This window comes from Polyodon spathula, chromosome 12, assembly GCF_017654505.1.
Source record: "Polyodon spathula isolate WHYD16114869_AA chromosome 12, ASM1765450v1, whole genome shotgun sequence".
NCBI lineage: Eukaryota > Metazoa > Chordata > Actinopteri > Acipenseriformes > Polyodontidae > Polyodon > Polyodon spathula.
Genome location: NC_054545.1, coordinates 40,775,703 through 40,909,621, shown reverse-complemented (window position 1 = coordinate 40,909,621; position 133,919 = coordinate 40,775,703). Strand labels below are relative to the sequence as shown.

The window sequence follows — 133,919 nt, the reverse complement described above, 5'->3', positions numbered from 1 at the left end:
GGGCAGGTGCAGCACAAAAGGCTCAAAAATGAAATTACTGCTAATGGAAATGGCTGGACAATAAAACACTTGTCCATCCTTTAGTGATGAAAATATAAATTAGTTTTTTCAGCTTGCAGCAGCAGGTACTTCAGTACAGAAACACATCTGTGTCTAGAATCACTTTTTTTCTAGTTTAGTTTACATTTCAATTAAACCACAGTGATATGTGGGTTCCATTCTTTCATCATTCTGGGATTAGAACAATAATTAAGGTGACACTGATTTGGAATCCGGTTTTTAAAATATGCCTTTTCCCAAAGCCTTACTGTACAACAAAAGGCAGACAAATCGGTAAATCTCTGATGATGGTGTCCCCTCTATCCAAATCCAGCAGAAATCCTAAAGAAATCTACCCGGCGTCCTGTTTTATCCTACCAACATAGCGACTCTTCGTCAGCCACAGTGGTAAAGTACTCGATCGTGCAGCAACTGTATCTAGTGTTCTGACTGCTAGAGAAATATTCATTGGCATGCATTTCCAGCACGTCTTTGTAAAGATTGACACGTTCACAGAATCCTGAAAGCCCTGTTCCTAAAATGTATTTTCTTTTCTGTTGCAATCCAGTACTCAAGCAGCAACAGTGCCGCTCCCCCAGCTGGTTCAAGCCACCAACATTTTACTCTGCGTTATAAGATCCAGTAGCGCAAATTGTCTTTCTCCCCTTTTGTATTATTTGTAATATCTAAAGACAGCAAGCTTTAGTTCAGCTCTCAACGATGCCCTTCGGTGCACAATCGCCTGGAATCAGCACTACCAATTCTGTTTACTTTCTCTCCACTGCAAAAGCCAATACAGCCCATGTCGGCAGTAGATCTCTCAATCAACACATTGCACTATTTCCATACAATCTCCCAGCTGTAGCGAACCATTGCTACTTTCAGTGAAATCATAATGGGTAGGACATTTGTTTGATTCAATTCTCATTCAACACAGGATCCCCAACTTGTTTTGGGGAAGGAAAAAAAGTTACTTGTTGCACAATTGTCTTGATTTCGTGTTTTACAACGCATTCTTGCTTCATTAAGTGGACTCATGCATGTTTAATCGTAACCACAAGAGGGTAGTATGACACCACAAATTGTGTGTTTAACCCTTTGTGGTCCATTTGTTCAGCACCTGTGAGGCGCGTCAGGTCCAATTTATTTTCACACGCGAGGATTAAATATTTTTGTTCACAGTAAAACCGGTTTAAAAAGCATTGCATATCAACAGGCACTCAGTACTGCATCTCCAGCCCTACTCCACCCCTTATTTGCTGTATTTATTATATACCTCTTTATAGACGTGCATACTGATAAATCCTCTCCTGATCACTCGTCTTGTCACCAAACTCCTCAATAATGTGATCCAAGTCATTATTTTGTTACTATAACATCTCCAAAAAGCTCTGCAAATGTCATGTTGTTTGAGCGCTGGTTGCAGAAGCAGCTATCTTGTTTGTTTATGTCTGTGTTATCTCTGTGGTGCTGGGATTTGTGTTGCTCAGATCCACCCCTCTTTTCTCTCAAGTGTGTCTCAACTAAAATGTATTTCTTCAACCCCTTTCACTCAAGATTGGAATGTCACTTTTTATTATTCATTCCAAGGACTCTTTCACTATCAAAGTCTACTTATCTGGAATCCAACATCTGTATTATGCGATATCCGTTCCTTCAACACAACATTCCAGCTGTTTGTCTTCGCCTGTGTGGGAACTTTAAGAGCCATCATCCACCCCTCGTTTGCCATTTTTACCTTTCTCAGATACTTTAATCTCTCAAGATCTAGTGATGGAAATGATCTGTTTAGCCACTGCAATTTCTAGGACTCATACTGGCACTTAATGTTTTAAGCAAGCCCTCTTTATCTAAACCGGGCCCAGCAGTGGATTTAGCATCAGCAGCACCTTCCAGCAGAGCTTCACATAGCAGGATTTCAAGGTATCAACAGAGCAATGCATTTCAATTTCAACCTGCAAACTGAGACGCTAACTCCAGTCAGCGCTGCAGTCCTTTCCATCACTCAAGAGATATTTAAAGAAATTAAATATATGCACCATTTGTAGACAGCATTGCAGCAATCAACACTTGTTTGGACACTATGGAAGCCCACTTAAACTCTCTCCAACCTTCAACTAGTAGTCCTGCGTTATCTACTGTCACAGCAGAATTAGCACCAGCTTTCAACCTGACTACAGCTACAGATCTGCAAGTTTCACAACCTGGTCCCAGCAGTAGACCCTATACCTCTGCAAGTCCCCACCTTTAGCCATCTGATGTTGTGAGCAACTCAGCATTATCCAACTTGCTCCAGTCAGCTTACCAATACATGGCTGCAGAGCTGGCTTCATCCACCAGAGCTACCTACGTCTCTGCATGGGCTGCTTCTCCATCGTCTGTGCCCAGAATCCAATTTTCAGAATCATTCAATCAAGTTTTCCTGCTGGCATTTATTGTTTATCTTAGACATTCTCAAACTGGCACCATCATCTTTCCAGTCTTCTATCTCTGGCATTTAGTAAGAATGCTGCCTCAGGTCTATACCGTCCCTTCCTCTGCTATCAATTCCAGCTATCCGCCTAACACTTTGAGGGATCAAAAAAAGCTTGCCTTCAGCCTCTCCAACCAGACAGCCGATAAACAGAGACATTTTTGTTTTTTAAACTCAATACATTGCGAAATGGCTGCTTCAGTCCAGCTGACGACCTCATCACGGAAACCTTTATCTCCTAGCTTTCTTTGGATTCATGAGATGTGCAGAGATTAAAGTACCATCAAAAAACAGCTTTCCAACCCTGGGTCTACACACTCCAACCTGTCTCTGGTTCCCGGCAGTCACTTCATCTTACATCTCAGAGTTTCTAAGACTGATCAACTGCGGCAAGGGCAGTTCATCCAACTATCAAAAATTGACACTCCCGTATTCCCGTCTTCATCCATATCCAAATGCCTTGCCACCAGGAACTATGCTTTCCCAACAGACCCGCTGTTCACGGACATATCCAAGACAGTTATTACAAGACATTGGTTCTCTTTCCATCTGTCGGCTCTCACTGCCACCTCAGTTCTATACACCGCACTCCTGGATAGGAGCAGCTACCTCAGCAGCAAGCGCAGGAGTAAACCAACGCCTCATCAAAAGCCTGGGGTGCTGGTCTTCATCAGCAGTAGAGACTTATATCAGATCATCTCCCTCAGACATTGCAACAGACCAGAAGTCAATTGTTAGTATACCCACAGTGGGGGTGCCCTATCTGCCAGGACCACCAGAGGTTTCCCCCCATTAAAAAAATTACTTTTTTTTTTTTTTCCCCTCTCCATAGTCATCCTCCTAACACTACTTCATCTTGTCAAAATGTTTCCAGGTTATATTCATGTGTGCAGCAAGCAGTCTTTCTTTTCATAGTGAGGTTTGCGGAAGCTGGGGGAGTGAGCTCACTCCTCCTGCCTCGTGTTCGGCAGCGCTGCTCATACGCCTACATGGGAGAGGGGCCCCTACTTGTGCCGTCTATCCTAATTGTTCTTTTCTAGCCAGCTATTTGTCTTAGCTCTGGTCTCTCAACTGTCTCCTATTCATAGGTTCCTTTAGGGCACATGGCTGGGTTTCTTTAATTTGCTATACTTTTTGAGATGCAGGTGTGTAAAAAAGCATCTTAATCATTTCTAAAAAGAAAAATAGCAGTTTTTTACACCACTCTGTATCTCAAAACATACTCACCAAATGCTACCCCTTTCACAGGGTCTTTCATCCTGCCAACCCGACCACACAAATATTGTCGTGCATGTTGGTGGGGTTTTACCCCCCTTTTTGAGCTAGTTATAAAATCAATTTAAACAGAACCTTCATTCAAATCTTAACTATGTCTGCGCAGACATATGTAATAAAAAAATGGATTACCTTACCAGGCAAATTGCAGTCTGTTCTTGAACATGCAATATGATAACAATATTATTGTATCACTAAAAATATGCGGCAGATGCCACAGTACTGTAGACGAACTGGTCAGATTGTTGCTAATCATACTCTGTACTTTACTAAAAATGCCTGGTTATTTGTTTTGCATTACTTATGTTACATTTCTTCATAAATCAGTAATTGCCCTTTTCAATTGAATATACAGAGACAGCTGTAAATACAGTGGCTTGCGAAAGTATTGACCCCCCTTGGCATTTTTCCTATTTTGTTGCCTTACAACCTGGAATTAAAATGGATTTTTGTTTGGATTTCATGTAATGGACATAAACAAAATAGTCCAAATTGGTGAAGTGAAATGAAAAAAATAACTTGTTTAAAAAAATTCTAAAAAATAAATAACGGAAAAGTGGTGCGTGCATATGTATTCACCCCCTTTGCTATTAAGCCTCTAAATAAGATCTGGTGCAACCAATTACCTTCAGAAGTCACATAATTAGTTAAAGTCCACCTGTGTGCAATCTAAGTGTCACATGATCTGTCACATGATCTCAGTATATATACACCTGTTCTGAAAGGCCCCAGAGTCTGCAACACCACTAAGCAAGGGGCACCACCAAGCAAGCGGCACCATGAAGACCAAGGAGCTCTCCAAACAGGTCAGGGACAAAGTTGTGGAGAAGTGCAGATCAGGGTTGGGTTATAAAAAAATATCAGAAACTTTGAACGTCCCACAGAGCACCATTAAAGCCATTATTAAAAAATGGAAAGAATATGGCACCACAACAAACCTGGCAAGAGAGGGCTGCCCACCAAAACTCACGGACCAGGCAAGGAGGGCATTAATCAGAGAGGCAACAAAGAGACCAAAGATAACCTTGAAGGAGCTGCAAAGCTCCACAGCAGAGATTGGAGTATCTGTCCATAGGACCACTTTAAGCCGTACACTCCACAGAGCTGGGCTTTACGGAAGAGTGGCCAGAAAAAAGCCATTGCTTAAAGAAAAAAATAAGCAAACACGTTTGGTGTTCGCTAAAAGGCATGTGGGAGACTCCCCAAACATATGGAAGAAGGTATTCTGGTCAGATGAGACTAAAATTGAGCTTTTTGGCCATCAAGGAAAACGCTATGTCTGGCGCAAACCCAACACCTCTCATCACCCCGAGAACACCATCCCCACAGTGAAGCATGGTGGTGGCAGCATCATGCTGTGGGGATGTTTTTCATCGGCAGGGACTGGGAAACTAGTCAGAATTGAAGGAATGATGGATGCGCTAAATACAGGGAAATTCTTGAGGGAAACCTGTTTCAGTCTTCCAGAGATTTGAGACTGGGACAAAGGTTCACCTACCAGCAGGACAATGACCCTAAGCATACTGCTAAAGCAACACTCGAGTGGTTTAAGGGGAAACATTTAAATGTCTTGGAATGGCCTAGTCAAAGCTCAGACCTCAGTCCAATTGAGAATCTGTGGTATGACTTAAAGATTGCTGTACACCAGCGGAACCCATCCAACTTGAAGGAGCTGGAGCAGTTTTGCCTTGAAGAATGGACAAAAATCCCAGTGGCTAGATGTGCCAAGCTTATAGATACATACCTCAAGAGACCTGCAGCTGTAATTGCTGCAAAAGGTGGCTCTACAAAGTATTGACTTTGGGGGGGTGAATACTTATGCACACTCAAGTTTTCTGTTTTTTTGTCTTATTCTTTGTTTGTTTCACAATAAAAAATATTTTGCATCTTCAAAGTGGTAGGCATGTTGTGTAAATCAAATGATACAAACCCCCAAAAAATCAATTTTAATTTCAGGTTGTAAGGCAACAAAATAGGAAAAATGCCAAGGGGGGTCAATACTTTCGCAAGCCACTGTATGGATGATTTGTTAAACCTTTCATTTAAATGAGACGTTGACCACCTGGGTGTTTATCATCCAAATTAAATAAAAAAAAAAAAAAAAAAAACTAGTACCTCATTCAAGAGTTTTGTTAAATGTCCAAATGTTTTGCTGAATCACTGTGATAATACACCAGAATAACACTCTGCAGAGGGAATCACCAAACACTACAGTAAGAATTACACAGACAGACCAGTCACTGGTAATTCCCAGTGTGGAGGGTATTTTTCTCATAAGTATACAATACTTGCAAACAAGCATGTACTTCATTGGAATATTGTTTTTCATGTAGTCTCTCAAAGGGGGTTAAGCTATTCTAAGATATCTATACCTCATATCTTTAAGAAACCCATGTTACTGCAACTAGAAAATGACATCAGCCATGAAGCAACCAGCTGCGTCCTCTAACAACTGACATTATCTGCAGCTGTGACATGCTTGGACCTCAAAGACACTGCTGTGGCACAATGAACTGGAAGTGTCACAGTTGCAGACTACCTGAGAGCAAGACATGTAAACTGAGAGCTGTCTTTAAGCTAGTACAGTACCAGATATCTTTGAAATGAAAATACCAGTTTACCAACACGTGGATTTCTCACAAAACTGCAAGTCATAATAATTGGAAGGATTTGTGGCTCACTTCAATAGCTCTAACTGCGTTAAGTACAGGCTGTGTGAGTTTCTCATTAAGAAGCACATATGATCATATGTTTCTATTAATCTATCAATTCATCTATCTATCTTCCTTTCATTCTACATAGGGGGGACCCATTAGGGTCCAAGAAATTGAGAAACTTTTTTTGTGAAACAACCAGAATTAAATAAGAACAACTCTTATCTGTTTATAACATCACTCAGCTGCGCTGAAATTTGTATGTATTTTTGTACATTTGTGTTCAATAATGTTTTAGCACATAAATCTGTCTGTCTGTCATTACCGTAACACAGCTAAAAACTGTTGTATAAGAGAAATAGACATCAAATTGATTAAGCAAAATTTTTCAAAAGAAACTTTGATTTTCATATTTATTGACTAATAAAATTAGTAAACTTAGTTTTGGCACCTACATGAGGTTGTGTACTGATATTTTTTATTAAAACATATGTTAGCAATGATTAACAATATGCCAAACTATTATTTAAATATGAACCTCTTAACCCTTTGCTAATATTACTTCCAATGTTGCTGCCGTTTTATTTACTAACTTGTTATGGTAATGATATTAGTTATGGGAATGACACAAAGATTTAAACAGTGATTTTAAAATAAATATTTAAATAAATAAACCATTTATAATGACACTACACAGATTCCAAAATACTTTTTTTATTATTATTAGAAATTGTAAAACTTTAAAACACATTATGTATTGAACAAGAGTAACACAGAGGATGGCCACTCTCAGATGCTGAAGTACTGTAATCGACCCACCTAAAAAAAACAAAGTATACCTTTCACACACCATAAGTAACAAATGAGTGCTCTAAACTTTTATGTAACCCCTACACAAATGTAAATAAAATAAACATAAAAACAAAGCATAACTTGTAGGTTGATTTCCCATTTTTCTGTAACACTTGTGTGTAATGTCAATGGACTGTTATGCTTTTGAAATCAGACTGTATTTTTTCAGTAACTTGGTGCTGAGCATCCTTGTGTACGTGTGTCTTTCCTTCTGCCACTTGGCTTTGCTGTAGTTTTCCTTCAGTTCACTTACTAATGTGTTATCAAAAGACTTTTTTCGTATGTTAGTTTGTTATTTTAGACTCTGGAGCTGATGCATTTTTGCAGCTGCACTTTTATTTCATGTTTTCTCTGTCTGCTGCCTTATTATTATTAATCTCAATTCTTTCAACTTTTATAGTTTGGTATGCCTTGCTCTATTCTTTTTTGCATACTTTTTGTCCCCTTTCCCCTGAATTGAAGAATCTGCTGCACTACTGTCATTATCACTTGGTGTGGTTGCTGAACAAAACTTGATGCATAATAAACCTAAATCAATGATTTTCCAGCAAGTGATTTTTAAAAGAAATGACTGAAACTAATATACTCACCAAGTGTTGGAAATGATACGATCTCGTCTTCATAATCACATGATCAAAGGTGTGGCCTAAGGCATATTTTGACTAGGGGGCAATACACTGTTATGATAATGACATTGAAAACTGGGTATAGGTTTTCAATGTCTTTATATTAAAATATAGAAAACACATTTTAAAATAATACTTACATTATACCATGATACAACATACTTTGTTAAAAAATATTTTCATGTTTTAAAATTATTAAAAAAAAAAAATGCATTTGTTTTGATGAGAAAGTATAAGAGCTGGAAATGGACACACACACACACACACACACACACACACACACACACACACACACACATATATATATATACACACACATATATATATATATATATACACACCCTTAAATGTTAATTTTGCAAAAAAAAAAAATGCATATTTACAAAATGTTAATGAAAACAGCTAAAGAAATAGATGTATACTGCGCCAAACACTAATACATTATAGTAGCTGCTTTACTTAAATATCATATAAGGATAGTGCTGTTATGTTGTTAATATCAGTTCAGCCATTGATGGTGTTCCTGAATCTCTAGTTGGCATCAAAACCGGTCTAACCAAATACAATGTTGGGGAGGGGATGCAGCTGTTACCTTCGCCGCTCCATAAGGAGAACAGTCGAGAGACTGGATGTAAGACTAAAGACACATGTGGAGTCTAAACCCGGGCGAGAGGAGAACAAAGACATGTCAGATAGGGGGCGAGTGTCGCCTGTAACAGTTTATAGTTTTTATTATTAATTGTAATTGGTTATGTTTTTGTTATCGACTTGCACAATATAGTCATAAAAAAATAAAAATAAAAATAAATAAAACAGATGTTATTGCAACCCTGCCTGGGACAAATGCACTAGTGTTTTGAGTAGTACAGTCCAATGCAGTAAACGGTAATTTGAATAGCGTAACTTTGTTTATACATATGTATAACGGGATTATGACCACACTATATTTACAATAACAAGATAGGCAAACGCATTTTCTAAAAATGACTGTTGATTTTAATAAAAAAAATGTTTTTAAAAATGACATCAAATCCGTTTTATTTGCGTATTACTCAGTACAAAAACAAAACCCGGCAGCGAAGTTAATGGTTAATAATGGGAAGGGCGGGCTGTGCTAACGAGATTATAGTGTTGTTGATGTTTGGTTCTGGAGTGGAGCTGACATCACACAGGCAACATCACAGCCCCGCCGACCGTAGCTGAGCACTGACACAACTCACAACTACTGCCAGCGATCTGAAATACATACTGAACCCCTACGCGCAGACTACAGACAGGACACCTAACAACATCGACAACAACACAGCTGTTTGTTAATACTACAACGGGCTGTAATACCAGCGCATTTTCGCAGCACGGGGAATTTTAAAAACAAGGAATTTTATATTATTTATTAGACAAGGACCCACCTTCCACCCCCCCTACGGGAGCTGAAAAAAAAATCACCTTGAAGAATTTGCGCATCAGCTTCCATGAACAGCACTGTGGCTGTCCTGACCTGAAAAGCAACGAAAAGTAAGCATTTGTAATTATTATAAACCCAATGCATGCTACCAATATTCAGTTGATCAAAAATAAGAGAAGGGAAAAAAAAAAAAACGGATTACGATACATCTTTGAAAATCCAGTTACTTTAACAAGAAGTATTTTTGTACATGTTTTTTGTAAATTAAAAAATCAGCAGAAACTGAAAAAGAGTAAAGATTGTGAATTCCATTGTTGCGTATTGGTTAACAGCATTTTCACGTATTGAGACGCTAGCTCAGAACCTTGGACAGTAACCGTTGACAGTCTGCAGCGCCGCCGATACTACCATAGGTACAAGCAGAATACAAATATAATAATAATAATAATAATAGATAATATTAATAATAATACTATTAATAATAATAATGATATAATAATAAAATTATCTGGGACAGGATATTTCCAGTAAAGGTCCTCTCTATAGAGATAAATACAATAAAATGCAGTCTTTTTTGAATTAGATCTTATGTAGACTGCATTAGACTGCATCTGCATTCTTAAAGAATTTGGCCCCAAGCAGATCTATTATGTGTTCTCGTATATATGAGCGAAACACCCTTTTTGTTTGAAGCAAAGATGTTTAAATAGTCTTGCATAAGTTATTATTTATTATTATTATTATTATTATTATTATTATTATTATTATTATTATTATTATAATAATAATAATAATAATAATAATAATAATAATAATAATACATATTTTAAAATATGTTTTTATATGACCGACAATGGTTTCAAAGGTAGGTAAAAAAATATGACATAGAGCAATAGAGACAAGTATATGTATATTATGTTCCTTTTAAATGCATGTACTGTACCAGTCGCCATATTGAGAATGGATTTACATATCTGATTATTTCACAGAATATCAATTAAATCTGTTCTCGACAGTGAGCGGGGTTTGTTGGCAATTAAAGCAATACATAACGTGTAATAAACAACTGAAATATGCCAGCAGAACTAGCACCAGGATTAAAATGATAAAATTAGATATACTCGTCATACAATTAATAATAATTTATACGGTGGTTAAACAAAGGGACATCTAGAAATTAGTATTTAAAAAATCGATTTCTCGAAAAATATAAACTCAGCTGCGTAGTAAGTTGCTTGTGTGCCTGTGTGGTCCGGTGGTTTAAGAAAAGGGCTTGTCCTCGGTTTGAGTCCCGGCGTACTCGCTGTGTGACCCCGAACAAGTCACTTAACCCTCCTTGTGCTCCATCGTTGGGGTGAGACGTTTTTCTAAGTGACTCTGCGCTGATGCATACATAGTTAACACACCCTCGTCTGTAAGTCGAACTGGATAAAGGCGTCTGCTAAATAAACTACTAATAATAATAATAATAATATAATAATAATAATAATAATAATAATAATAATAATAATAATAATAATTCCGCCATTCTGTAGATGCGCTCTCCACCATCTGCTTGAGATGATTGCAAGACACCGATTTGCTGAGTTCATGCCAGGCTGAGTAAACGAAGCCTCGATAATACCAAAACAATAATCCACTTTAAAGAAAGTCAGATGTATGGGTGTTTGAGGTTAAGTAAAACAGATACAGAAGGCATAAAACGAAGTGGTACTGGTATACTGTGTATGTCTGTTTTGCATATATTCTGACTGGAACTGATGGGCAACGAGATTCGGAGTTGGAATGCAAAGCTGTTTCATTGCTGTAATTAAATAAACTGAATTTCTTTAAAGTGGACTATTGTTTTGGTCCCATAGTGCTCTGTTTTTTTTTTTTTTTTTGTTTTTTTTCCGTAACTTTTTAAATCTGCAGACACAGATATAGATAGCTATATTTTAGTTTTAATTTTTACCGTTGACATCCATTTATTTGAAGACCACATGGAGGACAGAAAGAAAGACAGGCGGATTGATAGTTTTTTTTTGTGTAGACGGATAGACAGATCCTGATATTGGATTGCATTTCATCTAGATCAAAGCAGATAGTTGTGGGTTGGACAGATAGATGGATAGATTGATATATTGACAGATTCCATGGTTTATTGCAAAATTTTTTGTATCTATGCATGCAAAAAAATGGTAAATTAAAACAAATAGGCTATACCATTCAAAGTATGTCAAATGTAATGAAGGATAGAAGAAAAAAAACTGTTTGACTGTTTCCATAATAAAACAAAATGTGTGTTAAATTTTACCGTTGTAAAGTAATAGAGAGATAGATCATACAAATACGTAGAAAACATTGTTACTATAGTATCTATGTTACAAAACAGATTAATTATAGATACATAAAAAATGCATACCGGCTGTGCCTAATGAGTCAGGAATCCTAGCTCAGAATATTATGTGCTTTCTGATTTGATCTGTTGATGAATCTCCCTTCTCCTCTCCATAGGCTTTGCTACCCCAAGTGGAAAATACTGCCTGCCTTCTGCTCACAGTAAACAACACAGGAGAGCTGTATTTCATCATTCATCTTTCATCTTTCACTGAACAGACAGGCTCCACCATATTCATTTTCACCACTCGACCCTGTTTGAATGCATGATAGAGCTGGCCCTCACAGCCAGGTCCCAGGGCTTTGAAGCAGTGAGACAGCTGCCCCAGGGCTTTGAAGAAGAAAGACAGCTGCCCCTCTCTTGTGAGATTTGCTACGCTTCCACTTGATATCATGGGCACTGTACTCTCGCTCTCCCCCAGCTACAGGAAAGCCGGGCTGTTTGAAGATGGACCAGCCACTGTGGGCCACTACACAGCTGTGCAGAACAGCAAGAACGCGAAAGACAAGAACCTCAAGAGGAGCTCAATCATCTCCATTCTTCCCTGGAAGCGAATCGTAGCCGTCTCAGCAAAGAAAAAGAGTTCCAAGAAGGTGCAGCCCAACAGTGCCTACCAGAATAACATCACCCATCTCAACAATGAGAACTTGAAGAAATCTCTCTCCTGTGCCAACTTATCCACTTTTGCCCAGGATCCTGCCCATATCCCGGGATCCAAGACTTCGACCAACGTTGTATCTTCGGTCAAGAAGACACCCGTTTCCAACTCTAACACTGCCGCAGGGACCCCAAAAAGGGTCATTGTTCAAGCTTCCACCAGCGAGCTCTTGAGATGCCTGGGTGAGTTCCTCTGTAGGCGGTGTTACCGGCTGAAGCACCTGCCCCCTACGGATCCAGTGCTGTGGCTACGCAGTGTGGATCGATCTCTGCTTCTCCAGGGCTGGCAGGACCAGGGCTTCATCACGCCTGCCAACGTGGTCTTTGTCTACATGCTCTGTCGAGATGTTGTCTCCTCTGAAGTGGCCACCGAGCATGAACTGCAGGCCGTGCTGCTCACCTGTCTCTATCTCTCCTACTCCTACATGGGCAATGAGATCTCCTACCCACTCAAACCCTTCCTCATAGAGAGCGCTAAGGAGGTCTTCTGGGACCGTTGCCTGTCCATCATCAACCTGATGAGCACCAAGATGCTGCAGATCAACTCTGATGCCCACTACTTTACCCAGGTCTTTGCCGACCTCAAGAATGAAAGCCAGAAACAGGAAGAACGAAGCCGACTGCTCATTGGCCTGGACCGGTGAACCAGTGAGAAACTGAGCTTGAGGGGCTCTAATCAACCGAGATTAACTCAATTCTGGTATTTCGATTTGCAAGTCCATATCCATGTCAAAATTTAAATCCAGCTGGTTTATATTGTTGTGGCTGCATGTGTATGGAGGGCCTTTATTGACCGACATGTCTGTGTTGTAACCCAGTTGCTAAACTGTATGTCATAGAAATTATTTATAATAATAATAATAACAATGATGACATTTAGGTAGTTGGAATGATACAATATCTTTGTCTGAATACATGTCCAAGCCCAAGCCTCCTGAGTGTTACAGCACATATACCATGTGGGACCTGGACATTCAAACACCAGGATTTGGACTTGAATTAGGATTGTTCCATTCATTATAGTCCATCCCCAAATGCTGCTGGACCTGGTCTTGGACTGCAAAATCAATAAAAAAATCTTAGATTTGGACATAAATCATGAGTATTTTATTAGTTTAGTTCAGATTCCAGCAGGACCTGGTGATTTTGAATAAGCAGGACTTGGACATGATGAAATACCAAACTTCACTCCTGCTCTGTTCATTACAAACAGAAAAAAAAACTAAAAACAAACGACTTTATTGCTGCTGACTTGGCAACTTAATGGAAGTGTCTGAGGTGAGGAGCTCAGAAACCCCCAAACCCAATCTGCACCACATTTATTTATTTCAAAGTGTGGCGGCTATGATGTATGTGACAGCCTCTTGATGTCAGCTATGAGAGGACAGCAATCTTGTATATTTTCACCTTCAATAGAGCGTGTTGACCAATCTTGACAGATACAGCAGTCCTTTCTTTTTGTTAGAGCAATTGTACACATGCAGTTGCTCATTATAGGTGTACTTCTACTTAAAAGGGAAAGGAAACTGACTTTGTGGGTTGGGATGTGGGGAGCGGGAGGTTGTTGAATAGCAGTAATGGCTATTAAGCAATGGTCTTTGACATACTTCATACCCTTAGGCAATTTTTTGCTTAGTATTTAATGTATTTTAATGACTGTGAAAGATGCAACACTGACAGATGGGTTTTCCACAGAACAGTAGCAAGCTTATAAGGTAGTCCAGTCCTTAAAGACCAACCAATGATTGTTGTCTGCTAACAAAGGTACTCATTTAGTTCCTGATGCTTACTCTGTGAGATAGATATCTGTCCAATAAGAACTCATTGGTAGAACCTATTTTGGCCTCAGGACCATCCAGTTTTGATGAAACAGTTAAACCCCCATCCAGATACCCATTGAACCTTTTATACCTTTAATGTCCAAGGACTGGATTTGGCCATTCCTGAACGCATACTATTCTGTCTGATTTTCATCAGCAGTTAATTTTGCCTTCAGGGCTTTTATGGAGCTTCCTGCAGATTTGAAGACAGAGGGTACTAGACTGCAAAACTTAAAAAAAGCTCGTTAATAATAAAGTAATAATAATGTAAATGAAACTCTTTTTTACGGTATTCCTAATAGAACACATTGGGCAGGTCATAAATGATAACTCCAGAGTTAATCAAGAAATCGGTATGCTACATTGATTTTGGCATTTTCAAGCGGTTGTTATGACTATCTCGTTGTTAAATAGTCATGCTAACATGATTTCTGAAATTTGTCGATTTCCGAAATAATGTTAATATCTTAACGAGCTGTTCTTCAACACTATTAATAATAAACAAATCATATAGCATGGTGTCTATGTTTAATAACTAACAGCTACAAACACAAATGACACTTCAACTATATTTATTTACAGCCTACAATCGTACTTAAATACATACAAAAGAAAATAAATTCCAACCAATATACATAGATGGCATCCAAAAAATAAATTTTGTAAACTGTGATGTCCGATTTTTACCCACATGCCAGATAATAGTAAATCAGCATTTTATATGTTAAGTCATCTAAATAAATGTACAATTTAAAATAGATATTCCCATTATTTTTATTTCCATTTGGCTGTTGCTCGCTGGTGGGAGAGCCATCTCCCTGAACGCTAGTAGTTTCCATAACAGCGAATTATGCTTCCATTCATTTATCTTGAACTTGTTAACATGCATTTTGATTAACGAGTTCCCCCTTTCTAGTCATTAAGACAGGAAGTGATGTACGTAACCTGCGACAATTAAGCTTTATATGAGAAATTCGTTAATTAACGACCTCATCAACTCGATTTCAAAGCATTAATGGATTGTTTTAATTAACACATTTTAAGTTTGAAAATCACTTACTAATAAAGCTCTCGTTACTATACCACGAGTCCGATACAATAATACTGGTTTTTGAAAATCCTGTCCAGTGTCTCATTTCCACTGAGTAGAAGTGTGGTGTTGGGAGTTTGGTTCATCCCAGGATCTTGATCGCACAACCCATTGCCTTCTGCCCTTCTGTCTGCCTCAATGAGTGAGCCAGCTAGCATTCAAAACCCAGAACCTCCTGGCTGTTCCTCAGTTCCAGTTCTACCACATGCTAAAACTTTCAAATAAGAATCAAAAACAGGAACATTATATCTTGTAGAAAATCAAGTAGATCAGACAAAATTAATGAACCATTCTTTAGCGTGTGTTAATCCCCACAGTTTGGGAATGCTGGTTATTTATTTGCCAGAGCATCTTTTTATATTAGTAAAGCAATGCTTATGTGTCAAAGGCTTTAGTACAATGTGACAGTTGTGCAGACAGCAAGACGGTTTCCAGCATTTCTGAAAGGTAATCATTCCAACTGTATTGGTCAAATTAAACCCTTTTCCTTTTTCGGCCCCTATGGAAAACCACAGTTGGAAGTCCCAGTTGAAACAACAACAGGCCAATGATTTCAACTGCTCTTTGTCATTCCACAGCTGTAATCAGCTGCTGTTGCGAAAGTAGAGGAAACCGTTTTCTGTTTTGTTTTGATGAATGCTGAAATATACGCAAGGTTTTATATGATTGTTTCCAGAACCCAGTTGGTTCTGATGTTTTTTGTACTGCCGCCACATTTACGAGCTGACACTCAAGGGGCTGATTGAACGCTGGTTCCTCTTTTTTTTTCCTGATGGTAAAAAGGTGTGATGCACAACAGGGGATCATGCTGCTGATGCTGCTAAATAAAAAAGAACAAAAATAATAAAAAAAAAAAAAAAAAAAAAAAAAAAAAAGCCACAAGAATGTTTCAGAATTTAGGAAGCGCTTTTTGTAATGGGAACTGGATTTTTTTAATTATTTGTTTTTTTCTGCTTCTATCACTCAACAGTGATGTTGTGCATGCATTTTTAAAAAATATTTAAGTATGCACCTGCAAATATATGTTCTGTAATGTCATTTTATTTAAGGGTATCATCTCTGGACTTGATTACTGTTTTATTTGTTAATTTATTGAAAAACACCTTGGCAATGTAAACTGGTTGGCACTGTGTGCTATGTAAGTGACCCAGGCCTTGTCATTTATGAGAGGATCTGTTCTCTTTCTTAGAAGCTCTCTCCCAGGAACAAGAACAAATATTGCACCTGTATTTTTATTATCAGAAGGCAAGTGACAGCAAAACAAAGTCGAGGCAATGGACGATTTCTGCAATACATTATATAATAAAGCAGAAAAGGGATCTCAGGCAATGTTTTCTATAGTAGAAAAGTATTGACCCGAGGGAAGACTATTGTTACCGACAGGGGGCTATAATGCTTGAAGCTGCAGGTTGGATAGTAAATACAACTTTATATTGTGTTTAAATATAGCTGATACAGCATAATTAAATAAATAAATAACTTCTTTTTTTTTTGAAGTTCATACCATATAGTTAGCAAAGTTTTTCTCCGTCTTTGTGTGGTTTGCCAACTGCTGCATAATCCAGTTTATACCTGTCATATTTGTTTTCATCAAGTTGTATTTGTTTGAATTTCATAAAGTCAAAAAACAATGACAGTGATGTTTTAATCACCATTTTAGGAGCATCTTTCTTTTGTAGTATGCTTTGTAATTCATTTTCTGTTAACTCTTAGAATCAGTGCCATTGTTTCTTGTGAAGAGTGCAGGGGGGAAAGGCATTCCTTTGAAAAGGGGCGGGACTGACAGTGCCTGGTAGTATAAGGCTGGATGGAATCTGTCCCCCAAATGTATGGCTACTCCGATTCACTAAAACGTGCCATTTTTTTCACTTGCAACACTAAGTAGTTGTTCGTTTGGAAATGCTCATAGAATAAAAAAAAGTAATAGATTTTTTTTTTCTCTCCAGTGTTGGGCAGTCTTTTCTCCACCAACGGTAACTTGGTCACATCATTGTTGAACAGTGTTAAGGAACTTAAGACGGTCCTTCTCTTGTAGTTGTATACTTGTCTGTGAACACTCTGTTTTTTTTATTGGGGGGGGGGGGGGGGGGGGGGGGGGGGGGTGGGGGGGGGCTAATGCTACGATTGCTCCTTTAGAAGCCCGCTTCATTCTGTAATTTAATTTAAATTTTATGTCTTATTTTTATTTATTTTTGTACTGTGATGGAAAATAAAATGCACTGATCATTCATGATGCACAAACTGTGGTCTCTGAGTCATTCCTGTGTTCCTTATAATAATATACAATAACATCACAATTTAAAGGTTCTTTTTTAAGTAATGTTTATACTGGATCCATAACAAAAAGCAGTTTAATAAATGAAACGTAGTGTATTTCAGAAATCTTTTTAATGTAAATTGTCACAGTGGTGCATTCCTAAATACAGAAGTGTTTGTTAATCCAACACTGATAATTATCTAGGCTCTTTTTACTCTCTTAGGATCCAAGGGCTACAGTAAGTAATCATTTTTGTGAAACAACCTCTTATCATCCATAATAAGATATGATTGTAAACATCAATTTGAAGAACATAAAATACTACTACTCGTACTTTGATATTAAATTGTACTTTATGCACAAAACAACTGGTATGCAAGGTGAAATGTTGATGTCTTGTGCATAAAATACAGTTTTTTCAGGAATCAAACAATCAATGCAGCCCATTATAGTATAGGAAGGATATGTATTGCTGTTGTACTCTATGAGTCAGACTAACACATTTCAAGATTGGGTTCATTTAGAAGTCTGGCCACAGGAGAAGTTATTGAACTTTTTTCAGGTTGAAAAAGTCAGTTGGGTTGACATTGTCAATACCTTTTAGAATTTAGTATTCTAGATGAGATCTTACTAATGCATTGTAAAGTTTTAACATTTCTTCCCTTGATATAAATTCAACACTTTTCACTATATATCCGGGCAAATTGTTGGTCTTTTTATAGCTTCCCCACATTGTCTAGATGAAGACATTTCTGAGTCAACATAAACTCCTAGGTCTTTTTCACAGATTCCTTTTTCAATTTCAATATCTCCCATATGATATTTATAATGCACATTTGTATTGCCTGCATGCAGTACCTTACACTTTTCTCTATTAAATGTCACTTGCCATGTGTCTGCCCAGTACTGAATGCTGTCTAGATCATTTTGAATGACCTTTGCTGCTGCAACAGTGTTTGCCACTCCTCCTATTTTGGTGTCATCTACAAATTTAACAAGTTTGCTTACTATACCAGAATCCAAGTCATTAATGTAGATTAGGAATGGCAGAGGACCACTGGTTACCTTGCTTCATTTTGAGGTTTCTCACCTAATCAGTACTTTCTGTTTTCTACATGTTAACCACTCCCTGATCCATGTGCATGCATTTCCTCGAATTCCTACTGCGTTTAATTTGAGAATTAATCTTTTATGCAGGACATTGTCAAAAGCTTTCTGGAAATAAATATCATATGCTTTGCAATTATCCATTCTCCATATATCCATACTCTGTTGGGCAAAGATTTATGTCATGGAAAAGAATGAACACAAGATTCCACTTTTGGAGAAGACTTGTTGACATTGACTTTGCTGCTGCATCTATACAGAAGGAATACATATTACTCTCCATTCCCCATTTAGATTGCAATGTCTTTTTCAAAGAGCTTTCAGAATCTTGTCATTGGGTCAGTCTTTAAAGCACGCAGAGCTGGAATACTCTTCTTTCAAACAAACTCACATAAAACAAACTAAGACAGACTGGCCATAAAAAAAATTATCTCAACTTAAAGAAACTGGAAAAGCGTCCCGTGGCAGTCAATGGGGCCAAGGTGGCAGGCTCAGGACTGTACAACAAGCAAGAGCACAACAAAACAGAGTACAGCGGAGCATAAGCGGGCACCGTGAAGCTGAGAGGGGCATGTTCCAGCAGAATGCATTCTCATAACCAAATCACAGATAAAATGCAGTAATGCAAGCACAACTCTGGTGACGCACAGGGAAGCACAGACGGCAGAAATGGAAACGACAAGTGGCATTCTATACTCTACACTCAAATAATCAACTTCACACTGTATTACTGTCTTATCACATGGCATTGAAAAGATGTGCCATTGTTGATGTCATTCTCTGTGTACTGTATTCCCATTCTATACATTTTTACCAAACCCAGACAATCATAGGGAATGTGCAATTTAACCAAGACCCTGCCACTAAAAGATCTGAAATGGCTCGCTGCTAGTGAATCGTCTGGTAGAAACAAATAACCATAATAGGAATCTGGGTCCGCTACAATTCCCACTGCCTAGAGCTCTCCCTGCAAGCAAACAAACAAACAAACACTTGCACAAACACTTAAATTGTTAATTAAAAAAGGGGAATCATTATACCAAATTTGGTGAAATGAAGTCTTCCATCATATACATTACACATAAAAATATAATCAGGCACATTACACTTACTAGCGTATGTACAGTATATATAACAACCTCTGATTGGTTAAACAGCATCACATAACCGTGTTTGTCTGTGTGTGTGTGTGTCTGTGTGTGTGTGTGTGTGCTGCGCAGTAATCAGGCACACGTTATCTGGGTTTATTATGTTTAGTTTTAATAAGGTGCGGTATAATAGAGATTTCTTGTGAAATGCCCATATGCATAAGATAGTTTGGCATCTTTAAGTCAAGCATATATACATTTGTTGAAATATAGAACATTTTTCCAATAAAGGAGAAGTGAAAGTGGGTCCTTTTCATACCAGCTGATACTAAAACAATCTAAAACTTGCTGAGGACCTTCTGTAGCAGAAATAATTGAGTATATCATAATATAGAAGCAGGCCATTTCATCTTAAATTCGAAGGAATACAGTATGTTTGAGAAATTCCAGGTAACTAATCAGTCATCAAGAAATAGGGAAGAATCAGTCACCTAGAAACAAACATGTGATTTAAAGAATACTAACAACATATGTATACCAAATCATTCATCAGACAGCCCTCCCTGACCACTGCCTCCTGTTTGATTAGTTGGTAAGGTAGTCTCTGGGTCTCATGACTAATGGTCAGTCTACTGCAGCCGCTCTCCCTGCTGGTACCCAGCCTGCTCCATCTGTCTGCCAGAGACCAACCAAAACCAGCCTGCCAGGGCTCTCCAGCTGCTAAAGAGGGAGCCGGCTCAGCGGGGATCATCTGCAATTCTGCAGTGCATTGTCACTGATTCGGATCATGCCAAAGGACAAGCAGAATTGTACCATGAAGTCACCGCACACTGGCATGGGGTGTGCATGTGTGCTGTTTAGGTTTCTGTATGGGATAACCACTCTAACCATAGTGAGTGCATGTGTGCTGTTTAGGTTACTGTATGGGATAACCACTCTAACCATAGTGAGTGCGTGTGTGCTGTTTAGGTTACTGTATGGGATAACCACTCTAACCATAGTGTGTGCGTGTGTGCTGTTTAGGTTACTGTATGGGATATTCTGCATCTACAGTACCTGCACTGCAGCATTCTGTACAGAGGCACTCTCTTTTGTGTCATTCCAATCAATTTCAAGCATCTCACAGAAAACATGTTAAAAAGGTAATTGTGTGTGACCCACCTCACACCCCCACCTCTCTGTTTTCAAAGTGTTTCAAGTCATATTCTCACCCCTACAGCATCCCTCCGCCCTCGGGAAAGGAACTAAATCAATAGAAGTGCCTGATTGGCTGCAGGACCCACAGCAGCAGATGGTATAGTTCATGGAGGGGTTGCCATGGTTACCATGAGCACTGGCACAGATTGTTCCTGTAACACAGAGGAGCAATGTGGGGGTGGGAGGGTAAAACACCATTTTTTGGTATTTTGTTGCATGATCAAGAGGCTACATTATAGAATTTAGTGTTCGGCTGATTGTCTTTATTCTCTGTTGCTACCTTCAACAGTTAGATTTAGCTTAGGCTGATTGTCTTTATTTGCTATTGCTACCTTCAACAGCTAGATTTAGCATCTTATTCATTTCAGTGGTTTGCTGAGGTTTGTTCCAACTCTATGAAAAAGCAATGCTATTTATCTAGGATTTAAAAAATAAGTAGCAGAAGGATGTCTCTGAAATGAATCTAAATATATATGCTAGCCTCCTAAGTGCTGTATATAAGTTAAAAAAATAATATGCCATAAATATGTTTGGAGAATACTGTTGTATGATGTATTGCAGATGCCTAACAACAAATTTTATTGTACCTGAAATCTAATAGAAATGTAAAGAGTATTTACCCAGTAAGTGTTGAGATGTCAAGCATTTAAGCAAAACTTTTTCATATTCAGTGTTGCCGAGTGAATATTTTTTTTACCAGATCTCATTTTGGAATCTATCTACCATTCATTTAAATACTAAGACAGAATCGCACTGCTCCAAATTACACTACACTGCTAAACAGTCACGGGGCTTGATCAAAGGAAAGTGATTCTCTGATATCAGTGTAAATAAAGGTTTAAACGTACCGTCTTTTCCAAACATAACACTCCATAATCATTCATAGAGTGGTTATTTCACTCATGAGGATAGCCATACAAATCCCTTCAGGGACTTGTGTGTTATTTGGCTATCCTCATTCATGGAATAACTACAGTATTCTCTATATGGACTCTATTTGTAAATAATCAACCAACTACTTGTACCCCAAAACATTGCCCTGTGGTCCTGCAGAAAACTCAGAAAACAAGGTCTGTGTAACAGAGCAAAGTCATACATATTCTCATGACATGAATACATCTCAGGAAACAAGCTCGTAATGACCCCCTGCATTATCCTGATGAGTGTCTATCCTGCTATAATGAACCCATTACTGCTAAAACCACATGTTGCCATTTGCCATTATTCCTTCTTTATTATAGAGAGTAGGCAATAACAGCCACATGCTCACAGTATATATTCAATATCGGCTTGCTGGCCCAGCAGTCTGTTTATAGCAAATTAATCAAACTACTTTTTTTATATATTGAGTTTGTTACCAGGATAGGACTGTAGAGATGTGACATCTAATGTACAAAGGTGCCCCAGGGGACAGACAGGTTACACACACATGCAGTAGAATTAGTTTTTTTAAATCATTAGGATTCTTTGGAACATATTTTTAAAGCTTTCCTCCATTCTTTATGTAAAATCATATTAATGACCCTGCGAGTGCTGAAGATGAACCTAGATTATATTGTTTAGTAATTTGATTCTAGTTTTGTAAAATTAACAGGAGTTAATTAAAACTTCAGTAAACACTTTAAAAATATGCATATTAAATGTATGATCCATCTGTATGGCCATCTCGAACAAAGCTTGTTTTTCTTGGGGAATTTGAAAGTTGTTATAACCATGTAACAACAAATCTGTGAGGAACTTCGGTACTTTTCCATTCAGACACTAAAAAATTTAAATATACCAAGAGCCTCTCGGTTTCAAGGGACAGCCATACAATTGTATAATAAAGCTTACAGTCATGTGATATTATCTTGAGAACTAAGTCTATGGTATAGTATATCTATATTTTTGCAGCGTTGTGTTATTGCATAGCTGTAGCTCACACCATCATACTCAATCACTAGAAGCAATGTTTGCAGTTCTAATTGAGTGCTGTGCTTGAGGGAAGGTTATGAAGCTGTTCGGTGTTATATGCTCTGTGGAGTGACTACTTATTCCCTCGGTGGGAGGGACTGAGGACATCACTCCCCACAGGGGCCTATCGCCAGCTTTTACATAAAATTCTCAGTAAATACCTGAGCTGTGGCAGGCATCTCCCAAAAGTATGTTTCTTGGTCGTCTTCGAATTGAAAGGGAACGGCAGCTACACACAGATTGTTTTAAATTCACTCTGGATGTATCACAGAGTTAGCCAGCGCTAGCATTCAAGCAGGTTCTAAATGAAGTCTAACAACTTTGTCACATTGAAGACATTTTATCCGTGTGACATAATGAAATTGAAACCACCAACCCGATATTGTCTGTAAGGACTCGATGACTGTGAATGAGATAACGGCAGCACTGGGTGAGCGGTTTTGAGGACGTACCAGGTCCGTCCAATAGCAGTCAAGAGGTTAAACACGCTTTCACTATGCACTATGGGAAACATTTATAAGGGTTTATAGTGAGTTGTTTTCTTGATATTACTTGATAGTCTTGGTTTTTATTGATTTGATCAGATATTGATCATTGAGGAATGGACTACCGCTATGACCCCACTGTATCAATGAATTGTATCAATTCAAGTCACTTTCAAATAAAATAAGAAATTTCAATTTTTATTTTGATTCATTAAAACATTTGCATGAATTCAACCCAAATTACATTTTCTTCACATTTGCAAATGTGTTGCAGCAGATTATTGCATGCAGTAATTTATCAAACAGAAAAGTTTTGCTTGAGTATTTTTATCTTTTATTTTAAAAACGAATTAAAAAAAAAAACTTAAATGACTGAACATGTAATTTAAAATAAAGTTCAGTCACTAAACAAAGGACTTCATAATAGGAGGTCACCATGATAACCACAATATGCTCAGAATAGTATCTCATAAGAAAATCCTCACATTCAGACAAGTAGTTCCAGAGATACAGCCTTCAATAGCCTGGCCAATTAGGTGTTGGTACTGTGAAAAAGCAGGTCACATGACCAACAGCCACAGTATGAGGAATACCGTAGCATCTTGAACAAATAATCATGCGAGACATCATCAAATACGGGAGAGCTGTTGTTTAATACAAGTTTTATATTGTTATGCCATGAAATATGCTTTTTCATACTTCAAAAAAGGCCCACAGCCCTTACCTATTGATCAGAGGAGAGAACATTAAAATATCTTTATGCTGACATGGCAAATAAGAAACTAAAAACAACACCAAAAGAACCCTTAGGCAGCCCTCTAAAAGTGCAAGCCTTTTTCATCAGCTTAGAACACATATCAGAGCATGCTGTGAGGCGACCATGTCTTTTTGACTTCAGATCTATGCTGAGCAGCCCTGCTGCATGGAACGATCAATAAGTAAAGAAACCAGAGGAAATAAGGATCTCTCAATGCGAGTTCCTGCCTACAATCCGTGCAGTCATTGCCAAGCCCCTCTCAGCTGTCTCTCTGTTGAGTTCTTGGCCTCACAAAATTCCCCAGTGAGACGTGTCCATCTGTCCAAAGGAAACTGGACACTAATTCACAGCCCTCCATGTCCCTCGAGTGTCTCGCCCTCCTTGTAATGGACTGACAGCCTGCACAAGAGATCACTTAGTGTTGGCTCCAATGCAAGATCACCAGATCAAATCCCTGCTGCGTATTTAGATTAGCCTTTACAACAGTATTTAATGTGCCTGATCCTAGCAAAGAACCTGTTAACTTATCTTAAGAATGGACTATAGAAATGGCCTATATTCTAGTTTCATATACTCCACTGATTACAATTAACATTAATTAAATGTTAATCTTTCATGCAATGTTTTTGTTAATGAAATATAATAATACTTTATACAACATCAGTAATTTACTTTTAATGGCCAATATATGCACCCCAAAAAAACCCCCCAAAACACAGGGTTCTCTGGGACGTGTATAGTGTATTTTGAGTGATAAATGCTGACCTGTTGTATTCAGTAAAGAGCAAAACATGTCAATTTTAATAGAACATATATTTACTTACAAAGTAACTTAATACATTTGCACAAAAGCCTTTCAGTTAGATGCAATATTACTTAATATTACTTTATAATATTTATGTTTTTTTAATCAGAGCAAATGTGACAAATGATTTGAAGAGTTAATATGGACTAAAAGAAGACCTATCATATACATACCATTGCTCTGCGCATGCAGTAATGTAAAGAACCAGCTATTATCATTTGCATTTGAATATCAGGATACTGGCAGTTTGATTTTTGTATCACCAAACAATGGAAAAAATACAATTGATCTGCTTTTACACGGGGAAACAGCACACACTGCAGCTAAATGAGTCGTCTCTAAGTGTTCAATGTCAGCACAACTGGCCACAATCTATCCAAAAGGCTCTCATTTCTACATCCAGCCTGTTCAGACAGGTTGATTCTGACTTGTTAAGCAGTGTTCTGATCAAGAAATTGATTTTTGAGCTATTGTGGAAAAATCTTTAAAAACCGTCACCTAATGCAGGGTTGTAGTGAAAGGAAAACATAGAGCAAGGTTGCTTTAACAGAGGATCAGAATGCAAACTAAATGGTCATATCTTTGAAATACAGAGCACTGGAAAGACTTTGATCTGATCACTGAATACAATATTGTCACCATACTTCCAGAGGCATTATGTGGCTATCACACTTTTGTTATTGATGGATTACAGGCGGTTGTTAAAGCAAGGGGCCGTCATGCAACATCTGTCATAATGCTGCACAGCACCCACTAGCAGAATCACCTGCTGCAAACACCCCCTCCCCCACACTAGCCATCACTGAGACTGCCTCATTGAAATCAACACTCACACTATATACAAAAAGGATTGTCCCAATGACACACTGCTGTGTTGTCTGTTAGCAGTAACCTGCCCTGTTGTGTGCAAGGCTTTTCTGCCTAGAAAACCTCTCTAAATCTGACTTCTACTTTCCTTCTGTTTCCTCTACCTCCTCTGACCTCTCCATCTCAGAATCCCTGACTCTATCACTCTCTCCAGTGCTAAAAACTTTCTCCCTGTCACGCACTAGCCTCTTCTTTCTTAGCAACATCTACCGAATCCATCCTTTTCTGACTATTACACCCAACTCCTGGTCCAAACTCTTGGACTACTGTAACTCTCTCCTTACTGGACTCCCTGCTTCAGCTACCCGCCCCCTTCAGTGCATTCAAAATTCTGCTGCTCGTCTTGTATTTTCCCAACCTCACTATGCTCATGCTACCCCTGTGCTTCGCACTCTCCACTGGCTACCTATCTCTGCTCACATTCAATTCAAGACCCTTGCTTTTGCCTACTGCTTTCTTCACCATACTGCCCTCCGCCAATCCCTTGTGTCTCCCTACACCCCCTCTCACCCTCTCCGCTCCTCCTCTATGGGCATACTGGTCATGCCTTCCCTCCACTCCTTATCCCTCCGTGCCTGCTCCAAGACCCTCTGCGGTGACCTACACACCACGTTACTGGATCCTGCACTAATATGTAATTGTAGATATGACTTGTTGTAATCCTAAATGGCTAGTCATGCTATAGCGTTTATTCACTGTGTTTTCTATGGTAAAAAAAAAATCGAACCTATGGAATGAATACATTTCATACTTAGGAGTAATCGCTGCAAAAAAAAATCAAAACAGATTTGATTTTTGGACAAAAAACGCCACGATCACCACGATCTGTCAATGCAGATGCCAGATAGTACAGACAGCGTTTTACATTACTGGGGAAATACACGTATACACGTATACTAATATATATATATATATATATATATATATATATATATATATATATATATATATGATAAACATTAATCCGTTATAGACAGTTTAATTTGCTGTAAATACATACCACTTACCTGCGTATGCTACTGAATATAATTAGATGTGTGATTTGTAGTTTTGTAGTTCAGTCTATATTTAATAATGGGCTGTGGTATCTCATGGCATGCACTTTCTAGAAGCTACACCCGGACATTTACAAAAACTTGTAGTCAAAACAGTGTGTTTATTTTAACATACCAACAGAGCGTACTTTCTAATTTTCTCATATTTTCCCATAATTTCTGTTTGTATTCTTTATCGAGATACTTCTTGTGCTGCTTAACATAAAAAACAAGATGTGCTGCACTGTTATAGTCAGACTTTGCCCAATGTTGTCTGTGATATTTGATGCACACGTGTGAATACAAAAATAGCAGCAAAACGTCTGGCATAAAAAACTCAGCGAATAAAAGCTATAGCGTGAATAGCCCTTATTGTATTTAGTATTATTCGCACTTACTGTAAACTATAGTGCATTGAAATATTGATCTTGCATTTTAACCCTGTACTGCTCTGTAACACCTATAAGTTGCCTTGGATAAAGGCGCCTGCCAAATAAACAAAATAAAATAAATAAACAAAAATGTGTTGGTGTTTCCAATTCAGATTACTAATCCAAATACCACCACTCTAAAATGTACAGAAATACAAAGATTCTTGGTTTTAAATCTCACTCCTGACCAGTGAGGGCTCTAAGTACCAAGAACAGAGTTCCCTGAACGGGCTGGTCTGACAGTTCTTTCCCAGGGTTCAAGGGAAGTCGACCAGCCAGGAAGGGGGCGAGACTCAGTTGCAATGTCGTATTGACCTGGAAGGGAAATGACGTGGCATCCACAGATTAGAGAGGCAGCTGCACTCATTTACCAAGGGGTCATGTGTGACAGGATAAAAGGGGATGGAGAATCGTAATCTGCTCCTTTGCAATGGTTTTTGTAAATAAACTGAGAAGGACTGTGAGAGACCCTGTTCCTAAAGTAAAAAAGTACTGTAAGTATTTTGTTTGTTTTGCTTTTGTAATTGTCTTGTCTTGTCTTGTACGTTACCAGACAGCTAACACAGTTCCGGGGCTGTCACCAAGGGCCACCACTAAGCCAGAATGGCACTTCACCAACAGTCACTAAATAAACTGTTTTGTTCTGTTGAAAATTAATAAAAAATATTATTTGAAACAACTGCTACGCATGCTGATTAAATACCAGCATGATACTTGTTTCATTTCGTTTCGTGTCTGTTTTTTTCTCTGTGTTTTGTTTTGAGTTCAGTGTTTGTTTCTGTTTTTTTAAACCTTTTATTTTTCAATAAATCTGTCTATGTTTGCTTCTTCTTTTGGGTCTGACGTCACCACAAAGCCATCTTATCACACACACATATGTCCCTCACCACACTAATCACCTTTGTATATCCCAAAATATGCTAAAGAATATCCTGATGCATCACAATTGAAAAAAAGATTCTCTAGATGTAAGTGTGACAGACAGACACCTCCATGTACCCCCAGATTCTGATAATCTCAATTTGTGCTAATGCATGTTTTTAAGGATAATGAAGATTCATAGATACGAGAGAGAAAGAGAACAAGGCAAGGCTGCTAAATAAAGTAAGATATATTTAGATGCTGGAAGGCAGACAGCTAGAAATAGAGATGGACAGATAAATAGATAAATAATGACAGTGAGATAGCAGGGGCTCTAAAATAAACAAATGCTCACGCTGAGGACTCATTTATTAAGAATCAGGAAGAAAGGCCACACTGCAATGCTCCTGTGAGGGCAGTTGAGTTCACATAGCCAAGGCTGCTGGCTCAGCGACCCTGGGCAATAGATGCCTTGGCACACCAGTGGCCGAGGCTGCTTCTGTATGCCTTTCCTTTACTCGCCATGCTCCCGCTGTTCTATGAACAGATCAGGCAAGACCAGGTAAGGGTGGTATTAATAGCCCCTATTGGCCCAGGAGAGTGGTTTTCAACACCGATACAGCTCCTGAGAGGACAGTCGTGAAGTCTACTGAAATGCCACAATCTGCTCAGTCAGGCGCGGGGGACGTTGTGGACATTGTGGTTTTTTACAGGACCTATTTGATGAGGGGAAATCCCCCTCTACATTAAAGGTCTATTTCGCAGCCATTTTGGCTTGACATTAAAATTGATTCCGTCTCCCTAGGAGCTAATTTCCTGGTGGAGCATTTTTTAAAGGGTGCTTGGCGGCTTTGGCCGCCTATGAAGGACAGTGTCCCTCGTTGGAGGCTTAATATGCTGCTGGAAACGTTTATGAAGCTTCCCTTTGAGCCCTTGCATTCAGCAGAGCTGAAATATTTGTCAATGAAAGCAGCTTGTTAGCTATTACATCTGCTATGCGGGTGAGTGAGATGCAAGCATTTTCAGTTGCAAAAGCCTGCTTACTTTTTGCAGAAACCAGGGCGAAAGTCACAAAAAAAAAAACCCATCTCAGCATTCCACATGAACCAGATGGTGGAGCTTGAGGCTTTTCATCCACTTCCTTTCCAGTCTGATAGAGAGCGGCAGCTCAATACGCTTTGTCTAGTGCGGGCACTGGCATATTATATGGACAAGACCAAAAGTTGGAGGCAGTCTGAACAGTTTTTTATCTGTTATGGGGAGAAGTCCCAAGGGAAAGCTCTGTCTAAACACAGGCTATCAAGATGGATCACAGATACGGTTCAGACTGCATGTGATTGAGCCAACTTGCCCCCTCCAGAGAAGCTCACCACCCATTCTACTTCATGGGCTTTGTTCCAGGGGAAAACTGTCAGAGACATTTGTGATGCAGCGGTGTGGGCTATGCCCCACGCTTTTACATGGTTCTATTGGCTGAATGTCATGCATCCACAAAACCCTGGTGAGTTCCCCTCAACTTTTTAGCCCCGTTACTGGGTTCCTCATGGTAATGCGCAGTGTGGCCTTGACCGAGCTTTGTAGCTTTCCACTTGGTCTGCAATATCCTTGCGACAGTGTCTACCCATGAGGTAATGGTTACATTTTGTACTTGAAAGGTAACATTAGGTTATTATCATAACCCTGATTCCCTGAAATAGAAATGTAACCATTAACTTTCAAGGTCGCTGCGTCTTATTGCAGCAGTCTTACGTGAAAAATTCTGACTGACTATAGTCTCTTTTATGCCCTAGGGGGCAGGCACGACTGCATCACGGGCACCACATGCAGCTTTAGAATATCATTTCAGGTTAGACTGTATCAAATGATTAATACCCAGGAGGTAATGGTTACATTGCTATTTCAGGGAACCAGGGTTATGATAATAACCTAACATTTTAAAGGCTCCTGGCCTAGAAGATGCATACTCAATGTATAAATATTAATTTAAACATGCAAGTAAAAAGTCTGTTTTCTTCACTTTTTGTTGCTCAATATGGATGAGAAATCATAAACCATCACTGGAGTTAAAAATCTGTGTGAACAATCAGAGGAAGTATATTTGTGTAAACACCTCTGAATGGTACCAGACATCAGCTGACGCTCTCTCCTGTACCATCTCCATGGCAACCCCATCTCCAGGAAGGTCGTCATGGCAACGGCCATGGAGGTGGGGGGTGGGGAGTGTTGTGGAGATGCTGATAATGAACTCCCCTGACAGTCAGATGAATCTAGCGGGGCTCTATCCGGCATGCACTCCCCGGGCAATCTATCTTGGGAGCCTGGATGTGTTGGCTTATGAATGGTATAATAAATAGGCCAGGCAGGGTAGAATTGGAAAACAATTTCAGAGGCTCTGGCACCAATCCCCACTCCTCTTCTCATGTATTATGTTATTTTTGTATCCAGCTGAGCTCATTCTGTTTCTCTCTCAATGGCAGAGAGGGAGGGAGACTAATTCCATCCCCATGATAATTAACAATTTCTGTCTGTGTCTTTCACCTAATGTGTTCCATAGGAGGCTGTGTGGTCCAGTGGTTAAAGAAACAGGCTTGTAACCAGGAAATCCCCGGTTCAAATCCTGGCTCACTCACTGTTGTACCTTGAGCAAATCATTGTGTTCCGTCGTTCCGTCTTTCGGGTGGGACGTTGCTGTAAGTGACTCTGTAGATGATGCATTGTTCACACATCCTAGTCTCTGTAAGTCGCCTGGATAAAGGTGTCTGCTAAATAAAAAGAATAACAATTCCACTGGAAATGTTCTTAATGTTCAGAAAGCAAATGCTAATATGATTACTACAGCTATGCAGCAGCCTTTATATTTCATTCTTCAGTGTAGACTGGCGCTCTACACATACTGAGAATTGGTAACCCTCTTTCTATCCAATGAACCATCAGAAAGTTTTTAAAAAAATAAACGCCCCATTCACAAGTCCTTCAATTTGAGTCCTTTGCTACATTATGTGTTACTGTGACTAATGTTACATACAAACAATGGTGTAGGCAGGAAATTAATTATGGTGTGCTAAGAGGGACAAAACAGATTAATGTGCATTAAAAAAAAAAAAAAAAAAAAAAAACTGCCAAAAAATGTACATGTTAGTCGCAGAAGTTAACTGTGATTAATTGACAGCCCTAATTTGAATCAATATAACTATATAAGTACGGTAATTAGCATGTACACCATGTTTACAGTGACTGGGTAAACTGAATGGACTGTATAACACAAGTTTTAGGTTATGCACATTTCACTTTGTAATTTCACGTTGTAATGAATTAGCATCTCAGCCCATAGAACTGAATGCACAGAGAAGGGCTGGATGTGAACCGCAAACCATATGGTCTTACCATTCAACTAAAGAGCAAGCTCTGTGGTCGGCAGGCAAGTGTGGGTCAGCACGATTAACTCATCAGCCGCTAGGAGGAGATCCATTACAACATGCAGCATTCTTCTTACCACTCAATAACTGCAGCATTCAAAATCAGAGTAAAGAGCTTACAACTAAACCCTGTTTGCACTTGTATCGGAACGATACCGGTAAAATCAGTTTAGGTTTCAGATGTAAATCCCTTTTCAACACCAGCACAAGACGACACTGTTGTTATATACCTGGCAATGTTTGTTAACAGTTAATAAAAAAAAACAAACAAACAAAAAAAAGGACCTTAAAATAAAACGTGACCGAACTTTCAACTTTAAGTCAACATGCAGGAAATATAGCAACGTCCTTGGCCTGGCTACTAAAGGGATTTGTGAGTGTTGTGGACTGAGTTTATGGTACCTTGCTTTTCCCTGGTCCAACACATGAAATGTTTGTACAAAAAGGAGCCATCCTGTGAAATTGTGCATGGATTTTAAGGTTGCTCTTACACTTGTTGCTCATGTCTCTTAATGTCTACTAATGTTTTCAATTTACAACTTGGACCCTATTGATATCTCTCCTTTGTATAAAAAAATTGGTCTGTTACTTGTCTGTGGAGTAATTTCTGTGGAATTAGTATTTGAAGAAAGACAAGTTTCATTGCCACTACTGCATTTATTATTCTCATCTTTTGAATGTATTTTTATTAACAAAAACTGGATAGGCATGGAGCGTAAGATATTTGAAAGTGAAAAGGGCTTTTCTGGTTTTCTGCGACTTGTATTTTGTGGTTGTCTATTGATTTTAAAACACTGCACAGGATTTAAAGTATGAAAAAACGCATATCTATCTATCCAAATAATATATGTAGCTGTGAGAGACCGTACAACATATGTTTTAGATTCAGATTTTTCCATTGAAAACAAAAACTATTTTAAAAACTTCACCGCTAAGAATATTAATTTATTTATGGATTTATTTAGATATTTCTTAAAAATGCTTATCAGAGTAAACTGCAAAAGTAATCATAGTTGTTTTAGGTGTTACTGACCAACTCGAAAGCACTAAAATCCATATCATGAGTCCATCCAATATACTTTTGGAAGAAATGCCTCCTATAATGTTTATTACTGCCCAATCATACGACACATATTGTGTGTGTAATGATGTACTCTAATTACAGATTGAAAACAATACACATCCCTTTTAAAACAATAGGAACCTCTTATGTGAGGTAATTTACTATATAATATTAAAGATGTGCTTATTTAAGAAAGTTTGAATTATAGTCTTTAGTTGCTTTTTTTTAAATTTAGACTACAGCTTTCATGGAAAAAATAACACCTGTAGAGATTGAGGGATTTTAGTTAGTTATGTATTGACAAGCCCCACTACCTTGTTCGGGACTTAGTTAAACATATCTGGTATGTTGCGTTCATTGCCACGAGACGGCTATTTAAATCAGCTGCTTTGTGCGTAGGAGAGGGAGGGGTGGAGGGCGTTGTAACCTGCTGGGTGTGTACTGTGGCTCGACAGAGAGAAGACTTTGCTTGGTGACCAAGATGGTGCCGATATGAGAGGCAATTTTTATTTTGTTTACCTGTGGACCCCCTTCGATGGCCTCACGGACTCCTAGGGGTCCGCGAACCACAGCTTGTGAACCACTGACTGAAGTGTAACTCCTGTACATATTGATAGAATGTGTCTATTCCACTTTTTTTAAAATTAAATAGTTTATTCCAAAAATTTTTTTTTTTTATAATTATATATATTATATTTTTTTATATAGATATATATATATATATATATATATATAGTCACCTTTTTGCTCGCCACACAGGCTCTCACGGGTTCTTCTCCCTTCTGAATCACGACCCAACACACAGGATTCTACTGAAACAGCGCTCACGCGCACTTTTAATAAACACCAAATGAAATAAACACAAAACAAACACCTAGCTCCTATTTGGAGCACTCACTAAACATAAACAGGAACCTAACTATCACGCAGGACGGCTAAACCGTTTACCTGCCACAAACATTCAAAAACACCCTTACACAATACCACAATACCTCAATACGACTGCTCACTCACACAGTCGGGCTCTTCTCTCAGCAGCAGCCTGGAACAGACTGGCTGCCTCTCTTAAATACCCTGCACCTGGCTCTAATTTACAATTACCACCAGGTGCAGGGGATTACTAAACAATAAAACAATTACCCAATTAAACCCCATAACACCCAAATGTGCATTCTCACAAGGTTTTTAGCAGGGAAGGATTTTAACCCCCTCCCTGCTATCTCACAATATATCTCACAATCTCATTGGCTAACAAGTGCAGATGTGTCCCCATACCAGTACAACTTGGAACTTTTAGAACCACTCTGCTTGATTTACTGGACAACCAGTTTACTTCAGGGGTGGGTGGGGCAAGGCCTTCATTTCATTAGCGCAAAAATACACTCCACTTGGCTTTGTGACAAACAACACTTAAATATGGACCAATATACACACTGCATGTTGGACTACATTTAAACACCATGTCCCGTGTTACTACAGTTAACCCTTCTAAATTAGAAGCATTAAAATATACTTGGTACTTCTTTGTAGTCCAAACATTAGTATTTCTATCCTCAATGTTTCAAAGGCAATTTTTCAACATCACAGTATCTTCTCTGTTATTGACAAAGATGTGTTATTTTAATGAATGTGCTATCAAAGAGGCCAAATTTCTGTTGGCAATGCAAAAATGCAGCCATCTTTGATAAAGAGACACTTGTTCAGGCTGTGGTGATTTAGCAGTGGACATTTAATGAATATATGATTCTCTGTTAAAAACACCTATAAGAAGTGTATTCTTTTAAGGTACCTGGTAGGTAGTCCCGTCCACCGGGACTACCTACTGTTCTGCCACTGTGATAGACAGTGTTTCCATGTACAGAAGAGTCAAGTTCCAACAAAGATACTAAATGGCGCTAGGGTGGTGCTGCAGCCTCTAAGGGAAATAGCGGTGCTGCATCAGAAACCAACACTGCCAGGAGTCCCTCTGCTTGCTCTGGAAAAGCTCCTCCAGGTATTGCTCTGTGCCCTCCTTCACCTGCCATCAAGAAACTAGAGATTAGCCACAGCCGTTATAAAATATATATATTTACAATGTCCTGAAATAAGTGGGGTGTTTTTTGTATTTATTTTGTGTGCCCAATTATTTTACCCCTGATTATCTGGCCAATTTGGAATGTCAGTTTTGCCTCCCTAACCCACAGGAGCACCAGCGCCAATGCAACGCTCCCTTCGGAATGCCCAGCTAAGAGTGGCGACTCTGCGCTGTATGACACACTGTAACAATGCTATTGTAGCTGGCCGATCATTAAAAGAAAACCACTTCCAGACAGATCCAGGGAATGTTTATTCTTGTGTCTCCTGGATATTCAGTAACTTGATTAAGACATTTCCAATTATACAGACAGGAATATGAACTGATATTCTTGCAAGTTTAAGAACATAAGAAAGTTTACAAATGAGAGGAGGCCATTCGGCCCATCTTGCTCTTTTGGTTGTTAGTAGCTTATTGATCCCAGAATCTCATCAAGCAGCTTCTTGAAGGATCCCAGAGTGTCAGCTTCAACATTACTGGGGAGTTGGTTCCAGACGCCCACAATTCTCTGTGTAAAAAAGTGCCTCCTATTTTCTGTTCTAAATGCCCCTTTACCTAATCTCCATTTGTGACTCCTGGTCCTTGTTTCTGGTCGATCTTCTTTGCACTCTTTCTAGAGCAGCAATATCCTTTTTGTAGTGAGGTGACCAGAACTGAACATAATATTACAGATGAAATCTTACTAATGCATTGTAAAGTTTTATAACAGATTATTTTGCTCGGTGTCTGAATTTGGCGGTCTATAGCATGCCCCTATTCTTACAACCTTTGAATTTCTGTCCACTATTCTGACCCGTATTGATTCTGCGTTGTTTTTTTCTTCTAGATTTAACCTGGGCTTCAAGACTGTTTTCAACAGTACAGGTCTACCCCTCTACCTCTTCTGTCCTGCCTGTCTTTCCTATACAGTGCATACCCAATAATATTATATTCGTCTCCATCAGTCTTGGATAACCAAGTTTCTGTAACACCTGTTGCATTGTAGTTACTAGTTAGTGCAGTAGCTTCAAGTTCTAACATTTTGTTTTTGAGACTTCTAGCAGTTTGAAGCTGCCAATGTAACGCACTGACTTCACGCTTGTACTACAACCACGACTTCCCCATAACGCCTCCATCATCCCAGCAATTGATTAAAACCCCCCACATGTAAACTAATGGGAGAAAGCTTCGCTGACTTAAACCAAATAGCTGACCAAACAGTAGTAAAGACTACTACTGTTTAAACACATCAGTTTATTTGGTACATAAAAGTGAATCTAAAGTTGGAATATGCAATAAAGTACATACAGCAGACAAAATAAATCCAGTAAATCTTATGTAATATGTATTAGCATCACTTTGTAGAGCTCACATTTTCCTATATGAAAGAGACACAGATAATGTTAAATGTGTACTGAATTTTTAGTGGCATTTTCTTTGTTTTTATAAAACACACCATGCAATCTTTTCCATGACAAAGACATTTTTTTTTTAAACCTAAACATTCTAAATGTTTGCTGCCATTTATTTTCCTTAAAACACCTCAAACTCCCAGAAGCAAGATGTTTGGCTTTGGCTCACATTTAAATAGCAGTCGCTGTCTTTTTTTCAATGGCGACTTACTTCCTTCATGCAACTTTAGGAGGTTGACCAGAAGAATGTCACTGAAGTGTCTGCAATGTGCGTTTGATAAATATTTTTCTCCAACAGTTTCAAATAATTTACCATTAAAAAATCGAATTTACCTGTACCATAATGTGGTCATTTTTCACGGAGGAATATCTGATATCAATGAAATTATAGCACAATGTATTAGGTAAGGTGTACTGTTTTATTTCTTTGGCACCATGTACTTTAAGAAAAGTTGATCTTTCAATTGAATAATTAATATAATTCAGTTTTACAGGCACATACCGCTTTCCTTACATAGGTAATATCATCAAACGTCATTTCATTCTTCTTTTTGGCCGACAGATTCAATTTGACTTGCACCGGGGTAAGCAGCCTTCTTGTGTTGTCTCCAATGTTCATTGAAGAAATCTAAAAGGAAAATGCTGTAAAACTTAACTGAAAAAGAGAACTTACTGGGTTGCTATGTGTTGTATCCTCAGTAAAACATTTGTGTTTGGCAAAACAAATACATATTCACTGAAACGTGTTTTTTATTTAATAAAATTATAAGTAATGCAACAATACAATGACAACTTTAACAACAGTTTGGAAAAGTGAAAGCATGTTGAACTCTTCATTGCATCAGTTGTGGTTATTTGTTGTCCCATAATTGAACAGCATGTTTATTTTGTTTCCTAGAAGGGGCTATCCTGACACAGGAGGTTGACCACAAAATGGTTTATTCCAAAGAACAAAGAGCATCGGGAGACACATTAAATACAGCTGTACACCAAACGTGAAGAGGAGGAGGCTATTCAGCAAATTTAAGCTCGTCTGGTATCTAGCTGATTGATTGCACCTGACAAGGAATTTGCAATAAGGTAGCCCTACAATAACTAATTAAATAGTCTTAAATGGGAATAAATAGACACTAAAGTTGTGTCTCAGAGGTGGTGGCTTACTGCACTTGCTGTGATTTTCCCTGTGCCCTGTGGTCTCACAGAGGGGTGTCCCGTGACCCTGCACCCCCTCCTCAGTCTCCTGCTCCCTAGCTCTTCAGGCAGGAACGAGTATGGGCTGTGTGCCAAGCCTACACACACACACAACAGATCCGCATTGTCAGTGTACTGCACCAGTAGTACAATGCTAAAGTCAAAAATTCTGCTACAGTGTGCTGCTGCTACCAGTACTGCAGGAAATAATATCTCACTTCTCTTCACTAGAGCCAAAGAGAAACATGGGAACTGAAAGTGTTTGAAGCCAAACAAAATAATTCCATAACCCTTACAGGCCATCTAATTCCAATTCATATATAAATAATAATCCAGTTTTGGACACACATATTGTAAACTTTTTTTTTTATTTCAAAACATGATATCCAGTGCTGTACTACACCAAATTAAACTAATCTTTTGCAAGCCATGCTTTATCAATTCACCTGGAGGGTTGCACTGTCCCTACCTCTTCAATGGCTTCCTACCTGTCATTAACCTTTCAGCTGCTTCCCCTATTGACTTGCTTCTAGCCAGAAACATGCTTTGACCAAGAAGACATTGCTGACGTAAAATGACCCAGGAAATGCAACTAGTATCAGATATCATGTTTAAAATTAAAATGCATGTGTGCTGTCCTGTAATGTGAGTTTCTTTCAAAACTGCACATTTAACACCTATTTAGCCAATGGAAGTGCAAATCACAAACTAGGTGTAAAATGAGAAGCATGTGCATAAAATGAATATTAAGACAACATTATAGAATTGTAATAGAATTAATACACAAAGCAAAAGCCACATTAGAAAATTCAATTTCCAACAAGATCATTTTGGTTGGAATGAATCAATTATGAAGAAAGCATATTTAAGAAAGCTCTTTTTTTTACCACCAGGTGGCTAGATGCTGTTTAGCAAGCACAGCTGATTCTCTGGGATGTGGTCGAGTGTGTGTCGGGTGTCTACAGAATGTAAAGACCCCTTACTATGGGCACTGAGCTGCTGCAAGTACTTCCTCAGCTGTGTGTCTGTCAAGCTCAGAAGGCGAGCCCCTTTGGAATAGGCTCCATCCACTGGTCTGGTGTATATTTTATGGTAATACCTATTGAAAATAAAAAAGTTCAATGTGTACTGTCACCAGAATACACACATGGTCACATATATACAGACATTAACACGAACAATTGAAGGCGGGACATGAACAATTGAAGGTATTCTTTGCCTCGGCTGAAGGTCTTGAGTAAGGTTAACCAATGGGAGAGTCAAAGATCTGGCCTTTGTTATGCAGGTGTCCAATCATGTGAGCAGAGGCGGGATATAAATATGCTAGGGTAAGCAGTGTAAGAAGTAGCTGGATTTGCACAATATTGCTGATTATAGAGACCGTTATTGAGAATTATATTGAGAACTTCAAAATAATATTTCAAATCCTCTTTTACAAATTAAAACAAAAAAAAGTCAGACAACGGAGACATCATAGTCAATTTGTTTACGAATCAATTTTCAAGAAGAACTTTCGCAGAAAAAAAAGGTGATTGTTAAAAAAGGGAGATACACACCACACATACCCAAAGTGACACAGGAAGGGAAGGGATATACTCAGAACTTCCAACATTCAAATTATGAAAAGGTATCTGTGGCTCACCGGTAGCTGTCAATTAAAAAAATAATACTGCTGGAAGTGTCTTTTATTCAGTACAGAAAAGGAGATGTGGAACAGCACTGGCTAAAGTAATATAGAATGTATAACAAAGAGCACAAAAACATGAGCGTTCCCAAAGTCACTGTTACTCTCAAAACTGGATGAGCAGAAGTGCAGGGTTACAATACATCACAATGAGCAACTAGGAAAAAATTGTGCGATTCTTAAACGATCGATTAATTCCGTTTACCTTGACAAGCAGGAACTGGCATTCAGAGGGCAAGATGAAGGCACCAATTCCTCAAATATGTGAAATTACTTTCTCTGATTTCTGATTATGACAGAATGTTAAGCAATCACTTGCCAATAGCCACAGTATTTTAGGGAACCTCAACAAGGTTCAGAGAGACCTGCTCTCTTCGGAATCTCAGGTTCTGCTAGATGTAATTAAAGCAAAAGTACAAAGCCAAGTAAAATAAAATAAAATAGTAATAAAAACGGTTTTAAAAATACCAAATTCCCATTTGCCTAATTCTTTTTTTAGATTCTATCAATTTTTTAGTATTACTACGCAGGACAGCCTCTCCAAGATTGTTACCTTTATTTTAAACAGTGGACAGATTAATCTACTGGTTAATCAACTAATGCCCATAAATGAACCAATCAATTTTTTTATCAAATGACAGGGCATCGCTATTGGAAAGCGAGCAAGGCAGTTGCTTCCTTTAATGGACAAATGTGTGCAGATAGAGGTAGAATAAAATGCTCTAACACATGTTTAATGTGGTACACTCAGTGCAGCTCCAAAAGTAACAAAATAAAACTTTTCACATAGAAAAGAAACAAACCTTGGTGTGCAAGGCTCGAACTAAACACACAATAAACCAAAAATGAACCAAAAATAAAGAAAAACAATCAGACCTTTTTCAATGTCTCTGTGCTCTTTAGCCCTTGATGCATATGTAATTCTGTACATGCATATGTAATTCTGGGGCATTTCTGAGCAAAACCACTAAAATTGGGAGGGGATTTTGCAAATAAGGTCTATGAAATATTCTGTCTAATGTATTAAAGCTGCTTTGTATTTCCTTGATTATTTTAAGAACTCTGAAAAGCAGGCGTGACATCTAGTGGTCAACCCATTACACTGCAGGGAACAAGCTCTATCATTCTCATACTAACATACTGATTCTGCACCACAGTAATCATATCAGTCTGCTTTTAAGAATCAACTGCTTATAAGAATCAAATCATCTGTATGATTCAAATCATATCTATACAACTTAATGTTTTATTCTAACTTTGTTTGCATACCATTCAGTAGTACTATGTTTTTTTTGTTTTAAATGTAGCTTCAAAGAAATCCCAAACCAGTTCCCAGCTCACCACACAATCTCCCTCATGGAGCGTAAAGGAAGCGCTCCCAGGCCCATCATTGTTGTTACTGCACTGAAGAATACAGTCTCACTGTCTTCTTTTGATTTAGAGCATGTGCTGGTAGTAGGGGCTGGAACTAAAACACCATATAAAAGAAAAACATACTGATATTCACATGCCAAATTCATTTCGTCAAAAATAATTACCCCACATTTCTCCTCAATTTAGAATGTCCAATTACATTTCCTCATCACTGCAATTCCCTAAAAATCTGAAAGTCAGTGGGCATCCTTTCCAGGAGTTGGAGAGCCAATGGGATGCTCCCTGTGGAACGCTCAGTGAAGACTGACAACTTCACACTGCCAGGAAACAAACCTATCCTGCAATGACTGTGAATAGCCCTGCACAGCATGCAGTCACACCTTTATCAGGGAACCCAGATGCAATACTTTAATACTGGGTGTTTTCATTACCATGCAGGAACTGGGACAATCTTCTGCTGTCTGTTAGCACTGTCAAAAAGTCTTCAAAATTCACCTTCCCATCACCTGCAAGTAAATTACATAGAATTTAAATTACAATCATTTACCAAAACCTTAACTGAACCACAGTGGTGCCGCTGAGTTCAAGATGTCATTCATTGAGTTAAACGATACAGAGGGCATTGGACATTAAGGGGTGAAGTCTGCTTCCTTCTTTAACAAATGTAATACACCCACCCGTCGTTATATCGCCCCTCACTATACTGTGGATCTGGATATATTGCGGTCCTGGAGTTGGCTCCCTATTTTTAGTATAAATTGGACCTGACGCGCCTGACAAGCGCTGAATAAATGGACCGCAAAGGGTTACTATACAGGGCCAGAGAACCTAGAACCATTGGTCCAAATCAGATAAAACTTGGGCATTTACCAAGGTATCCTACTTCATACATGTATGCAGTGGAAGTTTGTTTACCTACTTTTTTTACAGTACTGACTCTCAGTTGAACACTTACAATACATAATGTATAAACACTTTTACAAGTCAAACACAAATACATATTTATTACAATATAAATACCTTGTGCTAAAGAATGTCCTTAGCTGAATAACCAATTATCCAGACATATGTAAAAATGTAAGAGCTACATACAGACAGACAACTGGACAAACAGACAGCCTCCTTACCACCCCCTGATTGTTACACTCAATAATTGGTGCCAAAGATGATTTTAACACAGCTGGACAAGTGCGTATCGTGGCTCTTCAAGATCCAGCTTGATAAAGTTTTTAAATCTATCAGCTAACGGAACCGGTCAAGCTTAGATGGGTCATGTATTTTCCTCTCGTTCGTACATTTGCTTCTGTTCTTATATCCTCCAGGAGAAATATGCATTATCAGTGACCATCATCTTTAAGAGTTTGTGAAAAATGCAAGCGAGGGTCTTCTATTAAAAAAAAACTCAGAGGAGTTCAAAGCCAGATACAGGCAGAGAATTAAAATAACCTAATATTGATGCAACTCAAACCACTCAAATTGCAAACACTGTAAAACAGTAAGGGGATGTATTGAACAAGACATCTGAAGTTTTTTAGTGTAAAGAGTTGCACTACTAAACACACAATCACATACCTACATAAACACATACCTAAGCCAACAGCTCACCGTCTATATCAGCACTCTGCATAGCCCTGTCCAGTTGCTCTTTACCCACAGATATGCCCACATCACTCAGACTGGACCCCAAGCCACGAACATCAATATAATCCTCCCTGTTCTTATTGAAGAGGCCAAATGCTTCACGGAAAGCTGCAAGCACATTGAAAGGGAAAAATATATAATTATTATTAGAATTATTAGTAGTATTAATATAATATTGTTAAAAATATGAGCTGGACAGTAGAATAAACATTACCATAACAGGGCAGTGTAGGTGTAGTGTATGTAAGCTAATTAATGTAAATATAGTAAAACTATAGAAAATTGCCTATAGTAAATGCCTATAGTAAATGCCTAAAGCCCTCTGCCTCTGTGCCACAATGTATCAGTGCTGTTCTTAACAACAGAAATGCTTCATGAATACCACATTTGATTGAATCCCATTATTTCCATATGAGCTACAACCCTCCAGCGCTAACTCAGGTGTGCTCACCTTGGACCTGCTGCTCTGTCAATTCCTTCTTCCCTCCTCCCTTTGCGTCTGCCCCAGCATCCTTCCTGCACAAAACACAGATACAGCACTCAACAACATCATAGGGTTGCGTTACATGAAGTTTACACTTGACTGCAATACTAGTGAAGTGAAGGAGAGTGGTTATGGACTATAGGCCTAATTTATCAAGATCTTCAGACAAAAATGCAATTTGCTCACTTGTAAGGTTTAAGGTTGTGTTACCAGTTTTGTAAAATTAACTATTTAATTTCACATTCACAATTTATTTTTGCAAACTGCAATTTTGGTGCCAGGCGAGGCAAAATGCAAAAATAGAACAAGTCAAAATGGTGTGATACATGCTTATGTCAATCACAAGAGTTGTCTTGACTGTACAGAAATAGTGATTACTCACGTCTCTTCACTGCAGGTTTCGGCTGCTACCTTTTTCTTTTCCGTGTTCTTTCCTCTGGGAGGCACAGTGCTGTTACATGTATGGGGTGCTCTTTTCTGTTGGTTTTGGTGACCAGGGGTTTTAACTTCTTCCTTTTTTGACTAAGGAGTGAAAGACACAGATAACCAGCTATAATTTGTGGACTTGGAGGGTCTGAGGCCAATGTGATTACTGGAAACACGGCTACCAGCTCTTTTGGTCCCTGCGTCCAACAAGAAATATAAGAGGTTTTGGGATAACAATATCAAACAGGCGGATATAGGAATGGTGGCAAGTACTGTTGGTTATGTAGGCTTAGGGTTAGGGTCAGGATGGGTGCACCCGGACCCAGCCTTTTGGGGGGGGGGAGGGGAGGCAGCCAAGAGTCCATTTCTTTTTTTTTTTTCTGAGTCCACTTTAATGGCTAGACCTAATAATATATATAGGGCTATATATATATATATATATATATATATATATTATATATATCATATATATATATATATATATATTATATATATATATATTATATATAGATGCCGCCTACTCCACTGGGATTAAAACAAAAAAAAAACGTGCCACCTTCCAGCTGTGGAACGTGTTCTGCTTGTTGAACTGGGTCTGCTCGAGGAGCAGTTTCACACGTGAAATGTGCTGGAGCACTGCAGGAACAGCCTGTGGCCAAATCTGCGTGCTCCCTACATTTTTTTTGGGAGTGGATGGGGGGGGGGAGGGATTGAGGCATAAATAAAAAAAAAAATAAACTGATTAACATAATTTTGATGTATTTTTTTTTATTTGATTATTAAAGAAACTGCAGAATGATATGGCATTGTAAAATTTTGTTATTTTTTTTTTTTTTTTTTTTTGTTTTAACATCAACTAATCAAAGAAACTGCAGAATGATATGGCAAAAGTCTACCAGAAGCCATAATAGTTCAGATGCTGCTGGTGATGTATTTATTCTCATCAAGTATTCTTTAGGTTTTGGGTGGGGGGGGGGGGGGGGGGGGGGGGGGGGGGTGGGGGGGGGGGGGGGGGGGGGGGGGTCTTGCTCCAGGACCCAGTAAATCCTAACGCCAGCACTGGGGTGAGGCTGGGGCTGGGGTTGGGGTTAGGGGTTTCATTTTTAGTCTTGGCGCTCCCTTTAGTGTTAAAATAATATAAAATCATCCATAACTATTGCACTCAATAGTGTTAAACATGGAAATATTAAAATAAATTTCAAGTTCAATGACAGATGTTTTGACAAGAAGTCTTTACCAATGCCTTGAAGACATTGAAAAAGACTTCCCTTTCATGCCCATAGCACCTTTAGTACTACAATATTCAATGAGGTCAGTCCTGGTTGTCTTAACTGTCATATAGCATTATTGGTCAAATGAGGACAATTTCAAATTCTGTACGCAACTGAAATATAGAATACAGCAGTGTAATGTATATGAAGGGTTTGTATGGGAGACAACACATTTAAATACAGCCCAGGTACCTACTGGTATTGCCTTGTTCTCTTTCTTGTTGGGTTCTGGCTGCTGAGACAGTGATGGAAAGGTTAGTATTGCAGACGGACTCTGTGACAGGACAGAGGCTGGTTTTGATGGCAGCAGAGAAGAGCAAAGCTGATTCAGTGCTGGAGCCGATACACTTAAATGGGCTTTTAAGCATTGCAGGTGTGATGACTCTTCGTACAGATGTGGTGTCACAAAGTGGTGTTTTACAATAGTAACATCTCTGAAAAAGAGCAGAAAAAGAAAGTTTAGACTGAATACTTTATTTCAAAATGTTTCTCATTTACAGTGGGGGGCGGGCAGGAAGGCGTTTAGGGACAGCAGCCACATACAATCCACTTATACCCTCTCATACACAATATTACAAAATATAACAATATATCAAATAAATAAGCAGCAAATCAAAACAAACACAACTCGTTTTTAAACAAAGTGCTTCTGAATTTGTGTTTCTCATTTAGGGCTGGGCCAAATCAAACTTAGCGCTTGGCAAACGAGGACATGAAAGCATTAGCGGTAACAAAACACAAGAAAAATTCCAAGCGAAATCTATTGCTATCGCCCGACCAAATCTACTCAATTCCAGAATCTACTATATGTCAGCTTCGAACTTGTGGAAAACTATTGCGTATTAAGCAAATAATAAAAAAAAATAGCACTAAACATCCTGATATTTGCAAAAAAACAGTACATGCCTCAGGATGCTCCCCTCGAAATGTATAAATCCGTGTAGATAACAAAATTACATAATACCTATAAAGGTCATCTCAGAAGCATCAAGATGACGTTTATAAATTTGCTTTGGGTTTTTGAGAGAAGAAGTATTGATCAAGCTCTAGAATTTAAAGGGGAGGTTCCATTGTTTCTAATGTCTACGAGCTTAGGCTGGGAATAACTGCATCAAGCCCAGGGAAATAAGTAGATCGAGCATAGGAAATAAGTTGATCAGAAATATTAACAATAAATAAATAATCAAAAATGAATTTTGTAAGTATAATTTATATTAATAAGTAGATCGGATGTATTCGACGTTATGACATTAGATAAGGGAATGTGAATATAGCTATAATATATATTAGTAACAAATACATAATTTAAAATTAAATTTGTAAGTAGCCTGTGATATTAATGTGCATTTCTGTTTGTGTAACAAATGCTAACTAGCAAATGTGCTGCATATTTAATGTTATTTAGCATTTCTGGAGGTGTTCTTGTTTTGAGAAGCACTACTGTATGGGCAGGTATTTATAAAAATAAAAGAAGATAATACTAATTATTATTATTATTATTATTATTATTATTATTATTATTATTATTATTATTATTAACTAAACATATTTTAATTTTACTAGTAGTATTGTATGTACAACACAGGCTTTTATTTTATGTTTTTCTACCCTGGCTGCCTGCTTTTTCGCATTTTACCGCCTTATTTCTGCCCCTTCAAAATGCCCCTTCATGTTGCTTTCAGTGGTCCCCTCCTACTCCTGCAAAACTTCTCCCCGCCCATTTCGCGGATTGGAAATGGCTAGTTTTAGCTTTGTGATAAGGAAAATGTGATATGGAAACTAGTGATATTATCGCATAAACACTCTTTCGCAAGAGCGATCAGGGTTTGATTTGGTCCGGCCCTAAGTTTACTTCCTGGTAGACCACTCCAGTCATTATGTCTATATGCAAATGTCACTGCTTCGTTACAATTACAACTACACATCACCTATGGCAAAAAATAAATACATCTATCTACAAACAGGACAACATCTAAATGATATGTTTGTGTGTGCTTGATGACTTTTGCTCCTTGAGAAAGTGTGACGGGCTGTTGTGAAGGTGGACGATGAACTGAAACTCAGGGGAGAAGAACCTTCAACTTACTGGATAGAGGAATAAAGACTTAATTCATTTATGAGGGCCATAGTCCTATCTCTAGAATCACACACAGATTAAATAAAACAAAAACCAAAAAAGGTTTAATTTAAAGCCATTTTCCATGGGTCTCAACTGTTCAGTTTTGAAAGACATGCATGTTAAATCAAACGCATTTTCATTTTAAAACAGACATCTGCACTATGGAAAGCTCTCACTTTGCTTGACTTGCCTTCCAGGAAGTTTGTTATTGCTGTACCTCCTTGTCCACTCCAGCAGTATCTTAAGGGTCAAAGCAAGTTACCAGCTGAAAACAAGTCAGTCCATAGGGAATGCACCTGATTGGCTATTGTCAGAAAAGAAGCCTGTGATGGGGTGGGGACAATTTCATCCTCCAGGTAAAGCAACCCAGCAATGACAAGACATTTTAAAAGCATGGCTTGCAAACAAAAATCAATTAAACATATAAAAATGCATGTTTGCTAAAACATATGCTTCTTTCAAAACTGCACATTTAAGACCTATATAATAAATGTGCATAGCGGACATGTTCAATTAGGCAACCTATGGCAGCTGGTAGATTCCTTTACTCTCAATTTAGAGACACAGGGAATAGGGTTGTGTCAGAATTGAGAAAGCTACTACACATTACTGAACTATGAGCACTTACCTTTTTACCCCCTCTTCGGTCTTGCAGCAGAAAGATGAGATTAACTTCCACAGACCTGAAGAATGTGCAGAGAAAGTGCATTTGAGATAAAACAAATGCGGTGTCACCCTGTTTTACTGAAACTGAAAGGCAACCGCAAGTGATTGTGATGAGTCAAAGGGGTTTGGATTGCAATTCAGGCTCCCCATCCAGCAGAAGATATCGAATCAACCCAAGGCTTCCCTTACAAAGATCACATGACAGTAACGTAAATTGCCTTTTATGGGGGCGCCATCTTGGTGAGGGGCGGAAGTGTGAGTATGTAAATCCCTGCCACTCGAGTCATGTAAAGGTTAAGAACACCAGTCATAACAGGGATTGGTGTTCCACTGGCTACAGGGGCAGAGCTTGGCATACAAAAGGGACGTGCTTCTGTGCTCAATGTTGGCAGATTGGGCGGGTTTCACCCCCAACTGGGCTTGTGGGTTTTTAATTGTGTGTAAAAAAATGGCTTTTGGCAGGTGCCTAATATTTGGGCTAGTTTTGGGCATTAGTGTAGGTATTACATTTGGATGTATTTTGGATAGTTTTAAAGTCTTCCCTATATTTTTATGCAAAATACTAAGCTATGTGAATAGGATACACAACAATTAGTGTTTACATCACTGTTGCTAAACATTGTAACAGTAGCAAGCATCAATATTTGTGGATATGACGTTCCTTGCATTATGGGTTGCATTATGGAAGCTATATACTGATAAAAAATACAGTACATTGGAAAAAGCAACTCTGGCACTGAAAATACACACCATTACCATTGTTGGTATTTTCCATCCTTAAATAAAACATTGGCATCTGTAAATAACTTTCTGACTCCTGTGTGTTCACCACACCCTCTCACAGACTTAAACATTTCAGTTCATACTGTAACACCGGGTCAAATGAGACTGAGAATTGGGACTTTGTGTGTTCTGTACTAAACTTTCTTGGGGGGGGGGTGTCTCTGATTATCACTGTTATTTTATTGCTGCCTGTTGCTCTCTTTTGTGTGTCTCTGCCTCCCCTTGTTGTGTGTGTGCACCGCCCCCTGCGGGCTCGCTGTGCTGTGTGAATGGTGAAAAGTAGCCTCACCAATGAGCAGTGAGGATAAGCCCATATTAAGCGCTGTATTTTGTTGCTGTTGCTCAGAGCGTAAAAGGGTTAAATCCATTTTTTTCTGAAACAGGCATTTTTTTAGAGCCAAAGAAATATCCTGGTAGAGTCTTCATTTCCACCGCTAAGAACCCTTTACACGCTAGTGCTACAATACATTCTTATGCAGTTCCAAAGGCTCTAACCACTCTGCTACCCGTAGCTACAGTGTGCGTGTTTGTGCACGGCTGAGTTCTTGTCGTACTCACTCTACCCTGACACAACTGAAAAGTTAAGAATCAACGAGTGTTCTGTCAGCCTGAAGAAACTACCATTTTTTTTGTTTATGTATTTAATCCCTCACCACAATCCCATTACATTTTCATTTCCTTTATTTTTGCAAATAAACCTTCTTCTGTAACTTACAACACTGCCTGGACTGTATTTTGTTGTCTGCATGCTCCTTCATACCACAGAAAGACACAGAGGAAATATGACCAGACAATATGGTTCTGATACCTCCAAACAGCATGGATGACAGGGATGATCTATTATAGGGGTGCTAATCTTTTAAAGTTTAAAGTTTTCCAAGTGTTAAACATTCTAAACTGTCCTTACTGTCAAAGATAAGCAAGTTGGTTGTAATGTGTTAACACAGTGGGATGTGTGCAGTGCAATGTTATTCATTCAATACTTATTCTATTTTTTTCCATATATAGACAAATACAGCATGTTGTACACATGCATGATCAGGTTGATCTAATAATAATAATAATAATAATAATAATAATAATAATATAATAATAATAATAATAATAATTGTACCAACCGCCTAAGACTCCCATGTTCCAGTCCATGTAAATCAACGTGCAGTTTCAGAATTTTGCGAAAAATGAAAACGGTCTCTACATGAGGGAATGGCTGAGCCCGGGGCGGAGCAGCTACCAAATACATTCATTTTTTGTATGGGTTTTAACTTTGTTGTCTGCGTATTACATTAGGCCATTTTTCCAGGACTGGCTTTTAAGAGGTTTATTTAGTTATTTATTTGTTTTTATTATTTGCCTATTTGCTAAGCTCAACCTTAAGTCAGAGGATGACTGTGACGTCATGGAGGAAAACGCGTACTCTTGAGTCTCTTGGCAACAAATCATAGTACCGTCAGATTTTAAGCAATTGGTGATTTACGTTTAATAAATAACTATTAATAACGATCTGGTAATGAAAAAGACGCTTTCATAATTTCCTTTTGAAATGACTATAAAATGTAGTACATTTTAACCGTGGCTAAAGCCAGTCATCCACCTGCAGCAGCTCTTAAAGTACACCTTATAGTTCACCTCTTACAGTTTAACCTCAGGGCTGAAGCAATAGACATTTTTATATATTCTTATAAGAACGGGGAACAAAAAATGGAGGGGAAAACGGCATTGGGGGTTGTCCCCCCTTAAAGTTCCCCCCCCCCCCCCCCCCCGAAAAAAACAACCAAAAAAAAAAAAAAAAAAAAAAAAAAAAAAAAAAAATTCTTAATATAGGATCAGTGAATACGATTGCTGCCTGACCTAGGTATCGTTTGGGGTTTTGTGGTCGAGGCCATGTTTTTGTCTATCTGTTTTATTTGCTCCATGATCAGTGTTTTTGTTAACCCTTTTTGTTTATTTTTGTGTTTTGAATAAAAACAGTGTGTTTAAAATATTAAAGTCGCCCCTATCAAAACCTTAATAGCTGTTTTAAATGGTATGCAGTATGCAATAAAAATCATTTGCGTTGCAGGGTTTCGAAAGAAAAAGAAAATATTTTGTTGAAGTGAAGTTTCTTTAGCCATGCCAACGATCGGTTGACTGTCATGATCCCTTTGCCTGTGCGAAAGGGTTGCGACGTCATATACCGGCATAGATTGTACAATTTCGTGCTGTGAATGGGTATTTTAAATAATTTATTTAACGTCTCTGAGACGGCTCAATAGCAGCATTTGAGTGTGAAAAGGGTAGTGGACACGGTGCCAGGATTTCAAACAACAGTAACACAATACCCACCTCAGCCAAATCCAGAACCGACACCATTCTGATGCGCGGCGCATTCGCTTCATTTAAATACTCCGGCCCAAGTTCAGACGCACAGGCGCACTTTTCAACACTCCTTAGTAAATGCACCTGTGATGCGCACTTACCGGTTCTTAGAGCATAGTCCCTTATGGGTCTTGTAGGTTATGATTCCAGCTAACAGTCAGTAATACAGTCACGCAATTAAAAAAAAAAAACCCCCCCCCCCCCCCCCCCAAAACAAAACAAAACAAAACAAAACAATATAGGTCCAAAGCTTGTGACGGTCAGTGGAAAAATATTTAAATGCAAAGGGTCCCTACATTGGAAAACGGTTAGAACTATTATATTTTTATCACTATGTACATTACCAAAAATACACTGTGGTCTTGGAGAGAGTCCAACGTAGAGCAACAAGCCCCTGTTTAGGGACGGAGCCCTGAAGTTGAAGGAACTGAATTAATTTAGCCAGCCATGTTCTTCATACTGACTCAATGGAATCCTTTTAGACCCAACTTGACAAAGCTTTGCGATCAATCTGCCTAGATTAGGGTTAGGGTGAGGGTCCTCTCATTTTAAAATGTTATGTTCTTAAGTCTTTACAAGCAAAAAAAAAAGAAAAAAGTTTCAGCTTCTAACCAGCAGGTGGCAACAAATCCCATTTCTGAGAGTTTTGCCTTTTTGCAGTTAACCATCTGTTAAAAGACTGAGGCGTTGTGCAAACATTATTTAGTTAGGTGTATATCTACAGTACTGTACACATTTTCACATCTGCACCCTCAAGAAATAAGTTCAATTCTGTTCCATTACCAGCAAAACCTAACCCATGCCACACTGTTTAATCCATGACAGGCCAGTTAGACCGAGAGAGGAGACTCCCCATCAAAGTTGGATAGTTTAAACAAATTGAACTGCCACTGGTCATATTAGAGTGCGTGTACTCGCTGTACAAACCATTCCGTCAGAGAAGACATTTCCTTTATGTTATGCTCACAGGGATTTATTTTGTTGTTGTTGTTGTTCGTATTAAAAACAATGGTTATACTGATTTATAAACCGTCAAGCACACGTTCCTGCTACTTTGAATATGGAAATGATGCCTAGATATCATTCCTGTTTTATTAAACTGAAACTAATGCTGTGGTTTGTATTATTAAAAAAAAAAAAAAAAAAAAAAAACAAGAGGGGACAGCACTGGAGAGCTGAGAATGGAGTGTTTCAGTAATCACTGTTTAAGTGCAGGCCAAGTGCTTCTCGAGCATGTTGGTATTATTTTTTTAAATACCTCTCGATTTGAGGTCTTCGTTGTATAATTACAGGTATAAAATGACCTCTGAATCATGTTATTCTAAAACAAAGCTTACACATTAAGCTGTAATACAACCAGCATCATGAAAGTACCAATTCTTGTAAATAAGGCAGACATTGGCTTTGATAAGTACTGTGTTTGGAGACAGGGAGCTGTCATTGCCACTTCATTGCCTTAAATATTAAAGTTTGGTTCGAAAGAAGCTTCTTTTCCGTGGGATTGTGCAAATGGGAATTCCTATTATGTATGAATGGCTTCTTCTCATTTGTAAATTTTCTTATGTTCTTAACAAATAAAATTCTGAAGAAATTGGACAGATTGACCTGTCAAAAAAGAGAGTTTGGACACAGCTTTCATTTTCATAGTGCTGTGTACTGTATATCTAGTTAACCCTACATCTGCATTCTGTAATTAAACAGCTTTCATTAAAAACTACAATGCTTTGTTTCAGTATTTTCACTCAAAATGAAGTACCCTCTTGAAAAAGGTCTGGGGCAGGTTAAAGGTATTGAGCTGGAGTTACTACTGTAATCGGCATACGGTATCACCTTAATTATCCTAATAGTTTAAATGCCGTTCTACCAGATACTCACATGGCTAGTGTCACAGACTCTAATGAGTTCTAGGGTTAGAATGCTTTACCTGAAATAATATTACTTCGTTCAAGGTTAGTAATAATAGTGGTCTGTGAAATTAGTTTTCCAGAACCCTGTGCAGTGTTAACATGAAACACTTTTAACATGAAACTTTTCCTTTGCTGTGTTCTGTGTTGTCCATTTCATAGCAATTTAGTTTAACCTATTCCTGATAATTAAAAAAAAAAAAAAAAAAAATATATATATATATATATATATATATATATATATATATATATATATATATATATATATGTGTATATATCTATATATATATATATATATATATATATATGTGTGTGTGTGTGTATTATATATATATATATATATATATACCTCTAAAAAAGATTTAACATTTAGCTATATATTTAACTGGCCTGCTAAATCTGGAATTTGTATGCAAATAAGATCAGCCTGCTTTGTGCTTTAACGCAATTTGATTTGATCTTGTAATGCTGAATTTTGCATATTTCCCAATTAGCATTACAAGAACCAATCAAATCTTGTGAAAGCAGAAAGCATGCAGTTCATTTGCATAGAAACTCTCAAGACTAAAAATGCACTTTTGTAAAATGGCTTTCTTATCTTAGTCGGTTTTAAAGTATCTTTAAATTAGCTGCTTTTGTATTATGTGTTTACTGTTAATTAAATATTCTGATTGTGGCAGTTGTATGTGTGACATGCTATACAAATGTATTGTGGTTTGTTCTTTTTTTCTGCTATGTACTGTAGAGTGCTTTGCGATACTTTTGTATAAAAAAGCACTATATAAATGCAATAAAAAAATATAATAATAATAATAATAATAATATAAATAATAATAATAATAATAATAATAAAATAAGAGCCAGCAATATGTTTAAAAATCTAACCCCGCAGAGGGTCCCTGAATGGCTCACCTGGTAAAAGCACAGCTGCATGGTGTGCAGGGCGAGTCATACAACACAGGGTTGCGTCATGGCTGTGTGAAGTGGATTGTCTTTGCTGGGGATTCGGAAGGGAGCATCGCTTTGGCTCTTGCGCTCCCATGGGTTAGGGAGGCAAAACCAACAGGGGCTGTTTCTCCTCATCACGCTACTGGCCAGACGCCTAGCGAGCTCAAAAGAGGACAGATGCAGAGCGGGCCTTTGTCCTCCAGAGGTCTGTAGCTCACTGACATTAGCTCTCGAGTTCCTGGATGTAAAAGAGGAAGCTGGCTCAGCTGTGGGATCGAAGGATGCTCACTGGTCCTTCGGGTCTCCTGAGTTGTGTGGGGAATTGCTGCTGGGAGGGGAAAAATTATTGGGCATTCCAAATTGGGGAGAAAATCAGGTAAAATAATTGGGGACACATGCAGATGGATCTTGATGAATTTCAGTATACTTGTGTGGATTGAGATGAACTAGGGAATGCAATTAGATTTTTATTTATTTATTTATTTATTTTTATGTGTCTATGTTTTTTAATGGAATGTACCACCATGGCACCCTAGCAGTTATCGGACCATATCAGCAGGGCCTAGTTTAGCCAAATCTTAGTCTTTCCTAGCATGGGTTTTACAGTATGAGCAATCCAAAAATGTGATGTTTACAAGGGACTAAATGTATACAGTTACATGTCCACAAATGTTCAGAAAATACACATTTTCTTTACATCATTCCCCAAAACAATTGGAGTGTACCAAAAAGAGTGTACCAAATTTACCTTGGGTATCTGAAAAGGAAGAATTATTGAGGCCTGAAACAGATTAATTGAATAATCACCATTTCTGTAGCACTCCCATCCTTGAAGCGGTTAAGACAGTGCCAGAGAGCTAAGAATGTAGTGTTTTAGAAATTCTTAGGGTGAAGGGGGACAGTGCTTGAGAGATGAGAATCGTAAAGGCTTTGTCATGTACACTATTCGCTGAAATGAGATCACTAAACTCGTTTGGGAAGATTCTGGCTGCTCAACCTAGCTCCATAGTGCTCATTATTAGTTTCTTTTTTTTCACTTTATTTCAACCGTTCACAGGCTGGGCAAAATGAACTGCACCTCGAGTGAGCTCATACCGATGCTATCAATTGCAAAGCACTGTTATAAAACAGAGAGAAAATACCTGGTGAATATACAGATAAAATCCCTGCTTTAATTGGGCCTGGAATGAAAAGCCTTCAGCTTCAGTTTCCCCTGCATGCAATTCTTAAATAGTGATTTTAAAATCAATATAAATGCTCCTTCATTCACACATGACAAATATATTGAACTCAATGATCTCATTAGAGGCAAGAACTATGAAATACATTAACTTTTATTAAATACTATAAAGTACCAAGTGCTCATTATCAGCACTCTCGATTATGTTGACAGTGCTGCAGAGCTGATACAGGGAAGTTCGTGTCTTACTGTACACCCAAATCTGCCCCAGATTCAACCAGCAGCACGCAGTTCTGTCAAATCCAAAGGGAATACATCCTGCAGTTTCACACAGGTACCCTGCAGGCACTAAGACCCAGAAGCCACCTGCCCATCTAGTTCCACTGTCCCTGCTCATGTTGCCTGTGCTGCTGTCGAGTTCCCTTTACTGTACATCCCTGTCAGTCTCTGACATTCTCTATCTACCAGTCTCTTTCCTTTGACCATGGATCCTGGAGCTGCATGTCAAACTGCCTTCCCTGCAGCTGCTCCATCCATTCTTCCTGGTGCAGTAGCCAGCCTTTGTGAAGCATACAGTCCCCTTGAAAAAATTTGCAGAGACAGCAAATGAAGTGGCTGAAACCTATGTTGTTTGCATTTAAGCTTGTGGTAACGTACAGGAAGCAAGCGCTTTTTTTTTTTTTGCAGCTTAATTTGAATGTACATCTCAAACTGCTATTTCAACATTCCCAGAGTATGTAGCAAGAAGACTTCCTCTCTTGCAACATATCGGATCTGTGGCAATCTTCGTGATCCATCACTGACAAATGGTGGTATTGAGAGACAGTATTGGGTGGACAGGGCTTGGATCTAAAGCTGTTAAAAAGATGCATCTTTCAGGATTAGGAGACAGCCACCTGCAGATGGAAGATAAAGCATGAAGGGTTTAAAATGAGCAGAGCTACAGCACTTATGACTTATAGGGCTTCTTAGAAATTGTTTTGAAGTACACCACAACACTTTTTTGTTCAACCTAATTGGTTTGTTTTTTTCAGAAATTGTTTGGCTGATCTTATTTATTTATTTTTTTACCAGAGCTTTCTTTTTTTTTTGTTGTTGTTTTTTTACACGGATATCTCAACTTCAAGACCAAGTTTAAACTCTGGGTTTCAGAGCGCTGAAGAAACTCGGAATGGGCAATGCAGCCGGGAGTATGGATGTTTCCTCCCAGGCTAAGGAGGTCAAAACCCCACCACCTGCAATAGTGGCTACTCCACCACAGAAGCAGCCAGCACCCCCCAAACTGCCCATGCCTGCTGATGGTGAGCTGGAGGAGAGGTTCAACATGGCCTTGGTGAGTCCAGTCCCAACGAGGAGGGCATTGTGAAGGGGAGGCAATACTTGATCACATACTATAAGCTCTGAAGATAGGTTGAGGGAACTGAATTTAGCCTAGAACAAAGACGAATTAGGGGGTCTTGAGTGAAGTCTTAAAAGTTAACCCTTGCAATACTTTAAGCATAATACAGGAACTGGGACCAGAGGGCACAGTTGGAAATTAAGTGGATATAGACTAAAGACAGAGGGCAGGTGAGAGAGTGGTGAGGGTGTGGAATGGGTTGGTGTTGATGCTGGATCATTGGGATTCTTTATGACTTAACAAAGTTTTGAGATCAATCAGCTACTAGGAAGCACTGATTGTAATTTGTTGTATGTCATGACTTGAATGCACGATCATCCTACAGTAATGTATAGAAAAATATAGTATATATATATATATATATATATATATATATATATATATATATATATATATATATATTATTATTATTATTATTATTCATTTAGCAGACACTTTAATGCACAAGAAGGGTTAAGTAACAAATCAGTAACAATTGTTTTCTATTCTCTGAGGCCCTAGCAGGCATGGGTTTGGTGTGTGTGATTGTGTGTTTGGTTTGTATATTTATAACCACAGATATTCTGAAGTCAGGAACCATTTTAGGGGTATCCTTCACATTAGTTAATAGCCCTCAAGTGTTCACACAATTTCAACAATGATATATGCAAAGATGTCGGATATACAGTACATCATGAGATTATAATGAATTAATTACTGTTTCATAATGTATTCTGATGTCAGATTGCATTATTCAGCAGAGGTTTTATTGAAACATTTCTCTCTTGTTAAAGGTTCTTAGCACTGGTATGGAAATGTGTGAGATATTTATACTAAGTTCCAAAAACTTTATAACAACTTTTGTAATCAAATTGCAAAACCATGATATTTCATATTTAATACACTTTTTAAATGTTGCCTTTTTGTTACATGCCTTAAATATTACTTGGGACATAATAGCTGTACTCTGAACACAAACAGTTCTGTAACTGAATGGGAATTGCACTGTTATACATGTTAGGTGCATAAATACAGTATTTACTGTATACCATTTTAAAACACGTATTTCAACTATGAGTGACAACATCCTGCAAACGACAGTTTAAAACATGGACTTTAATTACAGTATATGTTGTCAAAAAATATATTAATTATATAAAGTATAATATGTTACACAGAATATATAAGTCACAGTATAATAGTTTATAGTGTACTGTACAATACAGGCGAGGAGTCCTCAGTAGTAGTGATTATTGATTTGCTTGGGACTGGACAGGAATAGCTTGTGGTGTCCCTTTCTGAATGCATCTAGTTAAACAGCATGAATGTACAGACAGGAGAGTGGTACCTCCTGAAAAATGGGCTGTACCATTGTGTGTGATTAATTCAGTTAATCTCTATTTAAATAGGAATAGCTCAGGAACATCTTCAACATTGTATTCACATTTTCTATACTTACATCTTGAATATAATGGCAACAGAAAGGCTAATTGGTTGAGTGGAAAAGGATGTGTCTGGTGTAGTTTTTCAGTGATTTAGACCACTGTAGCGTGTCTGTTGCTTGTCACCATACATTGCACACGTGTATAGACTCAATCAGGCATGACACGCACTTCCATTGGAATGGGAAGACATTTTTTTTGTCCTACTAAAGATAATTTGCTAGATTCCCAAATTAATGTTCTTTATTTCAGACTTGGGTGCCTTTTTGCTATCTAAAAAGGTTGTGTTAATGCCATTTTGGAGTAAATAGCTTTGCGAGTTTAGCCTAATCTGTTTTTAACATAAAAAAAAAATACATTTTGATAAATTTGTGACCAATAATGTTTCTTCTCATGTTGCCAAGCTTACATATTTGTGAAATAAATGCATCAAAATCATCATTTTTCCTTTCTTTACATTTTCTGTGCATTGGGACAGCTACCATGCTGCTTGACATCAGACTGAAAATGTGGCATAACCACTCTTGACCGGTGTGAGAGAGTGGTATACGACTGCTGGGAGCCAGAGCAGCTGTTGTTGAACTTGTCTAGTCAGTTCTTAAAGGATCACAATCCAGCAGCACACCAAGGCTTGGTAACTCATTCAGTGTCTCCTACTCTGGGTCCTAAGTCTTTCTGGTCTCTGTGCTGTGCCTGAAAAAGTGAGTAAGGTTCGCCTTGTCAACCTCAGTTCAGTCTCCCCTAAAGTGACAGTCATGCAACACATTTACTAACATTTAATTAACATCTTCCACAGACCCTGATACTAATCTTGAATTACCTTACCTAAAATAACATTAGGTAGCCCAAGATTAGTGCTTATCAGGGTCTATGAAACTTGCCATCCTCTCTCTCTCTCTCTCTCTCTCTCTCTCTCTCTCTCTCTCTCTCTCTCTCTCTCTCTCTATATATATATATATATATATATATATATATATATATATATATATATCTTAGATGAAAAATTAAAGCAGTAGTAGATCATATTAAGAGCTCTATAGTTACATCTCTGTTCTACACGGCTGTGTAAGTAATCAGGCAGCTCTTCCAGTTCTCTTCTGTGCTCATGGCCATTATTTAAAGTGACTCATTGAAATAGGGACCTTAATATGAGCACACTACTTTTATTATTAGACATGCAACCTGCTTTTGTGCAGGTCTGTATCACAGGATCTCTGAAGTAAAAGCCTGGGGTGTCTTTGGTCAAAGAAAATAGAACCATAAATATGCCAAATACAATATTTTAATCATGATAAAAGCACAATTTGATAACATGACAGTAACTATAGTAAGTTGAAGACATGGACATTTTCTGGTAGAAAAGTTTGGTGCTGCTACAGCTGGTTTCACAGATCATGATTTACAGTTCAATGTGGTAGTTTCCATAAAGGTGAAAGTTTCCATAATAAAAAAATAGCAACATGTTAGAAAGTGTAGTGAAAGCATGGTAAAGCATAGGTATACCAACCTACAGACATTATGCTGGAGCAGACAGTGTGAGCATGAAGCTGGTCAACTCTGAGCAACACCTGTCAAGTCAGGTTAAATCATGGGCATTTCTCATCCTTATGCAGATGAGTCATTTAGACAAGCAGGAGTATTGTTTCTGTGCAAGCCTAGCTAAAGATAGGTACCCTCTAGCCAGATTTGCACAGCAGATATGACAAAGCTTTTATTAGCACTGTATAAAGAACTTATTCAAAAAACAAACCAGCCTCAGGCCTTTCAAGTGTTATCCATAAATATGTTACTGGTGGCCTTTAATGAAGTCTATTATCTGTAGAACAAAAATTTGGGTTTGAGTTGCTCAGTGGTTAGAGTGCTGGGCTGCACTGTGGAAGGCAGTGGGTTTGAGTTGCTCAGTGGTTAGATTACTGGGCTGCACTGTGGAAGGTAGTGGGTTTGAGTAGCTCAGTAGTTAGAGTGCTGGGCTGCACTGTGGAAGGTAGTGGGTTTGAGTAGCTCAGTGGTTAGAGTGCTGGGCTGCAGTGTGGAAGGTAGTGGGTTTGAGTAGCTCAGTGGTTAGAGTGCTGGGCTGCAGTGTGGAAGGTAGTGGGTTTGAGTAGCTCAGTGGTTAGAGTGCTGGGCTGCAGTGTGGAAGGTAGTGGGTTTGAGTAGCTCAGTGGTTAGATTACTGGGCTGCGGTTTGGATGGCAGTGGGTTTAAGTAACTGGCAAGGTATTTTTTTAGCACCTCACTTATTTTAAGAAAATCACAGAAGCGAACTTTGGATTCCTTGAAGTATGCTTATTATATTTGACTGGCTCCCACCTGTGAGATTGAGTGTCTTTAAGACCTGACTTGACAAAGTTTTAAGATCAGTCAATCAATCAAGTTTTAGAATCACCTTAGTAAAGAGACAAACGTAGCTCAATAAATGACTTTGTCTTGCTTATAAATGTTCTTATGCTCTTACAATAAACAATAACAGCAGCCATCTTTTCTGTTTTACATGTTAATTTATGCTTAGAACTTAAATAACACTAACAGTGTTTATCTTTCTACCAAAGCCTCCCTTGGTTATGTGTTTATAAGTTAACAGTACACCACAATCAGTTATGTCAACCAACTGGAAACTACCTTTATTGAACCATTTTATTCTGTCTGCTGCACCCTGTTGTTTGTTACAATAACGTGAATGCCTTCAAATCCCTCATCAGCTAAAACAGAGTGGCATCTTGAAACGCCACCCCTTTTAAGTCTTGCACAATTAATCATGCCCTTCATACCCCGGGAAGTGTGTCTCTGAACTGGTGACAGGAAACTGAAACTGGAAGAGAGGGGGGACACTGTGCAGCAAGTTAACAACAAACCCCTCCCTTCATTTGCTTAAACAATGGAGGGCCAAGCTTCCTTCAGCGAGATCACGACCTGGGATGGCCCCACCCAAGCCCACATCAGCAATGTGATAAAGACACGATTAGAAAACCAGAAAGGCCCTACACATGTTCTTTTATGTATGTTGCACACTTATAAAGTGTGTATATATCCTAATCCCAGGGGTTAAAGGAATGAGTTATGAAGGTAAATGGAGAGGTTATATTTAATCTAGAACAAAGAACAACTAGGGGGTCTTGACTGTAGTCTTTATAATCTTAAAAGGACTTGACAAAGTTAAGCCAATACTTTAAGAGCAGCACATCAACAGGACTAGCAAGCACAGTGACAAATGAATCAGAGAGATTTAGGATAAAGGGTAGTCTAGGAGACACTTATTTACGCAGAGAGTGGTTTGGGTATAGAACGGGTTACCTAACCATGACAGTGATGTGAACCATTGGGCTCTATTAAGACATGACTTGACAACATTTTAAGATCAACCATCTACAAGGAGTCGGACAAGCAGTGATGGGCTGAATGGTCTCATCTCGTTCTTTTTTCTTAAAAATGGCATTCCTGTGTATTATGTAATATGAAAAAAGCAAATTTAACTACTATCTTAAGTGCAGCAGAGAAACCAGAACCAGAGGACACAGTTGGAAATTAAGTGGAGATAGACTTAGGACAGTGTGAAGGAGACACGCCATTAAACAGAGTGGTGAGGATATAGCATGGGCTGCCTAGTCATGTTATTCATGCTGAATCCCTGGGATTCTTAAAGACCAGATTAGACTTGGAGATCAATCATCTACTAGGAACCAGACGAGCACTGATGGTCTCCTCTCGTTTTTAAATATTTTTTTGTTTTTTTGTTTTTAAAAATGGCCTTCAATCATGCAGTAACGATACCAGATCTGACACTTCTCACAGAGGGCCGATAGAAGATGCTCTGTTGGCAGGTGCTTCCAACAGTGATTGTGAAATTACTGATATTTCACAAAAGTGATGACTCATCTAGAAAAGAGACTGTGCTGCAGATGTGTGCCGACACCAGTTTAATCAAAGCCAATATTCTTATTTGATATTTGATTTGCTGGACTGCTACTATTGATGATAATTAGAGCTTTAATGCTGCTAGTCAAATAAATACCCAGGGGACTTGCAATAGTGTGTGTGTGTGGGAGTGGGAGTTTGGGGTGGTGTTGTCTTCAAAATACAGGATTTTTAAGCGACTGGTATTTACTATTATAGTAGCGTTGTGTGTTGAATCACGTGTCACCTGTACAACATCATTCACCAGTGCATGGTAATTAAATTAGCCATGTTCCTTTAAAGACACATTCATAACATCAGACACTGATTTCCCTGACAGTATCTTCAAGGAACTCCAAGTAATTTCAAGGAATAATATTTCTTGTGGATCTAAAATGTTAAATCTGAACCAGTTAAGAAAAAAAAATACAAAGTACCACCAGCCATTAATTTGTAGCACAACACCATGACGTTTAGAAATAGATTTTACTATGTGACGTTGCTCAGACTCTGTGCTGTAGCCTGCCGGGTTGACATGAATGTACAGTGTATTCTGCTGTCTTCCCATTCAATCACATTCCTTTTTCCAGCATATTCTGAGCTACATTTGGAGCAGTGTGAGTTCACCTGAAACTTGGTCCCTAAGAGATTAGAGCGAATGCCAGTGACAACAGGCAAGGAGACTGCATAGAGAAAGAGAGAAAAAAATAATTAAATAAGAAGTCTATTATCATGCTTGGTAACTGGCAGCTGCATAAGTCTGTATACCACAATTAACCTATTCATTCAATGCTGTGAACAGGAATCTACATGGAATATATATAGTTTTATAATGAATTTTGTGATTCATTAAAATGCCATCATTTTGGTTTCGGCAATATAATCAATATATGCCCCCTCAGAAGAATAGCTTCCCACTGTATGCCTAAACTCCAGTCCATACTTGCATAATGTACATCTTGAATGTTTCTATTACTCTGAAATTAAAGTGATGTCATCTTTATTACATGCCCTTATTCACCTAATCCAGATCTTATCTGAGACAGATGCTGCAGGCAATAAGACAAGGCTGTAAAAAACCCTAGACCCCATCGACTGAGGTGTCAGATATAATAATATTGCAGAGATGTTTCTATATTAACACATATGCTGTTTTAAACAGAACAAGAAGCAAGATGCAAAAGAGGAAACTTAAAAGCAGCGTGTGAAAACTACTTTGCATCTTTTCACAATGTCATGGTAGACCTAAAAGGAAACAGGGCTGAAATACCAAACCAACCTGCAGCCCTGTATATCTAAATATACATGTACAGCATGTGTGTACGTTCTGTGAGTTTAAACACATGCTACATAGGACTGCAGCAATATGTAAAGCCCCTAGTTCCATATAGCTAGGGTGGCGCTCCTTAGTGATTTTCTTAGCTGGGAGGGCTGGACCCTGCCAGGCCCATCCTCACTGTTGCATTTTGTTGGTAAAAAAAAAATAATAATAAAAAAAAAGAAGTGGTGCATGCTTCTGTGCTGTTAATTCCCTCCTGAGGGAAATACCTAAGAAAAATGTCAGGCTCTCACCCTGACAAGCACCTGCCTATTGATTTTCAAAAGCAATGCAGTAGTTCTGTATTAAGAGGAAATGGCAGCATGGGAATACCTGTAACTATAATACATATGAACCACAGTAATAACAATATCACTCGCACATAATATTATAGGAGTGAGTACAAACTGGTACCAGCAGTGTGCTACTATATTAGGGCCACTGTGCAATAGTTTTTAGGGTAATACCGTGGACATTGCTGATTGTGAGCTGGGTGTGGTAGTGGCTGTGTGTAGGGATACAGCTGTTATTCCCCTTGATATGGATCCACCAGCACCTGCCCTAGAGCATACCCTGGCAAAACCAGGGTATGCTCTGGGGCAGGTGCTGGTGGAGCTTGGCAGGCGCAATCTGGACCTGCTACCTGCTTAAGTGCTTGAGTATCTGGGCCATTTGGCTCTTTAACTTGGCAATATCCCTCGCCTGGTCCGCATTTGCGTTTCTCAATCTATTTCTGCCCCTTGAGGGAGATCTAGAGTGAATGCGAGGGCGCTGTGGATCCTGCGCAGAAGAAATACTTTGAGTAGGACTTGGAGGGTGAGGAGGGAAGGCCTGGGATCCCGAGACTGACCTGGCTCTCCTAGGCCCATCCGAGAAGTGGTCCAATCTGCTTTGCAGGTTCTTGGCACAAATAGGGCAAGATGACCTGTCTGCCAAGGCAGCAGAGGCGTGATCAATGCCCAAGCACCTCACACACTTCACACCTGTGGCAATTTCCACCTGCAAGACATGCACGGGTGGAAGTTTGACATTCTCAGTCGAGTTGCTGAGCTCTGGAGTGTTGATGGAGCCGAAGCACAGAGGCACGAAGGCTGTATATTACTGAAGCATCGAAAAACCCAGAGGGGATCGAATCTGCTGGGTGAAGCGCCGCTGGTGTCGAAGCGCCAAGGTACTAGGCATATAGTCCACGAAGGAAACTGAAGCTATGGGCGTCGACGCACTGAGGGTACTTAGGAAGCCGATGCGTAGAGCTCACCAGCCTCAAAGGCATCGAAGCACCAAGGCGATAAGGTCTCGGAGTACCGAGATACCAAGGCTATGGGGCGCAGGGGCACTGGGGCTATGGAGGGTGCAATGTGCAGAGCTCAAAAGCCTCAAGGGCGTTGAAGCGCCGGGTTTCCGAGGCTCTGGGGCAACGTGGCACCAAAAGTGCCGCTGCACAGGCCCAAAAAGCCTTGAGGTGTCGAAGAGCCGAGGAGTGTAACTCTCGAGGCACAGAGCATGCCGAGGCACTGAGGCTATGGAGCACCGACACAATGGTACTGCAGGTGTTGAGGCCTAGACACTAGGGTGCCGAAGCACCGAACACCAAGTATTGAGGGCAAAGCACCAAGGTACTGGGCTGAGTGTCTGGGCTGCTTGCAGTCACACAACCAGGGGCAGCTCGTAGCTTGCAACGGTGTGGAGCCTTAAGACAGTTGTAGTGCAGTCACATGACCAGTGCAGCACAAAGCTTGGACTTGAATCTGATTGAGAAGCCATGGCTTATATACAGCAATAGTGTGTTCATTTAAAATAGAAGATAGTTAACAATGAAATGTTACTGACGGTGGTATTATTGATCCACCACATATGTGCTGTGTAATAACGTTGCAATACCACTTTGTGTATTTTGGCTTTTTTAATAATTTTTTTTTATGATGGACTGATTGAATTTAGAAGTTTGTTTTCTTGTCAGGCCATCTCTGTCTCGGTCGTTTCCACTACACTTCTCATACACGATCCTCTTGCCAGCTCGCTGGATTGTTACAATACTAAGTACAGTACATATGCGGTACACACTTAAAAAACCAAATTACATAGCACGTCGATCTGCTATAATTTTTTTGTTGGTATATGCTACTGTAGTCCATATGCTGTATATATATATATATATATATATATATATATATATATATATATATATATATATATATATATATATATATATATATGTTGTAAAACCCGCACCCCCATTTACATTAACAGTTTTTCAAAGCAAGAGTTGAACAAACACATAAAACTGCCAGTCCTCCTTCTGCCATTCTCTCACTTGAGACGGTTCTCGCGATAAATCACTGTCTACATATTCGCCGGCGATAAAAATTGGAGATAAAAGGAGGAAGAGCAGGGGCAATGGTCTGGAAGAAGCGAGTAGGAAGGGAATCCAGAGTGCAAGTAGATGGCCTCGAATCCAGGAGCAAGGAGCAAAGGTCAGGATCAGATTGTGGTGTGAAAGTTGAGAATGGGGGTGGGGGGGGGGGATTGACTGGAGAATAGTTTATGAATATCCTTGACAATAATGCAATAGTAATGAGATGCAAATTATAACCTAAAGTTAGAATTAACACACCAATAAAACATGGAAATCACAGTCAGACCCATATAGTAATTATGATGTCTTCATGGGGATTTGGTTACAGAAATCAAAACCCAGTACTGGCTAACAGGTTTATAGCTTAACATTCTGTATATTCTAGTTTGATATAAACATACAGTTGTGGAAAGTTTACAAAGTCATGCATATTTGTCCTTGAATGCAAGTCTCTTGTTGCCTATTCGAGTTTCACAATAAGAAGAAATGTATGACCAAAGCAAATTTAGACAAGTGTAGGTGCCTGTTCTTATTTTGAGACTAGAAAAAAGGCCTCAGACTGTTAAAATGCTGTTGGTTTTTTTGAGCTGTGGAATATAGGATGTAAAATGTTTGTGTCTGTGCCACTGGGACCTGGGACTGTGATCAAACATTGGGCTGGGCATTTCTGTACAGAAAATTCAGCACAACAAGGCTGAATTAACGACACAAGTCATGTGTGCAATATGTTTGATCCAATAAGTACTTATGGTAGCAATTTTATTATTAACCATTCAATATATTGAAGAGCCTCAGGATTCCTTTTATCACCCAGAACCCACTAATGGAATTGTATCATTACAATACACTGTCTATCCAGCTGTAGCTTATTATATGCAATTTTAAGACGTTATGCAGTACTTCTCTGGCAAATGATCTCCAAACATCTAATGCAGTCTGTTACAAGTTGTTGTATGTGTAAGGGGTTTTCTAAATTGCAGTGGTAATTGTAATGGAGGTGGCATTGTAATGTTGGTGGCTGCGTATGTACCTGTTGGTTTGCAGGAGCCCCTCCACTATTATAATCATTAATGTTATTTACAGTGAACACAATATTATGTAAAGAATCTGAATACTCTATGATCGCTCTTTGTCTAAGCCCCTCCCTGCCCGCCCTCACACACACACACATAGTCAAGTTTAGTCTCTTAGAACAGTTCGTTGGAGTACTCTTTCATTTTTTTTTTGGACAAAACACAGTCTTGAACTCTGGGTTGTTTTTCTGAAATTGTTGTAGTACCACAAATAAAGTTCTCTTTTAATTGAACTATATTTCAGCTAACCCACGAAACCTCAGTTCGATGTAATCATCAGAACCACTCTGCCTCAGTGTGCTGTTGCTCATTGCGCTGGGTCTTTTCAAACAACAGACACACTTTGTTGGGCAGCTCCTACTTATCGACTTTTCCTAGGAGCCATTTATGCGCTGCCTGGTTACCTCACAGACACTCTACCTAGCATGTCAGTTTGTTTACATCCAGTCTGATTGTTCCTGCAATATAGTACAATCAATTAGGACTTCTAGACCACTTCATAATTAAGTTCATGAAGAAGTTATTTTGTGACAAAAAAACACTCTGAGGTAATACGCTATACCAGTGGCCCAGAATGAGATTTGTTTTGGAGTCAATTGTATTAAAATATTGTTGGCCACAGAAGTTAATGAAGCAGGGCGGTAACCATGTATCTCATTACAAAACAGAGTGTATTAGGTTGCAAGGATCTTTGACCCAGAAGTTACAGATAATGTGGTAATTGTTTTGACAATGCTTCCTTAACAACCAGTCAAATTAATGAAAAAGAGAGCAGGGAAGGGCATGAGTCAGACAGTCTGTATAGAAATAACTTAGGTAATGAAGTTAATGGGTTCTGCTTTCAAACCCATTTATTTGTACCTGTATTGTACCTGTAACTATAGTGAGAGCACTATACCGCTACTGCAGTTCCTCTTGTTACAAAGATATAAATAGCTATTCTACTCTTTGATATACATGCCTATGTCAGGGCTGTCCAAACATAAAGGTATTCAATTAGCAACCAAATCACTCTATTGTGTACTAATTCCACACACTTTAAAATAAAGGGACCCAAAAGAGCAAATGTTATAACTTGATTACCAGATTTAATCCAGGGCCTCTTAAAGGTTCATCAAACCGGAACTCTTGTATCAGCCAGTGATATTCTCCGTACCTCTTTCTTTTCTTGAGGATGTCATGGACTCACAGCGATCTTACATTTTTTTCTTTCTCCGGCAGAGCAGAGCGATCGCAGTTATCTTTTTTTGTTTGCTGTTCATTGTTCCAGGCATTGTGTTGTTAGATGCACAGTACCACTGATTGTTGCTGCGTTTTTTTTATTATTATTTTGGATTACTATCAACAAAGCTGGCAGCCTTTTTTTGCCTTTCATGTAACTGATGGACTATGATGTAACCGTAAAGCCAAAGGCATGTATTTCAATGTGCAGTCTGTGATTACGTCCTTTAAAATGCACCTTTACTCAATCTGCAAAAAAAATAAATAAAAAAAGATGTCACAATGGACTGTATTCAGCAGGAAGTGACAGCCTCTGCAGAGCAAGAGATTTAGATCGCATAACCCAGTGAAGGGGAGGGGAGTAGAGATGAGGCTATCTGGATTTCTTTACACAGTAATTGTGATTCATATTTATTGAATGAAGCGTTCCATACATGATTCATATTGATGAAACCATCGTTAAATTTCTGGTTAAATTCAGCTTTCTTGTTTAATAAACTAATGGATAAGCTACATAACAACATTGTAATAGGGTTCGTGGGTGTCCACCAACATACAGGAGAGACAGAAGTTGACATTGTAAATGCCACACAGACACCCAGGATGTATTTACAAGGTTAATGCAGCAGCGGTGCAGTTGCGGGAGCTGGCAGTAGGGTACCCCAGTACCATTGGTACCCCAATGGTAGCCCCAGTGTGAGGTTGTATTCTTGTGGCTCTGTGCTGTACACCAACAGTGGGAATGACACACAGGTGATAATACACAGACAGTGCACCAAAAATAAATAGATGGCACTTTTTTCTTCTAAATAGACTTGATATTTGAACAATGCATGCTCCAGTAGGCTACTTATGTGATCATAAGGCAGGCCTTATATGGCCCCCAGGCCGCCTACTGGGGACCCCTGAACTACAGTATATTTGGGAAATTAGCTTTACATCAGAAATCTTATAGTTCTTGTGTATGAGAGAGGAAATGGATTTCCTAGCAATAATATCCACCCTAGTAAAGCTCAAAAGCAAGGTGAGCTTGGAGAGGTGAGATGGGTGCCCTGGCAATAACTATGGACTTATAATTATGGAATGACAGGGAGAGTTAATGATTTTCTTTCTGTTTTCTTTTTACAGAATTCAATGAATTTGCCTCCAGACAAGATGAAACTCCTCAGCCAGTATGACAATGAGAAAAAATGGGAGCTGGTTTGTGATCAGGTAAGAGTTGCTGGTGTGTGCCACGCAGGACATTTCTAAAACAAGAAGAGTTACTATAGGATCTTTCAGCCAATCAGAGTGCACCTTTCATCTGCAGTATTCTACATCATAGAGAAACCCAATTCAAGTAGAGCAGTATTCTCAATATTGGTAAGAATGACGTCGCCTGCTTTAAAAAGTTATACCTGAGGCACCTCTCGGAATTCCGTTCAACTGTTAAGTCCATTTGAAACGGTGACATCTCAATCAGCCACCTACCTCAGCCACATTGCAGTATTCTTTTTATCAAACGTTTCTCTCATTTCAACTGAAAATCACAATGAACTAGTAAAGGTTGGACTAGTTTTGAATTTGTTTACATTCCAATCCAGTGGTGTGCTGTTGAAATTCAGGACGGAGCTGCGTGTCGGTAGTTCAAACTCGGTAGTATTTTCTAACAGCTTTAAAATATCTGAAATAATTTTAAATTTGACACTACAGATACCTTTGTTTGCTGTTGGGTTTCTTGGCAGTAATGTTAGAAATTCCAAATTAAACTTAAGTTCAATGACAAATGGTTTGATTAAGAATGCGGTAAGATTCACTACATATACCATTTTGGAGTGTGGACTCCACCCCTGATTGCTAGAAGTGTGAATGGTCTCTTAATGGCCACAGAAGAGGAATGGGTGTGTGCTAATTATTCATGAATGGGACATTAAGCTTGCAGAGGTGTGATTGGTGAGTTAGTCACATAAGCATGAAGCAAATAGACAAATAGCAATAAATAACACAAAATAAAGACACAAGAGTTAGCAGTAACTTTACCCAACATAATCACTTATATTCAACCATAAGAAATGCTCTTAATATTATATGGTTATGCTGGGATAAATCAGTTAAATACATTTAATGATCTTGCATTACTAAGTACATATACTTATTATACTGTTCATTCTTACATCCATGTGCCTTGTGGTAGGGTGGATAGTCAAAGCTGGCTTGCTGCAGGAATAGCACACCCAGGAGACAAATCAAACAAAACATGCGAACAAAAATGCACATAAAAAATTACCCAAGATAAAGCACACAAGCTAAAGCAATCACAGGGCTGAATGATCCAGAACACAACCTGCTGATCCAGCATGTATTCTGAACTACAGCCAAAATTAACTGAACCAATTAAAACACAATCCAGATCCTTCATTTGTTCATGCGCAGGGTCTCAGCCCTGCCTCAGGACCCTATAGTAAAGGCAAAGTAGGCCATTGTAAGAGAAGTGAAAGCATGTTAAAGTCATTGTAACTAACATAATTCAATACATTTCCATGAACATCAATTCATGTACAGTTCTGAAAGTTTTAGCAAACAGGTAAGTAAGATGTATTGACCCCAGATACACTATTCAGGTGAAATGCCATAGGAAGTAAAACAGCAAGACTTCTTGGAAGACAAGCAAACTAAGAACCTTAACTCAGTTTAATACCAGAAGTCATGTTTTTAAATTAAAGTACCTGTTAGCTACAACAAATGTTTCTTTCAAAATGCACATTTGAAAATTATTAAATTGACATTACATGAAAAGTCATCAATATCCACAGCATGGGAGAGCATTATATACTACTAATATTATAAACTGCTAATACATAAATAATTACTGGATTATGGTTCACAGAAAATCCTGCATAGTTGCCATTTATGAAAATAGCTGTCCCTAACAGCTGTGCAAAATGTAATTAAGTATTTAAAATTCAGGATTGATAATGCAAGTACAACTGTTTGTGTTTAATTTCTTAAGATAATTACACAGTGCTTTAGATATAAAAATGAGATCAGTATTAACCATTATAAATTTTTACCACAGTACATCTGCAGAGTAATTTTAGTTTTCCCATGCTTTTCTCATGGTTATACTATGCATTTATTATTGTTTCCTATGGTTTGCCATGTTTGTAACTGCTCTGGGCTTTACAATGGCTACCAATGCTTTACCATGCTTTCACTGTTTTATTTATTACACTTTGATATGCTTTTACTATAGTCAACTTTTATAAAGGAAGTTATTATGTTAGAAATTCTACAAATAACACCATTTCTAACAATGCTTCTTAATGTTATGTACAGCTTCTTACCATATTTAAAATGAGTCCATGAATACACATTTTGTACAGCAGAGAAAAAACGAATACCATACATTTTGCACTGAAGTGTAGCCAATCAAGCAGCTGTCAATCTTGTATCATCTGACACTTATGTTAAAACATGAAAGTATAAGTATCATTCAGTGCTTGGACAGCAAATTGGTTTCATGCTTAAAATAAGATGCATTATTTAAAATGTATGTTTTAAAATTAGATTTTGTTTACTTTGTTAACATCTAGTGGCTTTCAATAAAGGACTCTGGCAGATACAGAGATGTGTTGGATAATATGAACATTTGCTTTCCAACAGCAAAACTATTTTATTTTATAGCTATTTATTGAAATATATTTATATAATGCAAATGTGTGTGTACATTTAAAACAATGCTACAGCTCAATGCATTGACATAAATAACTAAACTAATTTATCGGTGCATCAAAGTCACATTCATTTTGTACCTGGGAAATGCTTGTCTATGCAGCCCAGTCAATAGATATTAATTCTGACTGCATAGGAAAAACCCAACCTATAACATTTTAATTGATTTCTCTCACTCCTAAATGCCATGCTTGTGACACTAATGTGTAGGCAGCTGCTGTTTTGTAAAGGCAGCTATGACAATTATGTGTCACAGACAAGTGGAAAATCCTCTCTGAAGAAAGGAGGTATTCAAGTATTACTTCATCACTGGTGGTTGTCATTGACAAAAAAATTATGGGGGGCGAGTTTAAGCATTTGATTATGGTTGACAATAAGCCAGAGGGAGGGGGGTTCTGAAATTGCCCCAGAGATTAATACCTTTCACAAGCTGACCCCCGGCCCCCAACTCAACTGCATTATGCATATACTCATAATGTTAAAATATGACAAGGCCTAGAGTCTCAAATGACTGTATATGTCAGAAAATTGAGGGATTAAAAATACCTCACCCCCTAGATTTCCTTTACAATCTTCTTCTTTATAGACCTGCTTGAATTCTGACCAGTTTTTAAGATCAGGTGTTTGTTGTTGGTAACCTGTGGCCTGTGCTTTTAAGGCCCCTTTGACTTTTATCAAAGCTGCGCTGTTAGACACACATCTTCATTTTCATGACATTTTTTTTGAGTAATTTACCTGTATATTATCATGCAGTAGGTTTGCTGTACTCAATAACAATAAGCTGTTTAGTTGACTGATGCCAACAAGTTTGTTAATCTGCTCTTCCTCCACCCTGACAGGATAAGCCAGAGCTAGATGTTTTAGAGCACTTTACATTATTGGGGAATCACCCTGAAGGTCATCAACACACCTATCCATAGTTATTCCAGAATAAAACCTGAACAAATTCTCTAGCTGTCCCTTATCCTAGCGGCTATAGGTTTATCAAATCCAGCTCCATTTCAGATACTGCACCATGATCCATTATAGAAGTGGTACCTTTTAGTCTGACAGGTGAGAATTGCACCATTTTAAAATTATGAAGTGTATATAAAAAAAAAACCCCACTATATACACACGATATGTACAATAAAAAATACTTTCCTGTTCCATGAATTGAGTGAAAACGAGCACTCTGAACAGCAACAGGGTTGTCGCTCCTGTTCATGAGATTAGTCGGCCTGCCACTGGTATTGTTCAAACCTAAACATATTGTTAAAACATAGCTAGGCAAAGATCATCAGGAAGCTACCCACACTAACAATAAGGCATGAAACCCACAAGCAGATGAGAACTTGAAGCATATATGGATGCTACTGTAAATCAAGGTCAGTACATTAGATCTATTAAAAAAGCTCTCCTTAGCCTTATTATTAACCTATTTTCTTTACAAATTAACACCTGGTAAACCAAGGTTTTAAAATCAATTTTCTTACATATTGTTAGCACCAGCTTTATTAACCCAACCCCCCCCCCCCCCCCCCATCTTCAGTTGGAGAACATTTGATACTTTGCTTGTGTTTCATACATATGGAATATTCAGATACCTCAAAGAACACCCTGCAGATGAAAAGTTAATGTTACTTCCTGGTACCAAATGACTTTAAATATTCTAGCTGCAATCCGAGCATGTAGCCTACAGCAAAGGTGTAGCAGTCTGTCTTTAGCGTTGTATTTGAAATACTCGCATAGCCTATAAAAGCAAGTGAAGATTTCAGTACAATAAAAGGAGGACCAATAACAATGACATGAGTTTTGAGCCTTGGACAACTCTCTGTAAGATAAATGCAGAGGAGAAGGGAAAAACTTCACAGAGTGAAATTGATAATGATCTTTGATCAGCAGGCCATGCTGACTGGACTCCAGCACATTGTTCTCCATAGTAGACTGCCTCTTGGGGGAGGGGAGCTGAATCCTTCTCAGGGCATGTGGAGATCAGGTCTCTCACATTGACTGTCCTCTTGTTCTCAGGAGCGCTTTCAGGTGAAGAACCCCCCTTCTGCCTACATCTACAAACTGAAGAGCTACCTGGACCAGGGGGTGCTAGGCCGCAAGGTGGGTTGTATGCTGTACTGTTCTAATCTCACTTATAAAACATAGTAGAACCTGATGTGGAAGAATCATCTGAATTGTCTTTGTATCAGATAGTTTGTATCAGATGGAAATAACGTCTCATTAAAATTAGTTGTACTGTTTAATTCTTCTTGTTTAACTATATACTATAAAAAATACAGTACATGGTGCTGTGTAAGATGCAAGCTGATTTTCAACCACTTAAAGTCAGTAAGCCCACTCTTGGGTACCCACTCTACCCTACTGTGGAATGGATATCAGCTTGTATCATACAGCACCCTTTACAAGAATCCCTGGGTGCTTTATAAACCAAAAGTACTGTAGTAATTAAACAAAAAGGATAGGCCATAATCATGGACTGTCCCTAGCACTGTGAATATGACACTATGAATTCCAGACTTGTGCACGTGACTGAACACTGTGACTACACAGCTCCTTAATGGTAAACTTAAAAGAGATGGCTGTAAGAATGTGATCATAAATGACATCACAGGATCAGAGAGAATGCCTCAAGTTTGTGGGATTTTCACAAGGTTGTTTATAACATTCTTTTAGTTTTAGTGGTAATTCAGTGATAATCACAGATAGGTGGTTGATGCAATCAATAGATTCCCCAGGCATAGGTTGATACTGCATGTCAGTTCTGAGGTGCTCCAGTGCTACTGTCCCTCACCTTTCATGGAAACTAAATTGAAAAAACAAAGAACAACACTTTTCCTCTATTTTCAGTTTAAAACACGAGTGCAGGAATCAACACAGGTTCTTCGAGAGCTGGAGATCTCCCTTCGAACTAACCACATTGGGTGAGTAGTGGACACTGAAGGACCCAAACGTACTTTCATCTGCACCACAAGAGACAGAGATTCCCAAAGCTCTTTACTCCAGCTTGTCCAGCCGGAGTGTCATTTGACTGTAGGGCATGTCAGTAGACCCTGTTCCACTCACACCTACAGCTCTGGCCAGGCATTTAGCATCATCCTACAGAATTAGCTAATTTTGCTTCATAAAGTTGAATGAAACCTGCTGAATAATGTTACATTAACATATTGAATTACATACCATTTTGTAGTTTTCCCTATACTTAAGAAAAAACTGACAAATTTTAATCTAATCTAAAAATACTTTACTGCTATTATGGCTTCCGGTAGACTTTTGCAATATTATTTTGTAGTTTCTTTGAATGATGGTAAATAAAAGGTCTCAGTTATATTCATTCATTCAGTTTTATATTTTAAAATTATGTATCAATCCTAAAATTCTAGGTGATGCAAGACTTTTGTCCGTAGCTGTAGTTTATATAGTCCTGTACTAGCTTGTCAATTCTCTCCCCTAATACGTTGGAAGCCCTTTTTACTTGCAGTTGGTTCATTCATCCAGACAGAACCTCAGCTAAGAGGCAGACTAGATTCATATACTCACATGTCGACATGTAAGATTAAAACCCCATATTTATAAAATCAAAGTTTATTTTTAAATGTACAAAATGTATTGTACTTCTATATCAACAACAACACTGGGTTGTGCTGATTGTTGTGAATTGGCCTGTCTGGACTGTTTTACAAAACTGTACAATGCTTTTCCATAATATCAAACTTTAAGATCCACTCATATGTCAAATATGTACAGCAGTTGAGACAAAAGAGTGTGTTCTAGTGACTTCTTTTCCAGTGCCCCATCGCTTTGGCCTCCTGCACTGCCTGTTCCCTTATAAGAACATAAGAAAGTTTACCAGCGAGAGGAGGCCATTCGGCCCATCTTGCTTGTTTGGTTGTTAGTAGCTTATTGATCCCAAAATCTCATCAAGCAGATTCTTGAAGGATCCCAGGGTGTCAGCAACATTATTGGACTTCAGACTCTCACAATTTTCTGTGTAAAAAGTGCCTCCGCTTTTCTGTTCTGAATGCCCTTGGCTCAACATTGTCAATACTTTTTAGAATTTAGAATGCTTGAATCAGATCGCTGCGTCATCTTCTTTGTTCAAGACTGAATAGATTCAGTTCCTTTAGCCTGTCTGTATGACATGCCTTTTTAACCCGGAATAATTCTGGTCGCTCTTCTTTGTACCCTTTCTAGAGCAGCAATATCCTTTCTGTAGGGAGGTGACCATAACTGAACGCAATATTCTAGAGGATTTAGAGGATCTCATCCAGCCCAGGGGATTTGTTTATTTTAACAGCTCCTAGTCCCTTTAACACTTCTGCCTATTTTATGCTAAAATTATTTAAAACTGGATAGGAACAGGTCGATAAGTGGGGTAATGTCGCCCATATCCTCCTTTGTAAGAACCTGTGAAAAGCATTTTATATATATATATATATATATATATATATATATATATACATTTTTTTTTTTTTCTCTTCATCTATGATTTTGCCATTTCTACCTCCTTAGACATTTTACCTGCTCTTTGAATGTTCTCTTGCTGTTATAATATTGGAAAACTTTTTGGAATTGATTTTAGCCCCCTTAGCAAAGCTCATTTCTATCTTTCACTTGGCCTTTCTAACTTCCTTTTTGACTTGTCTTTGCAGTTTCAATTACTCTTTCTGTGTAGTTTGTTCTTGGTCCCTTTTAAATGCTCTGTAAAGTGTCTTTTTTCACTGAATATTTTTTTAATTGATCTATTAAACAATTTTGGCAATTTTATTTTAGATTACAGCCCCTTTAACAATGCCCCTTGCTTTGTCCTCCTGCACTGTCTGTTCCCTTACTGCCCTCTTTGCCAATTCCCTTTGCTTTATCCTCCTGCACTGGCTGTTCCCTGACAGCTCTCCCTCTGTTTTTCCCCAGGTGGGCTCAAGAGTTCCTTAATGAAGAGAACAGAGGCCTCGATGTGCTGGTGGACTACCTGTCCTTCGCTCAATGCTCTGTCACGTGAGTATACTGCAGCTATTATGTTCAACCTCAAGATGGGATGTGGCATCCACTATTGTTATATTAGGCACATATACAGCAGGGAGAACAAGGTGCATTAGGATATTGGGAGCATTTAAACATTGTGAGCCAAATTCATTAAAAAATGAATAACATCAGCATGTAAAAAGTGAAATGTAGTCTTATGTATTTACTGGTGTGCTGACATCACAGGACATTCTCTCCAATATTTCTGACTGTATGCTAGCGGTCTTGATGTTCCTATTCTTCATATTCTACTGGGTTTACAGTATACAGAAATAGAATTCATAATCCTTTTAGGTATGTGATTATAGTCAGAATATTTTGTAAGTCGTAGATGAATGCACAAGTATTCTGTGGTTAGTGGTGCCTGTGTCTAACTGTATGTTCTCTCACTGCTAATTTAATTGCTACTTTTTTAAACTGCAAGGAACAAAGGCATTACCGAAACATTTGTCAGCTTGGCTTGAGTTTAAAAGTTTTAACTTATAATATTATAAAAGTGAATAATATACTTCAGCCCAAACATTTGTCTAGTTTTGTAACTTAGTTTCTTTTAAATATTAACCAGCACAGCCCTTATAAAAGTTTCTCATAGTAAAAGCATTGCAAAGTATAACAAGGCACAGTGAAATCACAGTAAAGCATAGATACTATAAGCAATGTAGCTGTAAAACTCAGATAAGTATGGTAAAGCATATTAAACGAAATTTAAATTCATGGTAAACTATGGACAATGCATTATATAACCATGGGAAAGCTGCAAAATGACCATGTAAATTTACAGTAGTCGCCAGCACTTAATATCTTAAAAGCAGTGCTGATCGTTCAAGAATCACATCTCAGAGGCTGCATTCTGTGGCCTCAGAGCCCTGGCCCCAGTAGACTGCAATATCTGCTGCATTAAACAAACGGAAATCATGGCAGTTGTCAGTTGTCATGATGGAGGCTTTCTGTAAACAAGATTACACTGCAGTGCTGCACAGGAGTTATTGATAAGAGAGAGTGCTTTTAATCAGTGCAGTTTCTGTCACAGCGGGGTGACTGGCACACTCTGCACATTTAAACTATGCACTGCTAAACTGCTTTAGCAATTTATTTGGAAACAGCTGCATTTTGATTTTTCATGTGTGCTTTAGTGTCATGTAACACATTGACACTGTACATCTGTGGGGCATTTTACTTGTCTGTTTAAAGAACACATTTTTATTTGTAAGATACAATAAGAAAGCTTGAAGGCAGGATAATGTGTAAGTGTGTGTGTTTCCCACACTAAAGGCATTAGACTTGATATGTGCGTGATGCATAACTGATACAAAATTGTAAATTATTTATATTATAAATTGGTTCAGTGGAAAAACACATTTTTAAGTGCTTGGCAGTACTTTCAGTGAAAGAATGTAAAGCAGATGATCTATAATCTAAGAGCCAGTTATAGAGCCAATGTTTTAAATATTAATTTCTTTAACAGTTTGGCACAACCCTTCCATGCAGAGCTGGCTTCAATGGCACTGTATATCAATGGTTCACTGACTTTCTATTGCATTTTCTTTTCTCATTTGCTAATTGACTGCATGGCAGCCTTCTGTTCTATACCTACTTTATCATTTTAGTTTCACTTCGCTCAATAGCTTGCTGGCACCTCTGCAATCAAATGATATTAATATAGTCTCTTTGGAGATATTGTGACCATAAGCAAACCCTGCACTGCAAGATGTCAGCCAGTAACAAATTATCGCAGAATGTGTGCATGTCAATACGATATTCCTGCCATGTGTGTAGACCTTCGCATTCATTGGTAGCACTCAATGTGGTCTTGTCAGCCTTGCCAGCAGATTGCCGACCCTTAGGCTCACCCCCAAAGTTTAAGCTGGGACTTTGTCAATAACAAAAGAATTGCCTAAATCTTTCCAGTTATGCACTTCAGCTGCTTCCCCTATAGACTAACGGCCAGTAACATGCTTTGACCCAGAAGACACTGCAGGGGTGAAATGACTTAGGAAATGCAAGCCTAACATTATGTATTTGTATTATATTCAAAACTATGCATTTGAGAACTATTTAGCTAAAGGAAGTGCCAACCGGATAAAATGTATTACCTTTTTTTTTTTAAAGCTGCAATCAAAGAAATTGCAAACGTGTGTTCTGTAAAACTTTTTTTTTTTTTTTTTTTTTTTCCCTGTGTCTCTGCAGGTATGACATTGAGAGTGTGGATAATGGCAGCCTGACTCCTGAAAAGGGGAAGTCGCTGGACAGATCAGTTGAAGACCTGATAAAGGGAGCCGGCAATTCCCCCACCCACAGCTCATCAAAATCCACCCGGCTCCTCACTGTCAGGTGAGTCAGGGCAGGAGAGCCTCTTACATCTACAGATATTGTACCCATTCAAGTATAAAATGTAACCATTACCGAATGGGTATTTACCTCTTAAACACCCAAAACCTGAATGAGCTATATCAAAGCTGCTCGTCATGGCCCGCCCCCGAGGACATAAAAAACTGCGGTCAAAAACGCAATTTTTCCTTTCAAGAACTGACAGGAGGAGCCTATCGCATAAGTACTTGTTGCTTATGACTGTATAATTTTTGCAGATTATTGTGTTTTACATAATTTATGCGATAATTTATTATGCTGTAATAGTTTTAAACAAACGTAATGCACATATATTTTGCACTACAGCCTGTTGTTTCTTATATCCCACTGCTGCCTTGTACCCTGTGTGAAGCCGGCGGCCTCAGTCGCCCTTCAGTTGCCAGGTTGCAATAGCTCTGGCTGGAGTTATTTTCTCATTTTGGCTTCAGCCAACATTATGACACAGTTTGTATAATTAAAGTAAGCGTTATTACTGTATTTTGTATGAGAGAAATTCTTCTCATTGTATTTTTCTGTAATTTACCACCTCTCCTGTGTACACCAGTGCACCCGGACTGTCTTTTTGAGATCCAGTCGTCCTGGGGTCATCCAGCTATAGCTCCTGCTGTTTTCCGGTCTGTGGACACTCTATGTAGGGTGCACAATGTGGAGACGCTGGGCCTGGACCAATTTCCGCCAGTAGAGGCTTTAATTGCTGTCCTGATACAGGTGCCAAATTTAGCGCTCCTGTCCAACGGCGGTATTTGCACCAACAAACAGTACTGGGTCTTGGAGGTGATCCTCAAGCATTCCTATTCAGCCAGTACGTTTGCCACATGGCTGGGTAACTTTAATAGTATTCTGGCAGCCTACTAGTCCTATTTGCTGAGGTCCCTCTCTGACAGTCACAGGTCCTCACCACAACAGCTGGATGAGCTGCGCCTGGCTAATAAGAACTGGTAGGTAGAGACCTGGCTGCACTGGCATTGAATAACTTTTTCATATTCTGTGAGTGAATATTTTTCTTACCGGATCTCATTTTGGAATCTAGCTACCATTCAATTAAATACAAAGACAGAATCGCATTGTTCCAAATTACACTGCACTGCTAAGCAGATACGGGGCTTGATCAAAGGAAAATTATTCTCCGATATCAGTATGTTAAGTAACGGTATAAATATACTATCTTGTCCAAACACTTGTACTAGTTATAGAAACAGAATACTCCCATGATCATTCAGAGCGCTGTGGTGATTTCATTCATGAGGACAACCATAAAAATCCCTGTGTTATTCAGCTATCCTTATTCATGGAATAACAACAATACTCTATGATTGTTCATGGACTGTCCTTGATGTATTTTAATGGTGCTGTAACACTGCTATGTCATGCCTGTCCTCTGTGCATAGTTTAATCCAGGCCTGTGTGACTATAGTACATGTATCCATAACTCTATTTTCTACTTTATAATGCTTCATTTGGATGGGTACTTGCACGTGGTGAGTATAAGAAAACACATACAGAGAGTTTGAAAGAGCAGGTGTCTTCTGAACTAGGAACAGCACATTGTCTGTTAAATTATATTGTTGCTAAATAGCTTAGCAGACAACCCAAACCTTTTAAATGTATACTACTAACCCAATGGGATTTTAAATCAAAACATTCTTTTGGGCAACATGCAGAGGGGATTGCATTTTGTTGTATTTTGATGCCTGTTTTTGTGAGAGATGTCTGTGTTTATCTGTTGTAGTCAGTCAAAACTAAAATAATTTAGTAACGCTTTATAGTAAATGGTAGTAATTGAATTCCATTTCACAATATTTCCTACAAAATATTGCATCTCTGTTCTGTGGTGAAGGGTGGAATATCTCCATCAAAGGCTGACCCACCCAAAGCCATGTGTACGGTATGTGTGCTTCTCTAGAGCGAATTCCAAAATTGCTGTGAGCTTTTGGGTTTTCTCTGAATAAATGCTTTGCCCAGGTACTTACTATACATGAACAATAGCAAGCATGCAATGCGTATTTACTGTGTAATCTATGACTTCTGAAAACATGTAAAACATGACTTAACATTAATACCATTTATAACAGTGGAAAACACACATATTTGGCTAAAATACTTGTATCTGCTGGTATGAAAGGACACAGTTGGTACATACAGAGATATATAAACCAAATACAGTCAACGCTCATTAATATTAACTTCAAGGGACCAGCAAAAATATCTTATCAGTAATTCTTATTATCACTAGTCTAAGCCAAATGCATAGTGCCAGTTTTTATTAAAGTTACAATAACACTGAAATCAAATTTCAATTACAGTACAATGAAAAGTATTATACATTTAAAAGTACTGTTTTTTTTATTGAAAATACAGTTCGATGTGAACTTTTAAAAAGTATACATTAGAGTGGCACATCCATTAAAGGCACTCTGCGTGAAGTGCAGGATGCGCCCTATAGCTTGAAGATCGCAGGTTTGAATCCAGGCTATGTCATTGCCGACCGTGACCAGGGGTTCCCAGGGGGCAGCGCAAAATTGGTCGAGCGCCGTCTAGGTAGGGAGGACTTAGCTCGGCAGGGCCATCCACACTGTGCACCAGCGACCCCTGTGGCTGATAGGGTGCCTGTGCGTCTGCAGTGGAGACATTCAGATCTGTGTTGTCCTATAGGCACTATAGGTCTGGTGGCTTCGCTGTGGATCCGCAGTGCAAAAAATGGCAGGAATATGTTTCAGAGGACGCATGTTTCAGCTTCCGTTTTCCTGAGTCATCGAGGAGTTGCAGCGGTGACCCGGGATTAATAGTAACACAATTGGTGATTCCAAATTGGTGCAAACACTGCAGTAAAAATCATTTACCAATTTATCAACTAAATTAAAAAAAAAAAAGTATACAATGCAATTTGAAATCTGCTTGCTCCATTTTACAGGCGTCCTCAACATCAGGGTATTGAGAAAATTGGAAACACTGATGACTTTCATCCACATCCTAAGCCTGTGCTATTACATTCCTGTTTTTCAGAACGGTTGAGAAGGTGTTTGTAGGAATGTTGAAATCTGTAGCAATGTCTTTATTTTTTTATGTATGGTGGTGCATTATGCTCTGCTTTTTGACATCTTTTCTTTTGTCTGGAAGGATAATGCATGTTGTTTTGCACTGGACACTCATTTCTATGTGTCATGGAAATAATATTGATGCAAGTTAATACATTTTCCAAAATCCTTTACACTCAGCCATTTGGACTTGATCAGTTTGTTTTATTCATTTTCCTTCCCTGGATGGGCTCCAAAATAATTCATACAAACAGGAAATTTGTGTTAAAGGCATTTGTATTATAAGAAGAAATTTACAGTAAACGACTGCTAAAAATGGCTGGGACCATGTAGAAAATTAATAGTATCAGGAAATGTGTTTAATCTGAGTTTGTCTTAATGCACTTTGACCATATATACTTTAATCTTTAATTAACAGTCATTATACAACTGTGTCACAGATTGCCCCATGTAGTTCTATAGGGATTCCAAGTCTGTGTACCCTATAGTATACCAACTCAGTACAGAATTGGTACATCATGAGGCTTTTAAAACCTCAGCTTCCATTGAATGAAACTGATACCGAGTTGGTGTTATTTCCTTGTAGACTCAGCTGTGTCCAGTAATTATTGAACTCTTACTATCTAGTTTGGGTTAATGGCTTTCAGAAACATCTTCTGTCTGATGTTTTGGATTTCAGCAAGTAGTCCTGCAAATCTGCTTCAGTGCAAATGGAATTGAATTACAAATTTGTGTCTGCTATTTTTACATGCTATTCAAATTATACTAATAAGACTTTCTTGGAAAGACAAAGAGTATTCAAATATTCCATTTGAATCCCCGTCCGGATGCCAACAGAGCTCAGTAGAATGCAGCTCAAGTGTGTTTAGTATAGTGCAGTTTTGACGTGTCTCCTCCTCCTCCTCCTCCCTGCAGGATTAACTCAATGCACAGCAGGAAGGCCCTGCGCAACTCTCGCATTGTCAGCCAAAAGGACGACGTCCATGTCTGCATCATGTGCCTGCGTGCCATCATGAACTATCAGGTACACCACTGCCAATGGAGTATCTACACATTCTGTGACATATCTAGCTACCGGCACCAAAACAAGATGGGAACCCCAAAATCACCTAAATTACACACCCTGCTAAATCCATGATACTAAACTTAATTTCTTGGCACACTAGCCATAGAGTGACAAGATTTCTAAACCTCAGAACAGTAACAAATATATATATATATATATATATTTTTTTGTTATGCTTCTTATCTGAATATTTACCACTATTACTGTTTTCACATTAAACTAGCAAACAAAAAAAACACTGCATCTTCCCTTTTAGATTTGTAACTTATGTATTGTGATTTTTACCCCTAATTAAATTTTGCATACTTTATATTTAGTAAAGTAACCTATATGAAAATATTATCCTGGAACCATTATGATTGCCAATTGTTTATGTAATTAATATAAGGGGTGCTATCTGGCACCATTGGAAACATAGACTTTTTTAAGTTTTGGGGAAAATGTTGGAACACCAGATAGCTGATGGGAAAAGGGGGCGGTCCAGCTCAAACTGGGATGTCTAGTCACTCTAAGTAACCAAGGCATTAAAATATGTTTTCTTACCTCTAATTATTTTTATGAACACCTCATCTGGGGGTTTTGGGTGCAACTACTAAGCAGTAAGGATGTGTTCTGTCTGCCCCCCCACCCCCCCCCCAGTCAGGGTTCACCCTGGTGATGACCCACCCCCGCTGTGTGAACGAGATTACCCTGAGCCTCAACAACAAAAACGCCAGGTCAGTGAACGAATTCAACAATGTGAGACTGAGTTTGAGTCTGATGTGACGAGAAATGGAGTCCAGGTTTGGGTGCTTAGAACAGAAGTCTTGTTCCAGGAACTTGCAACAGGTCAGCTTGACCAAGTGCCAGTTTTGAGTGGGTGTATAAAGGGAGAAACGTAATACAAGAGGAGGAAAGGCCATTAAATATTGTCCTCACATTCTGATCAGAGTACATCTTCAGTTACTTAATTCAGTTTTTGTCTTGGTTTGGTTTTGCATTACAACATGAAAACATTCAACAAAGGTTCATTATATCCACAGTTCTTATCTGTGATATGTGCTTATAAAAACATAAGGACATAAGAAAGGAGGCCATTCAGCCTGTCTAAACTACTCCAGTTCCTTGTAGCTGATGGATCTCCAAAGTTGTGAAATTGGGTCCTAAAGGATCCAAGCTACTCTGTCTCAACAACAGGACTAGACCGCTCATTCCATAGACCCCACAATCTGCATGAAGAAGTGTCCTTCGTCTCCATTTGGTTTCCAGCAGTGACCTCTGGTCCTGGTTTCTGTACTGTGTTTAAAGGTTAACTCTGTGAGGTCTTCTAGTCTGCAGATGGTTAGCCTTTGTTTTCCTTCCTTTAGGACGAAAGCACTGGTGCTGGAGCTCCTGGCGGCGGTGTGTCTGGTGCGAGGAGGACATGACATTATTCTGTCTGCCTTCGATAACTTCAAGGAGGTGAGCGTCCAAGAAAACATAGTTCTTTACTATTTTCAAATATATATCATTTTTAAAGGATCCCAGTAATTCAGCATCAACAATGTTAGCAATGCTAAAGTTAGACTTGTGTGTGTTGCGTATGAATTATTGTAATGGACGCAGTGGCTGGCCGTGCAAACCCACCTGTCCCTTGATGCAGTGCTTGCATAGACTAACATGTTTATTAAGACAATCTCCTGAGTGTTTTTGAACACTCTGTCAAACACTATGTCAAAATTACACATACTCTTAAACCCAGGGGAGACTTTTAAGGAGGGCAAAGATGTTTTAAACTCATGCAAGTGGCTTTGTTCATGCACTGGGCATATTATATGTCCAGACAACTTTTTTAATAATCAAGAAAATCACACAGACTAATTTAATTTGAAGTTTTAATGAATCAGAGCAGTAGTAGTGCCCTTTTGGTTTATTAAGTACTTTAATGGATTGGTTGGTTGCGCAGACCACCGTAAATCCCAAGTAATAAACAATCTGGGCGACCCGGTGCTTTTACAGGTTTAACAGCAATAGTACTTCAATACAGTAATACAAATATTGTTATTATATGCTTCGCCCTTAGGCCAGCCATGCAAAAAGCTAAAACACCCACAGCTACGTTCTAAAGTGTTGAATATATCACTCTTTTAAAACAAATACACCATTTCTAAACCTTATAAAAATGCATCCAATATAAAAGAGATATTACATTCAAATATATTCTTACCTTCCAATATATGGAAGTGTAGTGTAGGATATATGAAAAATAAGAACCGTCTTCAAAAGGCAAAGACTTCTGAACAGCAATCAGTTTTTCAGAGACCTTCAGAACATGGAGCTTGCAAGATCAAGATCAATGATGTTGAATGGGGTCTTGCTCTGGGGTTATATAGGATTTTCTGCAAGTGGCTTTACATCAGGAATCCTGATTAAATCTGATCATCACTCAGCTTTGTCAACTCTTTCTTAAAATGGTTTGGATATAACTTCTTGCCAAAAAATATTGGAATATGATTTCATAGCTCTCTTTTTCCAACGCCTCCTTTTTCTAAAAAGTCAGGTGAACCAAAGTTCTCAGGATCATTGCTATAATACCATACAATACAAGTTTATTGCATAATTAATGCAATAATGTTATTCTGACTGATCTAAGTCTGTTCATACAAAATCCAACAGAAGCAGGTTTTAAGACATCTATCCTTTGGGCCAAGTTTTAGTGTTGATTAAAATGAAACACTATCATAAGCATTTTCTAATACTTACTTTCTAGTACTTTCTAATTATTTTAAACCAAACTTTGGCTTAATTCAGTAAACACGTCCTACGCTATGTGCCTTCGACTCTTGTTGCCAGGTTCTAGTTAATTTTTGTGTTATATAGAACAATGTTTATTTTAATATAAACTCCTACCTTCTGTTATCTGAAAGTAATGAAAGTAAAGTATGGTAACGAAAGAAATTGGCTACCTTTTCTCATAAAACTGGAATGTGCTAACAAGGTCTTCTTCTGATAAGAGCCTGCCAAATTTGACTCTTTCACAGACTGCACACAAAAGATACCTAACATTTTCTACTGGGTATACAGATCTATTTGAAATGAGTATATACAGTATTACTATAATTATTGATAAAGAGTATATAATATTATTTCAATCAATACAGGTTAGTTTAAATCATTGAGTTCATGTCTAACAACTCAGCATGTTCCCAACAGGATTCAAACTCTGTGCCAGGCTCAGCTCGGACTGGTTCTGCAAACATCACGACAGGCCTGTTCAGATCTGATAATATGTTCTACTGGTTTTATATTCATTAAAACACATTACAGTCATTACAGTATTTGTTGCTGTTCCAGAAATGTTCAGTTTGTATCCAAAGATCAGCCTGCTTCCAGTAGCTGTGACAGTCTTGGGTCAGTTTCTGCTCTTGGTGAGTCTGTCAAAACCACCACAGGTGTGGGTGAGTCATCATCACTGGGAAAACCTCAAATAAATTAAGCTGTTTTTTTCAAAGAGCCAGACATCCCTGCTACATAAATATGTTATTCAAAAAAGGTGCCCGCACCTTGAACAAAGGAAGACAGGTTTTAGGGTCACTCCATGACAAATAGCAATGTTTTGGAAAAAAAAACAAAAAAACTATTAAGCCTGCAGACATGTGCAATGTATTGTGACAAGCAAAAGACATGTGCTACAGCAACCTTCAACTAGATAGGACACACTTGCCTCCCCTCGAACAATGCTTCAGGAGCTACGGAGTGTGGCTATATACACCGTAAACAGTTTGTGCTCCAAAGGAACCTTTTTAGAGTAGATGCTTTTGAAATGCAAATTTTGCACCTGGACCACACAGCTTTTAAGCTTTCACAATCTACATTCGCTGCCCAGACCCTTAGCTCTAAGTCACAATGCCTCACAGTCCTATGGTCTTGGTACTGGGCCAGTCTTGGTGCTAACACTAAAGCAACGGTCCACACCTGAGCAATCAGTTGCGCGACTTGGTGGCGTGCAGCTGAATCGCTTATATGTGGATGTTTCCTCAGTCTGATTGGTTGTTACAATCTCCTGACTGTTTACTTTCCTGTGGTAAAGAGGCGGTACATTTAAAAAAGATATCAACTATATTCTGATGACGCCACAGCCAAGGTCATATCCAGCATTTAAGTGGCTTCGCTTCTGCTTTTAATGCATTTAAAATAACTGCAGATGAGATGACTATGACAGCCAGTTCTTCATCGTAATTAGTTAAGCCACAGTTTATTAAAGATAATGACAGACTGAAGGAAAGAACCGACAGCACCAGCAGGGTCAGCATAATGGCCAATAAATAAATAACCCTACACACATTTATAAACGCAGGAAACTTGTTGCCTAACCAGTTCCTCAGGTGTGGACAAAGCAGTTGCAGGCGATTTAGTTGTGCAATTTCAAGAGTGATTTGGTTGCACAACTGATCGCTCAGGTGTGAACCCGGCTTAATGCATGCCAAGAATGAGGTGGTTAAGATTCTAGGCATTCCTCACTGTGTCAGGGTGGTGCTTCTCCCAGTGGGGCAGCCCGACCTCCCTCAGCTGTTATCCCAGCTGTTCCCCAGGCATGCACAGTGGCAGCACCGTGACTGGAGCGGCTTTCCTGCAGAGACGCTGTGCTAGCTGATCCCATGCCATCGACTGCTTGCCCCTCTCCTGAACACACAACTGTTTTTCCCTGTGGAACTCAGCAGGTGTGGATGTTTCATGAGGGCGGGTTGGGAACATTCATACATACATTAATACATTCACCAGCCACTTCCCCTCCCATAGACACGCATTCTGTAGCAGGCCTCAGTTGTGCTATTCAGTCCTGGGCTTGTGTACTCTCTCAAAGTCATCAGAGCAAATGTTCCTTTGTGAGCAAATTGTAGGAAATATCTTTTGTGGTAGAATATGGTATCTCAGATGTTTATCATTGAACTGTCTGAAGGGAGCAATCAATAATTTTTCATTAATAGCTGACAATATACCATTAAAAAATAATCACCTTTAACAAAATAAGAAAATGTGACTTTATTACTTATTATTATAATAAATTACTATATATATATATATATATATATATATATATATATATATATATATATATATATATATATATATATATAATATTATTTTGTTAGCTGTATTTACCTAGGAATTCCATTATAGTTTAAAATGTCAAACTCATGTTGGAATGGATAGCTTGAAAGCTGGGAGTTTTAAATCATAGATATAAACTATATGTATTCTCACACAGGCTGTTATTGATTTAAACTGTATGTAACCTCACACAGGCTGTTATTGAGTGGGTGGTACAAATTAGTCCCCATGGAAATCTGCGCTAACATTTCTTAAAATCTGCAACAAGAATAGTGTTTCTGCAAAATTTCTGCAATGACTTTAGTGAAAAAAAGTGTTAATGAGTATAAATAAATAAGAAAAAGTAAGTCACAGTTGGTTAAATTCATTTTTTTATTGAATCACATCACTAAAATGAGAAAAAAACAGAACAAAACATATTTGCCATATTTTATGGAACCCAAAGAAGAAGAAAAACACATACAACAAAGCAAAGAGAGTTCCTTTTTTCTTATAGCACTGACTATTGGATGCCATTTAAAAAAATACATATATATACATAAAACATAACAATTCTTAAATAGATTAAGTACAGTTATGGCCAAAAAATTTAATCCATTAGCCATAACAACAACAACATTTGCCTAGCAGAATAAGATTGTAGTGGCGCACTGGGATTCAAATTAGCATTGGTACATCTTACAAATGTGTACGAGGCTTGGAGCATTTTTGTACAAATGTAACAGGGTATTTATAGAAACGTGCAGTTCACCAAAATGTTGTAATTTTAAAACATATCCACACCAAGACAGCACATAGAAATAGTTTGGAAACTGTGACAAGCATTTGGAAACAATGACAGGTGACAGTGATTGGCTGATAAATTTGTTTTTTTGTTTCTTTGACCAAGGCCACAATGGCGGAGATTCCATTATTTAATTTTTATTTTTTTAACTCAAGACATTTGCTCGAGAAAAATGTCTGGTGTAAAATGCTTTTTTGGGTTTCCATTTTACTTGACTAAACCGGGCTTTTCACCCGACGTCATGCAAATGAATGCGAAAGGTGGGGTTTCATATGTAAATTAGCTATGCGTAAAGTACTTGTGCTGTTTTTGTAGATTACTAGTGATTGTTTATTTATTTATTTATTTATTTTCAAATGTCATTAGTGGGGTGTCATGTTGTTAGTAGTGAATACTATTTCAACTAATTCATCTTAAGACTCATTAATTAAAAATGAACTCAGTGGCTGCTGACAGCTGCTGAGGAAGCATTCAACACCACTCTTGGGCAAATATGGGTAGTGGGCACTTGAAAGGGAGGTGGTGGATACTGATGAAACGGACTGAAGTGCAGCATTAGTTTGTTCCCAAAATTGTCACTGCCTGCTGTATCCTTGTGACAGAAACAGAATGATTATTGGTGGCAAATCTCCCTCCCGACCTGTGAGGGCGCTAAGTAATGGGAACATAGTACACTGGACTGGTTGGCCTGACATTTCATTCCTAGGGTTAAAAGGAAGTTGGTCATCTAGAAAGGGGGTAGAGTTTCAGAGGGCTAACGCATCGTCCCAGAAGGGAAACGATGTGGCAGCTGTGGATTGGAGGAGCGGCTGCAATGGTTTACCAAGGGGTCATGTATGACGGTACAAATAGGGGACGAAGTGACGTAATCTGTTCCTTTGTAGTGGTTAAAGCTTTGAATCAGGAAGGACCTGTATTGTGCTGTATTGTGAGTGTTTTGTTTGTTTGCCTAAAAAATACTGTTTGTTATTGTTTATAAGGCTAACACGATCCAGAGTTGCCCTCAAAGGCCAGCACCAACCCAAACAACATCACTGCACTTTGTTTCACTAAGGACTGTATATTCACTACGAGCACTAGAGCACGCATTGTGGACTTGTGTTTGTGTTACGTGCGGGTGAATAAGAACGGGACTGTTTATCATTTGGGAACCAACCGTAGATTTAAACACAGCAATACACGCCGCTGTATTGCCTGTTAACATTGTTTATTATTTACTGTTGTTACGCCATCAGGCAATTGGATTACAAACTATTAAACACCATTGCACCTGGATTATAGTTGTCTGTCCATTTATTGATCAACTGCACCTGCACACTGTTAACCACTTGTCAACAACAAAATGAGGCGTTCAGGAATCAGTGGCTGCCTGTGAGACAGACGGGGAAGGTTATCAGTGTTGCCAAGACGAGAAAAAAAAAGCGACACTGCCTTTCAAAACAAGCCCAAAACAAGCGCAACCCATGTTAGAGTATGAGTGTTTATGCAAAAGACTTTCAAAAGAACAAGCCCAATCCTGCTTCTTATAAGCAGAACTGGTAACTGTAAAGGTTACCTCAGCCACCAGTTTCAATTGGACAGCAGTGATCTGAAGAGACTCGTGCTGTCAGAGATTCTCTCCTTTCTTTTAAGTTGTATTGAATTTGCGGTTGTGTTAAATATAATGATGCAAACAAATAAAACACAATCAGTATGTTTATTTACGAGTTTATTTGATCAGTTCTGAGAGGGCATTTCCAGCTTGTTGGATTATGTTGCACTGTTTTGGCATCCAGTTCACCAACTATATTTATTAACGTGGAGGGCAGACACAGGTTGTCTTTGGACATAGCTGAGATCGAAAAGGACAGGAATTAATAAAATATTTCATCTGGGAATGGACAGGAATTATTAAAAATATTTCATCTGGGAATGTTTGAGTAATTGCGATGGTTTGTATATTTGAGGCAATAGTTCTTAAACTATTTTTGATCACCTATTTTTTTATTTTCACAAGAAGTCATAGTCCATAAGAGACAGGATTGTCAACCCCAGTGCAGGGTGGATAGCCTGCGGTTGGTGGTGTGGGTGGGTGCCAGTGCAGGGCTCAGGTTTCGGCAGCGTGGGCTGAGTTTCAGTAAGTGGATATGGGCACTCTGGGGTATTGTGCTGGGCTACAGCAGGCAGGCGACAAGCCTGCATTATTTAGTGTGAGGAGACAAGCTGAAAATAAGGATGTGGGGGGGGGGGGGGGGTTATTGGACATTCCTTTGATTGAGTAGGCAGGGTGGGGACAAACTGGCAGAATTTCTCAGTCCAAAATAGGTATTTTGGATTTAGTTTCACATTAATCACACATTCATTAAATTAAGGTGTGACAGCTTTGTGGATACTGTACTAAATATAAATATAATAATGTACTCAAATTTTATCTTGGGCTTTTGAGAACTCCTGGAGATATTCAAGTTTAAATTGCAAAAAAAGATCAAAGACCATAAGTCATCTGTGGTGATGCAGTGCTTTTAAATACCCAAGTGTTGCACTTGCTATATTGATTCAAGACTGGGGTGACCGTCACCGCGGGTGATTTTTAGTCTCTAGTCAAGCGACTGTCTGGCAAACCGGGACAGACTGAGGTTGAATTCCATAATAAAGCAATAGAAACCAAAGACGGCTTTACTGTCTATAAAGCCTGCCTCGTGCCGTTAAATTTAAACTTAACTAGAAGGACCTTACAAGGGTTCTTATGAGGGTTCTATTGCTATTAGAAAATGGCTGCTTTAAAATAAAAACATCTGTGATTTTATGCAGCACTAGTTTTTGTTGCGATTGAATACCAACATTTTCCTCAATATTCGATAATGTATTTGCTGACAATGTGGTCTGGTAGCTTTCAGGCTTCTGTATCTCAGCGGTGGACGATGTCGTGTCATCGAATTACATGACGCTTAAGTTCAGGTACCTCATACACAAATGCAAACATGGTTTGTTAACTGTTTGTTTTTATCTGCCTATGTAAAAGAATAAAAGTGGCAGTAACTTCTTATATCTTTTTAATTAGGATTTGAATGCACATTTGTGTGTTTAAATTACTGTTAGGTCCTAAAACGCGTTAATGCTGATCGTGCCGTTAGTTCAGTAACTTGTTTACTGTGTGTTCAGAAATGTCACAGAAATTTGTTTTCAAGGCTTGAAGTACACCCTGTATTAGCGAAAAATAGGTATGTGGGAGTTTGCCTCAAAAATGCATTGAGCACAACTGGCAATGCACGAGAAAAAGTGGACTGGAAAATGCCAGCAACAGCTACCACAGTCCCCTGAAAGGACACAGAGCCAAGATAATGCAGGGTGGACAATAGTTTGACCACTGCAGGTACAGCATGGCATCTCTGGGGGACAGGCTCCAGGTCATCTTTTAAACCAGACAGCAGCTCAATAATTATGTGGCTGCCGTACTTTTCAGGAAATGCATTACTATGCAGTTGTGATTTAAGAAAAAAAAAAAACGTCCGTACCAATTCAGATTACTCAATTCATAGTCATTTAGGGGAGGGGATATTTAAAGTCTGTGTCAGTTTATAAGTAGGAAAAGAACGACTCTGAATATCGTGAGGAGAGCTTCATGTGTTGCCATGATGATAAAAACATTTAACAAGAAAAATTAATTCTCGTCTCGTCTCGCCCATTCTGAATTACGCCACGCATTAGCTACTTGTTTGTTTGGTTACCTTTGCAACATGCACACGAATGCATGAAGTATAAGTTTTCCTACTTAGAATTTATATTTGTGTGTGTGTGTGTGTGTGTGTGTGTGTGTGTGTGTGTGTGTGTGTGGAACATCTAAAAGTTAAATTTCATTAACACTAGAACCGCCTTTTACAATATATGTTTTTATTTTGAATATCACCTACAATAATATTCAATTTTATATATATATATATATATATATATATATATATATATATATATATATATATATATATATACACAAGCCTGTTGTTAACTCTACTGGACCTAGCAACCATCAATTCCTTCATTTTGTACAACAAATGCACTGAGAGATTTAATCTTGAAGCTAGCCACAGCGCTTCAGCAGAAAACATTTTGATCAGAAAACTGCAAAGCCACTCTGTGTTATCTTCCAGCACTATAGGCCTGGTGGCTTTGCTGTAGATTCGCAGTGTGAAAAATGATGGATTTGAAGGAACATGTTTTGGAGGATGTGTTTTTCAGCCTCCGTTTTCCAAGTCGCAGGGAGGGTTGCAGCGGTGAACCAGGATAAAAACAATAATTGGGCAGTCCAAATTGGGAAGAAAACTGGGATAAAAGCCATTGGCGATGACTAAATATAAATATAATAAAAATAAATAAATTGAAATTCAAGGAGAGCTAAGCAATGTTTTAAAATTCATTAACTTTTTAATGATATAACCTTGGAAGTAATGTATCATTGGAATGAGTCTGAAGAGAGCTTTTACATGACAATAGATTTGTGTTCAAAGGTTTTTAGATAGATAGATAGATAGATAGAGAGATAGATAGATAGATAGATTTGTGATCATAGAGACCTGCAATATGGTGTACCCAGTTTCATCTAAAAACCAAGAGGGTGATACACAGTAGAATGACTCATTGTGCTTTTTTTTTTTTTTTTTTGCTGGTGCCTAGTTCTTAGAGCTGAGGGACTGGGAGGCATAATGGCCTAGAACTGAAGGAATAAAATGCAGTGGTCCTGTATTTATTGCTGAGGAGGCTGTATGATCTCATGGTTAGAGCAGAGGGACTGGGAGGAAAGCCAGTAACAATAGCCCAACAGCACAGTCCTGCAGAGCTCCAGTGCTGGCCTGGCTGCACAGGTATCAATGGGAGCTTGCCCCTCCACAGTACCTGCAGGGTTAAAAAGAAGCTGGTGCCAGCACAGGGACTGATGCATTATTCAGGGCTTCCCCTGAGCCTGGCAGGGGCACTGGTCTTAATCTCACAGACTTATTCAGAAGAAACCGCTAGCTTCCAGAGCTGCTGCTGATTCACACTTACTATGGAAGCGAAGGCCGGTGAGGTACATCCTGGCAGCTCAGCTGGTAAGTGTTCTCTGCAGGGGCAGAACGCTGCATGGGAATGTGTAACAAAACTGCTACATCCGTGCAACCCCCTTTCTTAATTCTGTAATGATAGTGTATATAGAAGATACTGCATTGTTTAGCAAGGTGTGACACAGTGCTTGTTTGTCAACATGAAATACAATCTGGAGTCTTGTCCAGATTGTCATACACACACAATCCATCTCACTGGTTATCAAAGCCCTCTTTATAGTGACCTCTAGAGGTGAGTGGTGGAACAGTGGGGTCCTCCTGAAGACCCTGGTGAAGCTTTTCCAGAGAGCCACAAGGTGGCAGTGAAGACTCCTAGCAACAACCAAAGGTAAGTAATTTGATTCTGTTTGTTGTCCAATTACCCCTTGTAGTTTCCCTGGTAATTGACTTCTTGTTTCCTTCCACAGATACCACCCCACAGTTCCAGTGAGAATAAAACAGTCACTGACTTGTCCTTGTGTTTTGTCTTCATTTGCCCAAAACCTCAACACATTTCCTATCTTCATGCTCTTCCCTTAAAACCACGGTTGGGTTACTTAACAGTGAGGTTCAGAGTGGTGCCCACATTATTGTTCCTGGTAACAAGCAGGGCTAGCGCTTCCTCTTCTAGGCTGCAGCGTATTGCAGTTCCTCCGAGTGGCTCCTTAGTTCCAGTAAAGTCCAATTTGACACACTCGCTTGAGTCCTTGTTAGGTTTCCTGTAGCCCACCACTTTGGTTCTCTTCTTTTAGTTATTTTTAGTTGGCTCGAAAGACTCTCTAACTGCAAACACAAAATATAAACATCTTGACAAACTTGTTGCTTTAGTAATACTCTAAGGCTAAAAAAACATGTTCAAAAGCTTTTCAAAACTAAAACACTAACAATAGCATGACTTTAAAGGAACAACCCACTACACCATTGCCTGCTTATGGTTTGTCTTCTTTTGTTAAGACTATAGCATGGGGGTCAATTCAATTGATCTAACTTGTGGTAAATCTAAATCCTGCCGTCCTTTGAATCACTTAATAGGACCCTGACATTTTGCTATTAGACTTCTATATCCAAAACATTCAAGATGTACAAAAACAGTAAGAAAAAAATAGCTTCATTATTAAGGTATTACGGTTCAAAGTTAGTGCACTTCACTTAAAACACTTTCAAACAAGATTCAAATTAAGCATGAGAATCGCTAGAAGTGATCTAAATGCAGGATATAATGCCACCTTGTGGCAAACTGTGGTTTAGCAACTCAGGGTAATACTGACGCTTTTGTTTTCCAAGCAGAGTGGATTGACTGTGATGTCAGCACTCTGAAGAATCGATGAAAATTGATACTTAACACACAGTGTTTAAAGCAGTTTAAAGCAGAAATCATAGCACCAATACGAACAAAAAGCAGTTTAACACTAAAACTACTCAATCTTGAACAAAGAAGACTACGTGGCGATCTGATTCTAAATTCTAAAAGGTATTGACAATGTCAGCCCAAGGGACTTTTTCGACCTGAAAAAAGAAACAAGTACCAGGGGTCACAAATGGAGATTACATAAAGAGGCAGTCAGAACAGAAAGTAGGAGGCACTTTTTTACACAGAATTGTGGGAGTCTGGAAGCAACTCCCCAGTAATGTTGTTGAAGCTGACATCCTAGGATCCTTCAAGAACCTGCTTGATGAGATTCTGGGATCAATAAGCTACTAACAACCAAATGAGCAAGTAATTTGTAAACTTTTTTATGTTCTTACCCAACATGCTTAAAGTGGTGATTATTATTATTATTATTATTATTATTATTATTATTATTATTATTATTAGTTTATTTAGCAGACTATTTAGCGATTACAGAGACTAGGGTGTGTGAACTATGAATCAGTTGTAGAGTCACTTACATAAAAGGCAGAGCACAAGGAGGTTAAGTGACTTGCTCAGGGTCACACAATGATTCAGTGGCTGATTCAGAGTCGGGATTTTAACCAGGGACCTCCTGGTTACAAGCCTGTTTCTTTAACCACTGAACCACACAGCCTCCTGTCTTGTCTTTTCATGTAGGTGCACTGGTTTAAGTAAGCAAGCAGCTGTTGCTATGCAATTAAATCTTGCAGCCAGGAGTTCAAATCGGTTTAAGGCCCAGAGCTGCCTATAAGCAGCTGTGCACCCCGTCCATCTCTGTCTGTGTCTCAGCAGGTGTGCGGCGAGAAGAACCGATTCGAGAAGCTGATGGAGTACTTTCGTAATGAGGACAGCAACATTGACTTTATGGTGAGTGTTCACACACTGGACAGCCATCGCTATGCACCCATGGCAGGTCCTTCACTTTAACTACTGCACAAGCCATTGCCACAAGATGACATTTTGCCAACAAAACTCATGTACTGTAAGTAAACAGTTTCAATTGTTTTTATGCCCTTATAAAAGTTTACCATAGGAAAAGCATAATAAAGTTTAATAAAGCATAGGTAAGCAATGTAAATAGTGAGGTATGGTAAGAGTAAGTAGGAGGGTTTCAAAAAACATAGCATTGCTCATCTACAACTGTATAATTTACCTGTAATTTTTCTTTTCATTGTTAACATCCTGACAACCTTTTACACTTGCAACTTTGAAGTCTGTTTCAAAGCTTATTTAAAAATGGCCGCTCTAGTGTACTGATAGTGCAGTGATTTAGAGCAAGGATAGAACAAAATGTCTGCTAAGGGAGCGTCATATAAAAACTTTTTTTAAGTGCTTCCAAAATGACAAAACAATAATCCAGTTAAACCCATCGCATGTGACACATCTCAAAGAAAAACAAACACAATAATGCAAGCCCCAGCATTAAATTATAATTATAGCAGATCTAAAACAAAATTGGATAAGGGGGTTGGATGCTTGCAGGGTCTAGTGTTTGCTAGGAGAAACCGGACTGTTTAATGTGCCTACTGTGTCAGTCCTACAGTAGCTCTGCTGCAGTGGTGGCCAAAATTGTCCCTTCCAATCCTGCTCTTTGTTCCAACCCTGTTTTGAATTGTTTAATTAAACCAATATAACTTCCATCCACATCCTACTGTAGTAATGTATCTCATTTTACTTGTTAAACCTGGAGTGGAATGGCTCTCCAGGACGATGATTGGACAACCCTGCTCTGCAGCACCTTGTTGATTCAGTCTGCTGTCTCCTCCCTAGGTGGCCTGCATGCAGTTCATCAACATCGTGGTTCATTCTGTAGAAAACATGAACTTCCGGGTGCATCTGCAGTACCAGTTCAGTCAACACGGGCTGGACGAGTACCTGGAGGTGAGCTCAGTTCATATGGGTTCTGTTTGTTTGAAAACGGATCACAATCTGATGGGATTTCTTCATGTTTAGTAGCAAATGATTTTGCCCCATGTTTTTGGTGTCAGCTTCAGTATTTCCCGTTTCCTGAGCTGACCTCCTACATGACCATGGGGAACATGTGTTGAAGGTAAAATAAAAGCGCTAACTCTCAAGATGTTTACTCCAAATGGTCATTAGCCCAATATTTTTTTTTCTGAAAAGTAAAAAAAAAAACAACAAACAAAAAAAAAAACAATGCAGAAAATAAATACAGTGTACTTACAAATCCAAAAAAAGATTTATTTCTATTTTGGTTTCTCTATTGGTTGCATTTTTCCTTTCTGAAAAAATGTGCTCTTATGATGGTTTGGACTAGCTTTACCCCTTTTAAATGTTTCCCAAAGTAAAGTATAGTAATGTGTAATAAAGCGTAGTGAAAGCATAGGTAAGCATTGTAAGACAGAGAGGTATGGAAAAGCACATAAATAAACAAGGAAATTCATCATAAACTTATCTAAAGCCTGGGGAATTGCCATGCAGATTTACCTTCTGTAAGGGTGAGAATGTAGCCATGTAAGTTTTCTGGTTTGAGACTAGTTCCCATTACTCACCTAGCTGAAAATGTGTAATAAATGCTGGCGCTGATATCTCAACAGAAGCTGAAGCACACAGAGAGTGACAAGCTGCTGGTGCAGATCCAGGCATACCTGGACAATGTGTTTGATGTAGGGGCGCTGCTGGAGGATGCTGAGACCAAGAATGCCCTACTGGAGCACATGGAGGAGCTGCAGGACCTCAACATACAGGTAGCAGAAACACAACACCACCACCTGCAGCTTCAGACTGTACTGTGTGTGAATGACCTGCAACACACAAAGCAAGCATCAAGTGTCTCTAATTACTGTGCACTTACATAGCAGTTACATGGTAAATACATGTGTACTTACACATAATTACAATGTTATTAGGCATACTTACAATGTACTTAATGTGTACATCTTTTTGTACGATATATTTAAGTCCACAATTGTATCAGAAAAGGGTTAGGACTAGGGTTTGAGATTAGGGTTAGGGTTATATCATGCAAAAAGATTTACACATGAAGTACATTGTAACTGCATAGTAACATTGTAATTATGTATAAGTACACATGCATTTACTAAGTAACTACAGTAAACCATCACATATCCGACTGCGCTGGGACCAGAGTAAGGGTGGATATGTAAAAAGGCGGATAAATTAATCCTGTTTTAAATCCCATTATACACAACTGTAACAATTACTATATTCACACAATTATGGTTTTGAGATTCAGCTTTTATTAGGGAGCTCCCCTAAATCCCTTGTTTAGAAAGATACAGGGTATTAATGTTTGTGACAGAGTAGCCGTCTGCCATGTGGGTGCGTGCGTTCGCTCCTGAGTGACAGGCAGGAGATCGAGGCAGAGGTTGAAGTTGATACGCCCCCCGCAGGCGAACAGGAAGAACAGCTCACGTGACACTACCAGCAGTGTCAGCGCACGGAGCACATACAACACAGTGCGCGAAAACTTTGGTAGGATCTACAACATCTGAAGTAATCTTCTCTGTTGAATAACAAACTAATGTTGTTGAAGAGATTGATCTTGGCAGGTAAACAGTGAGGGCGGATATGAACGGACAGATACACAATGGATTACTGTGCTATGTAAATACACAGTAGAGATACTTAATGTAATGTGTTAACTAAGCAACAAACACACATTTATGCATGTGTGTTAAATGAAGTCACCATATTTCTCTACATTCACTACACATTTATGTCACGTATCCACTTATAAGGTATTCCATTTATTTATTTATTTATTTAAATTGGGAAATGTAACAGCCTTTGGGAAATGTGCTCACAGAACAGTGTTTATATTATAATCTAGTCATTTTTGGGATGCAATGCACACAAGTAATGATAATCTGTGCCTAGTGAAAAGTAACACCTACTGACTTACAGTAAAACGGTAACTGACTGTAACAACTGGGTCAGACATTCGAAGGCCTGTTATCATTTCATTTTCACAAAAACAAGGCAAATAAATACCTAATTTGAACTTACAACTATAATAGATGGCACTGTTTTTTGTAAAACACTGCTGAATTCCTTAAGTGTCACAGTTATCAATTTGCAACAAGCTGGGCACAAGTGAGCGCTTATTTATTGAGTGCTTTTGAAAAGCTACTTTCTGACATGTTGGTTTCCCTCCCTCCCAGCTGTCAGATAAGCTGCAGGACAGTGAGAGTGTGTCAATGGAGAAGATGGCAGAGCTGGAGAAGCAGCTGATCCAGGCCGTGAAGGAGGTGGAGGTGCTGAGGGTGAGGATAGAAACACAGTCACCGGGCAAACAGTCAAACCTGCCTACAGCAACAATATGCAGGGGCTTTTATACAATACATTTATCTACAAAGCTGAGGTTGGGCAAGAAGTGCCAGGAACACACTGCTTTGGGGCAGCGAATAGGGCTATCCAGTGTTTATTTACAGTAAATACAGTAAGAGATACATACTTTCATGGAAGTTCCAGCCAGTATACACAGTCCTCTGGCTTCCTGTTGCACTGGAAGTTCCAGCCAGTACACTCAGCTCTCTGATTTCCTGTTGCACTGGAAGTTCCAGCCAGTATGCACAACCCTGTCCAGCTTCCTGTTGCACTGGAAGTTCCAGCCAGCATACACAACCCTGTCCAGCTTCCTGTATCACTTGTCCCATACTTGGCGTGGCTTCAGAACAGCAACCAGTGGAATTAGTGCAGATCAGCACTTAATTAGGTGATTGCTACTGACTGGAAACATTAGGCAGCAACTTCTCCAGGGAATCCCCACCCATGACGATACAGAGAAGGGCCTGTCCTGTCACATGTTAACTATACACAGTTACGGGAGGTACTGCCAGCTTGATCCAATACCAAAAACTCAGGGACTACAGAAACAGAAAGCTATCACACTTTATACACACAAGACAAGCTGACACATACAGGATTACTCACACCTTTAAACAGACCGCTTCTTTATCCATCTTGTGTTTCTAAACTTATCTTTCGAACTCAATCTGAAGTTATTTTAACCTGATTTAAAATACTAGTTCTTCAACCAGTTGTTTCAAACATTTGTTAAAGATTATTAGTTAAAGTTTTAAATTTACTACTCTAACTGGGGAGCTGTCCTCAGCCTCTCTCTTTAACTGGGGAGCTGTTCTCTGTGTTTCTCTTTAACTGGGGAGCTGTTCTTTGTGTTTCTCTTTAACTGGGGAGCTGTTCTCTGTGTTTCTCTTTAACTGGAGAGCTGTTCTCTGTGTTTCTCTTTAACTGGGGAGCTGTTCTCTGTGTTTCTCTTAACTGGGGAGCTGTTCTCTGTGTTTCTCTTTAACTGGGGAGCTGTTCTCTGTGTTTCTCTTAACTGGGGAGCTGTTCTCTATGTTTCTCTTAACTGGGGAGCTGTTCTCTGTGTTTCTCTTTAACTGGGGAGCTGTTCTCTGTGTTTCTCTTTAACTGGAGAGTTGTTCTCTGTGTTTCTCTTTAACTGGGGAGCTGTTCTCTGTGTTTCTCTTTAACTGGAGAGCTGTTCTCTGTGTTTCTCTTTAACTGGGGAGCTGTTCTCTGTGTTTCTTTTTAACTGGGGAGCTGTTCTCTGTGTTTCTCTTTAACTGGGGAGCTGTTCTCTGTGTTTCTCTTTAACTGGAAAGTTGTTCTCAGTCTTTCTCTAACTGGGGAGCTGTTCTTCCCTGTTGAATCCAGGAGAGTTTGCGGGAGTCGGCGGCACAGGTGAGCATGCTGAAGCAGCAGGAGGTGGACAGTGAGCGGGTGAAGCAGGACTCCTCAGAGCTGAAGCAGAGACTGGCAGAGCTGCAGGACCAGGGCCTCATCCACATGAGCAGGAACACAGAGGGAGAGCTGGCCATCGAGGTCATCCCCATCACTGTCATCCAGACGCCCCCTGTAGTACACACAGGTTACTATCAATATTACATCTCATTGATAGCCGATGACAGGGCTGCAGAATAGCTGCACATGTGCATAGTGTGCACTGAAGGATTTGGTGGAGACCCATAGATTTTGTTCTAGCTATCATTTTTTGGGACCCAACATCAACATTCTACTGTCAGCATCAGCTCCTGCCGGAAACTCCCTTCTTAGCTGTTTTTTGCTGAGTTAATCAAATGTTTTATCAGATTAGAAGTCAAATAGAAGTAGTGAGCCTAGCTTCAAACTTTAGTTTTTTGTTAATTATAAGTGTATAATTATTTGGTTCTGAAAGGTTTGTAATTTCTGGAAGATTTTTGTGTTTGTGCCCTGAAGATTTTGGAAATTCTGTTATCCTAGTCTATGATATATTCTGCTAATTTATTGTCCATTTAACTCCAATTAAACCCAGTAAAAGCAGTGCAATCGAACACAGTTAAATCTTTGTAAAGCCCAGAGAGGTACACTAAGGTAATGCATAGTAAAACTGTGGGAAAACATAACTGTAAAATCATAATGCAAATTTGCAATGGTAAACTTTTATAAGGGTCAGCAAACACCACAAATATCTATCATCCCTATTAAAAAATAAACCAAATATTTTAGTATGATTTTCTATTGTTTTCTACACACATGCAGTGGTACCCAGATGTTTTCTGTATGCTACCAATGTAGAAAGGCTGGGTGGGATATCTGTTCCTTTTTATTACCCTGTTTGTTTTTTCTGCTACGGTAACTGCCAAGGCAGGTGAGGTAAAACACATTTTTAGGGGCAAAATAGTGCTGTGAAAGTAGCATAGCTTTGTTTCCTGCTCTGATAGTCTGTTGCTTCTGTGTTTATATCACGAGAGGGCTGTAATAAAACAAACAGTCATCAACTCATGTTTTAGTGTCATAGCTCAATTATTGCTTTTGGGTTACAAGTCTCAGTAGTGCTCATAGAAGTCCCATGTACAGTAACACTGATATAAGCACTACGTTTATATTGTCTGTTGTTCTGCCTGAGATAAGAGGCTGTGTAGCAGATTCCATGCCTTCTGACAGCGCAATAATTTGTTTTTTGAAAAATATTCATCAATAGACTTTAACCAAGTAATCCAAAAAAGTTACAATTTTCTCAAGAGAAGCGGAGAAGCATTTAAACGCTGCAGGGTTTAGTGCATACTGCTTCACGGGCTTAGGTGCACGGCACAAAGTTAAAATGCTAGCCTTTTCAGAAACAACCAATAGAGAATCATACAGAAGAGGTAACATAGGATATTATATAGCTAATACAATAAATACTTGGAAGATAATATAAAGGAGGCCTTGTGGTCCAGTGGTTAAAGAAAGGGGCTTGTTACCAGGAGGTTTCTGATTCAATCCCAGTTCCGCTACTGATTCACTGTGTGTGACACTGAGCAAGTCACTTAACCTCCTAGTGCTCCATCCTTCGGTTGAGAAGTAGGACCGAAGTCTTATTGTAACTCTACAGCAGCAGTTGTGATGCATAATTCACTACCTAGTCTCTGTAAGTTGCTTTGGATAAAAACGTCTGCTAAATGATTAATTGATAATAATAAAAACGATCCATTTAAAGGATCAAATTTTAAACGAATAAATTGTTTCTACACAGGTCCACCACTCGAGCCAGCTTCACAGGCTGTATCAGAGGAATCCAGCAGCCCTCTGTTGCCTACCCCAGCTCCTCCTCCACCTCCCCCTCCCCCTCCCTCTCCTCCTCCCCCATTGGCTGGAGACCATTCCACATACTTTCCCCAGTTAGCTCTGCCCTCATCCACATCAGTGCCCCTCCCACCTCCTCCACCTCCTCCACCCCTGCCTGGCTCAGAGGAGACCCCTTCCCATCAAACGCCAACCCTGGCACCACCTCTGGGTGGAGCCAGCACTCCTGTCCCTCCCCCTCCCCCACCTCCAGGTGGAGCCAATGGACCAGCCCCTCCCCCTCCTCCTCCAGGTGGATTTTTGAATGGCAGCACGGATTCACAATCTGCTTCAGGTAAAGTACAGTTACGTATTATGTTAGACATGCTTCTCCAGGCTACAATGGTGTATATAAGTGAATTTCATTGGATTTTGATGTATATCAGTGGTATAACTTGAATTTTGACTTCGAAATGGCAGAGTTACGATGGTTGGGTGCTCACGTGCTCAAGTTTGCACATATAACTCCACACAAATGGCAGATAACTGGTTCATACCTGGGCTGGTAGATGGTCTTTTTTATTATTTGTTTAACTAATCTGTTTATTATTATCTAAATTATGTCTGTCAAACACCTCTGTCTGCAAGCCGGATACTTTTCTACACAATCCACCCATCTACACAACCAATTATTACATCTGCCTAAGAAAAAGTTGCTTTATTGTAGTTACATGTAAGCCTGTGTGTGTATTTGCTCTGATTGTGGAAATGTTGAGGTTAATATTAACCAAATGGACGATCTTTAGCAGCGCTGTGCTTGAGAGTCGAACCTGGGGTCTCTGCTCAGACTGAGACCAGCACAGACCCTGACCACATAGAGCACTGTCAAGGTAACCTGGGTGAAAGGTGAAAGGGTACAGTTCATTCACATTTCACATTCCCATTTCAAGAGAAACAATTCCTTTATAGAAGGTCTAAAAATACAACAGGAGAAAAACAAATTAGCAAAATACCTAAATATACCTTTATGTTCCATTGCACCCAGCACACTGGACATTGAATTAGGTGGTCTCATTTTAAAGTGTCCTTAACGTACAGTACTTGAATACCTTTGTTTTTCTTCATAAATCTGTATGTTTATTATTTAATACATTACTCTTTTAATAATGAGTTCAATAAAAAAAAAAGTGCAAGTGATACAAAAACACTTGAAAGAGATTTGTATTCACCCAGTTAGAAAAATGTAGTATCCAAAGGCAAAACAAAGAAAATGTTTGCTGGTTATTCTATTCTTTGGATCACCTGAATGTCCTCAGTGCTGGATTATGTGCCTAAAGGGTTAAAGTGCCTAAGGGGAGGTGAAATTGTTTGCCTGTGTTCCCACCTCTTGTGAAAGTATCCTCCCTTTCTGGTGTGTTGCATGATGTCCCCTCGAAGCCCCCTGTGCTCTGTATAGCTGGGATTCCTTTAAACATAACAATGGTTATTTTCTATATTTCTAATTATCTTCCATTGTTTATAATGCATAATACTTTCTGACTGGCAGTGTTTAAATATTAACTGAGGACCAAAACTGTCTAACTTATTAAAGAATAAATACAATTAGGAGACTTGCACACCCTGTCAGAGATGTGGGTAATGTCAAAGTCTCTATCTTTCAATGACTTAAAAATGTGTATTTTTAGCCGCCATCCTTCACCATATAATAACATCTTCTGAGACAGAAACAACAACAGCTACTAGGAAGTAAAGTGAATTTGAAAGCAATGGCCCAGTTGATTAATGACCACGGCAGCAGAAAACGAAAGTACTACTTGTAAATGTAAAGCAAGGTTTTGGAAATTTCTTTTTAACATCAGTAAAGATATTTAGTGTGAATGTTCTATTCTTTATATTGTAGTAAGCCATGCCACTGAATTATTTCAGAGTGCATCAATTTACTTTTATCTTCTTTCTAACATTTCTGCGTGAACGATAAACAAATTGACTTTTTATTAGTTTAAAGCAAAAAATGACTGTGAGCTAGTGATCCTAAATGCATGCATCTAACTCTCAAGCAAGGGATGAAATCTTTGAATTTAAATCACTGTATATTTTAGATTTTTGAAAAAAAATTGACTTGGGCTCTAACAAGAATTAGGGTTATTAAAAGTGGGGTCCCCAAGTGGCTCACCTGGTAAATGTACAGCTATATGGTGTGCAGAGCGAGTCATACAGTGAGGGGAGCGGAAATTCGCATCCCTTGACCTTCAGCTCTCCTGACGTGTGGGGATTTGCTGCTGTGAGGAAAAGTAGTTGGACTTTCCAAATTGGGTAGAAAATCAGTGATAAAATAATAAAAAAAAAGTAAGAGAAATAAGTATTACTTTAAAAAATGTATTTGTTTTCAAATTTGCGATATCTGATATTTAGAAAAAACTATAAAAGGGCTCTGCCTGTCTAGAAACAAGGGTGGTTATGAGTAACAGTTTGAGGAAGCTCTGTCTCTATGCTTATGTCTGGGTGCTCTGTGTGGTGATGCTGGCATGGGTTTGTAGATTGATTCTGTTTTGTTAGTAATGGTTGAAAGTTAAGCCTGGAGTCTCATATCATATATATGACACCACGACACCGTGACATTCATTCTCCTTCATTTCCAGTGAAGTCTAAGAAGCCCATCAAGACCAAATCCCGCATGCCGCTGTTGAACTGGGTGGCTCTAAAACCCAACCAAGTAACAGGAACCATCTTCAATGAAATTGATGATGAGCACATCTTAGGGGTAAAATAATCAGATATTATTATTATGCATTATATATATATATATATATATATATATATATATATATATAATATATAGAATATTATATTATATATTATATATATATAATATTATATATAATTAAGGTTAATATATGGATAATAAGGTTAAATATGTGGAAAAGGCAATAATGATAGAGTACTGTGATTTGGGTGTATAGTTGTCACACTGGTCTAGGTTTTCAATGCTAATTGTCATTTGAAGAATAAAAAAAGACACACCACATTCTGTCAATATACCAAAACAAAAAACAACTCAGACATTTTCTGGGCTTGTGAGGAAATGTAAGTTGGTTATTGTTCATTTTAAAATTGAAATTGGTATTTCTTGCACCAATGACGATTAGGAGTAAACAGCTTTGAGAATCTGGTCCAATGTGCTCCTAAATTGCCACTATGGAAAACAGAGCTGCATGCTCCAGCCAGGAGCTGTGTCGAGCACAGAGAGCCCAAAGCCAATAGGGAGTGTTAAAGGAGTTAACTGGCAAGGTCTCACTGCCCCATGCCAGTCCTTGAGATTTAAACAGAAGAACTCTATGGTTACCAAAAATCGTCTTTTTTAAATATAGCCACTTTCTAATAGAATAATTTTCCCCGGAGCTGAGAATCATAGTTTTAAATTTTAACTAAAGGGTGAATGGGATGATTATTGTGTTTGTTTCTCTCGCAGTCTAGGTTATCATTGTCAATCTGACCCCATCTGCTCTATTTAAATGAAGAAACCAGTACAGAATAGGCTTCAAATGAAGACAGCCATTAGAGACAGTGAATTAGGGCCCCATACAGTAAAATATAGGGCTTGTACAGTATCATCATCATGGATTCATCATTAATTAATGAATAATGAACTATTGAGGCGCAGTGTGTTCACTTTCTGCTTGCTGTGTCCTTATCAACAGGAGCTGAACATGGATGTGTTTGAGGAGGAGTTCAAGACCAAGGCTCAGGGCCCCTCTCTTAACATCAGCACCATCAAGGTCAAGGCTGTCCAGAAGGCACCGAGCAAAGTGACACTCATCGAATCCAACCGGGCCAAGAACCTGGCCATAACGCTTCGCAAGGCCGGGCTCAACATGCCAGAGATCTGCACTGCCATCGAAACGTACGCTCAAACACATTTTTTTTTTTTTTTTTTTTGTCAGTAACTCTTTACATTAGGCTAGAATAAATCTACACCTAAGCCACAGTCATGAGACTGGTCCTGGGAATTCCAACTGAGCTCTCAATTACTTAACTAGAGCCTTAATTCAACTAATCATTTGCTTAATTAAACCTTTTAATTGTTCTCAGCTCCTAAAAAGTTGAGAATTCAAGTTACTTATAAAATGTTATAGCTAACTTGAAATCTACAACTGTTGAAGAGCTGAAAACAAAACACCTTGTGTATTATTATACTGTGAAGAAAGTTTGGGGGATACAAAAAAAATCTATTGTACAAGGCATGGCCTATATTCAAAATAGAAGTTTAAAAAAATCTATCTTACATATTTATAAAAATTCAATGATTTATAGAAACTGCACAGAACGAAGTTACTGTGGGAAAAATGAGTGGTAATATACAAAAGGTTTTTAAAAAAATTGAAATGTTACATATTAAATCTGAAGTATTTAATGAATAAATACTGAAAGATTGGACTTTCTGAAGTGGAAGAATCCAAATTTGTTGCATTGCCTCAGTGGTGTCCCCTGAGTGCTAGTGTCTCTGCGTCCGGTCCCCAGGTTCAACATGCAGTGCCTCAGCCTGGATTTCCTGGAGCTGCTGGCGCGCTTCATCCCTACGGAGTACGAGCAGAAGCTGATCAGTAAGTACGAGCGGGACAGGAAACCCCTGGACGATCTCTCTGAGGAGGACCGCTTCATGGTGCGGTTCAGCAAGATCCCCCGGCTCTCTGAACACATCAGCATCCTCACCTTCATGGGCAACTTCAACGACACGGTGCAGCTGCTCAAACCTGTGAGTCAGGTTCAGATTTGAATTCTGCATCTTAAACATGTACAGTGCTGGCCCTTTATAGGCCGAACCAGGTATAAGCATGGCTGTGGCTCTCCTTTGCTCCATATTGTCACTGCACTTTCATTATTGTTATGAAGTGCAACACAAATGGCATGGTCTCATGACTGTGGCTTCTTACTATAGCATTATAAAAGGTGCAGCCCTGCATGATCACATTCTTAACAATGCAGTTAAGTTTAAAGAATATACAGTGCACGGTAACTTACATTTTCCCATTCGTTTCAGCACCTCAATGCTATTATTGCTGCATCAATGTCCATCAAGTCTTCTGCCAAACTGAAAAAAATCCTTGAGGTAAGCTTTACTGCAATCCCTTTTTTTCCCAGTTTCCAAATCCAGATGTTGGTATTCGACTTGACCATGCACTTAGCAAAACTTTATAACTGCCTGAATAGTTAGGTGTAGATTTATTCTGCAGAAACTATATCGGGCTCACCCCCTGTAGGCTGGGACTGCTAGTCTCCAGCCCTTTACATTTTTCCACCTTTATCTTTTTCTAGTGGCACTGCTTGTTTTAAAAAGTGCACATGTAGTTAAATAGATAAATACAAAAGAAAGCCATGAGTGATGACAGACAGGTTCAGGTTTTGAATATTATAAATGTGATTTGGACAAATGGTTCCACATTGGCGGAAGGCGACAATATTAAAACAGGTGCAAACAGAGTAATTCACACAGAAGAATAACCATGTTTAACACTGGGGAAGACCATTGAAGGAACAAAATACTGTGATCTGTAGCCATGTACAATCATCCTATAATAATGTACAATATACCCTGTATATATTTCAGCTTATATGTATTTTAGTGCTGTAAAACACACACTTGTACTTTTTTACATGGAATTATGCCTTTCTATTTAAGATTATCCTGGCTTTCGGCAACTACATGAACAGCAGCAAGAGAGGGGCAGCGTATGGTTTCCGGTTACAGAGTCTTGACCTGGTAAGGCGCACAGTGAGGGGGTCCCAAGTAAACGGGGGTTATTTTACACAGGACAGCTCCAGTACTTTGAAAATGCATGCTTCTTATACATGCTACAAGTGTAAACAGTGACTGGACTTCCCCATGAACAATAATAGCTGTGCAGTCTTAGATCCTAGTTAGTCAGATGCCCAATGCGCCATGTTTATAAAGTTCTAGGATGGAGCCATTTCAGTTGTATATACAGGAGTGGCAAGTGCCATGTTTAACATCTGCAAATATATAGCATTTATTACAATCTGTATGTTCTGGTGGTTTGCCATGAAGCACTGTAATGTTGTAATCTTGGTTTCCCCACCTAGCTGCTGGATACAAAGTCGACAGACCGTAAGCAGACGTTGTTGCACTTCATCGTGAACATCATCCAGGAGAAGTACCCTGAGCTGAGCAGCTTCCACACAGAGCTGCACTTTGTGGACAAGGCGGCAGCAGGTAAAGAGCCCCTCACAGCTTTTTGAAGCACAGACAGAGCGCATCGTTTATAGATATGATTCTGCTGACACTGCTTTTGCGCTGGAGACAGCAGGGCTTCTCTCTCTCACACTGGAGACAGAAAGGTTTCTCCCTATCGCACCAGGAACTGGTGGATGGGGCAGTTGACCACGAAGTGGCCCCATTCCCCACAGGCAGTACACCAGTTCAAGGCCTCCTCTCAAGGGCGGGGGCAATTGATAACAGAGAGGACCCTCCTTCCCGCAGGAAGGGCACAACTTGAGGCCTTGACCAGGCGGAAGTAGCCGCCTAAGCGGTCCCTCTTGGGCTGCCCTTTCTCTGGCTCCACCCTCTTAGGTGCTGGATACTCGGGCTCCACCCTTTTGGGAGCTGGACACTCGGGCTCCACCCTCTTGGGCGTTGGACCTTGTGCTGGCTTTTTACCCTTTTTACAGGGTCGACCACTCCTCCCCTTCCTCCTATTCACGGTCGGCAGTTCCACCTTCTGCCAGGGAGGGGTTGGTCAGGTGATATGTGCCCAACTTTGCCACTCCTCCCTTTTTAGGCAGATGAGGTAGGTGTCCTGATCTGCCTATGGCAATGGTACAGCCTTCAAGCAGATCCACCTCACCCTGATCGAAGGCTTCCAGAAAAGGGGGTACTTCTTCATAGGGGCACAAGTCTGGGAGGTACCCATACTCCAAGCAGGAGAGGCACCATGGAGCCCCTCCTTGCTTCAACTCCCTCTGGCTATTATGCCATGGCTCCATTTCTTCTTCCCATCCTGTTTTCCACGCACAAAAATATTCACCCGCAGTACCATTCCTGGCCTGCATCTTGAAGGCACTGTTTCCCACTTCTCTGACACCACGTGTGGCCAGGATGACTGGTGGTGACGTCAGGCCAGGAAATAAATCCACAACACACAAGGCAACTGTGAGTGAAACTAAGACACTACAGCACTCAGCTTTTATTAAATTAAAAGATTTAAACAATCAAAACACTTTTACAAAACAAAGGGAACATGGGCCAAAATAAACAGACAAACAAAACACTAATATAAACTGTCGTGCTGGTATAAAGCCAACACGAGTAGCAATTGTTTACTTTATCAATTATTTCTCCTCTCTCGCTCTCCCGTTCCCCACTCAAACCCAACCCAGAGTGAGTGAAACACTGCATCTTTTATGCAGTTGTACCGAGACTCGATTGCTAATCAGTGATGTTAATTGGAATCTCGGTACATCTGCATGTGAACTAATTGTGATCCCCATGCTTCCATCCTAATACCTACTTCAATCTGCGTGTGAAGTGATTGTGCATTTCCCTTGCCTAAATACAAATATACATTTTGCATTACCTGGGCTACATAACCCATGGTATGTGCACCACTACAATAATACATATAATAGACAACAGAAACACGCCACATACAACATAAAACACAAAAATACGCACAGCCTTACAAATAACAAAATACTTAAATTATAAAATCACTCTTTGAAATACTATCATTTTAAACATTATTACTGGCAAGATAAAGAGACGGTAAGTTTTAAGCATATGGGCTGATCGGGGAAACCTTTTCATCAAGATATAGTTCACTTTTAAAAGTTTATTGTAGTAAAAGCACAACAAAGTGTAATAAAGCACAGTGCACAAAAACATGATAAAGCATTGGTAAGCATTGTAAAGCCCAGAGATGCATGGTAAAGCGCATACAAACTATGGTAATACTATATAGTAAAACCATTGAAAGCATTGGAAAATGCTAAATTACTGTGAAGATTTACTCATTCAAACATTTATAAGGGTTAGGCTATCCTTTCTTTATCAATTCACCTTGACTTTCTGTATGTTCTCCCCCTTCTGTCTTTTCTTATATTCATTTTCCAACTTTCTTCCCAATTACACTTTCCTTCTTTGCTCTTGCCCTCTTCTGTTCTTTGTTATTGTGCTTGTCTCAACCCATTCCTTTACACTCTTAAAAAGTAAGTAGCGGGGTTCTGAAAAATATAGCATTATACGTCCCCATGTGTCTTGCTATAACTGTTTAAATAACGTACCTGCAATTTTTCATTTCATTGTTAACATCCTGACAACTTTTTACACTTACAACTTTAAAGTTTGGTTCAATTTTTGTTTTCAAACTGGCCGTTCTAGTACACTGGCTTTTCTGTTCCGTACCACATCATGCATTGCTATTGCTGTGTCACCTGTTTGACAATGTGGTCAATAATCCTGACACTATCACTGCACTAGAGTTGTCAGGATGATAACAATGAAAAGGAAAAGTTACAAGTACGTTATTTAAACAGTTGTAGCAACACGTGGGGACATGTAATGCTATTTGTTTTGGAGCCCTTGCTCTTTAATATCCCTACCTCATTCTCTCTCTCCCATTCACTCGTATTGTCTTTATCCCCATCCCTTATATTTCCATCTCTGCCATATTCTTCTCTCCTCTGTACTATACCTCCCCCACTCCTAAAGCCCCTGTAAACCTATCATTCTCTAATGTCTTATATTTCCCTCTACCTGTCTCCTCTTTTCCTCCCTCACTCTTAAAGCCTGTTACCTCTCATTCTGTTCTTGGATTGTATTCCCCCCGCCTGTCCACCCCCCCCTCTTTTCCTGTGTAGAACCTCACTTTCTCCATGTGGTTCTGTCTCCCCGCAGTGTCCCTGGACAGTGTAGTGCAGGACGTTCGCTCTCTTCAGCGTGGGATGGAGGCGACCCGGAAGGAGTTCATGGTACAGGATGACAATGTTGTGCTGAAGGAGTTCTTGAAGAGCAACAGCGAGGTTCTGGACACACTGCAGGCAGACAGCAAAACTGGCCAGGTGGGGATCCCTGTGCTTGATAGTGTAGGACACATTCTTTTAAAATAGAGACCCCCCTCGGCTGTTTAATTGACATTCATTTTCTTCCCTGCAGGAGGCGTATGAGTCTCTAATGGAATATTTTGGGGAGAACCCTAAAACAACTCCGCCCTCAGTTTTCTTCCCTGTGATTGTACGATTCATTAAGGCTTACAAGGTAAGAGACAAAAGACACAGTGTACTTTTCACTGTGTCACATTGCTGCAAGGATGTATCTGGATTTATTGGGGAATTTTCCCCAAAAATATAAGGACTTCATGTACTATAAGGGAGTGTTTCCTGGTTAGCCCTTTTCAATGTCAGTAGTGTTTGAAGTTAGTAACAGCTCAGAAATTATAACTTTTCTCTTTTAAAAGCGCACCTGCAAACTTTATAGCAAAATATCTTTTTTTTTTTTGTATTTTCTGTGTAGCAAACCGAATAAAATGCATGCTACGTGGAAAATATAAATAATATGCAATTGCATATATTGTTAGAAACATTGGAATTGGTATAATACTATCACCATGTAAATCACCATGACCTACATACGCCATCAGGATATACAAAGATATACATCTGTTTATAATATCTACTACCACCTGCGCTACTTCTTCAATTGGTATCTACACTGGTACCATTAATAACTCTGGAAACGCTCTATCCAAAGTTTATATCTGGATATTTATATAATAATATTCACAATACAGTGTGCCACTGAGGGATGCTTTGTTTGTTAGAAAAAAAAACACAATATCTATAAAAATGGAGATAAAAACATTTGACTTACTACAAATGTAGCAGGACCAGTGACGGTGCGCACCACAGTCGAGTGATTCAACCACTATGCAGTAGGCTTGTCTCCATTTGTGACTATAGAGCTTTTAACCCCATCACAGTATAACAATTGCCAAAACCAAACTACTGGAAGATTGGGGATTTGCTTCTACAGGGTTCTTACTTTTAAATATAACTCCTGTGGAGTCCTAACGAGGTATTAGGAAGGAGGTGTACATTTTCTTAGACTAAGGCGCTGGATGACAAGTGATTGCCAGAATAAAGCCCAGTAACAATAACCAAGCAAGAGCAATGGTGACATCTCTTCCCTTTCTCTAACCAGAATGTCAGCCTTTAATTACAGTAGTTATTCAATCGCATTTATCTTAATATCACTCACTAATGACTACTTATGATTACAATATTAGGATAGTGACATGTAGTGAAGAAATAACGTACCATCAACATAAAAATGACCCCCTATATATTATTTTGAACATTTAGTTTACCAGTTTACCGGAGAGTTATATAGTGACTTTTCTTTCTGATTTCCCCAGCAAGCAGAGCAGGATATCGACCTGCGAAAGAAGCAGGAAGCCCTGTCCAGTGAAGGAGGCGAGGCTCCCCCCACCCCTGACAAGAAGGAAGAGTCTGCACAGAAGGTACGCACTGCAGTGTCTGATTTTCTGAGAGTGACTAAATGAAGTGTGGCTGCCACTCATTGCTCACAGTAAAAACAAGCCTGACACACCTGACCTGTCCTGTCTCATGCCGGTTGCAGCCTCCCAAGGTGAAGCTCCAGCAGATGGATCTGATTGCAGAACTCAAGAAGCGGCAAGTGAAGGAGCCCCTAATGAGAGAGGGGAAGGATGGGGCCATCGAGGATATCATTACTGGTAAGGGTCCAACGAGGGGCTGGGTGCAGGGGGCTCAGACACATCATCACTGGTAAGAGTCCATCGAGGGGCTGGGTGGAGGAGTGCTAATTGACATCATCACTGGTAAGGGTCAATCGAGGGGCTGGGTGCAGGGGGCTCAGACACATCATCACTGGTAAGGGTCAATCGAGGGGCTGGGTGCAGGGGGCTCAGACACATCTTCACTGGTAAGGGTCCATTGAGGGGCTGGGTGCAGAGGAACTCAGTTTCAATTACAGGTGTGCTAAAATTTATTAGGTTGGTTCACAGGGTTAGAATACCTGCACACCATACGAAGAAACACATGTAGTTGGTAAATAACAGAGAACTGTATTGCTTCAGCTCCACACTAAGGGCCTGGTTTTCAAAGCTTTGTACCTGATAATAATGCGCTGGAACTAAAAATAGCAAATCACATTTTTGTATTTTTCATTAAAAAAAAAAAAAGAAACTATATTTACTCAAAATCCAAGTTTTGAGAATCAGGCCCTCAGTTGCCTATTTTAGAAGTGACTCTGCCGATTCTGTTATCACTTACAGAAGCTATCTGTGAACTGCTTGATTGTATAAGGGTCCTGTGTTTACTGTTTCTCACTTCTCTCTCCCTCTCTCACACATTCTTCTTTTCTTGTCACTTCCTCCTTTTGACGCGTTTTTCTATTTGCCATTTTCCTTCAATCTATCGTACAATCTGCCTGTCTCCGTCATGCTTTCTGGATTCCCCATTTTTCCTTCACATTTAATTTGATCTCCTATTATCTCACCTCTTTATATCATTACCGTGTATGCTCCTTGTTTCCCGTCCCTTCCCTCACTCTTTTACTGTTGCTCGCTGTTCTGATTTCGCTCAGCTTTAAAGACGGTCCCCTTCACGGCACGTACTGGCAAGCGCTCTTCACGTCTCTTGTGTGACGCTCCCTTCAGTGATGAGAGCCCCTCGTAGCGCGGCCAGTCTCTAGGTAACACTCAGGAGGGTTTTCATCTCTATCCAGCTGACGTCACTTTATATTTTAATAATTTTATTTTTAACAATTGGTTCCATTTACCATCTGTTTATTTTTTGGAGAAGTTATTATATTTTGCCTTGTTAAAGAAGATAATTAAAATGCAGAATATAAGAGTTACCAAGTGTTCTGATTCAACATTTTAAAATGGTTGTCCAGAAAAATAGAAATTAAACATGACTCACTGTCAATATGTGGTGCACACTTTTCATTAGTAATTTATGTCACTGTTAAGATGCTGCATTTGATAAATTCATAATAAAAGCCTCTTGACCCCATTTCAAAACAGGCAACTCTTGAGTATAGTCATTAATTCCATATTTTTTTATGTATTCATTGATATCATTGCCACAACCTTCAGCATTATTTTATATTATTTATACTCTCTACAAGCCCAAAATGAATTTTTGAAAATAGGCTTAACCCTAATTGCACCTGTAAATGAATGATCTGTTATAAAAAACAATTACTCATTTTTAAAAACAAAAAACTAAACAAGAACAAACCACGACTGGTACGTCATCACAGCCCCGTTAATTTGGACCCTTTCACCAGAACAAAATGAATCGTAAATCTTCAGTTGCTTTTGTTTGTGTTAATTAGTTTAAATCTCCTTCCCAGATTTGCGGAATCAACCTTACAGGCGCGCTGATGCAGGCCGGCGCAGTGTGACAAAGCGATCGAACGGACAGCAGCTCCAAGTCTCTTCAGATATCTCCTTATAACTGCACCCCAGTGCAGACTGGGAGACATGGCCATCCCATCAGACAGAGCTCTTACCCCGAGAGAGAGAATGAGATACCACTAGCAACACCAATCCAGCATATGTGTGAACAGAATGGGCTGAAAATGCATTGCTGAAACAATTACATACACACATCTTTTACTTGTGCAATATCAATTGAGTGCTCCAGTCTTTTAGCAAAAATATATTTTTTAGCAGAACTATATATAAAATATGTACTTCCACAGGTCAGTAGAGGTTTCCATGGGACACAAGCACACACAATATCTACATCAGGGGTGGCCAAAGTTGGTCCATCCAAATCTGTTCTGAACCAATTAAACCACCACACACAGGACTGTGATTGGTCGCCCCTGCATTAGACTATAACCCAAGGCATACAGATGCTGGAAGATTCTATTGCCGAACTTGATTTATTTAACTGCAAAATGCTATCTGAAAACATAGGATTCTCTTCTTAAGCATGTCTGTTCATCAGGACTCGTCAAGTCTTTTCCAGTTAAAAGGTCCATGCTTCAAATCAGGCAACTCTAAAGGCTCAGTGTCATTGATGAACTAAAAGAATGTGGGAGGGATAAGCTTGGACAAGGGAGACTGCATTTCAGTGAAATCCCATAGATTCATACAGATTGATTCTGCTCCTGAGATACACACCTAAATATCAACATTGTTTTCTCCAATTACTGCAGACATTGAAGGAGAGATAGAGAAAGGACCCTACATGAGCAGAGGCTCAATAGCTTCAGCTCTCTTCAGGCTGTTGTCTGTCTGTCTGTCTGTCTCTCTCTCTCTCTCTCTCAACTAGCATCTAATGGTAAAATTGTCTCTTAGTTAAGTAGATTAAAGATGTAATGTTGTCCATTCATGGCAGTTATGTTGAATTTATCATTTTAACCTCTCGGGTTGTCTCAGATTCAGTTCAGCAGTCTCTTTGAATCATCGGGTTTTTCTCTTGTGTTGTCCAGTTTTATTTTTCTTGTATAGGTTTTATTTCACTATATTGTGTAGTTTCATTCCATCTTAATTTCCCATTCATTTAGAGTTTGCTGGTGACAATGTGTGTCTGTTGCAGGAGTAGATGCCTTTGTTTGTGGCAAAGAGTTATTAGTTTTCACTCTCAAAAGCATTTTTTTACAAATCAGTATTGTACTTTTACTAAATATTGGGATATTACTTTTTTTTTAAATTAAAAAATATACCAATGTTTAGAAAGCTTGTACTGATTTGCATGAACACTTGCAAATTGCTAAACTAATTTTAAAAACCTATATTTCCTTTGAAAGGGATCTTGTGAGAATAATGCACTTTGTCATTTACACAGCCGCCCACTGCTGCACAGTTAGGCTACAGGCCTGCTGTTCCAGAAAAATAAAAGTGGTACATTGCTAATGAAATAGCATTAATCAAAATAATCCAGATACAGTAAAGCAGAAAGAACTAGAAACTAAAGAAACAACTAAAAGGAGATTCACTGCTTGAGTCTTATCTAGGACTAGCCATATTTTATATACTGTGCACAGTAGAAGGTTTGTTACAATTCCTGTACAGCTAGATGTACAGGTAGTTGTAAAGAAATTAGGGAATGCATTGTCTATATACTTCACAATTATAAATAAATGAGCTGCAATAAACTCCCCCCCCAACAGTAAAAGATTGGTTATCATTCCTTGTTCCTGAAATTCACATGAATACCTCCTCTGAAGACAGAAGAGAGCAATGCAACTGCAATGCTAAATATGTTCTTGTTTAATTGCATACAGCAGCCAACATTTTCTTAAACTAAGATAAACAAATATCACTGTGTAAAGGTCTTCCAAAGAAAAAATAAGAACAGCATAACTTTTTAGAAAATATATCTTTAATCTATTTAGTTTAAAAAATGTTTTATTAGTATTGTTATAATTCTTCTCATCTGAAAGTATTTAAGCAGGGCATCCCTTGACTTTTTAGGTTATGTCCACTCCACCATTGAGTCATAAAACCAGACTAATCCTAGCACTTAAAGGACTGGGTGATGAAGAAAGGCTGAAATAACTGAATCTATTTAGCCTGGAACAAAGAATCAGGGAGGACATGAATGAAGACTTTAAAATTTAAAGAGTTGACATAGTTAACCCAAACCAATACTTCAAGCACAGTACAGAAAACAGGACCAGAGGACACAGTTGGAAATTAAGCAGAGATAGACTTAGGGCAGAGGGAAGGAGATGCTTTTTCACACAAAGTGGTGAGGATATGGAACGGGCTAACTAGTAAGGCAGAAACACTTAGATCCTTTAAAACCCAACTTGATAGTTCTGGGACCAACCAGCTACTCGGAGCGGGACAAGTTTAAATGGACCAAATGGTTTCCTCTTGGTCGTAAACTTTTGTATGTTCTTAAAACATTTTATTCATGTTTATTTCCCAGTTTTTAAAATCTGTCATATATAATTTGTGTTTGTTAACTTATGATACAGTACAAATCCTTTTAATAGCTCCTTTTCCAATAAATATAAATACATATGAAGTACAATTAATGATGCAAGTAGAAAACATTTAAAAAATAGAAATGACATGTTCTATAAAAATACACTTTGAAATATGTTTCTGCATCTGGGTTATGACAGCTGAAAAGCAGACAGCTTCTAAAGAACTGACAGGCTCTTACTACTGACAGCAGCAGGTAACAATCAATTACTACAGTAATTCTAAAGAGTCTAAGACTAAGATAAGTATAATATTTATAAACCAAGCAATTGTAGCTTAAACAGTAATGATGGAAGGATAAAAGAACTATAAAATACTCCAAGCATCAATTTTAGTACTACTGTATTCACTGTACCCTGGGCTATTGCTGGGAATTTTACTATGTTTCAACAACATCAGTCTGACCATAATATAAGAGGCTCTATTTCCTTACTGCATAAATATACTGCACATGTTGTAAAAAAAATATAAAAATATGCACTGTATATATAATTTGCAGATTATCTGATAAGCTACCTGCACATGTCAAACTTCACAATGATTTTGCAGTTTTGGCTGGTTGTATTTTTTACTGGTGTTCTACATGCATTTCCAGGATCCTGTAAAACTGTATCAGAATCTGTTTTTCTATTATTTTAAATATATTGTTGCTTACAGCAATGCTCTTCATTACAAGAAATTTGGTGTGCTGCAAATGTTAAAACTGAAGATGAACTCATCCCTAGTGGCTATTGTCTACCAGTTAAAGGAACTGGATTGCATTGCTAGTTTTTATAACTTAATTTGTAAAATTATATTAGAGAAAAGTTACAACTACTGATTTTATTTATTTTGAGAGTTTCTTGTTTGATCGTTTAATTTTACTAATAAAATATGAATTTTGATACAAGAGATGCCTGCTTGCATTTATTTCAGCCAAATCTTTTTCATTCTTTAAGCTGTCTGCCTCTCTCCACAGTTGCCTCTATTAGAAAATATTTGGGACTTTTGTGAATATTTTTATACTTTTACAGTAAATTGTTCTGTACATTAAAATTGAGAAATACATGGATAATAAATCTACTTTTAAGCAAATCTAGCAATAGCAGCTGCTCCCAAATTCATTTATCAACCATTAAACTACAGTATGTACAGGTATGTCTTTACAGTATTGTAAACATTTACTGCATATTGCCTGAGCCTGCAATGCCCAAGAGAGGCCAGTTCGGCATCACCCGGGGATGCCTGTACGTCACAATATGTCCAAGAGAAACTGGACAAGGAGAAGGGTTCAGGATTTTCTTTATTATATTAACATAAAGAAAAAAAATGTGGAAAAAACAATTCTAAAAACTTATTTACAAAAACAGTCAAATAAAATACTGTACAGCTGTACCATTGTGACAGAAAGACAATGATTCTTGATGGTGAATCTCCCTCCCGACCTGTGAGGGCTCTAAGTAACGGGAAAAGAGTACCCTGGACTGCTTGGCCTGACACTTCGTTCCTAGGGTTAAAAGGAAGTCGTTCATTTAGAAAAGGGGTGGAGCTTCAGCACATTAACTCATCGACCCAGAAGGGAAATGATGTGGCAGCCGTGGATTGGAGTTGCAATTGTTTACCAAGGGATCATGAATGACAGTATAAGTAGGGGATGGAGCAATGTAATCTGTTCCATCATTTTGGTTATTGCAAAAGAACCCAAAAGGACCTGAAGATTTGTGTATATGCATCGCGAGTGTTTTGTTATTATTAGACAGCTAACACATTCTGGAGCTGTCGACAAGGGCCAGCACAAACCCGAAACAGCACTGCACTTGCACCACAAGCACTAATTCACGCACTAACCAGACTTTTGTATGTGTTTTGGGTTTTGTGTGGGTATATAATAAAGAGGACTATTATTTCGGGACAAACCCGGGGATTACAGATTAAGTAATACACGCTGTTGTATTACTTAACATCATTTACTGCTGACTTTGTTTTGCCGTCAGGCACTGGACATACAAATCATTAGACAACTTTGCACCTGGATTATAATTGTCTGTCTGTTCATTGATCACCTGCACACTGTTAACCACTTTGCCACAGGCCCCCTCCATGACCGACACATCGCCTACCGCATTAGGGTGATGACTTCTGGTATTGTGGCTCCTCCCCTTTTCTGGCTGGCCGAATTCCGACTGACTCTGGAATTAACTATCAAACCATCCAGTTCGGGCCACGCTGTTCTTGTTATACAGTGCCCGCATAGGTCGGGAGGGAGATTGTTGTCTGATTCATTCGCTTTGTGACAGTTATTTAAACAGTTATAGCAACATGTGAGGATATATAACGCTACATTTTTTGGAACCCCCCTACTTATTCTTTAACCCTTTGCGGTCCATTTATTCAGCGCTCGTCAGGCGCGTCAGGTCTAATTTATTTTCACATGCGCTTCTTAAAATAATCCCCCCCTCCCCCGGGTAAAACAGGTTTAAAAGGCACTGCATCTCCAGCCAAGCCCCACCTCTTGTTCGCTGTATTTTTCATATACCTCTTCCTAGTCATACATAGATAAATCCTCTCCTGATCACTTGTTTTTATCACCAAACTCCTCAATGATGCAATCCAAGTCATTATTTTATTACTATAAAACATCTGAAAAAGCTTTGAAAATGTCAGCGATTTTCTTTTGAGTGCTGGATGAGGAAGCAGCTATCTTCTTTGTTTGGATTTAGATTGGGTCTTTGACTAGGCCATTCCAGAATATTGATTTTAGTCTTCAACCATTCTGAAGTAGGATTTTGAGGTGTGCTTTGGATCATTGTTGTGTTGGAACATCTAGTTGTGCTTTAAACCAAGTTTTTCAAATGGAGGATTTCAAATGATTGGCCAATATCTTTTGGTGTGCTATGGAATCCATTTTATCATGTATTGGAACTAAATGTCCTGTGCAATTACAGGAAAAACAGTCCCACAGAAGGATATTACCACCTCCATGCTTGACAGTTGGTGTTCTTTTCTTTGTACTCAGATTTTCTCCAAACTCCATTACTTATCAGTAATGACAGCAATCACCCTATGTCTAACCCTTTTATACTCTAAGTCCAACCTTTTCTTTAACGTAGTGTAGTACCAGGTATAGAGATTCAAAATCCAACCTGCACATCCGAGACCTGTGTAGTGAATGGAAGTACCAAAAGGGCAAGGTGTACAGTATTGAATTATTCTGTTATCTGGACTCAATTTAACTATTAGGATTTGTGCCCACAACTGTAAATGCCACTTACCAGACAAGACAACTGTGAATTGCCTTCTACTGTAATCTTATACTTGAAGCTAAAAACAAATCCACAACTTTTTTATTATGCTTTTTATTAACATTGGAAAACATTTAAGGCATATTGTAACATTAGGCAGAAAAGCATTACCAGTTCTTGTCCATGTAAACAGCATTGCTATAAATTTTGTTCAACATGGATACGAAGCACGAAAGCAGTATTTTTTAAAAGGTTTTAACAGACAATCTTTGAATTACATTGTAGAATAACAGCATGAAAGTCAGTGTTTATCTTAATAGGTAAAAGAAACTAGACAAACAGAACACAAGTTGCTTTAGGTTTTGTTGAAACAAAACTAAATTATTTGTGTTGTCTAGCACCTCATTTAATACTGAAATCAGCCATCACCAAGCTTTACAATTGCAGACCATACCCTTTGCAATCAACTGGCACAACAAGTTGAGTGTACATGGATTTAAGTTCACATGGATTGAGATTTCCCATGATTTTGTATCCTGTCGGCTTGCACATAAATGTATGCACTCCAACGACTGACTGTACGTGTGTACATGTGGGATTTATAAGTCCTAATAGAAAGCACAACATCCTTAATTTAACTTTGGATCCGTAGAACAGACTAAACCATGTCTAGATGGAAACTGACCAAGCATAAGTGGATCATGACCTTACAGGTTGAGGCATGCTTAACAGTTATTTACTGCAGTAGCAAAAAGGCAGCACTGCAGGATGAAAAGAGCTTGGTGATGGCTTTTAACATAAGTGAAGATAATTCAGTTTTACAAATGATACCACAGATCCACATCCTTTAGGAGCCTAGAATAACATTGAAATAAAAATTCGAAATCAGTTGGCACATAGGTCTTTTCTGTTTGTGTCTAGAATGTTTTTCTTTGGTCAGGTCGGTATGTTTCAGTATATCTAATTTCAGAAATGGAAAATAAATAGCATACTTTAATTATCCCTTTTTGAAGCAATACTGTGTTCATGTGTTGAGTCCTGAGAGTGACAGAGAGAGGAGTGTTTCGGCACAAATTACTCAAGATGTCATGGGTAAAGCGCCATGGCCATCTGAGCTCTTGTGTTTAACAGCACCACACACAAGCTATGTTATGCAGCAGCTTATTTAACAGAGACAAAATACAAATTAACAACCCAAAACACCAAACTGTGGTAAACTTGATATGAAATCCAGGAATAGATTGGGTACATATATAGAAGATAACAGGCAGATAGAAATATAAATGCAGTTAAGAGTTAAAGAACCAAAACAGGGAACCAGTAATAATGTTTTTAGGGTTAAGAGACAAAGTGGATTTGAAATTGTTATCACGTTTACTACAAAAGGCTTACAAACTGGCAACTGTAGTAAGGCTATATGTGACTTGAAGTACAAAAACTACAGAAGGCACAGTAACCTGTACTAAATGTGTTAGCAATGCAGCATTTATAAAATGACTTCTTTACAGCAAAGGCTTATCAATACTCCCTTATAATGATCTGCCTTGGATTATTGAGCTATTACTTAGAGTCTCTTCAACGTTTTGTGACTTTCATTTTGGGGACAAAAACAGGCGTTTTATTTCCTTAATACACCCAATAAACTATTTAGTGCAATTGGTTTAGTTTTAAAAAAAAATACTGCCAAGGTTCATCACACATGTAGGCTTTCAACGAAAGAAAGTTTAGCATTTTTGAAACTACATAGAATGTAATGCCTAGAATTGAATACAACCAAAACCTTGGGATTATTCTGTATAAAATATGGTCAGTTGCAGTTTTAACTTTTTGTATAAAAAACACAATACAAATGGAAGTCACTTACTTTTTTTTTTAATAAACTGAAATCACTTCATTCTAAACTGATTCTATCCATTTCTATTGGGACCATGGTTATTTTACTGGGGGATAGAATTAACAAAGCTTGATTGAGACTTGCAATCCATTTTTCAGCAATGCAATTCATCTTGTAAAGAACATATTTAATACTTCCTTTGCAAATCAATCATAAAATGTGGGCAAACATTCTTTGGGAATAGACCGTGAGTTTAGTTACAAGAAATACCTGTGCCACATACTGACCGAACATGCCTAATTTCATAAAGAAAACGTAGCTTGTGTATCCTCTTTTTAAGTCTACAAGAATAGTAAAGCAAGCTCTCCACCCAAGGATTACATGATACAATTTGGCACCATTAAGCTTACTGCAAATAATCTTGAGAACCCCCCTATTTTCCTTCATTTTAGCTTCATCACCAACAAGACATTCTCTACAAAACCACCACAGGTACAAAACATTGTAGTGCAATAAGGTCTGCGATTGCAAGCGAAGTACAAATAACAATACAAACTTTCCTAACATAAGCACCAGGGCTCGGACTCTTCCAGGATAATTTGGTTACTATTAAAAAAGGCAGACAGGCAAAGCATGCTCAATACTGTATGTATCAACAGGTGGATGCTTAACCTGGGGAGAAATACTATTTTAAAAAATCTGCAAGCTTGACATGAAATATAACATTTCTATAAGGCATTTGACCCATTTGTTATCCAGATCACTGAATTTATTTTAAAAAGGGGCCATTATCATCATCATCATGCCATGCAAGAAATCACTGAAGTTACTAGCAGAGCTGTATTCATCAGCTGTGAATTACAGAATAACCAGGGAATAGCTTTGCATGGATTGACTTGAATGCATAGTCCGAGCCCTGCATAGTAAAGCACACACACAGACAAACACACCAATGGATACATGGTTAAGTTTCCAACTAGCCAATTCTCTTAGTGGTTCACAAACCAGATTTAATCCATTGATAAAACTTTAAAGGACCTGAAAGCAGAGTGAACCTTTGTGGGAGCATGACAAACTACTAAGAAAAGGACATGGGCAATATTCTCAGTGTTAAATATAGATGTACTAATTAATGCCACCTGTTTGTGGTACATTTTTGCTCAAGTGTTTTAGTATTTGCGAATAAATTCCTCCTTTTCAACAAGTCTTTGTATTTGGCAGATGCATGGCTTTTTTTTCTAGCTCTTAACTAAACTGGCAACACAGCTAGTGTTTGACAGAGCGAAAGTTCCAAAAGGATCAATGTTATGACGGATACTGAGTGCAACACAGTTTCTGTGGTTACAATGAACTGTTGCTATGCCAACCCTCTACAGTCAGACTTCTAGAAGCAAAGTACTAAAGTACTTTGAAAACACAGCAGCATTGGTCTGGTATTGTATATGAAAAAAAGATTTTATTTAAAATGTTCAGTGATTTATTATAAGAAAGATTTAGCAAACACATACATTAAAACAGACCATTAAGAAATCAAGAGAGTATAATGGCGATTCGAAATGAGGCATGCACTCCATTACAAATAAAGTTAGTGATCTTTCACTGGTGTCTGCTTGTTTTGTATTCCTTCTAGCATTTTAGTTATACTTCCAAAGGTTTTTTTTTGACATAACAGCAAGGCATGCATAAGCCTTCTGAACATTGATTTTTTGCATTAGCACATACCCAGCAATATTAATTACGTCGTAGGTTTTTGGCTGTGTTATTTGTTTTAAAATTCAATTATAACAGACAAAAAAAATCAAGTTAGTAACCAAACAACGTTGTGCTTTTGGATACGAGTCCTTCAAGATCTAAAATGTATATATCGGTGGAAAATGCTTTTATTTAACTGGATTCAACCTCTCCATGCACAACAATAAAACTAACCAAAGGTATGCGGGGGTAGAGTCAATAAATTGTACAACGTGGTTTAAAAAGGGCAACTGAGGAGACTTGCTATTTATTTATTGGGGGGGGGGGGGGGGGGGGTGGGGGGGGGGGGGGGGGGGGGGGTCTTTAGTGGTCAAATCTGTTTCCAGGTCCTGAAAAGATCAGCAAATGAAACTCTGATCACAACTGAACAACCTTTTGTAGAGACTGGCTGCATAGATCCTGTGCTGCCCTAGTTCTCCTCTTTCTTCTCTTCTTTCTCAGCCTCTGGAACAAGAATGACCTTTCCAATGTTCTTCCTTTCCTGCATCTGCCTCATTGCATCACCCACCTGAAGAGAAACGGAGAGCGAGACTGTCAGACAGGCTCAGATGGGGCTCTGCTTTAACGGAAGACAATCTTCAGCGTGGTGGCAAGACAATACAGACTACAATCATAATGAAAGGGACAATAAAGCCTCAATCTAAACAATACAGAATCATTTGAGAAAGTTACTATTCTAAACACAAATCAGAGGTGATTAAATCTGGCACCCAAATCCTAATCCAGCCCAGGTTTTTACTCCAACCTAACCAACAGTTTATTGCATTCATCTTCAGTGGTTATTATTCTATGCACATCAGATGTAAATATTTAGGGAAGGAATGCAACAAAGTAGATTGGAAGAGGATTTAGCCATTCCTGATGACTTAATGTATTTTAAAAGGCTATTACTCCTTTAAAAGCATGTCTGAAAAACAGATTACTTCTCAGGGTCATATTTAATAGTTCTGGCCTCCGCCTTTCTGGGGCTATCAGTCTTTCATTCTCTTAAACCGCTGGAATGTGGTCTGTGAAAATGCATTTTGTAATGAAACCTGCTTTGGCTACAACTGATCTTGGCACGTTCATTGCTTTACTCAGGAAAGTAAGTCTGGCTACAGAGTGCAAGGCAACAACATTTTTACATGTACAGTTAATTCAATGAAAATCTTAAAAAGGGTTACAGAAACGGTTCAGTCAAAGCAGAAAATCCTTAATACAATATAAAATAAAAAACAATACAAGGAATGCCTTAAAAAAAAGTGTTCAGCTTGTATACAGTGCCACTGAACTTTGAAGGGCCAGTAACGCTTTCTTGATTTTAAACAAAATACTCTATCACGGAATGGCGCTAAATGTAATTGTGTCCTTAGACAGTTTCAGCAAAATTAGTTAGATGGTCACACTAATTACTTACTGATGTTTTAAAAAATAAAACATAAAAAAAACAAGATCTGAATCCTGTTTCCTCTGTGAGGCTTAGATGTCTAAGATGAGATTCATTTTGTTGCTCGGTCATTAAATGGATAATTTCACAAACCACTACAATACATACTGGATTTAAAAGTATGTACTGTACTATAGTGAACGTGTGGTCTCTAGTTTTGGCAAGTAATATTTTTCAGAATCATATATCATTCTTAATTAAAAATACTACTTCTGTTAAATATAGTACTGTACCAACAAAACCAATACATTTAAACAGAAGCCTACTTATTTTAAAAATGTCCTTTCAAATATGTATTTGATATTATCTGTTTTTCAGGAAACACACAAAAAAAAAAAAAAAAATGGTTGGAACGGGCCAAAATGAAATAAACGCGTATGACACATCTGATTAACTGTCACTGAAGTCAATTTTAGAGTGCTGACTGTAGTAGAGCTACAGCCTGCTTGCCAGAGGATACTTTTCTTGACATTGTATTTAGACTGAAAACATTTTCCTGTCCAGCTCCTTAACTTTGCTACACATTAATCCATCAGCTCTTTGGAACAGTACAAGAGAAGCTAAAGTTACATTTGTAGCAAATTACAATTTCACATTGCTAATGCAATAAACCCCTTTAAAAATTATGAACTGCCAAACACAGGCAAGCTGTTCAGATTACTCTTCAAACCATAATAAACATTGTGGTGTATACAATTATTCTGAACAGTAGCGAATCGAAACAAAACAGCATCATTCAAACATGACCCTCCCTCATGTACTGATTATTCCACAGTAATCCACTAAATAGACCTGTAAGATGATAGATTTTCAGAACCTTGGCTCATAAAATGCCCTTTTTAAATGATCTAAACTGTGCAGTACTTTGTTTTCCTGCTGTTTAGATCAATCGACTATCTGTGTGACAGATCAATTTGTCAATCTAAAACAAGGTGATGGGAGTTCAGATGATTGAATGCTTTGTAGAAATGAAATATAATGGAGTGTGAGATCACCGATATGAGCAGAGATAGATCTCTCTCAAAAAAAACACATGAAGGCTATATTTGCATCCTGAGCCATTTGAAAAAAAAAGGCATAATACCACAGTAGCAATAATTCCGCTACAGGAAAATATACTTGAACTTAGACCCATTCAACTCTGAGACCATCACTTTCAATTCAACACACAAAATGTCTAGTTTTCAATCATCACTGGAACACCTACAGTACATTTGTATCTCAGAGAAACTGGAGAGGAACAGGAAATTAACAAGGTAAAGGCAAATCATTCAACTAAAGCTGAAGCACCAATGGATAACGACATAGAACATCTGTACAGCACTGAAGCACTACTAAAAAACCCAACTGTACTGCTGAACCTCGTCTTTAATATTAGCATCACAAGCGTATCTATGTATTACAAAAAAAAAAAATAGATGGGTCTCTTCAGTGAGTTACAGGAAAATAAATCCCATCTGGTTTCTGCGACAGTTTATAAAATGACTACCTTCGGTCTCATAATTTATGACGTCACAGAAATCCCAGATGGGAATTATTTTCCCATAACTCACTGAAGCCCATCTATTGTTCTCTATATACACTGCTCCCTTGCTATAACGCGGGTCTCGGGGGACACACAATATGAATGTTACAACTGAAGAGTGTTATAAATGGGGGATGGGGTGGGGGGCACTGCGGGACACAACACACACCTGACTAAAATACAAAATAAAACTACCACCTCTATAATGCACATATATTGAAGCAAAAATATAATTTTCTGTGAATTAACCATGCATAAAGCACCACATAAATCAGCGCTATATTTTTTACAAAAAGGTAACATTCCCACTCGTGGATCATTTTAATTGGCAGTTTTTAAAGTATAATTAGCCTGGCTAAACAACAGCCAGGAGTTCAGTTTGACAGACAAGCAAACCAAGTGCGAGAAGGAGAGCGGGTTGGTTCGGCTGAAGCGAAGCTCAAGCGTCTCGTCTCCTGGAGAAAGCTGCAGCTCCTTTCGCAGCAAAAAAGTAAATACATTAGGAAAGATAACCACGTAATAGGCCAAATATTTATTAACCTCGCTACTTCTATGCTGAATAAGATGTGTGTTATAAAGTGCCAGTGCAGCTGTTCTTCAGTTCAGATACTGTATCAAAAGGGAGAGACAGAAACTGAAGTTACACAGAGCAAGAGCTTTATAGCGAGGGAGCACTGTAGTAATGCAACTAATTTTGCATTTGTTGCTTTTCAGGTAAACGTTTAAATATTTAGGCACATTTCTAGAGAATGTGCCATTTTGAATGTGACAATGCTATTTTCTTCTGCTTTCATAAATATTACAGTTTATAGTTTGGAATCTAAATTTTTTAGACTGAAATTTATATATTTTTTTTTCCCCCAGCCCTACATATGACCAGTATGATGATGTTCCTGTGCATTTAAGCAAATCTTTTGAAAATCACTTGGAGAGGGTTAAACACATTCCAGAATCTGCAGCAGGTGCTCCTGCAGTACAGATCTACTGTTTATTAGACAGGGTCTGCTTTTCTTTCCTCTCAACATTGTCTCTTAGCAACAATAAAACTGCTGCCTGTGTCTCCAATTGTTTCAGAAAAAAAGGATACAGTTGCATGATTAGAGACTATAATTCACCCCAGCGACGTTCACACGATTCAGTTACGAATCTGCCTAATGCTTGAAGCACATACTTTGATTCAGTCAGAAAACAAGGTCTACACAAAAAAAAAAATCATACAATATATGTAAGCGATTGACAGCACATACAGAACTGTGAAGAAACACTGCCAGTGAATGTTACTACAAAGTGCCTATTATACATCATTAGTGTGTTGCTCTATAAAAGCAGGAATGCACAGAAAGTATCACCATCATGGGCAGTGAAATAAGACAAATATGTTCATTTTCCAGTTTCATGTGCAATTATAAAACCACTGAGCCTCCCATGCAAATCAGGTTGCTCGTCAGCGTATTCACTTTCCAAGACCTACTGCAACACCATTTCATTCCATACCCGAAGCGGTCAATAAAACCACGGTATGTGATGCTTGCTCTGTGTTCAGCCCACAGCTATCCAGTCTAAAATATTCTGCATCAACAACATGGACAGGGAACCCATTTAATCTCATTCCCTGTCCTAAATCTACCTCCATTTAATTTCCAACTGTTATCTGGTTCTGGTTTATGTGCTGCACTGAAAGTATTGGGTAGCTTTAACATTATCAACTCCTTTTGAGATCTTGTAGAAGTGGAATTGCGGCAGGGTTTATCAGCAGACTTTTGCTTTAAATGACCTTGATATCGTGTGCTTACCTACCTGGCACACACTGGTCTCCAAGTTACTTTTCAGACATGGCTATTTTTAGGCATTCCAAACAGGGACAGGCTTTTGACCTATTCATGTTCATTCAACTTGTTTCTTTAAAACTCAGGACTATGAAAACTGTGCCAGCTACTTCACTGTCAGCTGATGTGAAAAGTAAACAGCAAGGAGGTAGTCTTGTTTGTGTCAGATAAGAGGAATAGAGTCAGAGGTGCATGGAGCTACTTCAAAATAGTGCTAATAGGAATTTATGGAAGTAAGTTTGCCAGTGTGTACCAAAATGTAACAAAAGCCCTGAAGCACTAAGATTTCTTGTTCTATAGACAGGCTGTCAACTGGATACTAGTGAAACTATTACAACAGAAAGTTATTACTAGTTTGTATTTTGTTATTGTGACCTTGAAGCAATCCTTAAAGTAAAAAGTATTGCTCAAAAAAAAAAAACTAACTTACATATTTTCAATGAAAAATTCACAGCTATCTGCAAGACATTGGACTTAAACATCAACATTATTAGGTCAGAAAAATAGTCGAGATGACAAGACAGCCTTTTAGTTAAAATTTTATCCAGATTTAAAGCCAGGGGCAGGGTGTATTTTGGTTAAAACTAAAAAGTAGAAACTCAGGCTTGGCCTGCAAAAAGCAGGCATGGGTGTAGACTCACTTTGAATACTGAAGCTCAGGTAGACTGGATATGCTTTTCCAATGGTGTAGTGCTTCCAAAATATTACCAGTAATATTTCTACTTAATACAAATCAATGTCTGGCTGCCTTGTCTTCATATTGTTTACATTAAGCTAAAGATTTGCAAATTTACTGTCAACATGTATGAATGATCTTTCGTTATTGCATCACAATAATTAGATCACAACTTTGAATGTTTAGTGCAAAGGCCATGCTTACCATACCCTCAATGTTTTTGTGAGTTTAGCGCTAGCAATGTATTTGTATTTTATTCAGTTGTATGAAATGGAAAAGAATTGTGAAGCATGGGGTTTTTAGATTGACTGAAGCTGTTGTTGCAATCCATTTACATAAAATTACATTTTTAGAACAGTAATACAACATGGATTCAGAAAAATGACAGTCCTGTCTGGCAAACCTTACAAACTTCTTTAAAAGAAGTCACTGCAAGGTTTGGACACACTAAGTGTCTATGAAAAACACTTGGACTTCCAAAAAGCCTTTGACAAAGCGCTGCACGAAAGACTAAATCTAAAAGATGCATACAAGCAAGTACATGCAAGGGGATACAAAACTGGTTAAAACACAGGAAGCAGAGGATTTGGTGGGGAAACCTCCAGCTAGGCCCATGTGCTCAGCGGGGAGCTGCAAGGTTCCGTGCTCGGACCTCATGTTTCTTATCTAGGCCTACATCAACAATTTAGATCAGGGAGCAACCAGACTAATCCAAGGGGTTAATAATCTATGAAGATAGGTGGTAAGTGAATCTATTTATCATAGTACAGAAACCAGGACCAGAGGAGACAGTTGGATGGAGTGACACTTAAGGCAGAGGGAAGGAGACACTTCATACACAGTGGTGAGGGTATGGAACAGGCTACCTAGTCATGTTGTTGGTGCTGAATATTGGTATGGTGTCTTTTAGGACATGCCCAGACATCACTCCTTCCTGTGTCAGGCATCATTCCTCCAAGTTATTTTTTCTTTTTTGGGGAGTAAGGGGTTGGGCAGTCATCTGAAAATCACCCAAAAAAAACCAAAATATTTGATGCTTCCATTGGATGACACCGATCTCAAACTGCACACTCAACACTTCCCAAGCTTTTCCACTGCAGGGATCACCTGGGTCGGAAGAGCCAACCAGTGCATGGTCTGGCAGTGGCTAGTGTTGCGTTGGGAGGAGGACGTCTCACCATGGCTGCCACCCATGGACTATTGCTGCCCCTGTTTCTGGAATGGAAAGACAATTGGGACTTTGGGACAAAGGGGGGGGGGGGTTGTGGCCATTAAGACCAGGTGTGCTTTGCACAAAGGGGTTATATGTGGCAAAGTGCCCCACCCCTGTGCTATTTGTGTTTTATGTTGTATGTAGTGTGTTAATGTATAAAGTGCATGGGGTACAATGTGGCTTATATAACAGTGTACACAAGTGTTATAAAGTGTAGTTTGTATTTCGGCATGGGTATTGCACTTCACATGCTGGGATTCAAGTGAATAATTAATTAGTAATTGAATCCTGGCACAACAGTACATATGATGCACATTTTACTCACTCTGGGTTGTGTGTTCGTAAGTGGAGAACGGGTGAGAGAGAGAGAAGATATATTTATAGGGGAGGGGGGGCAACGTTGACCTGGGTGTCCTCTGCTCACCACGCACCAGCGACTCCAGTGGTCTGGCCATGCGCCCGCGGGCTTGCTTGTAAGCTGCGTTGTCATCTGACACTGTAGCTCTGGGTGGTTGCATGGTGAGTCAGCAGTGTGTAAAGAAGCGGGCGGCTGACGGCACACGCTTCGGAGGACAGCGTGTTTTCGTCTTCCCCACTCCAGAGTCAGCGCGGGGGTGGTAGCGGTGAGCTGGGCTTAAATAATTGGACATTACTAAATTGGAGAGAAAACAAATAAATTGGCGACCACTAAATTAAAATAAATAAATAAATAAATAAAAAGCATTTGTAACCTGTTGGAATGGCCAGACAGAGTCCACTCTAGGCTTGATCTTTCCCTGCTTGTAGAGGTCCAGTATTTTGGACAGGACACCTCCCACCAGTTCCATCTCCTCGTCCAGGAAGCCCAGGTGATACCCACACACTGCCTTGTTAGACTGCAGCAGCTGCATGGCATTGATGCTGAACTGGTTCCACCAGGTCTTAGCCAGGGCCATTACATTTTTCTTCTGCCCAGTCAAAAGGTTTGCAGCACCTGAAAGGAGACAAAAGAGAAACCTTCATATTTACACAAATACCTCACACACATCCATCATGCACTTTCACCTTTGTCTAAATGCAAACAAATATGACAGCATTGCAGAGGATTGTTTAAAACACTGTATGGCATTTGTTAACCAATAGCACTCTTATCAGCACAGGCCAATGCTTTTGTGTTTCTTTTAGTAATTTTATTTTACTGATGGATGGGAGATTTTTTTAGCTGTATGTTCTAAATTGTAGCAGGCGGTTTGTCTCGCACTGGGCGGCCATGGCATCCAACAAGGCCTTTACGAATTGGGTGCTTGTATATGAAAGTTTGTTCCTTGTTAAAATACATATGCTTTTAAAGGACAATTTCGCCGATTCCGAATGGAATTTCCTCCGTTCCATATATTGCATTTAAATTGTTTTCTTTAGCTCTTAAGCAGCCAGGTGTGATGTAGCGCCCCCTGTCGTTTGGTGTAGGAAGGCAGAATATTACCTTCTTGATGCTTTAGAAATCACCACGGAGGCTTAAGATATTGTTCAATGCTGTAGCACACTTAAATTTACAACAGTACAGAACAAGTGTTCTGTCACCAACAGTGTAAAACACAACACAAAAATAACCCTAACCCCTTTCTGGGTCCTAAACTCACCAAGTCTGACCTTCCCACACAGTCAAATAAAACCTTCCCCGTTTACTTACCCTATTTAGTTTTAGCAGCAACTGCTTTTACACCCTCCTTCTCTTCACTAACGAACTTGAAGCCTCAGCTTTTACACAGACTGGAATCAGGTGCAATTACCAACTGAGATTGTTAGGTGATTGAGCTGATAAATCTGCTCAATCACCTTGCCCATACTTCAAGTGAACCCTGGTTTGACCTGCTCTTACCAAATATGGAGTGTATACTCCTTGTGCCCAGGGTCCCAATACCTGCCCATATAGGTGGGGAACATACACTATCATGAAGTGTATACACACACTACATATATTAGTGGTTTCCAGAAGTATTCAGATTTCGTTGGCACTTGAGCGTACTCCAACACTTTCAAATTAGACTTTACATGTAGAATCTACACAAACTACGCCACACTGAAAGTTAAAACATGCATATAGAATATAAATAAATAAGACTTACAGAGAAAAACAGATTAAAATCTCAGTTGCATAAGTATTCAACCCCTTTGCTATTGCAGTCCTTAATCGGCTCAGGTGCAAATGATTTGTTTGGAAGGTCACAATTAGTGAAATGGTTGGCCTGTGTTTACTCAAGAGTGGTTTAACTTGTAGATAATTTCCCTCAGGTATATAAAGATTTTCAAGCTGCAACTCAGAGTGATCCAATAAAGCAACCATGAAGGCCAAGGAGCTTTTGATACAAAGTCAGGGATAAAGTGGTAGAGAGGAACAGAGCAGGAAATGGGTACAAGAATTTCAAAAAAGCGCCGATTATCCCTCTCAGCACAGTGAAGTTCATCATTAAGTGGAAGATGCACCATACCACCCAGAAACTACCCAGATCAGGTCACCTCCCAAACTGAGGAAACTGGTTCAGGATGTCACTCTGAAGCCAACAATGACCTTGACAGATCTGCACAGTTCTGCGTCAGATGGGAGTCAGTGTTCACACATCAACAATAAACCGGCCCTACACAAAGCTGGCCTGTATGGACGGGTGGCAAGAAAGAATCCATTACTCAAAAAGCCTTTAGTGTGTTCCAATACCCTTGAAATAAAAGCTTGTTGATATTGACTGGATATGGGATGGAAACCTCAACATTTGGACTTTGTTTTTATACAATATTTTTTGGTTCGTATCACCTTTACAACTGTCTTGCAAACCATGAATACTGAACACCCATCAAAGCCCACTTTGTTGCATGCATTTATCAGTAATAGCAGTGGTGTATGGCATCAGCAGCTTTAACAGCCTTGCTTCCAATAGAAACAATGGACTACAGTCCCAGAGACTTACAGCAATAAACACACTTATCAGGAAACGCTTGTTTTTCAAGAAAGTTCACATTCGTGGCTGACATTTGAATTTGATCAGTTTTTGATATCATCAACATTGGTGGCACCAATACTGCAATCATAATTTTGATCCCATTGCAAGACAATGCAAATGCTAATACCATATACAGCGCTCAACAGGACCCTGCAGAACCGCATCAACTGATGTGCATTTTAAAAGGGCCAGTACAAAATACTTTCAAATAACTATTGTACATGACCATGGGTTTTATTTTATGATATACCAAGTAGGTATAGCATCGAATAGTCAACTAGACGGTAGTCGACCAACTGCATGTCACGTGATGTCAATTTCAAAAAGCAGCAGAGCAGTACTTTACTACCAGTAAAATTACATTCATAAACAAACAGTCATCTGGACTAGTAGCAAATTAGCAGTGTCAGTATTTGAATTGTACTTGGCCGTTTGTGAAGCGAGTGGTTTCAGGTGGACGGAAGCAGAGTTTCATCATCAGGGTGCAGGAAAGGATAGAGCAAAAAAATAAAATCAGCACTGTAAACAGCACACTATATATGCTACATAAAATATCTGAAAAGGTGTCACCACTCTACCCAAATTAGCAATAAATAAATGTGTTTCTGCTTAATCTGCAAATACAGGGAATAATTTACAAATGCTGTATCCAATATTATATTAAAAGATATCAAAAGTGAC

General features: G+C 38.8%; 3 protein-coding genes across 4 annotated transcripts in view; 2 read left to right on the top strand and 1 right to left on the bottom strand.

Annotated features, from left to right (window-relative positions):
• Window positions 1-8,629: 8,629 nt before the first annotated feature.
• Window positions 8,630-14,799, top strand: LOC121324008 (cyclin-dependent kinase 5 activator 1-like). Its single transcript, XM_041265382.1, has 2 exons — window positions 8,630-9,434; window positions 11,821-14,799. The coding sequence occupies exon 2, from the start codon at window positions 12,097-12,099 to the stop codon at window positions 13,003-13,005; it is 909 nt and encodes a 302-aa protein (XP_041121316.1). The 5' UTR covers window positions 8,630-9,434; window positions 11,821-12,096; the 3' UTR covers window positions 13,006-14,799.
• Window positions 14,800-54,977: 40,178 nt separating this feature from the next.
• On the top strand, window positions 54,978-117,618 carry LOC121324585 (formin-like protein 1). Of its 2 annotated transcripts, XM_041266648.1 has the most exons (27): window positions 54,978-55,419; window positions 67,894-67,977; window positions 72,487-72,570; window positions 73,318-73,391; window positions 75,379-75,462; window positions 77,677-77,820; window positions 81,807-81,915; window positions 82,597-82,673; window positions 83,304-83,397; window positions 95,048-95,122; window positions 96,026-96,136; window positions 96,814-96,963; window positions 98,401-98,502; window positions 99,920-100,133; window positions 101,760-102,143; window positions 104,428-104,549; window positions 105,487-105,689; window positions 106,307-106,541; window positions 106,827-106,895; window positions 107,466-107,546; window positions 107,888-108,017; window positions 110,697-110,860; window positions 110,955-111,056; window positions 112,213-112,317; window positions 112,437-112,551; window positions 113,424-113,531; window positions 114,198-114,279. In XM_041266648.1, exons 1-26 carry the CDS (start codon window positions 55,258-55,260, stop codon window positions 113,513-113,515), a joined length of 3,366 nt encoding a protein of 1,121 aa, XP_041122582.1. In that variant the 5' UTR covers window positions 54,978-55,257; the 3' UTR covers window positions 113,516-113,531; window positions 114,198-114,279. The 2 variants fall into 2 exon arrangements, with proteins under 2 accessions (XP_041122582.1, XP_041122581.1); XM_041266647.1 differs by lacking the exon at window positions 113,424-113,531 and having other exon boundaries at window positions 114,198-117,618.
• Window positions 117,619-123,886: 6,268 nt separating this feature from the next.
• The window catches only part of LOC121324326 (synaptic vesicle membrane protein VAT-1 homolog), a 27,134-nt gene continuing 17,101 nt past the window's right edge, over window positions 123,887-133,919 (bottom strand). The window contains exons 5-6 of the mRNA XM_041266050.1: window positions 130,995-131,236; window positions 123,887-124,105 (exon numbers count right to left, since the gene is read on the bottom strand). Coding sequence (XP_041121984.1) covers window positions 124,007-124,105; window positions 130,995-131,236 — 341 coding nt within the window. The 3' untranslated portion in view covers window positions 123,887-124,006. The remainder of the gene's footprint in view (window positions 124,106-130,994; window positions 131,237-133,919) is intronic.

Coding starts and splice junctions, on each gene's coding strand:
- LOC121324585 (XM_041266647.1), top strand. CDS start 55,258: ATGGGCAATGCAGCCGGGAGTATGGATGTTTCCTCCCAGGCTAAGGAG. Junction 96,137..96,813: donor GGCTGGACGAGTACCTGGAG/GTGAGCTCAGTT, acceptor ATATCTCAACAG/AAGCTGAAGCACACAGAGAG. Junction 112,552..114,197: donor CATCGAGGATATCATTACTG/GTAAGGGTCCAA, acceptor TCTCCTTCCCAG/ATTTGCGGAATCAACCTTAC.
- LOC121324008 (XM_041265382.1), top strand. CDS start 12,097: ATGGGCACTGTACTCTCGCTCTCCCCCAGCTACAGGAAAGCCGGGCTG.